The 144179-nt window shown below is 40.8% G+C and overlaps 5 protein-coding genes across 19 annotated transcripts; 1 reads left to right on the top strand and 4 right to left on the bottom strand.

The window, feature by feature from the left end:
* Positions 1-24150: 24150 nt before the first annotated feature.
* atp2a1l (ATPase sarcoplasmic/endoplasmic reticulum Ca2+ transporting 1, like) lies at positions 24151-39213 on the bottom strand. 2 transcript variants are annotated; one of them, XM_084435086.1, is made up of 24 exons: positions 38911-39213; positions 37847-37864; positions 37638-37720; positions 34878-34982; positions 34599-34737; positions 33951-34031; positions 33407-33492; positions 32799-33096; positions 32424-32590; positions 31126-31214; positions 30920-31022; positions 30695-30826; positions 30484-30600; positions 30000-30218; positions 29443-29554; positions 29111-29334; positions 28785-29005; positions 26955-27157; positions 26778-26863; positions 26541-26674; positions 25866-25983; positions 25663-25780; positions 25257-25299; positions 24151-24347 (listed from the first exon to the last, which is right to left on the bottom strand). In XM_084435086.1, the coding sequence occupies exons 1-23, from the start codon at positions 39026-39028 to the stop codon at positions 25295-25297; spliced, it is 2976 nt and encodes a 991-aa protein (XP_084291212.1). In that variant the 5' UTR covers positions 39029-39213; the 3' UTR covers positions 24151-24347; positions 25257-25294. The 2 variants fall into 2 exon arrangements, with proteins under 2 accessions (XP_084291212.1, XP_084291211.1); XM_084435085.1 differs by lacking the exon at positions 25257-25299.
* Positions 39214-85062: 45849 nt separating this feature from the next.
* ppp1cab (protein phosphatase 1, catalytic subunit, alpha isozyme b) lies at positions 85063-98731 on the bottom strand. The gene is made up of 7 exons (XM_084433817.1): positions 98350-98731; positions 97050-97181; positions 96725-96955; positions 94400-94504; positions 90609-90832; positions 86364-86498; positions 85063-86100 (listed from the first exon to the last, which is right to left on the bottom strand). Exons 1-7 carry the CDS (start codon positions 98402-98404, stop codon positions 85984-85986), a joined length of 999 nt encoding a protein of 332 aa, XP_084289943.1. The 5' UTR covers positions 98405-98731; the 3' UTR covers positions 85063-85983.
* A 2180-nt stretch (positions 98732-100911) lies between these two features.
* pelo (pelota mRNA surveillance and ribosome rescue factor) lies at positions 100912-111200 on the top strand. The gene is made up of 13 exons (XM_084433815.1): positions 100912-101121; positions 102156-102248; positions 102334-102484; positions 102775-102865; positions 105004-105167; positions 106323-106383; positions 106469-106630; positions 108027-108073; positions 108176-108249; positions 108419-108490; positions 108586-108660; positions 108791-108822; positions 108926-111200. Exons 1-13 carry the CDS (start codon positions 101081-101083, stop codon positions 109015-109017), a joined length of 1155 nt encoding a protein of 384 aa, XP_084289941.1. The 5' UTR covers positions 100912-101080; the 3' UTR covers positions 109018-111200.
* paqr4b (progestin and adipoQ receptor family member IVb) lies at positions 110097-115709 on the bottom strand. Its single transcript, XM_084433816.1, has 3 exons — positions 115434-115709; positions 114380-114598; positions 110097-113290 (listed from the first exon to the last, which is right to left on the bottom strand). The coding sequence occupies exons 1-3, from the start codon at positions 115642-115644 to the stop codon at positions 112857-112859; spliced, it is 864 nt and encodes a 287-aa protein (XP_084289942.1). The 5' UTR covers positions 115645-115709; the 3' UTR covers positions 110097-112856.
* A 132-nt stretch (positions 115710-115841) lies between these two features.
* cmn (calymmin) lies at positions 115842-141045 on the bottom strand. 14 transcript variants are annotated; one of them, XM_084433812.1, is made up of 54 exons: positions 140883-141045; positions 138642-138692; positions 138410-138457; positions 138039-138062; positions 137883-137936; positions 137329-137370; positions 137115-137162; positions 136562-136603; positions 136406-136453; positions 136229-136264; positions 135760-135807; positions 135586-135642; positions 135428-135478; positions 133764-133811; positions 133595-133651; positions 133435-133485; positions 133097-133144; positions 132933-132986; positions 132780-132830; positions 132454-132501; positions 131952-131987; positions 131803-131853; positions 130649-130696; positions 130481-130537; positions 130330-130380; positions 129993-130040; positions 129822-129878; positions 129667-129717; positions 129346-129393; positions 129179-129235; positions 129018-129068; positions 126713-126760; positions 126543-126599; positions 126379-126429; positions 126022-126075; positions 125346-125897; positions 124128-124187; positions 123950-124003; positions 123702-123740; positions 123557-123616; positions 122773-122829; positions 122603-122668; positions 122455-122514; positions 122053-122124; positions 121918-121959; positions 121732-121806; positions 121580-121639; positions 121366-121425; positions 121138-121206; positions 118751-118825; positions 118627-118665; positions 117214-117471; positions 116657-116707; positions 115846-116536 (listed from the first exon to the last, which is right to left on the bottom strand). In XM_084433812.1, exons 1-54 carry the CDS (start codon positions 141025-141027, stop codon positions 116532-116534), a joined length of 3570 nt encoding a protein of 1189 aa, XP_084289938.1. In that variant the 5' UTR covers positions 141028-141045; the 3' UTR covers positions 115846-116531. The 14 variants fall into 14 exon arrangements, with proteins under 14 accessions (XP_084289929.1, XP_084289936.1, XP_084289939.1 ...); XM_084433810.1 differs by having other exon boundaries at positions 115844-116707; positions 123950-123988; XM_084433813.1 differs by having other exon boundaries at positions 115844-116707; positions 123956-123988.
* Positions 141046-144179: the final 3134 nt, after the last annotated feature.

Genomic DNA, 144179 nt, shown 5'->3' with positions numbered 1-144179 from the left:
CTTATGTCGTTTTAAACCATTTTAAATCCTGCATTATCTTTTCATATGGTATTTTCATACACGGTTATATATTCATTTAGATTTTTTTTTTTACATGCAAGATGCTCTTTAAATCTACCTCAGGACATTGAAGATACCAACACACCAGCAAGTGGCATTTCCAGCTGGCGTAACGTTATATTATTGCGGAAGTTTTAAAGAATGCTCCGTGCATATAGTCCATTCGCGCGTTTCATCGTCAGTGTGCAATTAACTTAAACGCAGGGATTTAAGTGAAAAAAATTATTCTGTCTGAATTTTTTTTTAGGCCAAGTCATATTCCTTTAACTTTTTAAATAGTCGAGACCAATAGCGTTTTAAGGGGAGATGTTTTAAACCGCTTTAATATTGCCAGTAGGCATATTTTAAAAGCTATTTTAATTATGAAAACCAGGCAGGGAGCATGTAGGCTACTGTAGAGCACGAACGGCAGCATTGTGACTAGCTTCTGATTGATGGTGACCTAGCACTTTTTTACCATTATTGCCATATTGAAGTCTCCTATGACATACTGTGCAAAGACAAGTACCTGGCTGTTTAATTTTTTTAGTCCATGAACTAAAAGGCTTGCCATTCTCCCCCCATTTCGCTAAGCCTTCCCCTACTTAAACTTTCATTAAGTAAAGGGGAAAATAATTATATATAGGCAAATTATAACACGTTTACACAAAATTTGTTAACACACACAAGTACTTTTCCCCTTTACTTAACATAAATTGTAAGAATATGACTTATAGTAAAGACTAGTACTAATAAATAAACATTAGGCCTATTAACTTCTAATTATTTTAAGGCCGTAAATAGGCTTTCATTTCTCAAATAGTGTAATAAATGTCTTAATTTAAGTTTGAATAGGTCTTAAATTAAGGAAAGACGAGGTCTGCTAAATAGCAGTCTGCTAAATAGCAGTCCCAAACTAGCTTTTGTTAATACAATGTTGGTATGAGCCACTACAGTCATTTAAAAATAAAAAATAAATAATACAAAGAAAAATAGTGGCATTTTGGGGTTAATATGGAAACGACAGTTACCATGGTGAATACACAATATCGTTACAATAACTGTTAATGAAACATGGAAACTGCTCCTGGTGAATAGAATGAAAATCATCCCTGCATTACTTTTATTTCGGGTAATTTACAACGTAACGGCGTTGCATGCTCGTAGTTTCTTTTGCACTTGATCAGTGAAGCGCGCGCAGCTGCATTTGCGCGTTCAATTGAGGACAAGAAAGTCCGTTTTTCTGAGGTGAAAAACTTTATTTCAGCGTACACTTAAGTCACTGCCTGGTAGTTCCTATTGTGCTGGGTTTTCTGAAGTAGGCTAGTCATGATTCGCCTCTCATAACATGCTCTAATAAACATGCACGCAGAGTGGAAAAGGAGGAGCGGGGGCGCGGGGAGCAAGGATCATAGCGCAAATTTGAACTATATCGATATATGCGATATGGTCTAATTCCATATCGCATTTCATAAATATATCGATTTATTTTTTTATATCGATATATATCGCCCAGCCCTACCTGCATTGTAAGTGTGTCCATGGTAACTGAAATATAGTTATTCTACCTCAGCGCTCAGCTGTAGCGTGACATGCACTTTCCGTGAGCGTAATTGAAAACCCGGAGTGGACCATGAGCGAAGTGATAACAGATTTAAGAGTGGAGAGAGGAACGTGCTTTTGCTCCACTCCAGGCTTTGATCACATCCCCCTCAGCAGGGTGAATACACCTCGTCTTTCCTTAATTTAAGACCTATTCAAACTTAAATTAAGAAATTTATTACACTATTTGAGAAATGAAAGCCTATTTACGGCCTTAAAATAATTAGAAGTTAATTTAAGACATTAAGGACAGACTGGAACCATATTGACGGAAATCCGTCATAGACTTGCTGCAATTAACGGAAATCCGGAGAACTTTAATCCATGTAAACGCATTTATACCTTGTCCATCCGTATAAAATAAAACATTTTACAGACAATAAAGTACAATTTACAGGTGTGTTATACATTAACTTACCAGCTAAAGGCCTCATTATACTTCTGCGTCGGACATACGCCGGAGCCTATACGCCGTAGGCAACGTGTTGGTTTTAATTTATACTTCTGTGTCGTTGTCCGCGTTGACGCGTACCTAGGGAGCGTGTGAAACCCCGAGGGAGGGGTTCTGGCAGACCAATCACAGCGCTTGTGTCCGCGTAGAATTGACGCGTTGTTACATTTTTGGAGAGGTGCACGTCAGGGTACACCGTAGGGTACGCGCGCTACACACAGCCTACGACGTAGCTACGGCGGCAGTTCGACGCAGAAGCATAAAACAGGCTTAACGTTAACTCCGTGGGCCTAGGCTATATCATTACGACTCTCTCCCCCTCCGCGCCTGATTCATGACCGCCTGCCTGACAGTGCCGCTGGGGGAGGATAACAGAAAATTCAGCGGGAAAGTAAATGTTCTTACAGAAAGTTAGTAACTCAACCGCAAAATATCTAAAAATAAAGTATTTTAAAAGCAACTAAGCAAAATGTACGTATATTTTACAATTAACTTACCACTGAGTGTATGAGTCTTTCACGACGACTCTTCCCGCTTGCTTTACTGCCTGTCTGCTTGAACCGCTTGCCGGAGTAAAACGGGGACAAAACATTAGAATAAAACGTGTAAGGCAATTACGATAAATGTATAAATGTGTTTAAATCTCTAACGTTACTTACCTATATAACTTTATTTCAGAATTATGTGCCTCGAGAGGACTGCTGCTGCGTCACACCAGAGCCGTTAAACATTCAGCACGACAAACAAAATATTTTACCGCCTTGTGTTATATCGACCAATCAGCGCGGTTGTCAAGGCAGAATTTCAAGCGCGACCAATCATTTTAAACAGAGACATAGCTAATAATTTAAATGAATTGAAATGTTGAGTTTACAACACTTAAGATATTAATTAGAAAGATTTCTGCTGCCAAATGAGTAAGTTAAGCAGACCTGTTTAAGTTTTGATGCCAAAACTTTTTATTTTAAGTAATGTCAAGTTCTGATAACTTGATATCTTTAGTATGGACAACATTGGGGTTTACAGTGTACCGGCTTGGTCTCACACCTCAACTCCGTCTACAGTTAGCCGCCTTGGACGATAATGTGGGGCTTGAAAAATTCATCCAACAATCCATCCGGTGCTCAGACCGTATACAATCTTATCTGTCCCATTCTGATTCCACTGCACTCCTCCGCCCATCTGAGACCGCCAGCCCTCCAGAACCAGAACCCATGATCCTAGAATCTGGTAAACTTACCGCCGCTGAGCGACAGAGGAGGCTGACCCGGGGTCTCTGCCTGTATTGCGGAGTTAGTGGACATGTTCGGTTGAACTGTCCCACTCGTCCCATACGTACATCGGTGAGTTTATTCCATATTGATGAAGAAAAGATGCAACCACTCACTTCTTGTGTTCAGTTAACCACCCAAACATCCTCTGTTTCAGTTCACGCCCTCATCGACTCCGGGTCAGCTAGAAATCTCACCCTCTGTCGCCAGCTCCAGCTCCGTACCGAAGCCTCGTCCATCGTTTACCAGATCCAACCCATAACCAAATTCATCAATGTACGTCCACGTATTCACCGGAAATGTGAACCCATTATACTTCAAGTCGGAGCCCTTCACCAAGAGGAGATCCAGCTATTGGTTCTGGAGGGAGCAAATGCAGACATCATCCTGGGCCGTCCGTGGCTGGTGAAGCATGATCCCATCATCTCTTGGGGCTCCGGGGAAGTGATGAAATGGGGAAAAGATTGTAGTCCAAGATGTTTTCCAGTCCTTCCACGTCCTGTTCTGAATCCTGTTCCAGTTTATGTCACGTCGGTCGAAAGTCCAGTCGAGAAACAGTCCACGAAGATTCCTGATATCTATTCATCTTTCCAAGACATCTTCTGCCCCAAGAGAGCTTCCCAGCTACCACCTCATCGGCCATGGGACTGTGCCATAGACCTGTTCCCTGATGCTTCTTTGCCCAGAGGTAAGATCTACCCGTTGTCACTTCCAGAGACCAAGGCCATGGAGGAGTACATCCAGGAAGCTCTCGATCAGGGATACATCCGGCATTCGACATCTCCCGCAGCATCCAGCTTCTTCTTTGTGGCTAAAAAGGATGGAGGGCTGCGGCCATGTATTGATTACCGGACACTTAACCAAGGCACCGTCAAGTTCAAATATCCCCTTCCTCTCGTCCCTGCGGCCCTTGAACAACTCCGTACAGCTACCATCTTCACGAAGTTGGACCTCCGCAGCGCCTACAACCTGGTGAGAATACGAGAAGGGGATGAATGGAAAACCGCTTTTGTGACCCCTACAGGCCACTACGAATATCTGGTTATGCCCTATGGTCTGGTCAACGCCCCTTCCGTGTTTCAAAACTTCATTCATGAGGTCCTCCGGGAGTTCCTGCATCGTTTCGTGGTCGTTTATATAGATGACATCCTCATCTACTCCCGGAGCGAAGCCGAACACCGTCACCACGTTGCGGAGGTCCTTCGTACACTCAGAGCTCATCATCTCTTCCTGAAGGCCGAGAAATGTTCCTTCCATCTCCCATCAGTCCAGTTCCTAGGTTACCTCATTGACAGCCAGGGGGTTCGCATGGACGAGAGGAAAGTCACTGCAGTTACCACCTGGCCAGAACCCACCTCAATCAAAGAGCTCCAGAGATTCCTTGGATTTGCCAACTTTTACAGACGATTCATACGAGGTTACAGCATCATCACCACTCCACTTACCAACTTGCTCAAAGGAAAACCCAAAAGTCTCCTCTGGGATCCTGAAGCGGCCGCAGCCTTCCAATCCCTCAAGTCTGCCTTCACTCAAGCACCTCTCCTGACTCATCCTGATCCTGAGCTTCCTTTTGTCGTGGAGGTGGATGCCTCAACCTCCGGAGTTGGAGCTGTCCTTTCACAACTTCATGGGACACCGAAATTACTCCATCCATGTGCCTACTTCTCTCGGAAGCTCAGTCCGGCGGAGAGGAACTATGACATCGGCAACCGTGAACTCCTGGCCATTAAGCTCGCCCTGGAAGAGTGGCGACATTGGCTGGAGGGCGCCATCCACCCATTCCAAGTCATAACAGACCATAAAAATCTTCAGTACCTCCGTGATGCGAAACGTCTCTGTCCCCGTCAGGCCCGATGGTCACTATTCTTTTCAAGATTCCACTTCTCCATTACCTACCGTCCTGGTCCAAAGAATGTCCGAGCCGATGCCTTGTCCAGACTACATGATACTCCTGAGACTCCCGAGACAACCACTAGCATTCTACCCAAAGAGATCATCATCAGTCCCATCGAATGGTCTGCCCCTCCAGCCGTCGCCACTCGTGACCCTCGTCCTCCGCCGGGCTGTCCACCAGATCGCCGATTCGTCCCCAGGACACAACGGGTAGATCTCATCCACACCACACATACCTCACTGGGCACTGGACATCCTGGGGCCAACAACACTCTCTCGCTGCTATCAGAACGCTTCTGGTGGCCAGGAATGGCAAGGGATGTGAAAAGGTATGTCCAAGGATGTAAGGAGTGTGCCATGTCCAAGAGTCCCAGACATCTCCCTGCAGGAAAGCAAAATCCCTTGCCAATTCCTAACCGCCCCTGGTCACACCTAGGAGTTGACTTCATGACCGACTTACCATCATCGGATGGAAACACCTGCATCTTCGTCATAGTCGATCGATTCTCCAAGTTCTGTAGATTACTACCACTAAAAGGTCTTCCCACTGCCCTGGAATCTGCTGAACTCCTCTTCAATCATGTCTTTCGCTATTATGGGATCCCAGAAGACATTGTGTCCGACAGGGGACCCCAGTTCATTTCCCGAGTATGGAGATCGTTTTTTAAGCTCCTAGGTGTGACCGTCAGCCTCTCCTCTGGCTATCACCCTCAGACCAACGGCCAGACGGAGAGGAAGATCCAGGAAGTGGGGCGGTTCCTCAGGACCTTCTGCAGCGGCCACCAGAACTCCTGGAACCAGTTCCTGGGTTGGGCGGAGTATGCCCAAAATTCACTGCGGCAACCCACTACAGGCCTCACACCATTCCAGTGCGTTCTTGGATTCCAGCCTCCTCTGTTTCCCTGGGATGGTGAACCATCTGAGGTCCCCGCAGTGGATTACTGGTTCCGGGAGAGCGAGAGAGTCTGGGACGAAGCTCACCATCACCTGCAGAGGGCAGTTCGCAGATCCAAGTCAGTCGCTGATCGGAGGAGGATTTCGGGTCCAGTCTACGTCCCAGGAGACAAGGTTTGGCTCTCCACTCGCGATATTCGTCTGCGACTGCCCTCCAAAAAACTGAGTCCCAGGTTTGTTGGCCCCTTCACCATCTTGGAACAGGTCAATCCCGTCACGTACAAACTCCAGTTGCCACCTCAGTATCGGATCCATCCCACATTTCACGTCTCACTACTCAAACCCTTTCACGAACCTCTTGTTCCCTCCACAGAACCTGGCCATGAAGAGGAACCTCCTCCCCCCTTGATGATGGAAGAAGGGTCCATCTACTCCGTCCGAGAAATCCTGCAGTCCCGACGTCGTGGTGGTCAGTTGGAATATCTGGTCGATTGGGAAGGATACGGACCAGAGGAGAGATCATGGGTCCCAAGAGTCGACATCCTTGATCCCACGCTCATGGAAGAGTTCCATTCCAGTCATCCGCAGTACCCTGGACCTCGTGGACGAGGAAGACCACCACGGCGTCGGAGATCTCGGCCCTCAGGAGCGGGCCCTGGGGAGGGGGGTAATGTCACGGATTGGCCAGGTTCATCCACCACAATCACCCAGCGATCACAGTCACCTGAATATTAATTAGTCACACCTGCACCCCTTCAATCACCACTGCTTCATAAGCACACCTCACGCACTCTTCACTGTCCGGGCTCGTTTATCCGAAGCGGACTCTAGTGCTTCTCTCTGCGAGTTTCACTACTAAACTTACCTGTGTTTACTTACCAGTTCTCTACGACGTATCCTGTCTGTTCCAGTCAATCCAGAAATCACCTCGAGTGGTGTACGAGCCGTAAGCCCTTCAGAATCTTCCTGTGGTGCGTGAGTGTGTGCTGTCACCTGTCTTCGTCTACACCCCAAGTTCATCTCCGCTCTGAAGTCTCATCCTGCCGTCCCTGCAAAGAAACAATCATCAGTCATCACGAGTTACATTCCAGAACTCCCTTCCTCTGAACTCTGATACTCACCAATATCCAGCTCGTTGATCCATCTTGACAATCTGTTGTTTCAAATAAACATTACAGCTTCACTTACCTTGTTGTCCGTCTGCTTCCGTAACAGCCTCATCCCGACCTGCATGTTTTCCTGTTGTGTGCCTTGCACACAATGTTTGGACTGTGTTACTGCTTCACCAATCTTCTGCTGCGTCTTCTGTTGTTAATAAATATCAACCCCCTGCTCATTCTGCATCTGGGTCTCACACAGTGGTTAAATTGGCTTTTGTAGGGAGGGGGAGCCCTTATTTACGGTGAATGGTCATCATTCAAAATCAAAAATGTGTTTTTACACCAAAGGGGCTCTTTTTCCAGTATTAATGTGTAAGGTAGGGTTGACCTCCTTGTAATCACCCACCACTTCCTAAAACACTTAGATGGGTTCCACAACTCTAGTGGTGGACCCACTAACTTTACAAACATCAAAGAGGACACATTGACAATCTTCAGCTGATTTCTCAGTGTTGAAACAATAGCATCATTGTTGAAAATCCCCTTTCACATTCAGCTGTCCTCACAGCCAGTGTATCTACTGTGTTTTAATTTCAGAAGACCCTCTTTAATTGCCATGTTTGGGATTTCCTTGTAGCCTATTCATGTAGCCTAAAATATATATATATATATTTTTTTTTTTTTACATAGTTTTTCATATACAGTCTTATGAAAGTTGTATTGTTAGAAAATACTGATTAGAATATTGATATAAAACAGGTATGTTTCTAATTCTGTGTATGGATAGGAATTTATTGTAATTCTATTGTGTGGTTTATTTAGATCCCGGGAAATTGCCGTAAAATTGCTAGAGTGCCTTCTGTGTGAACGCAAACACGTCCCGGGATTGATGCCGGGATAGATGCCGGGGTGGGGATCTAGTAGCCTAACATTGCAGGTGTCATGCCGAAAAGTGATGGTCTGCCGAAAATTTATTGCATTATTTATTGCAATAAGTAGAGGCTTCAATCATTTTGTTGTAAGTAGAATACTGTATTTTATGGGTTGTTTTCGACATTTAAATGTAGGCTATTTTAACTGGTAAAAAGGGCTGGATTGATTGGTACACATGAGGTAAAATAATGCAGAGCCATAAAAGGATAATTGCAAAAGAGATCATGTCTTTATTTTATATATAGCTCAGCAGTAAGTCATGTTATTATACAGTCCGTTTTCCAAATACAAACATTCCATCGGCAACAACAGGCTTCTATTATTTCCTATAATCATGTAAATGTCATACCTGATTAAGCTATAAACTGCAAACACTTATTTGGCCACAATTGTTATGTTAAAAGAAACGTTAAAGTATCACACAGACATACCTTTGCTATTACCACGGACATAAACTGATGGTTATTTGCACGTTATGTCTGTTTGCTATGTATGTATGATCCAGCTGTAGACGTAAAGAGACTGGGCGCAATCAATTTTCGGCGGCCCATCACTTTTCGGCACGACACCTGTCATCAGTCCCGGAACGCGCCCCGTGCATTACAATTTTTGGTGTGTCAAGAGATGCGCGAGACATGATCAGATGATGACGTAACTGATGTGTTTTTTTTTTCTGTTAGCTTATACAGTACACATCGCGGTGCGGTTGCGTTGTTTATTTGATAAATGGTGGGAAAAGGCAAAAATCGTGCAGTATGTATGCACATATTGCGCGGCTGGCAAAGACATACTTGACCACACATGGCATCGGTCAGAGCTGAGCGTGTGTTTTCATCAGCTGCAAACATTGTCAACAAAAAGCGCTCAGCACTCGCTGCAGATCAAGTTGAGCTTCTGGTGTTTTTGACGAACAATGTGTAGTGAGTACAAGTGGATTGTTTCTGAATGGCAGTTTGCCATTTTGTGTTCGTAGTTCATTACGCGTCTGTTTGTTACGGAACAGAGGACCTGGAGACAGAAGGACAAGTGATAGAGTTTATTTTTGGAGCAATGGGTAGACAAACAGGAAAATGGCCAACACAAGGAGAACACTGGACACAGACGCTGGAGAGGATCGCTGGAAACGAACGAAGGAGATGATTGCTGGGAAATAAAGGTAGGCTACACAGGAAATAAAGGTCTTACAGGTTTCTCACACATTGGTAAAACGAGACTAGACGATGAGGGAACACAAGGTGAATGGCTTTATAGTGAAGTTAATGAGGGAGATCGCTGACAGGTGCAGGTGATTGTGAAGGAGGTGCAGGTGTGGGCCAAGGAGGATGCTGGGAAATGTAGTGAAGGAGGTGTGACCGTGACAGTTATAGGTCCCCGGCCAGCCAGGCCGGGCTCCCACGGAAAGGCCACGAAGGTGTCACAGGTCGGGGTGGAGCGCCAGCGGGCCGCCCACCCCTCCGCTTGCGTGCCGCCCCTGAGGAGCTGGCCGTGGACACGAAGGAGAGAGACACGGTATTAAAAATAAATGTTCTTTATTAAATAAATAAAATAGTTTCTCTTCAGCATGAGTAGGCTCTTCCAGCATTAACAGGCTCTTCCAGCATTAGCAGGCTCTTCACTAGCATTAGCAGGCCCTTCCAGCATTAGCCGGCTCTTCACTAGCCTCAGGCAGAGGGTGGAAGATACGTGTTTACAGCATTAACGGGCTCGTCCAGCATTAGCAGGCTCTTCCAACATCAGCAGGCTCTTCACTAGCATTAGCAGGCCCTTCCAGCATTAGCCGGCTCTTCACTAGCCTCAGGCAGAGAGTGGAAGATACGCGTTTACAGCATTAACGGGCTCGTCCAGCATTAGCAGGCTCTTCCAGCATTAGCAGGCTCTTCCAGCATTAGCAGGCTCTTCCAGCATTAGCAGGCTCTTCACTAGCCTCAGGCCCTTCCAGCATTAGCCGGCTCTTCACTAGCCTTAGCAGGCTCTTCCAGCGTTAACAGGCTCTTCACTAGCCTCAGGCCGAGAGAGGAGTGGATACAGGTAACTCACAGCATTAGCAGGCTCTTCCAGCATTAGCAGGCTCTTCCAGCATTAGCGGGCCCTTCTAGCATTAGCAGGCTCTTCACTAGCATTAGCAGGCCCTTCCAGCATTAGCCGGCTCTTCACTAGCATTAGCAGGCCCTTCCAGCATTAGCCGGCTCTTCAAGCGTTAGCGGCTCTTCCAGCATTAGCAGGCTCTTCACTAGCCTCAGGCAGAGAGTGGAGGATACATATACACACAGCGTTAGCAGGTTCTTCACTGGACTCAGGCAGAGAGAGGAATGGATATGTGTAACTCAGCGTTAGCAGGTTCTTCACTGGACTCAGACAGAGAGAGGAATGGATACGTGTAACTCACAGCGTTAGCAGGTTCTTCACTGGACTCAGGCAGAGAGAGAAGTGGATACAGGTAACTCACAGCATTAGCAGGCTCTTCCAGCATTAGCAGGCTCTTCACTAGCATTAGCAGGCCCTTCCAGCATTAGCCGGCTCTTCACTAGCCTCAGGCAGAGAGTGGAAGATACATGTTACTCACAGCATTGGCAGGTTCTTCACTGGACAGCTGTGACTGCGAGTGAACAGCAGAAATAATTCCCACACTCACATATCCACCACACACTGTAAGGTTTCACTCGTGCTCATTTCCACAATAAAACTGCAATTCAACAGACTCACGGTGCAACCAAGGCTTACACCCGCAATCCAGCCGAAGTCTTTTCTCTCTCACTTTCTCTCTCTCCCGCGGCCTCCCGCCGCGGCCGCGGCCGCTCGCGTGCTGCGTGCCTCACCTCTCCTCGAGCCCTCCTGCGCGCCTTCCTCACTGCCAAAGTGTCCTTTTATCAGCCACCTTCCTCCTCCATGTCCCAATCACCATCCTGTATCCTCCCCTCTCATCCGTGACACTGTTGAAGCGTGTTTACTCTGTTACTGATGCTCGAACACAGTTTTATGCAGCCTAATTGTCCTTGCATGCACATTGTTATCAAGGAAATTATATTTTATTTAAGAACAATTGTTTGAAGAGTTAATGCACTTTAAAAAGTGAATGTCATTTCATTTCAATAAAAGATGCGATGCTTGATTTGGTTTATATTTGTTTATTCTGCTCGCTGTGCTTGCCACCTCTTGTGGGCCTAGGAGACAATCCAGTACTTTTTTCCTCTAACGTTAAGTATTGCCTTTAGAATTCGAATATAATTAGAATTTTGCTAATATTTAAGACAGAAATTCAAATTTAGCATTTCAGCCATTTTGACAGCCCTAACGCACGTGCCATCGCAATGACATCCTGACGCCACGTGTCTTTAGGGGATCTTCACAGGATGTGTGTGTGAACGCACTCAAAGATTCCGGAAAATCACTGGCAGTGTGAATGAACCAAAATCAAACGATTCCGGGAAAAATCCCGGGACACATTATCCGTGTATTTTCCGGAATCTCTGTGTGAAAGGGGCTTAGGTGGAGACATATCAAGGATGCTAGAACTTTAGCTGGGTGTGGCTTCAACCCTTTTGCAGACAGTCACCTAAGAATGTTACCTCTGTGTCTCCAAACTGACAATTTTTCAGCTTTTTTTCAGAATTTTTTAGCTTTAGATCATGTGCTCGAATATTTTCCATCAGTTTTACTAGTCGCTGATTAAGTTGTTGAAGGGTAGACCCCCACACCACAAGTTCATCAATATATACGCGAACACCCTTTAGACCTTCAATAAGGGTTCAATCTTGGAAGCTGACTTGATCCCAAATGGATGCCGAAGAAAATAATATCTTCCAAAGGGGGTATTAAATGTACAATTTTTGCTAGGATCTGCCAGAACCCTTGAGATGCATCTAATTTACAAAAAAACTTGAGGTAATGATCTCTTTACGGGTGGGTATCTGGTAGTGTTCTCTATTGATTATCATTAAGGTCTTTAGGGTCTAAGCACACTCAAGGAGTTCACCCAATCTGTAGGTTGTTCAATGCGTTGTATGACTGTATGACCTAACTGTGCCATGCGATCCAATTCTTGCCTCAAAAAGTCTCGCAGAGGGGCAGGGACCCACCGAGGAGCATGTTTGACTGGTGTAGCATCATCTTTCAATTATATTTGATAGGTAAATGGCAATGTGCCTTGACCCTCAAAAACATATGGAAATTGTTTCACAATGTCAGTAACATTGTCACAGACAGTCTGCAAGACTTTCCATGTTGACTTGATACACTATTTTAACCAATTGAAGGTCTTCACAAGCTCAATCTCCTAGAAGAGATTCATGGCTATTGGGAACTACAATAAACATCAAATGTTGCGTCTTTCCTTTTACTTGTATTTTTAATCTACATAGCCTACTCCTTGTGTTTCAATTGGCTGTCCATTGTAGGCTTTGAGGTGAACTGTACGTTTTTGAATTAGAGATCTTTCTTTTAATGCTGTCCTATCTCTGATGTTAATTAAATTAACTTTTGCACCAGTGTTTAATTTAAAAGGCACTATTGTCCCATTATCCACAAGAGGAACAATCCACTTGGAAGACTTCACTGAATTCTCACTGGATACCCATTTTGCATCATCCTGATTTGTATACTCTTCGGAAACAATCTGCACGTAAAATTAATCACTCAAGGTGTCACTGTCATCTGCATCCTCCACTACATGCACTTTATTTTCACTCTTAAAGTCTTTTGAAAAGCAAATTTTTGCAAAGTGGTTCGGGCTATTGCACTCAGAACATTTTTTACCAAAGGCAGGGCACTGTCTGAACTTATGTTTGGTCCCACATTTGCAAGGAAATGTTTCGTTGTCATTACCTCTAATGCTTCTTAAGTTACCTCTTTTCTTGTCTCTGAATGAAATGGCGTCTACTGCTGCACTCTGAGATGGCATCGCTGAAGAATTAGCCACATCAAACTGCTTCACTTGCAGTCTCGCTAATTCAGCATAATCTAGGGTGACCAACCGTCCTGTTTTCCCAGGACATGTCCTGTTTTCACGTCCTGTCCTGGCCGTCCTGTCTGTTTTTTGTAAAGTGGTGAAAATGTCCTGGTTTTCATTATTTTTCATTGGGCCATTAAGCGTGTACTTTAAATACATGCTTGCCTTTGCACACAAAACATATGAAACCGACTTCGGCTTCGCCCCGTCTTGTTATAATCAGCGCGTTCCTCAAATTCAATCCGCAGCGGCAAGCAGAGAGAGCACGTCAGAATACAGAGGCCTGTGCATAGATATCATATATAAAGGCTAGACGTCTCGTGCGCACTGCTGGCCAATGGAGGTCGACGTCCGCACGTGGCGGCCATCTTGCGACAGTGTACTCGCTCACTACTTCAATGGTGCATGTACTTTTAAATAACCATAACTTGCTCATTTTTCTACCGATTTTCAAACGGTTTGGTTTGTTATAAACGTCAGAGATGTAGTTATGACACTGCATACATACACTGCATACATATGAAAAATTATAACATACATTTTCAAGCATTCGGAATTATAGCCACGTTAATAACGTTTGTAAGAAACCAAACCGTTTGTAAATCCGTCAAGATATCAGCGAGATAAGAGGTTCTCTTACGAGAGGTCTCTCGTACTGCGTAAGATATCTTACGCTAGGGGAAAATCCTTTTTCCGCGAGATATTGAAGCCAAAAATTATCCTTAATTTTGTAATAATGCAAAACGCGTTGCGGCAGCATGCAGACATAGGCGAGACAGCTCGCGCGCCTATTGGCTGCTCTGCGGCAACTGCAGCAGCCTATCGAGCGAGGCCTGGCGTGACGCCAGACCCAATCAGGGCACTTCGCGCCCGCTGCGTCACGTCCCGCCGAAATGGGCGTGGTCTAGGCCTATAAATACCGCTCGCAGGCAGCTATTATCTGATTTTTCATCCTTCAAGCGAAGCACACGCATCGCTGGAGCCGGAGAAGAAGCCGCGCCGTCTGAGAGAGAGCACCTTCAGCGGGACGAGTCACTGAAGTCGCTGGCCGCGCCGCCTTCCTGCTGCGCTTTCCGGCGCTTATATCCTTCCCTTTATTACACTGTACTTTTGTGTGTGTGTGTCGCCGCCGCGACACACATTCTAAAAGAGCTAGCGTCTTTTTAAAGATGCCTTCCTGCGGCTCGTGCAGAGCCACACTCAGCGACGGGGACCGCCACGTGGTTTGCGTTTCCTGCCTGGGTGAGGAACATGCAGTTCTCGCGCTCACTGACGGCGGCTGCCCTCACTGCGAGCTGATGGCAATGGCGACTCTGAGGACTCGCCTAGCCTTCTTCACCGAGACTGCTCCCCCGCCCGCCGCGGCGTCGCGCCGTAAAAAGCGCCGTGCCCAGCGGGCCCCGGAACCCTCCCTCAGCCGCCAAAGCTCGCCGGTTCGCCCGCTTGCTTCCCCGGCTTCGTCAGCCTCGCTTCCTGACGGACAGCGGCCGCCGTCTGCCGCCGCTTCCGTTGACATCGTGGATGAGGAAGCCCTGCTGGGAGAGGATGATTCCTGCTCTATCCTGGCGTCAGGCAGTGAGGATTGGGCGGGCTCTGAGGACCCCGCGCCCCCTGCCCGCATGTCTTCAGGCAAGAGAGCGTCCATCGAGACGGAGCTCATGCGAGTACTCGCACAGGCCGCGGCGAGCCTCGGCCTCGAGTGGTCTTCGCCTGAGCAGCCCGCTCACAACCGGCTGGATGGATTTTTCCTGCCTGGGGAGCGCGCTTCGCCTGCGTCCAGACCGGCGCCTTTTCTTCCTGAGTTACACGAAGAAGTCGCCAAGTCCTGGAACGCCCCCTATTCGGCTAGAGTGCGTCCTGCTGTTTCTTTGGCATTCTCCGCTGTTGACGATGCCAAGAACAAAGGATACCTTTCGCTGCCGCCGGTCGAAGAGGCGATAGCGGCCCACTTATGCCCGCCCTCTGCTGGACGGCGTGCTAAGTCGGCCCTACCCTCTAAAGCTTGCCGCACGACGTCAAGCCTGCTCCGCCGCGCTTTCTCCGCCGCCGAGCAAGCTGCGTCAGCGCTGCACACCATGGCAACGCTTCAGATCTTCCAGGCCGATCTCCTCCGTAAGCTGGATGAGGAAGGGCCTGACGCGATCTGCGTGCCGGACTTAAGGAGTGCCACGGACCTCGCTCTCCGTGCTACTAAGTCTGCAGCGCAAGCCATTGGACGGAATATGGCCTCTCTCACCGTGACTGAGAGACATCTTTGGCTGACGCTCTCGGAAATGGCCGAGTCGGAGCGCACCGCGTTCCTCGACGCCCCGCTTTCCGCCACAGGCCTCTTTGGATCCTCCGTCAAGGATTTCGCGGAGAGATTCGCAGAGGTACAGAAAGCGTCACAGGCTATGAAGCACTTCCTCCCGAAGTGCTCCAGCTCTGCAGCAGGCCGTGCGAAACCGTCTGCTCAGAGCTCACAGCCACAGCCACCGTCCACTGCCTCCACTTCACAGCGCCGCCAGGCCCGAAGCGCGAGACCGCGCTCCCGTTCATCCGGTCGCCGCCCCGCTGCACGTGGCCCACGACCTAGGATTACGGTGAAGCCCGAGGCCCCGAAGTCGTCCTAGCACAGCTGGGAAAACGACGGTGTTTAAGTCCCGCTGCGGCCAGACTCACACCAAAGCTATTCGCTCGTCCAGTTCCAGCAAATGTGACTGTTCCAGTGTTTTCTGCAGCCAACAAGTCGGTTCTGTCACCCGCTTGCCTGCACACAAATGCCGTTTTCACGGCTACCCAGATAAATCCCCAAAAGAGTGTATTTTCTGGTGTCCCGGCTACGGCCGATGGTGTTTCATGTGTAGTAAGAATGCCCACTGCCCAGTGCCCATCCCTACACACAAGCACAGCCTGTCACACAGGGCTCGCGCACATAAAACCGACTCAGATCGGTTGCGCTTCAAACATGGTGAAAGTGCCCACTACCCAGTGCCCACTAACACCGCGTTGTGCATGTCTCACGGTTTCTGTAAAAACGAAACCAACGTGCACTCGCTTCACGCAAGCGAACGATGTTTTCGGTGTGATAAGTGTGCCCGCTGTCCCGCGCTCACATCCACACATAGACATGACAGTTCCCACGGGAACCGCCCAGCCCTCCCCCTCGCGGCTGACCACCGCAGAGGAGTCGAGCGCGGGCAATCTGCCCGCTGTTATCAGCGCGCCCCATGCCTCAAATGTCACGAGCGCGATGCTTGTGTTGCAGCACGCCGAAGCCTCTCCATCGCTGAGCGAGCGGAGCGCGCTTCGTATTCAACCCCTAGCTATCCATGCAGACGCATGGGCAAAGCTGCCCGGGGTTTCGAAGTGGGTGCTGAACATTATAAAAAGAGGCTATTCGCTGCAGTTTCGCCGACGCCCTCGCCGCTATGTGGCGCGCGTCGAGACCACGGTAAAAACAGAAGTAGCACATTTACTTCGAGCCGAAGTGACGAAACTATTGAGCAAAGGGGCCATAGAGCCTCTCTCTCAAGTTCAGAGCGAAGGAGGGCTATACAGCAGATACTTCCTGGTACCGAAAAAAGACGGGGGTCTCAGACCCATACTAGATCTAAGGCAACTGAACAAAGTGCTTGTGAAGCGACAGTTCAGGATGCTCACGACCAGGCAAATCCTTGTGCAGATTCGCCAAGGAGATTGGTTTGTGTCAATAGATCTGAAAGACGCGTATTTTCAAATACAGATAGCGTCACGTCACAGGCGATATTTGAGATTCGCCTTCGAGGGCCAGGCATATCAGTACACAGTCCTGCCATTCGGTTTGTCCCTGGCACCCCGTACATTTACGAAGTGCATGGACGCGGCGCTCGCACCCCTCAGAATGAGAGGCATACGAGTGCTGAACTATTTGGACGATTGGCTGATTCTAGCGCAATCTCGCGCAGTGCTCATAGAACACACGACCATTTTACTCGATCACCTCGAGGATTTGGGTCTCAGTGTCAATTGGGCGAAGAGCTCTCTGTTACCCAGTCAGAAGATATCTTTCCTGGGCACAGAATTGGACTCGCTGTCCATGATAGCGCGACTATCACCACAGCGCGCGGTAGACATTCAGCGCACAGCGAACGCGTTTCGCTGCGGCGCGTCTGTCCCGCTCAAGAAATTTCAGAAGATGCTAGGTCTCATGGCCTCAGCATCGTCAGTGCTCCAGCTGGGCCTGCTCCGCATGCGCCCGCTGCAGTTTTGGCTGAAAGCGCGAGTCCCACGCAGAGCGTGGGCATCCGGTTCGCTTCGCCTCAGGGTCAATCAGAAGTGCGTCACAGCTCTGAAACCTTGGAGAGCGAACGACTGGTACCAATTAGGTGTAAGCCTGGGGACTTCCTCGAGGGTGAAAGTGGTGTCCACGGACGCGTCCACCTCGGGATGGGGAGCGCTGCTCGAGGGCAGACCGTTCTTCGGCCAGTGGTCGGAACGGGAGAAGCTCCTGCACATAAACTGCCTCGAAATGCTGGCAGTAGACAACGCGCTGACGCGTTTTTGTCCCCAGATAAAAGGACGCCACGTCCTGGTCCGTTCGGACAACATGTCTGTGGTGTCCTACATAAATCGCCAGGGCGGCCTCAGGTCCAAGAACCTGTACAGGCTGGCAGAACGCCTCCTGGTATGGGCTCAGTGCAACCTGCGCTCGCTCAGAGCAGCGCACGTGCCAGGGCTCCTGAACATAGGACCGGACAGACTGTCCAGGAACAATGTTCCGGCAGGCGAGTGGTCTCTACACCCACAGACAGTCCAACTGCTGTGGAAGAAATTCGGCAGAGCGGAAGTAGACCTGTTTGCGTCTCAAGAAAACGCTCACTGTCAGGAATTTTTCTCAAAGAGCAGGAGCGCGCTGGCCCATGTGTGGCCCCGCCGTCCGCTCTATGCTTTTCCCCCCGTCTCTCTCCTGCCTCAGGTGATAGAACGGATCAGGGAAGAAGGATGCTCAGTACTGCTGGTGCCACCGTTCTGGAAAAACCAACCTTGGTTCCCAGTCGTGATGCAGTTAGCAAGTACTGCCCCGTGGCCAGTACCAGTGAGGAGAGACCTCCTCTCACAGGCCCACGGTTCGATCTGGCATCCTCACCCGGAACTGTGGTCCCTTCATGTCTGGGCCATCAACGGGTACATGTTGGACTCCCTGAAGGAGTATTAAACACGATCACGCAGGCTAGAGCTCCGTCTACGAGACGACTCTATTCCTCGAAATGGTCAGTGTTTTCGGGCTGGTGCACAGCCCGTGGTGTGTCACCCACAGACTGTGGTGTGGCGGAGGTGCTTTCCTTCCTACAAGAGCTGTTGGATGGGGGCAGGGCCCCCTCCACGCTCAAAGTTTATGTGGCGGCTATAGCAGCGTTCTCAGAAACAACGCTTGGTCAGTCAATAGGAAGGAACGATTTAGTCATCCGCTTCCTTAGAGGGGCTAAGAGACTGAATCCTCCCAGACCTCCCTCAGTCCCCGTATGGGACCTTTCTACGGTTCTGGAAGCCATGAAAGGTGCGCCATTTGAGCCTTTACAGTCAATCGATTTGAAACACCTGTCTTTCAAGACGGTGTTTTTGCTGGCTCTCGCTTCGGTGAAGCGCATAGGGGATCTGCACGCGCTCTCTGTGAGCGCGGCGTGCATGGAGTTTGGGCCTAATGACTCAAAAGTTATACTCAAACCTAAGCACGGTTATGTTCCGAAATCCCTCAACACACCGTTTAGGGCGCAGGTTATCTCCCTGTCAGCCCTACCGGTCCCTGATGAGGAAAGAGACGCGAGCCTCCTCTGCCCAGTCAGGGCATTACGAGCTTATGTGTCTCGCTCGTCTGGTTTCAGACAGACGGAGCAGCTCTTTGTTTCGTTTAGCGGACGTTCTAAGGGACTAGCCGCGTCGAAACAGAGCCTATCCAGATGGATAGTTGATGCTATAGCGCTGGCATACGCCTCCAAGGGCATGCAGTGCCCGTTGGGTGTCAGAGCGCACTCCACGAGAGGCATGGCCTCTTCGTGGGCCTGGTCAAGTGGGATTGCCTTGCAAGATATTTGTATGGCGGCAGGCTGGGCCTCCCCGTCTACATTTATAAGGTTTTATAACCTAGAGGTTCCCGCCCTGCAGGCCAGGCTGCTGTCGGTCTAAGTTTACCAGTATTATCTGACCTGATGCGATCAGCTCAGAATGCTGCGTCTACTGAGCACAGCTCAATGTTCGACAGTAAAAAAAGTAGCAGCACGAGATGTGCCTGGGCAAACTGTGTAAGACCCACATTCCCCCATCAGTTCAGGCCGTACCCCGCCCTGTCTGTATGATGAAATTCGCGTCTCAGCGACGCTACCATATGTGGAAGAGTGCGGCTTCGCCCCTCCCTCTTCCTGGACTCCCTGTGAGTTCCCTGAGTGATTGTGCACTATATGTACCCCGGGCTTTCGCCCTTGGGTCTTTGGTGTCAGATCTCAGCATGCACGGCGTTTTGCATTGGGTCCCCTAGCGTAAGATATCTTACGCAGTACGAGAGACCTCTCGTAAGAGAACGTACTCGGTTCTCTCTAGAAGAGGGAACGAGTACTGCGTATCTTGCCGTGCATGCACACGCTCTGGTTGCTTCGATGATGAAAAACCAGATAATAGCTGCCTGCGAGCGGTATTTATAGGCCTAGACCACGCCCATTTCGGCGGGACGTGACGCAGCGGGCGCGAAGTGCCCTGATTGGGTCTGGCGTCACGCCAGGCCTCGCTCGATAGGCTGCTGCAGTTGCCGCAGAGCAGCCAATAGGCGCGCGAGCTGTCTCGCCTATGTCTGCATGCTGCCGCAACGCGTTTTGCATTATTACAAAATTAAGGATAATTTTTGGCTTCAATATCTTGCGGAAAAAGGATTTTCCCCTAGCGTAAGATATCTTACGCAGTACTCGTTCCCTCTTCTAGAGAGAACCGAGGTTACGTTAGTAACCGAGTACGATTTGTGTGCGTGCTGATCATTCACCTTAATGCACAGAGCACTGTCACAAGATGGCCGAACGATGATGCCGGAAGTGACTGCGCCATAAGACATCTAGCGTTTATATATGATATCTATGGGCCTGTGTGTGTGTGTGTTCACTGTTCATCTCAGCCTCATTGGTCTGTCTCACTGCTCTTCAATGTCAGAATATTTGAAATGACCAATCAAATCAAAGTAGGCGGACTTTACGTTCACAGACACAGAATTTCAATTTAGACTTGACCAGGACTCGACGGTCGACGCTTCAGTTTATATGTAAGTAGCTAACAGCGTAAAAAAAAGCCCAAATGTAAATTTACAGATGATTTACAGAGAAAATTCCCGTGTTTTCGTTTCGGTTGGGATCCGTGTAAAGCAGAATGCTTGAACTGCAAAGCTGGCACGTACGTGTCAGTGTCAAATAAAGGTGCTAGCGATCTAGAAGCCCACATAAAGAAATTATAGGCTACAAGAGAACATCAGGAGGATAGATTTTTTTTTTTTTTTTTTACTGAAATAGTGTAGTAGATTTTTTATTTTAGTGGTAGATTTTTAACCTATGACCATGAAAAGAAATAGTGTCATGTAAAAGGTGTTAAAAGCTAAACCTTTTTTTTTTTATACTAGGCCTATTCTATTGTTTCGGTCCAAACATTGAATGGAAAGGATGTATTACTTTATGTATTAAAGTACAAAAACATAGTTGCAAGGTTGTGAATGCATTTGTCAAGTATTTTTTTATGCATTCACCCCAACCACGCCCCCAACCCACTAACCACGCCTCCCAGACCACGCCCCCGCCCATCAACCACGCCCCCATCCTGTTTTCTGAAAACTAAAATATGGTCACCCTAGCATAATCCAAGGTGAGTTCTGATTCTCGTAACAATCTTTCTCTCAGTTTCTTCTCGTATACCAAAAACAATCTGATCACGAATCAATGAATCTCTCAATTAATTAAAATTACAAGTTTTTGCCTTTATCTTGAGTTCTGTAAGAAAGCAATCAAAAGCCAATCCTTCAGGCTGCATTCGCGATCTGAATACATATCGTTCATACGTCTCATTCTTCTTTGACAAACAGTGAGCATCAAATTTTTCCAATACCTTCTCTAGTTTCTTCTTATCTGCCTCTTCCTCAAAAATAAAGGTGTTATAGACCTCCACGGTTTAATGGCGTCCATTGCATTCTTCTTACCCCACTCCTGGTACCATGTATTATCTCAGAGAAAACAAATAAAGAGTAAAGGATGGCTGGGGCTGGCGTCTTTATTCCACGTGGAACACACAGCATATACAAATTACAACTCTCCTTTCTTAGCAAATGCACTTAATTTTATACAATGTATAACTGCCACCTGCTGGACAAAATCATTCCTCATTACTAGTAGACTACTCATTACACGCTGCCCCTCCGACTAGAATGTCCAACAAAACGTCTGAATAATCAAAAAACGGAAAACATATTGTCTGGTATGTGTTGCTTAATGTTAAGGAGTTCGTCTCTGTTAAAACTTATAGAAGAAGAATGACTTAACACAGAACAAACAAACAAAAACAACAGAAGAATTTTAGAGCTCAGCACCGTGGCTGCATGCCATTCTCTGTGCCATCTTACATTTTAATGGAAATCAAAGCTGTGAATAAATGCTTTTAGGTGGAAACAGGAAACACTCTTGGTGTGTTTAGAGACCCAGATAGACTGTATGGCAACTGTTAGATGCATTGTCAAACCGAGCATCTTGCGCATGAGCAATGAATCTAGAATATTCCTCTCCCCTCTGGATGCAGACCACCTGGAGGTTAGTCCCCGACGTGAAGGAGAGAATCGCATCACGTTGTCTGGATTTTCTGAAATAATTGGTAAAGCAGAACCAATTGCGCTTACCTGCTTCAATGGAAATATTGTGCAAACTGGTTCTCCTGTGCCCAAAATCTGTGATGTCCACCATAAATAGGCCTGGAGTAGAGGATTTGCCAGTTTATCTTATTTCACGATTGATACATTAAAATCTCGATGGAGGAATGTGGCATCAGCAAGCTTCTCTGATTATCAAGGACAATTGACAAGTTTTGGCTGGAAGTCAAGATGCAGGAGGACACAAGTGTTTCCAGGAATTAGCGCAAAGTGCCATAAAACTTCTTGTTCTGCCTGTCTCCAATGTCGAGCGAGCATTTTCCCTGGTTTCTAAAAAAATTCTAGAGATGTTCTCTTCAGTTCTGTGAAGATTTTTTAAGACCCTATTACGCTATTAATCTGGTAGGCCTATACTATTTTGGTGTCACGTTTGATAATTAAACAAACACATAGCTGTCATATAGTGTGTGTTTGTGTGTGAGTCTGTGTTTGTGTGTGTGTGTGTGTGTGTGTGTGTGTGTGTGTGTGTCTGTATCTAAAAATCGCCTTTGGGCTAACTCATTTTCTGGGGGTTTTCTGTTATGCTTGTATTGTTCTATTGTATTAGTTATAACAGTGTGCATTCTGGGCTGTTATTTTTTATTTATTTTTTCAGACATTATCAAAGACTACTTTCTATCACAGTTTAGATTATGTTTTTTAAAATGTTGAATACTCAGCTCAGCTAACTGGTAAACAGCCTCCAACTGATCCTTAGATCTAATTCTGCCTCCCCTTAAAGTTGAACCCATTCACTGTGGTGTGCTTTTGCCTGCATTACATGAATCTCTCTTATTTTATTTTATTTTATTTTATTTTATTCTCTTTTTCTTTTCTTTTTCATTTTAGCCCACATAGACTGATGTTGTGCTCACTGTGTAGTATTGTAGTATAGTAGTATTGTAGTATAGTGTACCTAAGTATTGACAAATGGGTCCAAGCAATTAAAAAAAAATATATATGACCTTTTCAGACGAAGAGTCAGTTTGTAATGTAAGTAATGTAACAGTTTCTACCATGCTACAGTCTCTGTTTACAGTATCATATGGCATAGTGTAATGTAAAGTGCCTGTATTTGATGCAGCAGTTACCTGCCATCTCTTTTCAATTCTCATTTATTTGTATATTTAAAAAACATCAAAACACTTTGTTTGAATTTCATGATAAAATGGACTGAATTTGAAAGCTAAGACCTTGTGTCTTATCAGAAATAACAAAGCACAAAGCTCTTTGCAATTATTGGATGGAAGGGGAACTACAACTAATGTTTGGTGTAATAAAAAACTGTGGACCTGGCAACCCTGGCTTGAACTACAGGGATTGATAGGGTCAAATAGAGCCTGCTTTAACGTCATTGTTTGTTTAACTTAATACGTTATTGTCGCATTAACTTTCCCTAAATTTAACACAAGACGTTTTCTTCTCACACAGTATGTGTTGCAGTCTGACATATTTTCCCGCCCCTTTTGATTGACAGGATATATATTCTAATATCGGCCTGTTTTTTTATCAGACGATACCGATTGTTTTGACCGATACATCGGTGCATCCCTATAAACTACAATGTCTGTAATGTAAGACACCTAAGACCGTGCTACAGGGAGACGGATGGACAACTGATTGTCATTGCAGTGACAAACAACGTGTAACCATCTGTCCCCCTCAAGACCTGATTTGTTTTTTAAACACAACACCTTTGCTTCACCAATTTATGTAGATGTGTGCATCCATTGTGTCTTCAATGCACATCATTCATATCACCATGTTTATATGTTTCTTCAAAGCTGAGAAAAATAATTAATGATAATAATTATCATTGATTAACAAATAATTGGCACGTTCATGACTTTATTGGGGAAGATGCCTCTTGAAGGTAAAGGAATGGAATTAAAACAAAATGTTAAGGTAAATGTAGAGATCGAATTAAGCGAAATAAAAGGCTGTAAAATGGTATACAATTTTAACAAAAAATGTTTAATACACTTATTAGTCATTTTAAGAATAAAACAATTCATCATTCAAACACTAATTTGTAAGGGCTGACCTATATATTAATCTCTGTTCCTAAACTTAGTATTGTTTATTTTTTCTGTGTTTTTTTAATATATATATATATATATATATATATATATATATATATATATATATATATATATATATATATATATATTCCAATAATTTTGTGCTCTCCATTCTGTGGATGGGCTCATGACAGCTTCTGTCTCAATAGATGTAAATAATGTAATCCCATTTTTCCTCATTCATTCTCTTCCTACTCTCTTCTTCATCTTCCGTTTCTTTCACTCCCACATCTTTGTCTTTACATCTCACGCTTTACCTAGGAATCACAAAAAGAGGAGTTTTAATAAACAGAAGGTCAATACTGAGCAAATATTAAGCAGCACTAAATGTCATTGTGAACCTCTGTTATGTATATCGTTCACTACCTCACGATACAATATGTATCGAAATACATACATCACTACAACATATATTGCAATATATCACAAAGCCTCATATTCACATTGCAAACAATACAAAACAATTTAACACGTGCTTAAAAAAAGCTTTTATCTTAAACAAATCCCAGTTACCTTTTTATTGGACTCAACAGCCACATTCCCTTACATTACAATACATATGATTGTACTATAAACAAATGTATTAATTCACAACACTGTATCTTGAAACATATTACAAATATAATATTTGAGTTCAACATGATTTACACAAGCAAACATGTTCTTAGAACATGATTTACCCAAATAGGACATTCCTGGATCATCCTTAATGGTCCTGGAACAACATTCCTCTCAGTTAGTCAGATTTTAGGGTTATCTTTAGGGTTGACAAAATGCACATTGCATATCCACTGTGTAACATGCCATTTAACTAGTAGTTAGTTTATATTTGATGCAAGTTAGTTTATAGTGTATTTGATGTAAAATATAACTTCTCACTTAGTCAAAATTAATCAATTTCAAGATGCAGATGTTTTTGGATTGAGCTGACAATGCAATCACAGGTTGGTGCAACCTTTGAACTAGATGAAACCCTTCCCACTGAGGAAGACAAATGAAAAGTTCAGCATACATTTCACAGGTACTCCATGCATGATTAATTACAGACCAATTTAAGACCACGTTCTCTCAAAGCAACACCAACCCACACATTAAACATGCACAAGTATAGAGACACAAACATATATAAAGACAGGTACAACAGTTACGAGAGGGGTATTGGATACCTTGCTTCTGTTACTTGAAAACTGTGAGGTGGGACTGTTTAGGCTAGAAATGAATAGTATGGTTAGTGGGAAATAAATTAGAGTGTGAGAGATAAGATAAAGCATAGAAGAATGATGAGTGTGGGATCAAAAACTAGCTTTTTAGTGCAACCAAGTTGTATAGCGAAAAAAGATTGTGCAATTAATATATAATAAATTGACAAAGAAAATTTCGATTAAAGTTAAGTTAAAGGAGTAAATCATATTAAGTTTCATTCAGAAAAAAGTCAGAATAAACAGTATAAGATTGTAAGTTTGAATAGAGTATGAGAGTGAATGTAATTTTACATTTAAAATATGTTTACTTAAATGCATGTTATTTTATAATTATGTGAACATGCAGATTTACATTTGTTTGAGAACTCACCCTCTACGTAGTTACGGGCGACGAACTTCAACACCTCATCAATGAGGATAACAGGGAAAGAAAGCTTCAGTACCACCATCCACTGTTCCACGTTCAAATGAGTCAACTTGAAAACCATCTGTAATAGGAAAAGGAAGGTTGTGGCCAGTGTAGACATATAGTCAAATATAATGAACAGGACGAAATAAAGGTGAGAGACGTACAGGCAGGGGGTCCACATAGAGGATCATGAAGTGGAGGGACATGGAGAGGGTCATGGCAGAAATCAGCCAGCCATTACTCCATGGAGGCATGCGCAGAAGGGACTGATTCTCAGACAAACTAATGAGAAAGACACAGAGAGGAATACTTATTACCACCATCAATGTCAGGGTAACATTAGCTTTGTTCCAAAACCTGACAGCATTGTAATGCATCTTAGGTTCCAATAAAGGGATGGTTCAATTCTGTCATCATTTACTCACCCTCAAGTTGTTCCTAACCTGCATGAATTTGTGTCTTCTGCTGAACATATTTTGAAGAATGTCGGTAACCAAACAGCTGTGGGGCCCCATTGACTTCCATAGTATTATTTTTTTTTCTGTACTATGGAAGTTAATGGGGACCAGAAACTGTTTAGTTACTGATATTCTTCAAAATATCTTCTTTTGTGTTCATCAGAAAAAAAGATATTCATACAGGTTTGGAACAACTGAAGGGTGAGGAAATGATGGCAATTTTTGACAGAAATAAAATCCCATAATGCATTGTGGCTTGCTCTGTGAAAAGATTAATTCAAGATGCTGGACAGAGCAAGGGAAATTGAAATTACACTACATATACTTAGTTAAATACTGAAAATCGACTGCATTAGACAAAAACTGCAGTGAAGATGTAACCTGTTGAGGGCGTTGAGCATCTCAATTGTGACCAGGACAGACAGAGCCATGGTCATGGGTGCAGCAGCCTCAAACACCTCACATTCAATGCCAACGAAGTCCTCATTCTCCTCGTGGCACTGCATGAAGTGAGACTACAGCAGGAAGATAAATTAGCAGACATGAACAGATATGATAAAGAAGCTTTCTTTCCATGTTAGATTACAATAATAATTATATGATGGAGATATTGCTCACCAGCTGGTAGTAGGTGATATGAGGACCCTCATCATCATACAGAAACCAGTGGGCGGCAGCACCCACGGTGGCAGCACCCACATATCCTGAGGACAGTCAAGTCATTAGACTAACACCAAAACTCTCACCGAAAATAGGAGTAAGTAGATATTCCACAGAAATAGCAAGGATACCAACCACCAATGGCCATGTATCTAAAGAACAGCCAGCCAGAGATCAGGGCCTCTTTGGGAGAGCGGGGAGGCTTGCCCATGATCTCAAGATCAGGGGGGTTGAAGCCCAGGGCAGTGGCGGGCAGACCATCAGTCACCAAGTTCACCCAAAGCAGTTGGACTGGGATCAGAGCCTCAGGCAGACCAAGAGCAGCAGTCAGGAAAATACTAAAAGAAACGAGAAGAATGTCACATGTGAGAAGGGCTGTAAAAGGTGCAGAGAAGTTGTACTTAAGTTAATGTACGTATACCCCTAGTGAAAAGAAAACCTACACCAAAATGTATTTAAAATACTTTTATTTCATACTAAGTATACTACAAATACATTAACATATTTACTGACATATCGCTTGAGACTTACTGATATAAATATTATAAGTAAACTTTATTTGGAGTACTTCTTTATTGCACAATACACATTTCTTAATATTTAGCCTAAAATGTCTTTAAAGGGATAGTTCACTTTGAAATAAAATTTTGGTATGTTTTAGCTTACCTCAAGGGCATCCAAGATGTAGGTGTCTTTGTTTCCGCAGTAGTTTCAATTTTTATATTTTTAGGTCAAACCGTTCTTGTCTGTCAGTCATATAATGCAGGTCTATGGTCACCACCTCAAAGAGTCCAAATTAAACAATTCCTCACACAGGAATTTTTTCTCACACAAACCACTCGTTTCGTGTCTTAGGCCATCAATGTGTACTTACGATGGGGAATTGTTTAATTTGGACTTCTCTGTGTATGCTCTTTGAGGTGATGACCATAGACCTGCATTATATGACTGACAGACAAGAACGGTTTGACCTAAAAATATCAAAATTTAAACTACTGCGGAAACAAAGACACCTACATCTTGGATGCCCTTGAGGTAAGCTAAAACATACCAAAATGTAATTTCAAAGTGAACTATCCCTTTAATATCACTATTAGTATATGGATAGTATGATCTCTGTATAATATCCGTCTTTAAATGCAAAACTTAGGGTCTCTATTAAGCAGTTAAAAATGTATATTTATTTGTTGTATACTTAGCATAATTTTTTTTTTTTTTCAAATAGATTTTAGTATATTTATTTTTCACTAGGGACTATATCATTTTTTTTACTCAATTAAATGTACCTACCCACAAAAAAAATGAGTGAAAGTAAATTAAGTTTCCAGATTTTATTGTCCTTGAGGATTTCAAAGTTGAAAATTTGTAGTGTTTTTAAACTGACTTTTGAAAACAAGAGGCATAAGAGATTTGGGCATTTTAGTATTTTTGATGCAAAAACTTTTGTAAAGAAATTTGTCAAAAATGACTTTTTTCTCATTATTTTGATTATTTTACAGTAGTTTGACATTTAAATTTGTGAGTTTTAGAATAATAAAAATCAACTAATCATAAGCTGTGTTCACACTTGACTCAAGTTCATCCATCTACAGCAATGGTTATTATAAAACTCCAATTATTCGAGTTCAACGTTTGTGTATGGAAGGGATGGTTCACCCAAAAATTAACATTCTGTTATCACTTACCCTCGTCTTTCACCCTTCTCTTTAATTGCGAAATGATTTAAGTCGTGTGACGTACTTTGTTCTTTTAAGTCTGCATCAACTTGTAATGGATTAAAAAGTATTATTTTTTTACCATGTAAATGTAACTAAGTACAACTAAGTATGTTTTAACAGAACTCAAAGTAAACCGATTCCCCAAAATAATACTCAAGTATTGTAGTAAAGTACTCAAATCCACCTCTGCGTGTGAGCATACATGATAACATTAGACATGGTTTTAAAAAAGGCCAAGGATTCTTACCAGACGACCTCTCCAACATTGGAAGAAATCAGGTAACGGATGAACTGCTTCATGTTGTTGTAAATAGCTCTGCCTTCCTCAACAGCTGCCACAATAGAAGAGAAGTTGTCATCGGCGAGGACCATCTCAGAGGCTGACTTGGCAACGGCAGTGCCAGAGCCCATGGCAATGCCAATTTCTGCCTTCTTCAAGGCAGGGGCATCGTTGACACCATCACCAGTCTAGAGCAAAGATAACAACATTACTGTATCATCTTAAAGGCAGATCTCATGTGATATAGTGTTGTGGATGTTGGCTTGTAAAGTGCAAGTGTACGTATGTCTCACCATAGCAGTAATCTCATCATAACCCTGCAGGAACTCAACAATCTTAGACTTGTGGGCGGGCTCAACACGGGCAAAGCAGCATGCCCTACAGACAGCCTCACTTTGCTCAGAAACGGGCAGGTCATCAAACTCACGGCCAGTGTAAGCCTTGCCAGTTACATCCTCATCCTCGGTAAAGATGCCAATACGACGGCAGATGGCCACAGCGGTGCCCTTGTTGTCACCTGAGGGTTAACGTTTTTTTATGAATTTTTTTTTGTTATTTGGAGGAGGACAGGTTAGGTGTTGCAGCAAGATTGAAAGAGATGATTGATAAAAAAAAAAAAACATACCAGTGATCATGATAACACGAATGCCAGCAGCCTTACACAGTAGAATGGAGCTAGAAACCTCTTTACGGGGGGGATCCAGCATACCAACACAGCCAACGAAGGTCAAGTCAGTCTGAACAAGACACAGTCAAAGATTTGTAAAGTCAAAGATTTTATATAGCTTAGCCTGTTCATTTAAGCCTCATACATCATTCTTGCTGGACCACCATAGCTGGAGCATATCGCCAATTCTCATTTTTCATAAATCAGTGCTGTCGGTCACCTTTTACATTTGTATCTGAGTTTTACAAATATTTAACCAATTAAAGGTTGTGACTAAATTTGTAACTCAACTTTAGGCAAAACCTCATTGAAACAAATTGAGCTCTGTGTGAGCTTGATTTTGGAAAAAAGTTAATATTATAATGACACATTCAAGTATCTGTCCATATTTAAAGCCATAATACAAACTCTGATGACATGCTGTTCAGTTATTTAAAAAAAAAAAAAAAAAATCCCTAAAAAGTAACCGTTTTGGCCATAGGTTGGCAGCCTGCTTAGCTAGTTTTGATGTTCACCTCATAGTCCACAAATTTAGTAGAATCCTCAAGGACCATTTCCTCAACTTTCAGGGGAGTGTCCCTGGTGGCCAGTGCCAGGCAACGCAGAGTGTCACGGCCAGTACCCCATTCCTTGATGGTAGCCAAGATCTTCTCCTTTACACTTCCAGTCAGGGGAACGCGAGTAGCACCAACACGTACATAGGTACACCTGTCAATCACACCCTCTGGAGCACCCTAAAAAAAGAGGATTCAGAAGATGTCTATTATTAGGAGAAAATCAATTTTTATCAATATTTTGTGACAATTTACTTTTTAAAATCCTTACAAAAAAATTAAATAAAAAATGGTAGGCTACTGTGATGTACTAGATTAGCAATACCAAGGTACTTTCATTTATATACACCACTGTACCATATCATATACCATGGTATTTGCAAGGGACTTCCTAGAAACCATGACATTTTTTTTTAGACAGACACATGATGGTGAAATAGTATACCTTCACAAACATTTTGCAGCCTGCATCTCCTTTGGAAGGTGTACAGTACACAGACATAGATTTCCTGTCACGGGAGAACTCCAGAGTGAAGTTCTTCTTCATTAGCTGCTTAATAATCTGCACAAGATGAAAATGGAAACAGATTTGAGTTACATAACAATCAGCTCCAAGCTACATTACTGATGTTTTAGGAAGGTACACCTCTACTTACACTACAGCAAGCATTTGCTCTCTCAACCTTGGACAGGTTGTTGACGCTGGACTTGAAAACATTCATCTTCTCAACCAAGCAGCACAAAGCAGTTTCAGTGGCCTCACCGACCTTCTCAAAGATCTTCTTGGACTGTAACACAAAGGAAGATTACAGGGTTTTTTTTGGGACAAAAATAAATAAGAGAATGGAGGAATGAAGTATAAAAGAGTAAGTGTCTCTCACCTCATTGTAGTCAAGGGAGGAATCGTTACACAGGGCACAAATGGTGGCCAACTCAACTAAACCGTCAATCTGACTGCAGTCAACACGAGCACCCCCTTTTGTGCTGAGAACAAGATGCCACTCATATTACATTTATGACTTCAACTTGTTGATAGCCTGATAATAAAAAGGAGCATTTTAGGGGAAGTTTTTAATTGTGTACTTACACCTCACCCTCGGGTGTGTACTTGGAGCCAGAGATATCAAAGCAGTTAAGATCAACGTGATCACCCTCAATTCTATCAATGATGAACATCTGTAATGATAAACAATTTCATCTTAGTCTGAAAGTAATAATATGTCCATATTAATATAAATGTATACATGTGAAGACTTATACTTTATGTTCAAAGGTTAAGTGTGTAATTTCTGCACCAATTGCAACACCCAACGAAAATGCAAAAATAATGTGCTTTAGAAAAAGGTTTCCAAACACACCTATTTCTAGGTGTCTAGGTCCTATTTCCAAACACACCTATTTCTTTTTCCATTGCTCAAAATATAGGAATACCATCCACAAACTCTTAACACTTGGTTGGCAAATCAGACTGCTTAAATGTGTAAATGTTATCTTAGCTATGTTTTGAAAGTGAATTGTGGAAGTTAGCCTACTAATGACAGATTAAAGGCAAGGTATACGATTTTTTCCAGAAAAATGTTTTTGTTACCGTATGTTGGTTGAAAGTCTCTTCATATCCTGTAAGCAATCATTTAGTAAAATGGTCTAAATATATTTCTATAAATATATATCTTCTGTGGAAGGCGTAGGACCATAAAATGTTCGTTCTATACAATGTCCTGCCTGCCTGTCAATGTATGTATTTGCATTCCGCTGTGCACCCTGTTTGCTCAGACATTACACATCATCAGCGTGTTTCATGCTATGGTTGTAGACAGAGACAGCCATAGAGTAACACAAACTAACAGCAGACGCCTTTTACAGTTCCTGCTGTACCAAACAACAAGCTTATGCTGCATTCATGCCATTACTACCGTAAATTAAGAGATGGCAACCCGTGACATTCTACTGGGAGCTGTTCACATTCTCAGAATGTGTTTCAATGGCAACACTATCAATCCCGAAATGAGCAGGTCAGTGCTCTTTGAGTTGTTTATGTTCATTATCATTGTAATGTTATGTGATTTGAGACGTGAGGTAGTTTAATGCTGTTTCCCGTGACACTTTGCAGACTCTGCTACAGCTGTGTGTGCGTTTTGCGTTCATGTGTTTTAGAGGATGCGTGGCTTTGGACAGCGTACTGAAGGTAGGGTGGGACCTTATGCTTTCAAAGCTAGCTCGATATTGTTAGCCACTCCGAAATTGCCTACCCTACCTTTAAATTGTGACAAGATTTCATTTTTCAACACTGGAAAAGTTACACACTTCACCTTTAAGACTACAGTATATCAGTATTAGCAATAGCTTCATTATTTCTTAGTGGATGCGTGTACATGCAACACCTACTTTGGTCACACACATCTGATTGGTGGTCAGGGTGCCAGTCTTGTCAGAGCAGATGACAGAGGTACAGCCCAGGGTCTCCACAGAGGGCAGTGAACGGACAATGGCGTTTTTCTTGGCCATACGTCTGGTACCAAGAGCCAGGCAGGTAGTGATGACAGCAGGCAAACCTGACAAGAGGATAGGAGTTTATGGATGGATTAATGTCTGTCAATAATATTGATACTCTTGATAGATTTAGATAGTAACTATGCTTCATGTAAAGTATAGACTAAAGGACAAGGTTTTAGCCCACTTGTGGGCATAGTGGGTATTACATAATAAACCTTAGGAAAAAAGAAACTTTGAGATATGTGTTGCAAGTGTTATCATGCTCACCCTCAGGGATTGCAGCCACAGCCAGAGCAACAGCGATCTTGAAGTAGTAGACAGCACCACGGATCCAGGATCCACCATGGACGGGGTCATTGAAGTGACCGATGTTGATCATCCAGACAGCAACGCAGATCAGAGAGATAACCTTAGAGAGCTGCTCACCAAACTCATCCAGTTTCTGCTGCAGAGGGGTCTTCTCCTGCTCTGTGGCAGCCATCTGGTCACGGATTTTACCAATCTCAGTGGCTACACCAGTAGCGACAGCGACTCCAATAGCCTTGCCAGCAGCAATGTTTGTGCCCTATAGGTGGGAGAGGAAACTAATGATTTACCCAAATAGTATTTTTTCCTGAATCAAATTCTTGTTCTTTTGATTGTTAAGATATTGAGATTAGGCTGGTGTGTTGGGGTTTGAACAGCTTTCTTATCTACTTAACCTTCCAAAAGCACATCCTACTGGGCGAAATCACGGTCACCAGGTTGGGTTACGGTTAGGGTTATAATTGAGAGGAACTTTGTTCAAGAACCTTGTGTATATGGAGGAATGTAGCTAATTGGAGAAGTAGAAAACTAATCTGTATAGTTGGAGGATTGTATTGATGAAAACTCACAGAGAAAAGCATGTTCTTTTTGTCCTGATTGACGGCTCTAAGGTCGGGGACAACATCGGTGTGCTTGATCACACTGACAGACTCACCTGTGCAAAAAGATAACCACATTTACGTTTACATACAAATACAAATACAATAAAATATAACCTCAAAATTACAACCTTCCAAAAAAGGTTTATCCCAAAAAAGCTACGTAATCATGGGGATCATCTTCCTATGATGAATATTTGAGTTACAGCAGAATTTTGGTCACCAATTGTCCCGCTGTGTTGAGGGAGCCCTGAGAGAAGGTTCACATATAATGATCTCAATGTAACTACAGATGTGAGAACATTTTTGTTCTCAATACACTGGAAAACAGAGGGATGCAGAGCAGCACAGCTGCTTCTAAAGTAGCCTACAGCTGCTTTACAAATTATTTTCCATTCAAAAGAAACCTGTCATGTTTGTAGTGGTTATATAGTTTTAATGTTCTGACAATTTTGACACCAGTGGGCTAAATTTCACAATCACAGCTAGGACCCCACAAGCTAAAAGCACTAACCAGTAAGGATGGACTGGTCAACGCGAAGGGTGGTGGATCGGATAGAAGTAAGCCTGATGTCAGCAGGAACTTTATCACCAACTAGGGAAAAGGAAAGAGAGAGTATTCAGTATGGAAAATCGTGGTGATTCATGCAAAAAAAAGAGCCTGAACCAAAAATCTGACCTACAGGATACTTGAAATTACTAAACATATATGATGTGAATATATAGCCATGGATCACAAAGATTATGCTACCTCAAACTATAAATGTAATACTGTGAGTAGTTCTTTACTACACACTATGTAGCCATATACTATTTCACACCTTGTTGCTTATGTTAATCAAACTTGCCTTGCAGGGTTTGTAGTGTGCAAACCAGGTAATACAATTTATATCCAAGATTGAGCATAATTTTACAGTAGTACCTTTCTACCATTAAACTTTTCCTTCAGGAGCCAAGATAGACTGACATCAATCAATCTCATCTGGCCTGGCTGTCTCACTTCTGCATATACCTCAACACTCAAAATAATAATTTCAAATCCTTTTGGTGTAATACAGATACTGGATAATGGGTCAACAGGGGATTCTATACGTTCAGAAAATATGCAAACTGTGCACAGTATATTCCAAACTAAAGATTGAACGACATAAAGGAGTCTTACCAGACACCTCCACAATGTCACCAGGGACAATCTCTCTGGCCTTGATCCTCTGGACGCTCTTTCTGTCGGTGCGGTAGACCTTACCGATCTCAGGTTCATACTCCTTCAGAGCCTCAATGGCACTCTCAGCATTACGCTCCTGTATGACAGACAATACATTTGCTTGGTGAGCATACAGATGCCTATGTGTTATGCATTCACTTCATTTACTTTGTGAAATCAATAATCTACTTATATCTGCTTCTGTGATTAAGTAACTGTGTGCATTTGGTGCATTACCTGCCACACACCGACAATGGCATTGGCAATGAGAATAAGCAAAATGACAAAAGGCTCAACAAAGGCAGTCACAGTCTCTTCACCCTCCTCAAACCAGGCCAGTACCTAAAAAACACACAAATACAGACATAAGAGATCAGCACAAGATACATATTGCTCTTGATTTCCATTTAGGGTTTATATTTCCATCTCTTACAGCAGACAGTGTTAAGACTGCACATCTTGGTGGTATCTACTGAATATTTTGATATTCATGTATATGTATGTGTATGTGTATATATGTATGTGTATATATGTATGTGTATGTGTATATGTATGTATGTATGTATATATAAATATGTATGCATATATATGTATATATATACACTGCTCAAAAAAATAAAGGGAACACTTAAACAACACAATGTAACTCCAAGTCAATCACACTTCTGTGAAATCAAACTGTCCACTTAGGAAGCAACACTGATTGACAATCAATTTCACATGCTGTTGTGCAAATGGAATAGACAACAGGTGGAAATTGTAGGCAATTAGCAAGACACCCCCAATAAAGGAGTGGTTCTGCAGGTGGTGACCACTGACCACTTCTCAGATATGCTTCCTGGCTGATGTTTTGGTCACTTTTGAATGCTGGTGGTGCTTTCACTCTAGTGGTAGCATGAGACGGAGTCTACAACCCACACAAGTGGCTCAGGTAGTGCAGCTCATCCAGGATGGCACATCAATGCGAGCTGTGGCAAGAAGGTTTGCTGTGTCTGTCAGCGTAGTGTCCAGAGCATGGAGGTGCTACCAGGAGACAGGCCAGTACATCAGGAGATGTGGAGGAGGCTGTAGGAGGGCAACAACCCAGCCGCAGGACTGCAACCTCCACCTTTGTGCAAGGAGGAGCACTGCCAGAGCCCTGCAAAATGACCTCCAGCAGGCCACAAATGTGCATGTGTCTGCTCAAACGGTCAGAAACAGACTCCATGAGGGTGGTATGAGGGCCCGACGTCCACAGGTGGGGGTTGTGCTTACAGCCCAACACCGTGCAGGACGTTTGGCATTTGCCAGAGAACACCAAGATTGGCAAATTCACCACTGGCGCCCTGTGCTCTTCACAGATGAAAGCAGGTTCAAAAGTAACCAAAACATCAGCCAGGAAGCATAGGAACTGAAAAGTGGTCTGGTCACCACCTGCAGAACCACTCCTTTATTGGGGGTGTCTTGCTAATTGCCTATAATTTCTACCTGTTGTCTATTCCATTTGCACAACAGCATGTGAAATTGATTGTCAATCAGTGTTGCTTCCTAAGTGGACAGTTTGATTTCACAGAAGTGTGATTGACTTGGAGTTACATTGTGTTGTTTAAGTTTTCCCTTTAATATATATATATATATTAGTTAGAACTCTAATAAGATTATTATATCATCAATGGAATATATTGAAATAACTTTTAATTAAAATATTTTCAGAATGCACTTGACTAATGTAGTTTTTCAAAGTATTGTCATACTCGGTAGGGTTTTCTATGGGAAGGAAGACAGTAATCTGGAGTAAAATCTGGTGTCAAAGTAGTTGGCTACAATTTCTAGGCAATTACTCCATTAATATGAAGGTTTCAGAGAAAATAAAAAAGACATTTCCCACCTTTGTATAAACTCTTGATTTATTGACCAGTGGAAGGCTTAGAGGCTCACTAGGCCAATCCTAAATATTATTTATGAATATGGGAAATACTATTCTTACATCATGATGCTATTGGTAAGGTTGCTTAACAGGCCTGCAGTTATATCTCCTCTCCCTTTACTTTCTCTCATGCATCTCTCCTGACCTTTTCAAAGGATAGAGTTTCTGTCTTCAACTTGAGTCCTGCTTAAAATAAACCCCTTCGCCCTCTCACACATCTTCTGAGCACCTCAATATTTTCCTTCTAAGGCCATTCGAACAGCTGGTTGAGGCGCAGTGTGGTGGGGGTTGGACATTAATACCCCCCATGTTCACCTTTAACCTCCTAATAACCGCTGAAACTTACAAACATCCAGTCTTTCCTGCTTAGAAAACTATGGGATAAATAACATCACCCGTATGGCTTCCTGACACAATAAATTAAGATCAATCAACTCAACAGGAAACTATTTGATGCTACATTGCAATATGTAATACTGCTATCATATCTTAAGGCTGATGCTTTACTGTTCACACTACTATGTAGACCTTTACAAATAACCTTTGCGCTAAATAAAAGGGCAAACTACCAAGTGTACCTTGTTGCATAACACCATAAATGGCCGTGGTGTGTGTTACAGCATTAAGTGCAGTAAGGCAACCTACACTATGTTACAACAGCTGTTTACACGACACACCACTCAAATTGAAAGGGTATGTTTAAAAGTGTGTGTCATGCTATATCTATATGCTGACAGATCTGGTTAAATCCCATGAAACAAAGTGTTTGATATGTTTTGTATGTACATCACTATGACACCATACTCATTTATGTCTTTGTTGGGTCTCGACTTAACTATTTTGTTCTAATATATATATATATATATATATATATATATATATATATATATATATATATGTATATACGAGTCATATTCAACCTTTTTGTGTGTGTAATGTTCTCTTTCAAAAAAAATTTTTTTGGGACCAAAGAGACACTAATATATGGTAATAATAATTTTTTTGTTGGTGAGATGTGGTGAGATTGTTGGCTCTGTGGCTGCTGATTTGTTTGCAGTCTTTTTTGAATTATTCACTTTTAAGTAACTTACGAAAGAGATGCAGGCAGCAAGCAGCAAAATTCTGACCAACAGATCTTCAAACTGCTCAACGATCAACTCCCAGATGGATTTTCCTAAAAGGAACAGAAATATAGTTCAGTCGTTACTTAGTAGATTTTGAGATTCTATTGATGACTAGTTAATATGAACTCGGTTCATTTCTAATGTTGTTACTTTATTAGCAATATGTTTGTACATACCCTCCTCAGCTGGCAGCTCTGCGAAACAAAGTAGACAGAGAAGAAAGAAAAAAAATTAAAACAAATAATTGACCAGAAATCAAGACAACATTTACTCTGGCCAATCTTTCACTGTATCCCAGAAGAGCTATTATGGCATAACCATTTCTAATTGATTTCATTTGAAAATTATTATAAAAAAGGAACCTGAGGCATTTCAATCATTTTGCAGACGACATACAAGTATTAGTATGTTCACACTGGAACAGCTTTTGGACATGAAATAAACACATATTTCAACAGTTTGAAAGCAATGCTGACATTCAGTCCCAGCTTCAGTATTCATGTGTATTCAAATATATTTGAATACATATATGAGAAATGTTTGAATGTTTAAATAATTAAGATATAAATCCCCACTAAAGCTTAAATTCAATTTAAATTAAGTTTTAATTATATGCAAATATCAACAATAATAATATTATTATATATAACAGCCTAAATAGAAATACACCCCTGAACAGTAATGTGAAACCTGCTTTCCAACATTTGGAATCATTATATTTGAAATGTAATGTGCATGCTAGGGCCTCTCTGTACAAGTGGTTATGTTTTTAAGTCATGACTTTGTAATACCAGTAACATATCTGATCTCTCAGGCCAACTTCCCTTCCCCCATCTGCCTGAAATACTGCTAATCTAATAAGACCTCTCAAATATCCAAGCAAGGCCGTTGTGCCATCACCTGTCTTTCTTCCCTTCTCCTCTTCTGCCAAAGTCTATTTTCAATCCCAGCTTCTCAGTTTCTGTGCCACAACCTGTTTGTGTTCCTTTAAATGCCACTGAAGAGTCTGAACATTTCAGAATATACTAAACCATCCATTATCAAGGTTATCTATCTATGCAATTGTATATAAACAAAACATTTCCCACTATTTAAAAATTTAACCCAAAAGCTCTGTTGTACTAACTGTATGTGACTATCTGTGTGCCTTCCTAAAAATAAATGCTTCCATCATTTAAAGTGTTTGGTTGTCTTTATATTAAACCCTGCATGCATCTTCAAGACATCTCAATGATCTCACCATTGTAGCCGAACTTATCCAGGTTCTTCTTGACCTGATCAGGGGTAAGCCCGGTGGTCTCATTAACCGCAAAGTAGGCCAGACATTCAGCCGTGGCCTTGGCGTAGGCGTCCTCCATCCTGTCAGGGGTGAAGGATCTTTACGAATAGCAAAAGCTTAGTTAAACAGGTCTATCCGTGCTTTTTAGTCTTTATTGCTCTTGTTACTCGCTGTACTACAAAATCTGCCCCCCGTTACTTGGACCCCCTCCGTACAGGAGTGATGGACTGACAGAAAGAGCGATTAAATTCACACATGTGCACTGTTTTATACTGCTGCCAACTGCCCTATTGGTCAAAGTTGCCCATCGCCACACCCCAAAATTCCAGTCAGTTGCGTATGGCTTTGCAGGACTGAGTTATAGACTAGGGGTTGAACGTCTTCGGCGTCTCAGACTTGAAGATGTGGGGGGTTATTTGGTGGGCAAGGAGCATGAGGGGTTAGCATATGTAGGGGGTAGCACTGAAATGAAAAGTTGATCTGTTTTTGGAACATGCATGGTCAGTGGAATAAGGAGAGTGGAGAAGGTGAGAGAGTTAGAGTGAGTGATGGGCCAAATGGCCTCTGATAGGAGGGGGTTGTTAGAGGAGTGCTGGAGGGTTAATTTGGTACAAGCATTAGAGGAGTGTTGTAACATGGGAGGCTTAAATAAGAGAGTGTCACAATGAACACACACTGATTTGGCATGAACAAGAACACCATCATTTCCTATGATCCTTTTTAGATCTATCTCAGCATTAAGATCCAATTCGAAACTAAAATCAAGCAGTCCATCAACAGGTATTTAGCCAAGTGTTCATGACTTAACATAAACACACTCTCTTAATCATATGTATGTCATTTCCATCACTCTCATGGCAATTATTAACTATTTTTGTATCTGCATTGACCCCACATAGACCCCAGAGACAATTAGGTTTAGGGGTGGACCTTCGTTCTTACTTTTTGAATTACATCGTATACATCATTCATATGAAATCACCACCTTTTCTCACAAGATTGGGTTGGTCATGGCATTATGGTTGGCTGCACTTCATTTTACAGTCATAAAAAGTACAGTCCTTGTTTTAGTTTTTTTTCAAAGGAAGAAAATTAAATAATTTAGAGGTTGAAAGTTCTCAAAGGTCTCTAATTTAGTAAGCACAGTGTCTTCTACAGAATTGTTTTCAGACCCGGTCAAGAGGGGCATCACTGAAATTAATGAGAACCTCAGTAGAAGTGGGGCCCCTGTCACATTGGTCACTCAATACAATTTTCAACAGACTCATAAGAATTTGTTTGGTGTGATGCCCCTGCCTTGTTAATTTTTGATTGAAACACATATCATGAAAAGGACTACAAGGTACTGATGGAGAAATTCTGCATGGAATTTAGTTTTACCAGGACATTCAATCAATTCAACAACTGACAGCAATTGACAACACTTAGACCTTTTTGAGTTGCATTAATTTCCTCAAGGCTGTATAAGCTTGCTCAAAGACTGGGCTCCAATTACTTTCAAATGTTTCAGTTTCTCTGGATGCTGGGCTTTTTCATGGCCACCCCTTGCTTAATAGAAGTAATGTTCATTGCTGTTCTTCTCATATTGAGTGGTCTGGTATTCTGTCACCGTTAGTTCAGATGAAGAAAAAGGTTAAACCAGGTTTCTACAAACAAAAGTTATTTAATTAAAAAAATAAAAAATCATGTAATCCAAAGGCAAGTATGCATCATTACACAAACAATACCAGACAACAACTGAATGAAAAGGAGGAACTTAAATATACAGGGTGATTGAACTCAAATGATGAACAGGTGGTGACTCGTTAATCAGAAACCATAGTTGCAATTGAGGAGCGGGAAACTGGAACAAAGGAAAACTGGTGACTGATAAAAACAAATAGAAAGTTCATGAAAATGAAACAAAAACAGGCAGTTTGTGACATAACGCCCCTATCCGGCAAGGTGCGACCTCACGCCTGATTTTTAGTCAAGTCCTAGTCTTTATTTTGCTCTAGTTCTCCCAAGCTTTATTTTTGGTTTATCTCTTGTTTTTGCTCTTGTTTAGCTTGCCTTCAAGTTCTTCAAGTCTGTCTTGTTTCATTTCTGTGTTTACTAGTTTCAGTTAATAATTTATAGAATTAAATTTATTTTTCCTTTGCTAAAGCTTCAGTTATTATTGTTTTCTGGTGTTCTAGTTTTTGCCAGTTTTTATTTTGCTCGTTTTTGTTCTCTTGTTGTCTTGAGTCTTGTCTTGTGTGTTGGTTCCTGTCTGCTCCCCGAGATTCCCTGCCTGCAGGTTCCTTCTGCCTGGCAGTAAGACTGGTTCAGGGTCTGTGTGCAGCAAGTATCAGATCTCTGCTTCATGGTTCCTTGCCCTGTCTTCACCACAACCATCTCCCTGGCCTGGTCACGTCCTCAGCAGTTCTTCGACCTGTTGTCCTCTGAAGCTGGTTCCAGCAGTCACCCGCAGCTGTCCTGTCGTTTTTTCCTGTTGACCCTTCTGTTTGGACTGTTCCTGCCTCACCCTATATTGTACTGTCTTCTGTAATAAATATCACTCCTCTGCTCATTCTGTGTCTGGGTCTCCCCTATCTGAATCCTGACATTGATCTTGAAGAAAAATATTAGTGCTGTCAATCAATTAAAAAATGTTTTTTTCTGTGATTAAAAACTTTTTTTTATATATTTTACATTCATTTCACAGTTTAATGTAGAGACAAAATAAAGACAATATATTTTAAAGACACGTCTCTCTGTGCATCCTGTGTGTCACATAAAGAAGACATTCACAGGCAGCGTCTTTTCTTTTGTTGCGCTTGAATAGTTTAAAAGCATTAGCATGAATAGGAGAGTGGTCATATACTGTACACTAGCCAAAGGATGACAGAAAAAACGGATGCTGTGTTAATTGCGTTAAATGAACTCCTCACTGGCCTTCCCAAAAAGACCATAAGACAGTTGCAGCTCATACTGGATTCTGAGCAGAACCAGAAAATATGACCATATCACACCAGTCCTCAGGTCTTTACACTGGCTCCCAGTTAGATTTAGGATTGATTTTAAAGTATTATTACTGGTATATAAATCATTCAATGGCCTAGGACCTCAATACATTGCAGATATGCTCACCGAATATAAGCCCAACAGATCACTCAGATCATTAGGATCATATCAGCTAGAAATACCAAGGGTTCACTCTAAGCATGGCGAGTCTGCTTTTAGCTATTATGCCAGCCGCAGCTGGAACCAGCTTCCATAGGAGATCAGATGTGCTCCTACTGTAGTCACATTCAAATCCAGACTCAAAACTGTTTAGCAATGCATTTACTGAATGAGCACTGTGCCGCTGTTCGTCCGACTGTTTGTACTGTACTGTATTTTATTTTTATTTTTTTAAACTGTTTTAATTTTTTATTATTTTAATTTCTTCTATGTAAAGCACTTTGAATTGCCATTGTGTATGAAATGTGCTATATAAATAAACTTGCCTTGCCTTGCCTTGCCTAAATATTTTTCAACGCATTAAATTGGAAAAAATTAATCGCATGCGTTAACGTGTTAACGTTGACAGCCCCCCAAAAATATATATCTATAGATATCTTCTGTTCGTATTCAGACCCCATCATAGCATAGAAACTGTGCTCGTTAAAATACAAATGACTTACTTCTGGCTTCTGACCAAAGCTCAAATTTCAATACTAGTTTTAATTGATCTTAGTGCTACATCACTATTGATCATAAAATACTCTTAGATTGACTACAAAATTGTACTGGTATTCAGGGACAGGCATAAAGGTGGTTTAGATCGTACCTATCAGACCGTTTTCATTTTGTCTATTCAAACTGGGAAAATATAAGATAACGTCAGTAAATTATGGAGTGCCACAAGGATCTGTGTTAGGCCCTCTGTTATTTTCTATATATTTATATATTAGTTATATTAGTTTCCACTGTTATGCCAATGATAATCTGTTCAATATTTCATCAATACCAGATGAAATCGGTAAATTATACAACTTGACAGAATGTGTTAAAGATATAAAATATTGGATAACCATTCTATTAAATTCAGATGAGACTGAGGTATTACTTATTGAATCAACAACCTATACACAGGCTCTTTTAGAATACAATTTGCATTTAGAAGGATGTTCTGTTACTTCATCCTTTACAGTAAAAGTCCTGGTTATATTAGCAACTTGTCTTTCGAAAATCAACAAAAACAGCCTTCTTCCACCTCAGGAACATTGCTAAGCTACGGAACATGCTATCTGTTACTGATGCAAAAAAGCTAGTTCATGCATTCATGACCTCTAGACTAGATTACTGTAATGTATTACTAGGTGGTTGTCCTGCATCCTCAATAAACAAGCTAAAATTAGTCCAAAATGCAGCTGCTAGAGTTCTTACCAGGTCAAGAAAATATGATCATATAACACCAATTTTATCATCTCTGCACTGGTTACCTCTTAAGTTACGTATCGATTACAAAGTATTGTTACTGACCTATAAGGCCCTAAATCGTTTAGCTCCTGTGTATTTAACCGATCCTCTGTTATCCTACAATCCATCACGCTCTTTAAGGTCACAAAACTCTGGACTTTTGGTTGAACCTAGAATATCCAAATCCACTAAAGGAGGGAGAGAGTTTTTGCATTTGGCTCCTAAACTCTGGAATAGACTTCCTGATATTGTTCAGGGCTCAGACTCACTCTCCCAGTTTAAATCTAGATTAAAGACACATCTCTTTAGCCAAATATTCACATAATGTTTCTCATAACATTGTACTCCAGTTATATCAGATCAAATGCACATGATTATCTTTGCTTAAAGAAGTCCTATTATATCCTTTTAGGAAGTCTTGATTTTGTTTTTGGGTGTACTAGAATATGCTTTCATGAGGGATTGTTCAAAAAACACATTCTTTTTTCACATATTTTCACATATATTCAGATCTGTCTTTAGTTCCTGTTTCGATGAAGCCCCTCCTTCTGAAATGTGTTGTGATTGGTTGGCTAGCCCCGTGTGTTGTGATTGGCACTGCATGTTCGGGAAATGTCCCGACCCTTACCATAACGACGGTATTGCGTAGCTAATACGCAGTGGGGAAACTACTTTCCTTGAGAAATATTGAAGACTAAATTTAAAACGCAGTGCAGCTGCACAGCGAACACAGCAGAGCGTCTAGCTCACCCTATGGCGAAGCGCCTCAATGCCCACCAGAATGGGCGGGGCCTATGTCTATAAATAGGCTCAGATTTTGCCAAATATCAGATTTTATCTCCTTCAGCGACACTTCACGTCTCTGTCTCCTCTGAAGCCTTCGCTGTGGAAACAAGCCTTTTTACAGCCAGAACGAGCCTTGCATACAGCGGACAGTGCCTTCTTCACTCACCTAGAAGCCGCTTCTCTTCTGTCGCCGTTCTCCTGTAGCCATCCAGGGAACAACACTATATCCTTTCACTTCTACTGTGTGCTCACCGCTGCGACACTGCAGTTTCTAAAAGAGCAAATTTGCGAGGCTTTGTTGCAAATGCCTTGCTCTTCATGCACCTCGTGCAGATCCCGTCTGCATGAGCCCGATGGGCACACAGAGTGCGCCGCGTGCCTGGGAGCCGCCCACGCTGAAGCTGCACTCTCTGCCGGAGGTTGAAATAGAAATAGAAATGTTGAAATAGAACATCAGGGCATCAGGCCAATTTTAGATCTGAGACATCTGAACAAGGCCGTCATGAGACGGCCATTCAGAATGCTAACTACCGAACAAATCCTTGCGCAGGTTCGCCCGGGGGATTGTTTTTTTACGGTGGATCTGAAAGACGCCTACTATCATTTTCGGATAACACCCCATCACAGGCCATTCTTGAGATTCGCCTTCGAGGGGCAAGTTTATCAATATACGGTCCTACCGTTCGGACTTTCCCTGGCACCCCGTACATTTACAAAGTGCATGGACGCAGCGCTCTCTCCCCTGAGTGCGCGTGCTGAACTATCTCAATGATTGGCTCATTATGGCCCAGTCGAAGACCGAATTATTGGCACACAGATCTTTGCTCCTCAGTCATTTGGAATGTCTAGGGCTCAGGATCAATTTTCACAAGAGCAAACTGTTACCCTGCCAGAATATAACCTTTCTGGGCACAGTTATCGACTCTACACTAATGGTAGATTGCGCGCGCACCTACCCTGAAGGAGGATACCCTGAAGGAGGCTATCAGCTGTTAGATAGAGAGAGCGTGCTCTGATGTGAGCCGCGCTCTCTCTATCCAACAGCTGATAACCTTCAGGGTACGTGCGTGCGTGCCCCTCAGGAAGTTTCAGAGGCTTCTCGGTCTCATGGCTGCGGCATCGTCAGTACTCCGCCACAGATTACTGCATATGCTCCCTCTTCAGCACTGGCTCAAGCGCAGTGTGCCAGCCCATGCGTGGCGATCAGGTCGCCTGCGCATTATGGTGAACCATGGCTGTTTACGAGCCCTGGTTCCCTGGAAAGCCCGAGACCTCCAGGTGTGGCCTCCAGGAGGAAGGTGATTTTCACAGATGCCTCCAACCTAGGTTGGGGGGCGCTGCACAAGGGCAAGCCTGTCTCCGGCCTCTGGTCGAGCCCAGAGAAGAGCTTACGTAACAACTGCCTGGAAATTAAAGCAGTTTGTTTAGCCCTGAATGCGTTTCTGCCTGACCTCAGAGGACACCACATCTTGGTCTGCACGGACAACATGTCAGTGGCGTCCTATATAAATCGCCAGGGCGGCGTCAGATCAGGCAACCTGTATGTCATGGCCAGAAACCTCCTCCTTTGGGCACAAGCCAACCTGCGCTGAGAGCTGCTCACGTCCCGGGCATCCAAAATTTGGGTGTGGACATGCTATCTCGAGACAACATTCCCCCAGGCAAGTGGTCTCTCAAACCACAGATGGTCCGTCTAATATGGAGTGTATTCGGCAGGGCAGAGGTTGACCTCTTTGCCTCGAAGAGCAACACTCACTGCGCAACGTTCTTATCGAAGAACAGGGACGCATTGGCCCATCCTTGGCCCAGTCGCCCTCTATATGCATTCCCGCCCATCTCTATGATCCCTCAGGTCATCAAACGGATCAGAGAAAGCGGATGCTCATTCCTCCTAATAGCCCCCCTCTGGAAAACCCAGGCGTGGTTTCCAGAGCTGACTCAGATGACGGAGGCGGTCCCCTGGCCTGTGCCAGTGAGGAAGGATCTCCTCACATAGGCAAACGGGACGATATGGCACCCTCGCCCCGACTTGTGGGCCCTCCATCTATGGCCCCTCAACAGGTATCCAGGGACCTCCCAGAGAGGGTCTTGAATACTATCACTGAGGCTAGAGCACCGTCTACTTGACGCCTTTACGCCCTAAATTGGTCAGTGTTCACTGACTGGTGCACAGCCAGAGACTCATGCGAGGTACCAATGGTACTCTCCTTCCTGCAAGAGCTGTTGGATGCGGGTCGCTCTCCATCCACGTTCAAAGTATATGTGGCAGCCATAGCAGCCTACCATGCTCCTGTGGCTGGCCAATCACTGGGAAGAAACAACCTCGTCATTCGTTTTCTCAAAGGAGCCAGGAGGTTGAACCCCCCCAGGCCCCCCTCCAAACCGGCTTGGGACCTCTCCACGATCCTTGGGGCCCTGAAGGGTCCCCCATTTGAGCCGCTACATTTGGCCGATCTTTAGCCACTTTTGCTGAAAACTGCTGTGCTGCTGGCTCTGGCATCAGTTAAGTGAGTGGGAGATCTGCAGGTGCTCTCCGTGAGCCCTTCCTGTTTGGAGTTTGGAGTGGGTGACACCAGAGTCACACTCAAGCCAAGACATGGATATGTACCTAAAGTGCTCTCAACTCCGTTCAGAGCACAGGTCATTACATTACCAGCTCTTCCACCCTCGGAGAACGATGGGGAGGCTTATTTGCTCTGTCCCATCAGAGCTCAAAAAATTTACCTGGAGCACTCTGCGCCGTTTAGGCAATCAGAGCAGCTCTTTGTTTGCTTCGGTGGCCGCACCAAAGGGGCTCCGGTTACGAAGCAGAGACTATCTAGATGTATATTGGACGCCATCTCTCTAGCATATGCTGCTGTGGGTCAGGTTTGCCCCATAGGCGCTAGAGCCCATTCTATGAGAGGCATGGCCTCTTCGTGGGCCTGGTCTAGTGGTGTACCAATTCAAGACGTATGTGCGGCGGCCGGCTGGTCCTCGCCGTCCACATTTGTGAGATTTTATAACATGGAGGTTCCTTGCCTGCAGGCTCGAGTCCTCTCAGTATAATAATTAGACCCGATGGTGTCCGGCCTTATCAGTCTATCTTTTACTGTCAAAAAGCACAATTGTCCTGGGACTTATGTTGGAAGTGAGCTTGGCTCTTATGCTTCAGCCCCTTATTCATGAAACCCGACCCAGGTCCGGTTACTGTCACTTATGTTGGGATTTATTATGGCTTGTTTCTGTGAGCCTTGGGGTGCTTCCCTAGGCTCCAGTTGAATGCAGCCAGTTGCTAATAGTACGGCGTGTTACATTGCGCCCCCACTGCACAAGTGACCGTGTGTTTTTTTTGGTAATTTTCTTATACAATTTAGAAACTATGTTATACACCATTTATTAATTCTATTTGTCGGAATACTATGGTAATACAAACAGTAATCGATCACAAAACCATGGTTAATTTATCTGACGGCAGTGAACAGCCTTACAAAAGTGAAAGCTTACAAAAGCTACATAGTGGGAACTGCTCCATTTCAGGAGAAGCTTTTGTGTGTATCCTGCACTGTACTCTCTTCTGGAAGCTGTTCTTCATAAAATGTGGAGCATACAGATAAACATTGTGGTTATAATGTTCAGGAACAGTTTTTAAAATCAATTTTAACCACTCTTGTCAGTCTTAGGAAGGTCAAACAAATGAGTTTCAGAAACGGGGTGGACAAAACAGCATCTCTTCAACATAGCGACAACACTGTCTTCTCTAATGGAGCTCAGCCAGGCCTCGCACCTTATTTTGTGTAGTCTGTGGGTGGGGATTATTTAAATGAGTAACATTATGACCTCAAAAAGTCTGGAAAAACGCGTTGTAGTCCAAACGAGTCGTTCGTTATAGTTCTAGGATCGGATCGATTGCTCTTGTCTGCCTCGCTGCTCCTGCTGCTGCGTTGGTTTGCATCTGTAAGCTTTGCATATTTTTCTGTTTTGAATCATTATTTACTATCATTCCTTGTTGTTTATACTGCTAAATATAACTTAATCAACATCACACATTAACCTGACATCGCTAGCTTCAATCTAAATCGTGCGTGCCATCCATCCGCTCTTTATTTATTTTATTTATTTTTTCTCGCGCGCGCTTGCGCTTTTTACGAGTTCATAAAACAACTTAGGTGAGTGGGATCAGTCAACAAACACGGTGAGTCATGTCATCTTCTCCTCTTATTATTACTTGCACGTCATGCCACATGTTTAGCATAGCCTTCACCGTCAGCACAGGATTTACATATGATAAATGCAGGGAGATAATCAAGCTGACGGGGAAGATTTCAGAACTCGCATCCAAGCTTTAATCGAGGTTAATTGTAAGAGCGTAAGGGCTTTAGATACTGCTTTGGATGCGACTAGCTTAGTGAACTCTTTACATTGTTTGCTTCCGACTGTAGTAGAGCCTGTGCAGCAGGGCAATTGGGTGACTGTGAGGGGCTGTAGTCGCGGGACAAAACACCACTCTTCCATTCCGATTACAACTTCAAATAGATTCTCCCCACTCAGTGAAACACCCACTGAGAATCCTGTTGAATGTGCTCTAGTCATTGGCGATTCTATTACACAGAACGTGAAAATAGAGACACCAGCCATCATAGTCACATGTTTGCCGGGAGCCAGAGCGCCTGACATCAAAGCAAATTTAGAAGTACTGACTAATGCTAATCGTAAATTCTCTAAGATTATTATTCACGTCGGCACTAATGATGTTCGACTCTGCCAGTCGGAGATCACTAAAATTAATGTTAAAGAGGTGTGTGAACTCGCAAGTACGATGTCAGGCACAGTAATTTGCACTGCACGGGTTGGGGCGCCCTGTACGAAGGGAGACCTTCCATGGGCCTGTGGTCAGATGCAGAAAAGCATCTACACATAAACTGTCTAGAGATGAAAGCGGTCGAAAACGCCCTTCAGTTCTTTCTCCCTGTGTTAAAGAACCACCATGTTCTGGTCAGAACAGACAACACCTCAGTGGTGTCTTATATAAATCACCAGGGCGGCCTCAAGTCCCGGAGCCTTCTTGCAATAGCAAGACGCCTCCTCATATGGGGCCAGTACAACCTGCGCTCGCTGAGAGCGGCGCATGTACCGGGCGTCCTGAACGTGGGCCCAGATATGCTATCCATGGCCAAGCTCTCCCCAGGAGAGTGGTCTCTGCATCCCATGACGGTGCAAAATATCTGGGACATTTTCAGCAGAGCAGAGGTAGACCTGTTCGTGTCACAGACCAACGCTCACTGCCCAATGTTCTTTTCAAAAGAAAGGGACGCGCTGGCCCAAAACTGGCCCAAGCGCCCTCTCTATGCGTTTCCCCCGGTCGCCTTGTTACCACAGGTAATCAAGCGAGTCAGGGAGACCAAATGCTCGATACTCCTGATAGCCCCGCTATGGGAGAATCAAGTGTGGTTCCCAGAACTGATGGAACTGGGGAACACAGCTCCATGGCCAATTCCGCTGAGGAAGGACCTGTTGTCCCAGGCCCAGGGTGCAGTTTGGCACCCGTACCCCGAGCTGTGGGCCCTACATGTGTGGGCGATCAACCATCACCATTTCACCTCCCAAAGGGAGTGCTGAACACGATCACACAGGCTAGAGCTCCGTCTACTAGACGGCTCTATGCGTCTAAATGGTCAGTGTTCGCAGAATGGTGTTCAGCTCACGACCTTAAAGGAGAACTCCGGTCAATTTTAACATTGAGCTCATTTTTTTGTACATTTGGAGTGCTGTCAATACAGAGAACAACGACAAAAATCGGTGTTGCCTACACCGAGTTATTCTATTTTTAAAATTTGCACCCTGTTGACTTCAATGGGGCAAGTACTAAACCTGCTTTTAGCCTCTTAACATCCTTGATGTGTCATTACAAGTGCACAGAAAATGTGAGTGATTCCTTCTGAGTGAACACGAGTGAATCTGACTGCAGTAGATGTGAAAGATATGTATAAAAATGATGTTATTTAAGCCAGCGCAAATACCTGTGTTTACATCCTGTTTTCGGTTGAAGTCCAAAGTAATCGATTACCGAGTTCACGCGCGTGATCATAGGTAACTAAACCTATGCGCGTGAACTCGGCAATCGACTACTTTGGACTTCAACCGAAAACAGAATGTAAACACAGGTATTTGCGCTGGCTTAAATAACATCATTTTTATACATATCTTTCACATCTACTGCAGTCAGATTCACTCGTGTTCACTCAGAAGGAATCACTCACATTTTCTGTGCACTTGTAATGACACATCAAGGATGTTAAGAGGCTAAAAGCAGGTTTAGTACTTGCCCCATTGAAGTCAACAGGGTGCAAATTTTAAAAATAGAATAACTCGGTGTAGGCAACACCGATTTTTGTCGTTGTTCTCTGTATTGACAGCACTCCAAATGTACAAAAAAATGAGCTCAATGTTAAAATTGACCGGAGTTCTCCTTTAACCCGCTAAGTGGCGAGGTAACGGTGGTGCTTTCTTTCCTGCAAGAGCTGTTGGACAGTGGGAGAACCCCATCCACGCTCAAGGTGTATGTGGCGGCTATAGCGGCTTTCGCGAAGCCCGCGAATGGCCAGTCACTGGGAAAGAACGACCTCATAATACGTTTCTTCAGGGGTGCTAGGAGACTGAACCCTCCTCGACCACCCTCGGTTCCAACGTGGGACCTTTCCACGGTCCTTGAGGCCATGAAAGGTAGACCATTCGAACCATTACATGCGGTGGAACTAAAGTACCTGTCCTTCAAAACCGCTTTTCTGCTGGCACAAGCCTCAGTAAAGCAGGTGGGCGACCTGCACGCGCTCTCAGTGAGCGCTACATGCTTGGAATTTGGGCCTAATGACTCTAAAGTTATCCTCAAACCAAGGCATGGTTACATCCCGAAGGTGCTTGCGACTCCATTCAGAGCGCAAGTTATTTCCCTTTCGGCACTCCCTGCGTCCGACAGTGAGGCTGGGGTTAACCTCCTTTGCCCAGTGAGGGCTTTAAGGATTTATGTGCAGCTCCACACACTTCTACCAGCACTCACACACATCATCAACTCATCCCTCCATACTGGCACCTTCCCTACAGCATTCAAGCAGGCTCGGGTTACTCCACTGCTTAAAAAACCAACACTAAACACATCATGTGTAGAGAATTACAGACCTATCTCTCTCCTACCATTCATTGCAAAAACACTTGAAAGAGCTGTTTTCAACCAAGTAACATCCTTCTTGTCTCTAAACAACCAGCTGGATGTCAACCAATCTGGCTTCAAGAAAGGGCATTCAACTGAGACTGCATTACTGTCGGTCACAGAAGCCCTACGGATTGCAAAAGCTGCTTCCAAATCTTCACTCCTCATTCTCCTGGATCTGTCTGCTGCCTTCGACACTGTGAACCATCAGATCCTTATGTCCAGCCTCTCATCACTGGGCATCACAGGAACCTCACTCGACTGGTTTGAATCCTATCTCACAGGTAGGTCCTTCAAAGTCGCATGGAGAGGCGAGGTATCCAGAGCACATCAACTGACCACAGGGGTTCCCCAGGGTTCAGTTCTTGGTCCCCTCCTCTTCTCCATCTACACTACATCACTGGGACACATCATACAGGCACACGGTTTTTCCTACCACTGCTATGCTGATGACACACAACTCCTCCTCTCATTTCAACCAGATGATCCCACAGTAGCTGCACGGGTCTCGAGCTGTCTGGCAGACATCTCCACATGGATGAAGGAACATCACCTGCAGCTCAACCTGGCAAAGACTGAGATGCTCGTCCTCCCTGCCAATCCATCTCTACAGCACGACTTCACCATCCAGCTTGATTCATCATCAATCCCCCCATCAAGGTCGGTCAGAAATCTGGGAGTAACGTTTGATGACCAGCTGACCTTCACAGATCACATTTCAAAGACAGCTCGATCATGCAGGTTTGCGCTGCACAACATCAGGAAGATCAGGCCTTTCCTAACTGAGCACGCAACACAACTCCTCGTCCAGGCCCTGGTCATTTCTAGGCTTGACTACTGCAATGCTCTTCTGGCCGGACTTCCAGCATGTGCAACCAAACCTCTTCAGATGATCCAGAATGCTGCAGCTCGTCTTGTCTTCAATGAGCCCAAGAGGGCCCACGTCACTCCTCTGTTAATCTCTCTGCACTGGCTACCTCTCGCTGCTCGCATCAAGTTCAAGGCATTGACGCTTGCTTACAGATCTATCACAGGCTCAGCTCCCTCCTACTTTCACTCACTCCTACGAGCCTACATCCCTACCAGACGCCTACGATCAATCAACGAGCGACGTCTCGTGGTTCCATCACAGAAAGCCACAAAATCACTTTCCAGAACATTCTCATTCACAGTTCCATGCTGGTGGAACACTCTCCCCACCCTCATCCGGAATGCAGAATCCCTGACAACATTCAAAAAACAGCTGAAAACCCATCTCTTCCGTGAGCACCTAACTTCATAAAAAAATAAAAAATAAATAAATAAAAAAACCTTTCCCTTTAAAACCTCACTTATCGTGCTTATGCTACTCTGAATAATGCCTGAACTTCGTATTTTGAGCACTTCTTGCGTTGTTGTTGTTTTTTGCCTCTTCATGATGACTCGCTTAATTTAGTCCTAATTTGTAAGTCGCTTTGGATAAAAGCGTCTGCTAAATGACTAAATGTAAATGTAAATGTATAGGCAAACAGAGCAGCTTTTCGTTTCGTTCGGTGGCCGCGTTAAGGGGCTGGCCATCTCGAAACAGACCCTGTCCAGATGGATAGTGGATGCTATCGCGTCAGCCTATGCTTCCAAGGGCCTGGATTGTCCCTTGGGGGTTAGGGCCCACTCGACTAGAGGCATGTCCTCGTCGTGGGCATGGACAAGTGGGGTTTCACTTCATGATATTTGTATGGCAGCAGGCTGGGCCTCGCTGTCTACATTTATAAGGTTTTATAACCTAGAAATGCCTGCCTTACAGGCCAGACTGTTCTCAGTCTGATTATACCATATTAACACTGTCTACCCAACTCAGTTTGATTAGACTGTTGTTATGCTGCAACGTCCTGTGGGCTTATGCAGTTTAAAGGTTGAGGTACTGCCTTAGACTGTATATATGTGCGGGCACCTATCTCACTTTACCGAGTCGTTCCTCCCCGTATACCGCTCTGTGTGTATTCCACTGACATGAGCCCCGGGCACACTGCCCTTGGGACATTAGTGTTGGAAATTTCGCACGCACAGCATTTTACATGGGGTTCCCGTAGCGTAAGCTAAACTTACGCAACACGAGAGTACTCTCGTAAGAGAACGACACTCGGTTACAAACGTAACCTCGGTTCTCTCTAGAGAGGGAACGAGTGTTGCGTACGCTGCCGTGCTTGTGCTGCATTATGGTTTCGCTTACAGTCGACTGAAATCATTGTGCAACCCGCGCGTCGGGTATTTATAGGCTCAAGGCCACACCCATTCTGGCGGGTCATGACGTAGCGCGGGAAGGCTTCCCATTGGCGCTGGAGTCATGCCAAGACGCACTGATAGGTTGCAGCAGTTGCTGCAGTGCAGCCAATAGGCGCGCAAGCTGTCTCGCCTATGTCTGCCTGCTGCAGCAAATGCGTTTTACATTCTGGAAAATTAAGGATAATTTTCTTGCTTCAGTATTCTCGAGAAAAGGAGTTTTCCCGTAGCGTAAGCTAAACTTACGCTACACTCGTTCCCTCTCTAGAGAGAACCGAGGTTACATTAGTAACCGAGTGACTTTCCCAGGTCTGTTGGCTGGCGTTTCCTCGTGCCTGAGATGTCTGGGGCGGCCAATCACGTTGTGTGCTGGCGGATGGATGAAAAGTCTTTGTTGCTGGAAAGCAGGCTTTGCAGTCGAATCGTGGACCGAAACTTTACTGCAAAACTTAACTTAGAACCGAGACTCACAACGGAAAAGAAAGGAAAACTAAGAAAAGAAAGAAAATTGAGACGAGAGTAGTTAGATGGCTTGAATGAAGCTGTTTAACCCATGTTCTTCTGAGTCTGTCTAGTCACTCCATCATGGCTTCTCTATGATGGTTTTCGAATCTACTTTTTTCTTCATCTTCTGCTGCCCCAAGCATTGTTCGGGTCCTAAGATTTTAAACTCAAATGTTTGTCCAGCCTCCTGGATGAGTTCTGACCAATTAGACAGTGTCTTTATTTGAGAGGTGGCATTTTCTTCACCTCTCATCGTAAATCATGCGTTATCTGTGGTCTCCTTACTCCCCAGCTCTTGCAGAGAGTACAGAGGCCACAGTTTAGACATCATTACTATTATAAGAATACAAAACATTTTACACAGATTTCAATCAAGCCATCTTTTGAATTAAGAACATACGATCATACTGATAGGAAACAAGACACACTTTCATTCAAACATCTAATAGTTATAACAATTACTGACTTATATGGGATCTAAGCATATTAGACACACATATAGGTTGTAGACACAATATAGAATTATGTAGTTGAACGATGTTTGATTATAAGTCCATCAAGAATTGTTTTGGGATGATTTTATGTATTTTTATAGTTAAAGTCTCAGTCTCTTTGGTTTTAAGAGATTTCAACCTTGGGGTCATTGAGAGTTCCTTAAGAAGAAGGAGGTCTGTTTTGTATATCTGTCGTGGGATCGAGCAACTTCTGCTGTTATCTTGATCGAGCTCTAAACGGTGCCATCTCTGAATCAATCAGTCTTTTCCAAACCATATAACATTGTCAACGTTCTTCCTTTAGTTGCTTTAGTTGCCCATAAAGTTCTTACCGTAGACTGGCTGGAGCCTGGATTTTATGGCTCTGGATTGGTGATTTGGGGTCTGGAATGTTGAGTTCTGTGTGGAATTATGTTTGAACAAATCACCTGGAAGATTCATTTGTGTTTGGTTCGCACTCAATCCTTACAATAGCAATATATAGTGTAAATGATAAATCACCTTTGAGATTTGTGCTGGCTACTGTATACAGGCCACCAAGGCACCATACAGACTTTATCAAAGAATTGACTGACTTTCTATCAGAGTTAGTCCTAATTGTTGGTGATTTTAATATACATGTGGATAACGAAAAAGATGCATTGGGATTGACATTTAAAGACATTCTTAACTCTATTGGAGTTACACAACACGTGTCAGGACCTACTCATTGTCGTAATCATACTCTAGATCTAATATTATCACACAGAATCAATGTTGATGCCATTGAAATTCTGCAGCAGAGCGAAGACATCTCAGATCGTTATCTAGTCTCGTGTAAACTTCATTTAGCCAAGGCTGCAAAGCTGACTCTGTGTTACAAATATGTTAGACCTATCACTTCTGCCACTAAAGATTGCTTTATTAATAATCTTCCTGATCAGTTTCAACATCTCAGCATCCCAGATAGCTTAGAAGAACACAATATTGCGACAAAAACGTTTAACTTTCTCTTTTCCAGCACTTTAGACACAGTTGCTCCGATGTGCTTAAAGAAGATTAAAGAAAATAGTCCAACGCCATGGTACAACGAGCACACTTGGGCCCTTAAGAGAGCAGCCAGAAAAATGGAGCACAACTGGAAGAAAACAAAACTAGAGGTATTTCGCATTTTATGGAAAGAGAGCTCGATTGCATACAGAGAGGCCTTAAAAGCTGCTAGATCTGCTTATTTTTCAACCCTATTAGAAGAAAATAAACAAAACCCTAGGTATTTATTTGAAACAGTGGCTAAACTAAAGAAAAATAAAGCTTAAAGTCCGAAGTTTCCAAGCAGCACAGCAGTATTGTATAAATTGCTATATAAATAAACGTAACTTTACTAGAGTACCGAATTGCAGAGATCGTGCAAACATATCAACATAGCTATGATCAGATGCTTTTCTTATGCTTTATTTAAAAAATACTTGCTATTTTCTCAATTTTGTTTTGTGTTTATTTTGTTATTGAGAGGAAAGTGCACTGCACATATTTACATATTAATTTAAACGCAGCTCTCAGCAGTGTGGGTGGTCTTGGATGTTCACTAATAGCATATTTATACATATCACATAAACAGCTCACGTATTTTGAACTTCATTTTAGTGGTGTATGTGGCAGTCACTGTGGCAGTCACTGTCTTAATGAGTGAACCATCGAGTCATTCATTCACTCAGTAATGAAGCAAGTGGCTGTACTTGCGAAAAGGTCATTGATTCATTGACTGTCACGATTCCTTCAAAGCTGCAGATTCGTTTAGGAACCACCCCTGTATGTTGCAGTTCTGCTGTGGCTTTCATTGGCCCTTCTCGAGCGCAGGGCCAGAGCAGTAGGCCTTCAGCCAACCTGGGTGGTGCCAAAGATTCCTCTGCCGAAAAAAACTCACTCCCCTTCCTCCTCCGTTCAACCCCATAGCATGGCTCTTTAAAGGCATTGCACCTCATAATCCAATGTCCACCTCCCTCGATGGTGGGCCCCCGCCTGTTTGAACAGCCACACGCACGGTAAGACGGCGAGGACTAATGTCACCGGGTGAAAACCTGGCAAATCCAAAAAGATTCCACATTGGTTCTAATTCTGGCTCTGTTGAGTGTTGGCCATAACGAGCGCCAGCTGAATCAAATCAGCTGCGCTTCATTGAAGCATGTGCTCAGGAAAAGGAGCATAAAAACGGAGTGTTTGAGCAGTGTGGGGCACGGGCAGGCAGCAGTGTGTGTTCTGACAACGGTGGTGAAATAAGAAGGCTGAAGGTTTAATGCCGGATCGGAGTTCTACTGTGAGATTCCCCGAGGCATGCTCATTTAGTGAGTTTTCTGAAGAAACCACAGACAGCAACGCAAATGAAGTAAGTGAGAGAGAAAACCACTGCAGGATGTTGAGTGACTCACCGAGGAAAAGTTAAGTGCACCCTTCCATTTATTACCCGTTGAGAAAACCACATTTGAAGATTGACCATCACCAGTGTGCAACTAACCTTTGTTTGCGGGCAGTGTGTGTGATCTTGTTGACAGAACGAAGCGTAGTAACTGAAACAGCTGGGAGGATCGTTGATGTGTTCATGCTGATCTTCTGAAAACATTATTCCTCGAGTCATCTACCCTACAGAGAGAAGAGAAACGAGTCGATTAATCACTGTGGAGATGAAGTGAGTTTGCAGTGTCTGAAAGAGTGAAGCGCACACGTGTGAAGATTTATAAGAGTGATTTATGCACAAGTGTGGTGAGATCAAACGACTGCGTTTCCTCTGAAACTTTGATGGATGAATATTGACTTATGACTGTGAAGATTCTTTCAAATTGATCTGTCTAAAGCTGTGTCCAGGTTCCCACTTGAGTGTATGGTGGGAGGAAAGAGCTCAACGCACCCCGAGTACCACACTCCCCGAGCACTGTCTCTCACGTCCACGAAAGTCCAGTCTCACGAACTCTCCCAACGACGCCGCTCTGCTACGCACGGAACGAGAGTAAAGGCGGGTGAATTACCACAGTCCTGTCTCACTTGTTATTGCCTGATTCACCGTCACTGTCTGTCCCTCCGAAGAGGTGAGGAAGCTGCTGTCATTCGATCGGCTGTTCTATGAACACGTCCCCAAGCCGAGTCTGAGCATCGTCACTGTCTGTCCCTCCGAAGAGGTGAGGAAGCTGCTGTTATTCGATCGGCTGTTCCATGAACACGTCCCCAAGCCGAGTCTGAGCACCGTCACTGTCTGTCCCTCCGAAGAGGTGAGGAAGCTGCTGTCATTCGATCGGCTGTTCCATGAACACGTCCCCAAGCCGAGGCTGAGCACCGTCACTGTCTGTCCCTCCGAAGAGGTGAGGAAGCTGCTGTCATTCGATCGGCTGTTCCATGAACACGTCCCCAAGCCGAGTCTGAGCATCGTCACTGTCTGTCCCTCCGAAGAGGTAAGGAAGCTGCTGTCATTCGATCGGCTGTTCCATGAACACGTCCCCAAGCCGAGTCTGAGCACCGTCACTGTCTGTCCCTCCGAAGAGGTGAGGAAGCTGCTGTTATTCGATCGGCTGTCCTAAGAACATCTTCACGAGCCGAATACTTACCTGCTCTGTCCGTGGGGAAAGCTGAAGGCGAGAAGCCTCGGTCCGTCCTACAGGTACATTTCGACGAGTCAAGGAAACGAGAAGAAATTTCTGTCCGTCCCATAAGCACCTTTCTGACGAGTCGAAAAGACGAGAAGAAGCCATTGTCCCACCCACGAGCCAGTAGAGAAGAGGAATATTTCCCCCCCAGTTCCTCTTCCCCAACCGGGTTCCAGCCACGAATATTCTCAGCACTGTTTTTATTCTTTTAAATTAATAAAAGACCTACCTTTAAAAGTCATCCTGTTGTCTGCCTCTGGTGTCTGCTCCTCCGGAGTGTGGTAATTGTCCCTCGGCCCTAACATCGGTTACACTAACCTCTCCCACACCGGCGAGACATCCACCTTCCTCCCCAGCGTCCTCCTATCTTTCGGCCCTGTAACAATACCTCCTATCGGAAAATGGACAGTAATAGGCTTGAGACACTGATTAATGTGCAGTTCTCACATAGGTTAAACAAAGCGCAGCTGTACAACCTATACGTCTCCCTAAAACCAAATATCCTCTCTCCTATTTCCACCTCTTCCTTTAAAGCAGCTAAGAGAGCGAGCAAAGCCCGCAAGGCCCCAAACTTGCATCTCTCAACATCACCATCCTCTCCCTGCACAAGGCCATTCCTTTTATGTGTATCGGGCCATGGCGGCAGGCCTTCTGCAAGCCTGGGCCACTCCCCAGACTCTGCCGCTGCAAAACCTCACTTGACCTTCCTTTCCACTCAGCCTGTTACCGCAGCTCCTCCATTCGTTGTCCCGTATATCAGTATTCCCGCTGGCTTCCCCCTAGCCTCCCGACCTTTAGTTTTCCCTCCTGCCTCCAGCTCATGCAGCGGATCCTCCCCCTTCCCGTAGCCTACAGTCCCAGCAGCAGAAGCTAGCGTATGGTTGCCTCTGCTAACGACACTGGGTCACAAAGCAAATTTTCCTCCCCTTTTTCTCTCTTCCACCTCTCTTTATGTTCCTCCTCAAGCCCTAGGGGCCAATTCAAGTGTGAGACTGTCTCCGCAAACAATCGCGGCCCCGTCTCCTCTCCCTCCCAACTCTCTTCTTCAGTTTAAATCTCAATATACACCCTTCACTGCAACACCCCTGCCTGTACCATCGAATGCCACCCCCAGTGGCTCACAACATCCAAGCACAGATTCTGGCTGAAATCACGCTGCTCCTTGTTCATCAGCTGGTAAGGCCTGTCAGCCCGGCGTTGTGAGCTGCTCCCGTTGGCCCCCGGTTGGACGTCTCAAATAATTGACACGGGAGGAGCACATTCAGTTAATCCACTCAATTAGCGTGATACAGCAGCCTAGCCTTACCTTTGTTCCATGATATTTTTCCAGCATCACTACACCACCCCATCTCCTCACCTCTAACTATTCCTATCCCAACCTGGGATGGGGGAGTAATTTGGGTTCAGGCCAAATTCCGAGCTTGAAGCCCTCCCTTCGGACAGCACATCAAATATGAATAACCTTTACTCTAATCTAATTAAATGTAAGTGTGAACTCGTGAACTGATTGTGAATCATTTTGTCACTCCTGGGCAGTGTTTGAATTATACCGTGAGCTTCGGGGGGTACAGCTATTTCAACTGGTGACGTCACTCTCCATTTTATATAGGCTTACACACATGAGAACCACTAATCTATATGCGAAATTCCCTGAATATTAGTGCAGATTCCCATTAAGGCATTAAGAATGAAATTGCACAAAATGATAAATCGACCTCTCCCTGTGTCAGTATATCTATGGAACTCCTGCTACGGCGTGTGATTGTAGGCCTAATGTTTTTAAGTTAAGCAGCAGCGATGGTCGTGACCGCTGAGTGGAAGGGAGACCTCTGGTTAAACCATAGCGATCTTGCTACTCAATGTTTTTCAAAGGTTGGCTATCACTTTGTTACAAAGGCAGTGAAATATTAGACAAATGTATGGTCACCGCTTGTAAACCCATTCGTATATCAGGCATTTGCAGCCTACACTGTGCATTTGACGAGCTGCTCATAACATTTACCACAAAGCATAACGCATGATGTTCCCTTTCGAGAACGGTCACTTCGTATTGCATAGCTATACGCAGTGGGGAACTCCTTTCCTCAGATTATTGAAGTCTATATGTAAAACGCAGTGCAGCTGCACAGCGAGCACAGAGAGTGTCTAGCTCACTCATTGGCTGTCCTGTAGCAACTGCACACCCAATGGCGAGGCGCCATTTTGGCGGTATCTGACTCTGAGGTGCGAGACCACCAAAATGGGCGTGGCTATGTCTATAAGAGAGCCCGTAATTCGCCGTTATATCAGATTTTCTCTCCTTCAGCGACACTTCACGTCTCTGTCTCCTCTGAAGCCATCGCCGTGGAAACAAGCCTTTTTGCAGCTAGAACAAGCCATCTGTGAACAGCGGACAGTGCCTTCACTCACCTGGAAGCCGCTTCTCTTCTGTCGCCGTTCTCCTGTGGCCATCCGGCGATCTACGCATATCCTTTACTGCTTTTCTGCTGCTGTGTGCTCGCCGCTGCGACACTCAGTCTAAAAAAGAAATTTCACGAGCACTGTTCGAAATGCCTCGCTCTTCATGCACCTCATGCGGATGCCATCTGCACGAGGCCGACGGGCACACGAAGTGCGTCACATGCCTGGGAACCGCCCATGCTGAAGCTGCACTCTCTGCCGGAGGCTGATCTCTCTGCGAGAGTATGCCTGTTTCTGTGCTGCGGAGGCAGCTAGCTCTCTGCAAAGATGGCGACGCCACTTCTCCTGCTCTTCCTTTTCCCGCACTACTTCAGCCGAGGAAAAAGAAGTTCCGCAGCCAACTGCAGCCCGCTTCCGCATCGCTTTCTCCTGCACAAACTCTGTCACCGGTCCTGTTCACTCAGGCGGACAAGTGCCCCTCTAGTCAAGCGGATATGAGAAGCTACCGCCGCTCACCTCTGCCCGCCCACTGCTGCTGGTTGGAGAACCAGGGTGGTTCACCCTTCTAAGCCGTGCCAGTACACCTCAGCCCTCGCTGGACGCGCTTTTTCTGCCTCCGGTCAGGCTGCATCGGCCCTGCACACGATGGCTGTGTTGCAGGTCTTCCAGGCCAATCTCCTCCAGTCCATGGGCGAGTCTGGCCCGGACCCTGAGGTCTTCCGCGACCTTCGAAGCGCAACGGACCTAGCACTTCGTGCTACTAAGGCTACCGCACAGGCTATCGGTAGGGGCATGGCTAACCCAGAGCCATAGAGAGAAAGAGTTGCGACACTCTTTGATGTCGCCGCTATGGCTGTCACGTGGTTCATGTAAGCCCCAATAGTTCCAAAACATACGCTGGCTGTCATGTTCTTCTATGGGACAGACAGCAGCAATTGCATTATTGAACGGTAAATATAAAATAAAACACACACCCAAGTACTTTTTCAGCTGTTATTGCATTATTGCATTTTGTTAATGTCAATTTTGCATTTGGAGATAAGTTTTAGGCTATATTTTTGGAGGGAAAAGCTTAGTGTTCATGTTCGCATGGGTAGTAGCACTGGCTTTAGCGGCTCTAACTTAACTTTTCCATATCATTCATCTGATGATAGACGTCTCATGATATTTATTTTAGCACAACTGGGCTGTATTAGGCTATTGATTCCCGTGATTTTGTGTATAAATTTTGATTCAGCCATTAGCCTACCTTCGTGATCACGCCAAAGAGGTCTGCCGTGGCGGTCCGTTCAGAAATCGCTTAGAAGCTAACTCACTTCTTCTGATGAAAGTGGCCACCCCCAGGACCACAACGTGAAACATTATCATGTTAAGAGAATATTATTTTAAGATTAAGCCATACACATTATCAAAACTATAACAGATTAACCCTCTGGGGTCCTTCGGGTCCAAATGGACCCGAAGCGTTTAAATAAAAAAATTTAAAAAATCATAGCTTCATCGGAATGGTCCGAAATTTGGTGACTTTGTTGGCACTTGGTATATGAACACCCAAAAAAATTGGGGACAGGATTTGAATAGTCTAAGTGGTTGTAAAAAAATTTGTCACACTCAGGACCTTCGGGTCCAAATGGACCCACCATAGGAAATGAATGGGAAATTGGCAAAAATGTGAAAATGCAGAGTTTTTTTGTGCATACAATCTACAAATCAGCCATGATCCAGAAAAAAAGCACACAACAGTGAAGGGGTTAATCTATAAAACATCAAGAGTGCAAAACAGACACATCCACACACACACACACACACACACACACACACACACACACACACAAACACACTTTTATACACGTACACACTAATAAACTCAGATTACAAAAATCTGTTTTGAATTTTTAAAAATCACAGCTTCATCGGAATGTTCCGAAACTTGGTGACTTTTATGGTATTGGGTATGTGAACACACAAAAAATATTGGGGTCATGATCCAAGCACGTCACACTTCTGCTCTTTGGTCAAAAATGACCCCCATAGGAAATGAATGGGAAATTGTCAAAAATATGAAAACACAGAATTTTTTTGTGCATACAATCTACAAATCAGCCAGGATGCAGAAAAAAAGGACTCAACAGTGAAGGGGTGAATCTCTAAAACATCAAGAGTACAAAAAAAACCACACACACACACACATTTTTTTTAATAAAAATAAAATAAAATAAAATATATATAAAAAATGTCTATTATATTCAATGGGAAAAAATGGGTCATAATTATTGCATAAATATTAATTAAAATCATAAAATTATCTCAAAACACCAAAAAAGAAAAGAAAAAATATTATAAAAAACAAGTAAAAAAAAAAAAAAAAGATTTTTTTTATATATATATTAATCCCGCCCTCCGGGTCCATTTGGACCCGAAGGTCCTGAGTGTGACTGTTAAACGAAGGACCCCAGAGGGTTAAAAACGAATGTAAGCATGGCTGATACAAATGAAGGTTTTCAAATAAAATATTTTTTATTAAACAATGACAGACAACAAAAATGTGTGCTTGTGTGAGTGTGTGTGAACAAGAAAAACAAAAACCAGGGGCAGGTGATCCATGAAACAGACAGGACTGGTGATGGCCATAACAATCCTAGAGGTCCAGCATTGTTCTCACAAGCTGCTTCACTCAAGACAATAAAACATAATGAAAAGTTAGTATATCCCAAAAAAAATTAATTAAATAAAAGTTGCTATAAAGGTGGCAGCGATTCATTACCGAACTCTTAGCTGACGAAGTCACGCTAGCTAACTAGCTAGCAGGCAGTGCTTGAAAATTGGTTGAAACAACCAACATAAAATATAAATAATTACGCTGTGCATGTACAAATGAAGACCAGTATAAGCATCGCAAAGGGCCTCTGAAACAATATAGACAGTTGACAATTCAAAAGAGGTCGATATTTCAGCAACTTAACTCTGGAACAACTCGACGCGCAGCAATGTAAGTGAATGGTGTCCAACGCCCAAATGACAGTGTTTGGAACTATTCCGATCTTCATATCCCGGAAGTAGGCGGTTAAAAGCGCCGCCATTTTTTACAACGGAGGTCTATGGGAGTGTCGCAACTCTTTCTCTCTATGGCTCTGGGCTAACCTAGTCGTGCTTGAGCACCACCACTGGTTGAACCTCACCGACATCAAGGAAGCGGACAAGACAGTCTTCCTCGACGCACCCGTCTCCAGCACCGGTCTCTTCGGCCCGGCGGTGAAGGGATTCTCTGAAAGGTACACTGAAGCGCAGAAGTCGTCCCAAGCCATGCGTCACTTCCTGCCTAAGTGCTCCAGCTCCAGCTCCGTCTTGAGTTGGCCCAAGACCACGCCGCCCCCTCAGCCAGCGAAGCCAGCGACGCAGATCTCTCAGCCTCGTCCTGCGACTGATACCCACCGCCACTCACGGCCAGCTACCCGCTGCCTCAGCGCCAGGGCCCCCGACCCAGCATTGTGTTGGACCCTAGGCCTCCGAAGACCTCCTAGCAACAGGGGAAAAAAGAGAGGGCTCGAGTCTCGCGCTAGCCGGACCACCCTCAAAGAAAGCTCTTATAAATCTCACAGCTCCCTGTTTAGCTCAGGCGACTGGAGATTTCTATACTGTAGAAACTGGGCCCGCTGCACTGCGCGCGCCCCTACAAACTGTTTTCACAGCGACCCAAATAAAGCACATAAAGAGTATGTTTCAAACACACGGGTTCCCGGTCCCCCTCCATTAGGTGGCCCAAGGCGCAAGCCTTTCCAGTCAGCCCCACATTAATTATGTTCACAAATCACAACATAAGGGTATCAGGTCCCCCTGTGTTAGGCGGCCCATCCCCAAAAATGTGTCAAACCCTAGCCACAAAGGCCCTGGCAAGCCATCCCTGGTGTGTCGAGTTGGGTCATGAACACTATAAAACGAGGTTACTCGCCCCAATTCGCTCGCAGACCCTAAAGGTTTCAGGCGGTCGTCGAGACTTCGGTGAGAAGCAGTGTGGCTCACGTGCTTCGCACCGAAATATAAAATCTTCTAGCAAAAGGGGCGATAGAATTAGTCGCCTGAGTCATTCAGGGTTTTACAGCCGCTATTTTCTTGTACCGAAAAAAGACGGCGGCATCAGACCCATTTTAGACTTGAGACATCTGAACAAAGCCCTCATGAGACGGCCATTCAGTATGCTAACTACCAGACATATCCTCGCTCAAGTTTGCCCGGGGGGTTGGTTTTTAATGGTGGATCTGAAAGACGCCTACTTTCATATTCAGATAGCTCCCCATCACAGGCCATTCTTGAAATTCGCCTTCGAGGGGTAGGTTTATCAATACACAGTCCTACCGTTCGGTCTGTCTCTGGCACCCCGTACATTTACGAAGTGCATGGACACGGCGCTTTTCCCCTGAGGCATCAGGGAGTTCGCGTGCTGAATTTTCTCGACGACTGGCTCATTCTGGCCCAGTCAAGGACCGAACTATTGGCACACAGATCTTTGCTCCTCAGCCATTTGGAATGTCTGGGGCTCAGAATCGACTCTACAACTATGAGAGTGCGGCTCACACCAGAGCGCTCTCTCTATACATAGATAGGAGGCTGATAGCCTCCTTCAGGGCAGGCGCGCACACGCCCCTCAGGAAGTTTCAGAAACTTCTAGGTCTCATGGCAGCTGCATCACCAGTACTCTGTTTGGGATTACTGCATATGCGCCCGCTCCAACACTGGCTCAAGCGCCGTGTGCCAGCCCATGCATGGCAGTCGAGGAGCCTGCACATTATGGTGAATCACGGCTGTTTAAGGGCCCTGGTCCCCTGGCAAGCCCAGGACTGGTACCAGGTGGGCGTGACCATGGGTGTGGCTTCCAGGAGGAAAGTGGTTTTTACAGATGCCTCCAACCAAAGTTGGGGTGCACTGCTCGAGGGCAAGCCTGTCTCTGGCCTCTGGTCGAGCCCAGAGAAGAGCTTACACATCAACTGCCTGGAAATGAGAGCAGTCTGTTTAGCCCTGAATGCGTTTCTGCCAAACCTCAGGGGACACCACGTCTTAGTCCGCATGGACAACATGTCAGTGGTGTCCTATATAAATCGCCAAGGTTGTCTCAGGTCGGGCAACCTGTATACCATGGCGAGAGACCTCCTTCTCTGGGCGCAAGCGAACCTGAGCTCTCTGAGAGCAGCGCATGTCCCCGGCATCCAGAATCTGGGTGCGGACATGCTATCTCGAGACAACACTCCCCCAGGCAAGTGGTCTCTCAACCCACAGACAGTTCATCTGATATGGAGTGTGATCGGCGAAGCCGAGGTCGACCTCTTCGCCTTGAGAAAGATGGCACCCAGTCGCCCTCTTTATGTGTTTCCCCCCGTCTCCATGATCCCTCAGGTCAAATCAAACGGGTCAGAGAGAGTGGATGCCCAGTCCTCCTAGTAGCCCCCCTCTGGAAATCCCGGGCGTGGTTTCCAGAGCTGGCTCAGATGACGGACGAAGTCCATTGGCCTGTCCCAGTGAGGAAGGATCTCCTCACACAAGCGAACGGGACGATTTGGCACCCTCGCCCTGACTTGCCAAATCCCTCCATGTGTGGCTCCTCAACGGGTATCCAGAGACCTCTCTGAGAAGGTCTTGAATACCATCACTGAGGCTAGAGCTCCATCTACCAGGCACCTCTATGCCCTAAAGTGGTCAGTATTCTCTGGCTGGTGCACAGATAGACACTTCAAACATCAGTCATGTGAGGTGGTACTGTCAGTGGTACTCTCCTTCCTACAAGAGCTGTTGGACGCGGGTCGCTCTCCAACCATGATCAAAGTGTACGTGGCAGCCATAGCAGCTTATGCTCCTGTGGCTGGCCAATCACTAGGAAGAAACGACCTTGTCGTGCGTTTTCTAAAAGGAGCCAGGAGGATGAACCCCTCCAGGCCCCCTTCTGTACCGGCCTGGGACCTCTCCACGGTCCTTGGGGCCCTGAAGGGTCCACCATTTGAGCCGCGACAGTTGGTTGATCTTAAGCCATTTTGAAAACTGCTCTCTTGCTGGCACTGGCATCAGTTAAGCGAGTGGGAGATTTGCAGGCTCTCTCTGTGAGTCCTTCCTGTTTGGGGTCGGTGACTCCAAAGTCACGCTCAAACCAAGACATGGTTATGTACCTAAAGTGCTCTCAACGCCATTTAGAGCCCAGGTAATCACATTATCAGCTCTTTCCCCCTACGATAGTGATGGGGAGGCTAATTTGCTCTGCCCAGTCAGAGCTTTAAAGGTCTACTTGGAGCGTTCTGCGCCTTTTAGGCAATCAGAACAGCTCTTTGTTTGCTTTGGTGGTCGAACCAAATGGTCCCCAGTCACGAAGCAGAGACTATCTAGATGGATAGTGGATGCCATCTCTCTAGCATACGCCTCAGTGGGTTAGGTTTGCCCTATAGGTACTAGAGCCCATTCGACCAGGGGCATGGCCTCTTCATGGGCATGGTCCTCTGGCATACCTATTCAGGACATATGTGCGGTGGCTGGTTGGTCTTCGCCGTCGACATTTGTGAGGTTTTATAACATGGAGGTCCCTTGCCTGCAGGCTAAGGTCCTCTCTGTATGATTTAGACCCGACGGTGTACGGTCTTATCTGTATGACATATTACTGTTCATAAGCACATTAATCCCCTTATTATAAAACCCGACTCAGGTCTGGTTCTGTCACTTATGGGGTTTTTGGTTTTTGGCTTGTTTCTGTGAGTCTCGGTGGGTTCCTAGGCTCCAGTTGTGCAACCAGTTACTGATAGTGCGGCGTGTTACATTGCGTCCCCACTGCGTATAGCTATGCAATACGAAGTGACCGTTCTCGAAAGGGAACGTACTCGGTAACTAACGTAACCTCGGTTCCCTGAGAGTAGGGAACGAGTATTGCGTAGTCTGCCGCAATATTGTAACCTGTCAGGGTCTTGTCACTCAGTCGATTTAAACCTGTTATAACGCCGAATTACGGGCTCTCTTATAGACATAGCCACGCCCATTTTGGCCACGCCCAGAGGCGCCTCGCCATTGGGTGTGCAGTTGCTGCAGCCAATATAGGCTTCAATAATCTGAGGAAAGGAGTTCCCCACTGCGTATAGCTGCGCAATACTCATTCCCTACTCTCAGGGAACCAAGGTTACGTTAGTAACCGAGTACGATATACATGGCAATCAAAACCATAGGCAGAGATTAAAGTTGATTCAGCCATTTACTCTTAATTTTTCGCTGATACACCATCGCCTGCATTTTGAAAGCGTTCCACAAATGAAGCAAACGCGCTATATGAACGTGACTAGACAAATGAGAATCGAACACAGGACAATTTAGGGGCTCTTTACACACTGTTTTCAACTAAAAATTTTAAACTTTTTATGCGTTTTTGGGTTTACCCAAAGTTACCCTAACCCTAAGTTTTTGAAAACAGTCTCAGTGTAAACAACAAAAAAGCGAATCTCTGAAAACGATGACATCATGCACATGCGTATTACGTGTTCATCGCCATCTTTGGCCTGGCAGCAGAATACAGCGTTTTAGTCGTTTTCTCGGATTCGTGTGAACGTGGATCATTTTGACATTGGTGTCATCTGTACACGGAAAACTCAAAATAAAAACTTCTCAGTTTTAAGTATATCGTTGTTGTGTAAACGTACCCTTAAATATTGTAATGATGCAGCGGACGAGGAGGGATCCATTTGCAGCTTTATTAGAGTGGTCAGACAGGCAGGGTTAAACAACAGCAGACAGAACAACGGAGAGAACACAGAGCAGATCGGGGTCACAGGCAGAAGTCAGGGCAGGCAGCAAAAGGCAAAGTCCAATTAACAATCCGGGTAAAGGCAGGCAGAGAACAATAAGGAGTCGAGATACACAGTCCAAGGTCAGTAAATGAGAACAGCAAACACAGGAATAAACGCTCGGAATTGAAAGCTAGGGCAATGCAATACTTCGCAGTGAACTGAAGAGTGACAGAGGTTTATTTGGGTGTATGTGAAAGAGCTGCAGGTGTACGAGATGATGAGTGCTGATGAGTCCGGGCAGTGAGTTATGGGAAATGTAGTTTGTGAGGAAGTGATCCTAGTCTATTGTGGAGCGCCCTCTGGTGGCTCTCAAGGGCACTCCAGCTGGTGATCGTTACATAGCCCCCCCCCCCCCCCCCAAAGAGCGGCTTCCAGACGCTCCAAAACTGTCCAGGTGGGAGGTGGCGCGGAGGCGGATCCGGGGGCGGGATGGAGGGTCAGGTCCGTGGAGCAGAAGAGGACCTGGAGACTGCGGCAGGACGGACCTGGGCGGAGCAGGCTGCGCAGGCGACAGGGGCGGAGGAGACGACCCTTCAGCAGGCCGGGGCGGAGGAGACGACCCTTCAGCGGGCCGGGGCAGAGGAGACGACCCTTCAGCAGGCCGGGGTGGAGGAGACGACCCTTCATGAGGCCGGGGCGGAGGAGACGACCCTTCAGGAGGCCGGGGCGGAGGAACAGACACATGCTCAGAGACAGACACATGTTCAGCAGGCCGGGGCGGAGGAGACGACCCTTCAGCAGGCCAGGGCGGAGGAGACGACCCTTCAGCAGGCCGGGGCGGAGGAACAGACACATGCTCAGAGACAGACATATGCTCAGAGACAGACACATGTTCAGCAGGCCGGGGCGGAGGAGACGACCCTTCAGCAGGCCGGGGCGGAGGAGACGACCCTTCAGCAGGCCGGGGCGGAGGAGACAACCCTTCAGCAGGCCGGGGCGGAGGAGACGACCCTTCAGGAGGCCGGGGCGGAGGAGACGACCCTTCGTTAGTAACCGAGTACGATATACATGGCAATCAAAACCATAGGCAGAGATTAAAGTTGATTCAGCCATTTACTCTTAATTTTTCGCTGATACACCATCGCCTGCATTTTGAAAGCGTTCCACAAATGAAGCAAACGCGCTATATGAACGTGACTAGACAAATGAGAATCGAACACAGGACAATTTAGGGGCTCTTTACACACTGTTTTCAACTAAAAATTTTAAACTTTGTATGTGAAAGAGCTGCAGGTGTACGAGATGATGAGTGCTGATGAGTCCGGGCAGTGAGTTATGGGAAATGTAGTTTGTGAGGAAGTGATCCTAGTCTATTGTGGAGCGCCCTCTGGTGGCTCTCAAGGGCACTCCAGCTGGTGATCGTAACATAGCCCCCCCCCCCCCCAAAGAGCGGCTTCCAGACGCTCCAAAACTGTCCAGGTGGGAGGTGGCGCGGAGGCGGATCCGGGGGCGGGATGGAGGGTCAGGTCCGTGGAGCAGAAGAGGACCTGGAGACTGCGGCAGGACGGACCTGGGCGGAGCAGGCTGCGCAGGCGACCGGGGCGGAGGAGACGACCCTTCAGCAGGCCGGGGCGGAGGAGACGACCCTTCAGCGGGCCGGGGCAGAGGAGACGACCCTTCAGCAGGCCGGGGTGGAGGAGACAACCCTTCATGAGGCCGGGGCGGAGGAGACGACCCTTCAGGAGGCCGGGGCGGAGGAACAGACACATGCTCAGAGACAGACAGTTCGTTTTCGCTTTCTACAAATGTCAAGAATGTTCTGTCCTGTTTGTCTTTTCTGATTTCAGTTTGCCCAGCCATCTGTTCGAGTCCTTGTCCTGGGACAAAATAAACTGTTAATTTAACTCTGCATTATATATTTTTAATAGATACATAATATATGTTTATGGAATATCCTGGTCCTAGGTATACAGTATAATACTGTATATTTATTAAACCAGGAAACTTTAGGTTTCACTTAGGCCTCAGGTCTCTATGATACTGTGTGTTTCACTTCAGCAACTCTGCGGTATGAAGAAATCAGTGGGCAAGCCTGCACCAGTCACTAAGTGGTACATGATAATAAGCGGCCCTTTTTGATTTACATTTTGTGTATGCTCTCTTGATATATGTTTTTTAATATGTTCTCTTAGTGTATGTTATTTAAAAAAAAAAGACCAGTTGGCAGCATGTCACACTTAAAGAGAAGCCAGAAAGATTAGGAATTAATTGTAGCAGACAGAAAGAGGATGGGCTTTAACCCTTAAAGGGATACTTCACCGATTAGCATTAAGCTTTGTATCAGTAGAAACCTGTCATTTTGCGTCATCGGAGGCTTTTTTGGCCAGAGGCTAGAGACTACAGCCAGTACGAGCTAGTTCTGCATGTTTTCAACCCGCCCATAGGGGGTGGGATCTCACGATAAAAAGGCATCTTTTCATCATCATCATCATCATCATCATCATCTTCTTCCGCTTATCCGGGGCCGGGTCGCGGGGGTAGCAGTCTAAGCAGAGATGCCCAGACTTCCCTCTCCCTAGACACTTCCTCTAGCTCTTCCGGGGGGACACCAAGGCGTTCCCAGGCCAGCCGGGAGACATAGTCTCTCCAGCGTGTCCTAGGTCTTCCCTGGGGTCTCCTCCCAGTGGGACGCGCCCGGAACACTTCCCGGGAAGGCGTCCAGGAGGCATCTGGAACAGATGCCCAAGCCACCTCAGCTGACCCCTCTCGATGGGGAGGAGCAGCGGCTCTACTCTGAGCTCCTCCCGAGTGACCGAGCTTCTCACCCTATCTCTAAGGGATCGGAGAAAGCTCATTTCGGGTGCCTGTATCCGGAATCTTGTCCTTTCGGACAAAGGTGAGAGTAGGAACGTACTCAGCTCTACTCAGCTCTATGGCCTCGGATTTGGAGGTGCTGATTTCGCTGATTCACAGGCCGCTGCAAGGGACACAGTCGAATGCCTTCTCCAAATCCACAAAGCACATGTGGACTGGTTGGGCAAACTCCCATGAACCCTCCAGCACCCTGTAGAGGGTATAGAGCTGGTCCAGTGTTCCACGGCCTGGATGAAAACCGCACTGTTCCTCCTGAATCCGAGGTTCTACTATCGGCCGTATTCTCCTCTCCAATACCCTGGCATAGACTTTCCCAGGGAGGCTGAGAAGTGTGATCCCCCTGTAGTTGGAACACACCCTCCGGTCCCCCTTCTTAAAAAGAGGGACCACCACCCCGGTCTGCCATCCCAGAGGCACTGTCCCGGACCGCCACGCGATGCTGCAGAGGCGTGTCAGCCAAAACAGCCCCACAACATCCAGAGACTTGAGGTACTCAGGGCGGATCTCATCCACCCCCGGCGCCTTGCCACCGAGGAGTTTCTTGACTACCTCGGTGACTTCAGCTTGGGTAATGGACGAGTCTACCTCTGAGCCCTCAGCCTCTGCTTCCTCAATGGAAGACGTGACGGCGGGATTGAGGAGATCCTCGAAGTATTCCTTCCACCATCCGACGACATCCCCAGTTGAGGTCAACAGCTGCCCACATCCACTGTAAACAGCGTTGGTAGGGCACTGCTTCCCTCTCCTGAGGCGCCGGACGGTTTGCCAGAATCTCTTCGAGGCCAGCCGATGGTCCTTCTCCATGGCCTCACCGAACTCCTCCCAGGCCCGAGTTTTTGCCTCCACAACCACCCGGGCTGCAGGTCGCTTGGCCTGCCGGTACCCGTCAGCTGCCTCAGGAGTCCCGCAAGCCAACCAGGCCCGATAGGACTCCTTCTTCAGCTTGACAGCATCCTTACTTCCGGTGTCCACCACCGGGTTCAGGCATTGCCGCCTCGACAGGCACCGGAGACCTTACGGCCACAGCTCCAAGCAGCCACTTCGACAATGGAGGTGGAGAACATGGTCCACTCGGACTCAATATCTCCAGCCTCCCTCGGGATCCGGTCGAAGCTCCGCTGGAGGTGGGAGTTGAAGATCTCTCTGACAGGAGACTCGGCCAAACGTTCCCAGCAGACCCTCACAGTACGCTTGGGTCTGCCGAGTCTGTCCAGCTTCCTCCCCCGCCATCGGATCCAACTCACCACCAGGTGGTGATCAGTTGACAGCTCCGCCCCTCTCTTTACCCGAGTGTCCAAGACATACAGCCGCAGGTCAGATGAAACGACCACAAAGTCGATCATCGACCTACGGCCTAGGGTGTCCTGGTGCCATGTGCACTGATGGACACCCTTATGCTTGAACATGGTGTTCGTTATGGACAAACTGTAACTAGCACAGAAGTCCAATAACTGAACACCGCTTGGGTTCAGATCAGGGGGGCACAGAAGTCCAATAACTGAACACCGCTTGGGTTCAGATCAGGGGGGCCGTTCCTCCCAATCACGCCCCTCCAGGTGTCACTGTCGTTGCCCACGTGGGCGTTGAAGTCCCCCAGTAGAACGACGGAGTCCCCAGTCGGAGCACTTTCCAGCACCCCTCCCAGAGACCCCAAGAAGGCCGGGTACTCTGCACTGCCGTTTGGCCCCTAGGCACACACGACAGTGAGAGACCTATCCCCGACCCATAGGCGCAGGGAAACGACCCTCTCATTCACCGGGGTGAACTCCAACACATGGCAGCTGAGCTGGGGGGCTGTAAGCAAACCCACACCAGCCCGCCGCCTCTAACCATGGGCAACTCCAGAGTGGTGAAGAGTCCATCCTCTCTCGAGGAGTGTGGTTCCAGAGCCCCAGCCGTGCGTAGAGGTGATCCCCACTATCTCCAGTCAGAACCTCTCAACCTCACGCACAATCTCAGGCTCCTTCCCCGCCAGCGAGGTGACGTTCCACGTCCCTAGAGCTAGTTTTCGTGTCCAGGGATCGGGTTGTCGAGGCCCCCGCCTTCGACTGCCGCCCGATCCTCTCAGCACCGGCCCCTTACGGTCCCTCCTGCAGGTGGTGAGCCCACGGGAAGGCGGCCCCACGTCGCTCCTTCGGGCTGAGCCCGGCTCGGCCACCAGGCGCTCGCATACGAGCCCCAACCCCGGGCCTGGCTCCAGGGTGGGGCCCCGGCTGCGCCATACCGGGCGACGTCACGGTCCTTGATTTGATTTTTCTCATAAAGGGTTTTTTGAACCACTCTTAGTCTGACCCGTCGCCTAGGACCTGTTTGGCTTGGGAGACCCTACCAGGGGCATATAGCCCTGGACAACATAGCTCCTAGGGTCATTCGGGTACTCAAACCCCTCCACCACGTTAAGGTGGCAGTTCGAGGAGGGGCTTCTGCATCTTTTCTGTTTCGAGTCAACTAGTAGCCTAGTTGTATAATTTCTTCCAATACTGCCCTCTGTAACCAGTAGGACGTGGCTTGGTAGTGGCCTCGTAGGGCAGCAAAGCAAGTGCATTCTGGGAGTTGTTGTCTTTCATCCACATGAGCCAAAAAAACATTTTCTGGCTTTTCTCAGTCTAGAAGGCACCAACTTCTAAAATAATTTCACATTTCTACTACATAAATGACCTAGTTTAAATACACATTCATCTTTCCAGCGGTGAAATATCCCTTTAAATGCATAAATGTTTCATTCAGTCATTATTACATATTCGGGATCTATATTTAACACGGATGGATCTCTACCATCTTTACCTCGCAATAGTATAAAACTCTCATGATATTAGAGTAACAACTGCAGAAGAATAAAATAAAACATATTTTGTTACCTTTTGGAGCTTGAAAAGGGTTTAGGTTGAGCAGATGTTTTATACCATCATCACTGGTCCAAGTTAGAGCTCCTTTTTCCTGTACATTCAGCATCTGGCTCATATTCATGATCTCAAACATATTCTCAAAACTATCATTTTCAACATCTTCAAAATCAATATTTTGATCACTGACAGCTTCTTCACCAGATCCACCATCAAGTGACAGTGACACTAATATTTGATTACCTTCAGTACTTGCTCTGCAGTAAATCGCTGAGCCATCTCAGGTTTTGCTGATGATTTGCTTTTTTGTTTTGTTTTCTGCCTGCAGTAACTATGAGTGAAACGCCACTTCATCATTTTGTATCAGACATTGCCACCTTGTGGAATAAAGATGAATTGCACTTATTCAGTCATCAAATGTATGATTTACGCTTGCAAATCATATTTAAGGACAAGTTATGAAGTCCAACTAAGAACAATACCAACTTTACAATGTCCCCAATCATACAGTTACAACATTACTACGGATTTTCTGTTGTAGAAACCCCCCCTATTGGTGAAATTATGACATGATGTGCATCCTTAGAAAGTCCTGTGCTCTATGGGTGCTTCTAAATAAATTGATGCTTCCTTGTTTCCTCACTCCTCTGTCCTACAGCCTGTGACCTGGAAACTGATCGAACTCAGCCATCTTGAAGCCATCATCTCAATTCTCTAATTGCACTGTGAGGAGGCAAAGAACAAGGAGTGAGGAAGCTTCCTGAGGAGTCATGAGCGAGGATACACAGGTGTATCCTTCCCTCGGAAGGGGGTGGAGCTAAGAAGGAAAGGAAACAAGGATGCACAAATAAGAAATGAGAAGCACCCCCTGTGTTTCTAAGCTGTGGAAGCCACATCCTGCCCGTAGGGAGGTATCATGTGGTTAAAATAATAAATAATAAAATAAAATAATGTAATTATTTTTCAGACGACTTTTTACTTCTACTCCTTACATTTTCACGCAATTATCTGTACTTTCTACTCCTTACATTTTAAAAACAGCCTCGTTACTCCTATTAAATTTCGGCTTGTTTTCATTCCGGCTTGTCGTCGCTAAAAAAAAAATTGGCCAATTATACAAACGATTTAGATCTGAGTCCCGCCTCCTGAATACACATCGCTAAACTGATTGGCGTTGTGTTTTCTTTCTAACTTGTGAGAGGCTGTAGTCACATTTGGTTGTGCGAAGTGCCAAAACTCCTCCGAAGGAAACCTAGATGTGGTAAGCGAGGGAGAAATCGGGGCAAATCGCATCAAATATTGATTTAGAGAGAGAGAGAGAGAGAGAGAGAGAGAGAGCATTAATTGCATTTTTTTATTACATTACTTTTACTTTTATACTTTAAGTAGTTTTGAAACAAGTACTTTTATACTTTTACTTGAGTAAAAAGCTTGAGTTGATACTTCAACTTCTACAGAAGTATTTTTAAACCCTAGTATCTATACTTCTACCTGAGTAATGAATGTGAATACTTTTGACACCTCTGTATATATATAACCACTTGAGAAATGTATTAACATGTATCTAATTTTCCCATCTCATGATTTTCCTTTTATGTGGTTTGGCCTATGTATTCTTGTAAACTCTATTGGGTTAATATTTCTGACTTTGCATACTATGGTTTACCAAAATCATATGTGTGGCATGTTTGGTCTCTATATAGATCCATGGTACAGCGTTGACTAAATCATATTACGTTCCTGTATGAACAGAATCACGGTTTGTTTGAACGCAGCTTTACAGTGATAATAGGAAATTACCTTACCAGATTGTTTAGGCTTTACAACAGCTCTAGGATAAAGTTATTGTCCAGCTAAAGTTAGTTTTGATTGATTGATTCACTTCCGTTGCGAAGATCATTAGTTATTAACTTAGGGGCCGCTAACACAACACCGTTCTAACGGGAAAACCCTTAACGCACTCCGGCCGTCCATCCACACAAAACAGTGCCTGGTGTCTTAAGAACGCACTCCCTGAATTAGGTTCAAAGGTGCAAACGATGATCCGTTATCTTTGTGCAAACCTCAAAAACGCAAACCTGTGAAAATGCAGACGTTGCGCGCATGTGCATTATGTGTTCAGTCCAAAGGTATGTGCGTTTGAATATATATGTGCGCAGGCGTGCAGTCCTTCTTTAATCAACCCTCAATAAAGTATTTGTCTGGCCTTAAAAATGTATAATACAGAAAAAAACATTTGTTACGTCTGCGTAGCCACGCGAACTGGAATTATCCCGACAACATTTTATCTGTACTGAGGTAAAGGGAAGGGAAGGAGGCCTTCACAGGGGAGGGACTGGTTGACACTTCAGGACTGCGTTGTCATCGTGTCCAGGCGTAGATCTGGATACGGCCTGGATCCGGTGGACTGTGGTAAACCTCGGATAAACAGAGAGACTAATATTAGCGTAGACACCATCCTTCTTATGATGTAACAAGTACATCAGGATTTATGGGGAGTGTTCCCGGTTCCGACTGACCTAATCTATGCAGCCTAACATTGAGTTATAGAAGTCTATAATGTGTTATGTGTATGCTAGGCCAAAGAGATGTGTTTTTAGTCCAGATTTGAACTGACAGAGTGTCTGCTTCCTGGACAATGTTAGGAAGATTGTTCCAAAGTTTTGGTGCTAAATAGGAAAAGGGTCTACCGCCAGCAGTCGATTTTGATATTCTAGGTATTATCAACTGGCCGGAATTTTGAGATCGCAATAGACGTGAAGGACTATAATGCGTTAAGAGCTCGCTCAAGTACTGGGGTGCTAAACCATTTAGTGCTTTGTAAGTAATCAGCAATATTTTAAAATGTATACAATGTTTAATAGGGAGCCAATGCAGTGTTGACAGAACCAGGCTAATATGGTCATACTTCCTGGTTCTGGTAAGAACTCTAGCTGCTGCATTTTCTAATTGTTCTGCATTTTTCATTGAGAGCATATTATGTAATTTAGAAAAAAAATTGGTTTTACAGATACTAGAAACGTGACTTTGAAATGAAAGATTGGTATCAAAGAGCACACCCAGGTTCCTAACCGACGACGAGGACTTGACAGAGCAGCCATCAAGTGTTAGACAGTATTCTAGGTTATTACGTGAGGAACTTTTTTGTCCAATAATTAGAATCTCTGTTTTTTCCGAATTAAGTAGTAGGAAATTGCTAGTCATCCAGTTTTTTATATCAGCTATGCATTCCGTTAATTTTGTGAATTGGTAAGTTTCGTCAGGGTGTGAAGAAATATAGAGCTGCGTATCATCAGCATAACAGTGAAAACTAATGCCATTCTTCTTAATGATATCTCCTATAGCATGTACAGAGTGAACAGCAACGGTCCTAGTACTGAGCCTTGTGGTACACATAACTTTTTATCGATAAGACATCTCTTCATTTACTGCTACAAACTGATAACAGTTAGATAAGTATGAATTAAACCATGCTAATGCAATTCCACTAATGGCAACATAATTTTCGAGTCTATTTAAAAGAATGTTGTGGTCGATAGTGTCAAATGCAGCACTAAGATCGAGTAACACTAATAGAGAGATACAACCACGATCGGATGATAAGAGCAAATAATTTGTGACTCTAATGAGAGCTGTCTCAGTACTATGGTACTAAAAAATCCTGATTGAAAATCCTTGCAGATACCATATCTTTCTAAAAAGGAACATAGTTGTGAAGATACTGCCTTTTCTAGTATCTTTGACAGAAAAGGTAGATTCGAGATCGGCCTGTAATTGACTAATTCTGTAGGATCAAGTTGCATTTTTTTAACAAGCGGTTTAATCATAGCCAGCTTAAATGTTTTTGGTACGTATCCTAATGACAAAGATGAATTAATGATATTAAGAGGAGGATCTATGACCTCTGGAAGCATCTCTTTCAGTAGCTTAGTTGGTATAGGGTCAAACATACATACGTGTTGTCGATTTAGATGATTTAACGAGTTTAGTTACCACTACTACAACTTGCAGTATACACTATGTATATCATATAAAATATGTATCCACAACACAGTACTGTGTCTCAAAATGCAATGCACTCAACTTAACCTTTCATTTTCAGTGACAAATGACACAGGATTCAGTTCCTAAACAAAATTGCTACTATCACTATTGCCACTATTCGTACTTTTATTGGAGTTTCCCTGATTCACAGCCTTCATAACACCACTAATTATATAATTCTCCTGTGCACATGCCAGATACAAGTCACAACGGTGTCTACAAAATGTAAATTGACAACAGTTAGGACTTAAGCATGATAAATATGAGATATAGCATAGCTCTGTGTCCTGACAGTGTAGCTCAGCTGTTCTAAGTCAGCAGAAAAAGGGAACACCAGCTTAAGCAAGTCTAAATGTGTCTGTGTCAAGTTGTAGAAGGTGACTGTAAGGCAAGGAAAAGAGAACAAGACAAGATCATGGTGTCCTTACTCAATATTATGAATTAATTGAATTATGTACAAACCTGTCAAGAACATGTCCAGTTCATGATTCACCACCATATCAAACAAATAAGGTAAAAATAAATCATATAGGAAATTTTTTTTTTTTGTATGAATGAAGCCTATTTTTTAGGACCCTTTTTGCATTGTGACATCTGATAAATGACAATGGGAGAAATGAGAAAGTAATAAAAATCACCACTGAGAATAATTAAAATTACACAGTTAATCTTGTAATGTTGTTTGTGTGTTCTATTAAAAAAAAAAAAAAAAAAAAAAACATTGACAAATTACTGTTTGTTAATAATCTCAGATACTCAAACCTAGAATGACAAAGTTTGATATTTCTATAATATCATAACTCTGCTTTTTTTTAACTAAGTAGATTGTATTTGCAAGTTAGCAAATAGTCAAGAGAAAAATACATGAAGAATAAGATGTACTCTGTTAATGAACTGTAAGTGTGAAAGAGTAAAGTAAGATTGATGGATTGGTTACAGCTAATCCCCAGTGCTGTAAATGCTGGGCGGGGAAGAGGATAGTCTGTCTTGAGAGATATTGAGTTAAATGTCATTGGGCTCTCGCAGGAAAACTACATACCCGCCCACTTTGCTATGATCATCGAGAGCATGTTGCTTGGATAACATAGAGAGCAAAGACATATTAAAGACTCCAAAGGGATTTTCACACTGCTCTTAACCCTGGGTTAAGGTCTTTTTAAACCTTGTTTTAATTCTGGGTAATGCAATGTTTCACGCTTAACATTTTTTTAATAAATTGAAAGGATTACAAGCCCAATGGCAGATTACAAGAGGACAATATGTGTGTTGTTAGCTATTATTTTGCTTAATATTAAACAGCGCTCCATAATGATCACTTAAATGATTACTAATACGCGCCATACCTGAGCATGGCTTAACTGACTCAAGACAAGTATTTATAGGCACATTAAAAATATACACATTTTAAACTTATTAATATTGTTTAAGTTTTAATTATTATTTTTATTTTTAATGAAAGTGACACAGAGTTCCAAAAAAAAGGGAAAACCATTAGCAAGGTAAGGGGGGCTTGTGCAGGGGCTATGCAAATTTCTGATTGTGCGATAGCCCCTGCAAGCCCTTCCTAGCGGCACCAGTTTTAAGGGCAATTCACGCTGCACCGGCAGACCGTAACAGACACTTCTTTCGTATTTTGACGAATCAGTGTGTTACCTGTCGCTGTTGGTCAGCTCTTGTTTTCGCCGACTGAACATGTTGAATCTGTATTTGTCGGGTTGTGGAATGTCTAAGAAGTGGCATACTGTTATCTTAATTGTCAGCTTTGGTTGGCATCTGTCAGTAGAGTGAATTGGCCTATAGAGGGAGCATTATTTTCTTGCTTTCTGTATATAAGCCATTCACAATTTAAATAAAAGTTTTGTTTTTCATACTGCTAAAGGCCAATTCACAGACAGTGAACCAAGGGCAACAGTCACTTTGTCAAGTTTTGTTGGGTCAGCTCTGTAAGTGTCTGTTTGCATTGATCTTGTTTCACTGGTTGAACATTTTCATTCGGTGTGTGCTGGATTGTGGAATGTCTGAGAAGTCGTGTATTGTAATCTGGTGATTGTGCATGTTGGTCAACGTCTGTCGGAGCAGTGTTGATTTCCACTGTGAACCCGAACAAGTTGGCAAAACTCAAAAAAATATTTTTTGAGTAGCTAAGTAGCTAGTTCAAAGTTTAAGCAAGCAGAACTCATACATTTTAATTGCTCTTACCTTGAAACATTTGTGTAAAATAATCCATACTTTTAATTTCAAATTATCATGTAATCTTAACAAATATTTTAGTTGTGGAAAATTGGATAGCTTTAACTAGCTAATTCAATTAATGCTAACTTGCTAATTGGTTACACAATGCTTTGATTGCATTAGCATAGCATAGCAATTAATGAATGAGTACAATTTAAAATATTTAACAGACCTGTTCACTCATGCTCCACTTATCACCATGATGGTACCCCCCTGCTAAAATTGTGATGATTGACAGTCATAGTCATAGCAACATTTTGGCGTCTCATGGCTATGAAACATGAAACATGGAGCCGGTTCCAAATGGCATCCTAAGCCCTGGCGGTCCTCCTCCGTGTCCACACTTTAGTGACAAAATAGCACTTTGACTGTCAGGTAGAAGTCATGTAGCAGCTGTGGAGCTCGCCAGAATGTGGGCTTGGTACATTAAAAGTTTGATACAAGGGTATAGTCTTGATTTTGACATTGTTGGGGAAATTAAAAGCAGGAAAGCAAGAAAATGCATTGGGACCCTATGGTTACTATAATAAAGAAGGCAACGTTCGTATGGAACTGAATGATGGATAGACCACATGCTGTGATTTAGTGGGGTTATTAATTTTGTGGATATTTCAGCATATTTGTTATTGATTGAACAATCCTCTTGGATCATTCTTATACTATTAAAGTGAAAGTCCATAGCGGGGGGCCAATCCTGCTCCTTGGAGGCCAATGTTCTGCAGAGTTTAGCTCTAACCTGCCCCAACACACTTGCCTGGAAGTTTCTAGTAATCCTGAAGATCTTGATTAGCTGGTTCAGGTGTGTATGAGGACTGGGACTAATCTAAGGCAAAAAAATGCTGCCTCAATTCGCAGGCAGTATACGGAGGTAGGAAGGCAAGAAGGCATGTCTGAATCCAATGATCATGTCACATCCTGTCTGCTGAGATACCATCATCTCATTGATGCATCCTTCCCTGCCTATGATCTCCCACTATCCTGTGTGTTTGATTCCATGACAGTTGAACTAAAAAATAAGCATGGTAGCTACCTGAATGTTGTGGTTGGTGGTCAGTTTGTGTGTAAATGTCTGTAACTTTTACCACTTTTGATGTTATATCTAGTGAGAAATTAATATTGCAGTAATTTAATATTTGCTTCGCTTTGAGAAAAGCTCTCTCTATTTTGTTGAAGATCATTAAATTGTTATGCTGCCTCATTAGTCTGTCCAAAATCAGTTTTGGAAGGTTCCTGCAAAATCACTACCTGATAGCAATGGCATGAATTCACTAAAAGTCAAGGTATGGCAAGTTCACATGATGTCATTAAATCTTACAATACCACGTGTGACAATATCAATTAAATTAAGTGTAAATTGACAAAACTGAAATTAAAATAATCACATAGCTCTGAAAATAACCTGGCAGCTGCTGATATATGAATGAATTAATAACAAAAAAAAAGTCAGTTCTTACCTAAAGAGTCTACAAAAAAAACTCTTAATTTTTTATTTTAACTTTTTTTTTCCTTACGGTGAAATGGATCTCATTAATTGGGCAATGAAAATAGATAAATGGCAGTAAATGTATATATATACGGTGGGTACGGAAAGTATTCAGACCCCCTTACATTTTTCACTCTTTGTTATATTGCAGCCATTTGCTAAAATCATTTAAGTTCTTTTTTTCCCCCTCATTGTACACACAGCACCCCATATTGACAGAAAAACACAGAATTGTTGACATTTTTGCACATTTATTAAAAAAGAAAAACTGAAATATCACATGGTCCTAAGTATTCAGACCCTTTGCTCAGTATTTAGTAGAAGCACCCTTTTGATCTAATACAGCCATGAGTCTTTTTGGGAAAGATGCAACAAGTTTTTCACACCTGGATTTGGGTATCCTCTGCCATTCCTCCTTGCAGATCCTCTCCAGTTCTGTCAGGTTGGATGGTAAACGTTGGTGGACAGCCATTTTCAGGTCTCTCCAGAGATGCTCAATTGGGTTTAAGTCAGGGCTCTGGCTGGGCCATTCAAGAACAGTCACGGAGTTGTTGTGAAGCCACTCCTTCGTTATTTTAGCTGTGTGCTTAGGGTCATTGTCTTGTTGGAAGGTGAACCTTCGGCCCAGTCTGAGGTCCAGAGCACTCTGGAGAAGGTTTTCGTCCAGGATATCCCTGTACTTGGCCGCATTCATCTTTCCCTCGATTGCAACCAGTCGTCCTGTCCCTGCAGCTGAAAAACACCCCCACAGCATGATGCTGCCACCACCATGCTTCACTGTTGAGACTGTATTGGACAGGTGATGAGCAGTGCCTGGTTTTCTCCACACATACCGCTTAGAATTAAGGCCAAAAAGTTCTATCTTGGTCTCATCAGACCAGAGAATCTTATTTATCACCATCTTGGAGTCCTTCAGGTGTGCTTTCATGTGTCTTGCACTCAGGAGAGGCTTCCGTCGGGCCACTCTGCCATAAAGCCCCGACTGGTGGACAACTTTCTCCCATCTCCCGACTGAATCTCTGGAGCTCAGCCACAGTGATCTTTGGGTTCTTCTTTACCTCTCTCACCAAGGCTCTTCTCCCCCGATAGCTCAGTTTGGCCGGACGGCCAGCTCTAGGAAGGGTTCTGGTCGTCCCAAACGTCTTCCATTTAAGGATTATGGAGGCCACTGTGCTCTTAGGAACCTTAAGTGCAGCAGAAATTTTTTTGTAACCTTGGCCAGATCTGTGCCTTGCCACAATTCTGTCTCTGAGCTCTTCAGGCAGTTCCTTTGACCTCATGATTCTCATTTGCTCTGACATGCACTGTGAGCTGTAAGGTCTTATATAGACAGGTGTGTGGCTTTCCTAATCAAGTCCAATCAGTATAATCAAACACAGCTGGACTCAAATGAAGGTGTAGAACCATCTCAAGGATGATCAGAAGAAATGGACAGCACCTGAGTTAAATATATGAGTGTCACAGCAAAGGGTCTGAATACTTAGGACCATGTGATATTTCAGTTTTTCTTTTTTAATAAATGTGCAAAAATGTCAACAATTCTGTGTTTTTCTGTCAATATGGGGTGCTGTGTGTACAATAATGAGAAAAAAAAAAGAACTTAAATGATTTTAGCAAATGGCTGCAATATAACAAAGAGTGCAACATTTAAGGGGGTCTGAATACTTTCCGTACCCACTGTACATTGCAAGGACTGACTCAAGGATTCAGAGAAAAAGAGCCATGGGCAAAAACCTGGGTAAAGAGGTTGGACAGGACCAAGTATTATAATAGCACCACCTAGTGTAAGACACCTGGCAGAGGTCGCAGTGATTTTGCCAAGACGACATCTTTTGTTCATCACGGAACAATATTCCTGTCCGAAAACATAGTCCTAACCTTATCCCTATCCCTAAATGTAATCCTACCCATATCTTATCACTAAAATCAGAGGGAAATGATAGATGAATAAGACTGGTGTAGAAGCACCTAACTCTTGTCGTAAGCCTGACATTAAATATAAACCTATCCCTTAAATCTGATTGGTTGATTGGAATGTTGTACAAACATGCTGATCTAGGAACATGTTGTAGGCCTACTTGGTGAAATTACATTCACCATATGACTGAGTGGGGGTGGGGGGGATGTGGGACCAATCTACAATGTTTAGGATCTTTGTGATGTACATTCTCTGATGCCCAAACAGTTTTAAGGCTTAATAATAATAAAGAATAGGTTTACAGCACCATGGACCTATGTCATGACCCACAAAATGTATGGGGGTAAAGGAGGTAACATTCCCTGTGTTATTCTATGTGTGTTGGACTGGCAATCCATTCATGGTGTTTCAGCTGCATTCTGCCTGAGATTCTGGGATAGACAGCATCCCCATAGGGCAAGCAGTTTGGAAAATCCATGGATTCCATTCATCTGTGCAATGTAATAGGCCATATAGTGTTTTGAGTGGTGACTGAAAGAGGGTTATTGTAAGTTGTTAAAGGTACCCTAAAATAAAAGTATATGTACCCGTCTATTGGAAATGTATTAGATCTTTGGGTCATTATTGTCATTTGCTATTGCTGTGATCTCATGTGAGTGACAGGTTGTCCTGCCTTCATGCCAGTGAACATGTCATCAGATGGCATTGCAAGAGGAAGTTATTTTGATTACAAGAGCACTTTCCTTTTTTTTTTTTTTTTTAAATGATGTGCACTGCACAGATAAATCGTTTATTATAAATACTAAATATTCCATAAAAAATAAGTACATTTTGATTTCATGGTGACAGAATGAAAACTATTTATTCAAATGTTAAAATGGCAACAATGAACATCTAATGTTACTGATTGTTCTGCTAAAAATTTATAAAAACAAAACTTCCAATCATGTTCTTTTCCTAACTGTAATATTCTATTGGTGCGCAACTTTCATCAAGAATAAACTTGAGCTTTAATTCATCAAATGAATAGAGTGCTGCAGGGATGATGTATTTTTGTCAGCAAAAACCCCCATTTTAGCACTTCCGTCACATGACCTCACTGGTTTGGTCTTGTGGTATTTTGCACTTTGTATTCTAGCTCACAGTTCAATACTGACACACTAAGTAAAAATATATTGCAATGCAATTAGTGCTAGTTCTCTATGCCATCATCTTGGTGTAGAAGATAGCACATTCCAATTAGCTATCCAAATCTCTGTAAATCCAGTGTTGCAACACATTGATGGACACAAAATAAAAACTCAAAATATGCACCAGATTCTCACTTTATTGGCTAAATTCATGACTACTTAAAAAAAAAAAAAAAAGTCCTTTTAAGAAGAAAAAGTGAGATTTGCAGTTAAATTGGAACACAGCCACAATCACTCAGTGAACAGTGCATTTCTGCATTTTAAACTGAAACAGCGATGGCACCCACTTTGCAGACATTCACACATGGTATTATTTGCACATCGTGCATGATTTTAACCTAAAAAATAAAACAACAACCTACATCCCCTCCCACCCCAAAAAAAGCCAAACAGAGCATTTCCACAGGCCAGGCTAAATACTACCTGAGTGTGCAGTTTAAAGAAGCAAAGAATGCGCCAAAATAGGTATGTGTCAAAATGTGCAGGGTGCCGTCAATAACTACTGTAAACAGACACGCACTTGGACAAAGCTTCACATTAAAGAGACTGGCAGTGATTTGCACAATCACCTCCATTCAGATTGCTTTAGAGGGGAATGGAAAAGTCTGTCCCCAGCGGGGATCAAAAGCTGGACCCTGAGGCTTGGTCTGACGAGAATGGTGTTGTAGGTCCAATAAATGGCCTTAAAAGGATTATCACGTTATGGCTGAAGACGTGAAGATGTATTGGAAGGAAAAATCAACCAGAACAGCTAAAAACGCAGTAAAAGGTGCGCAGTTACTAGAGAAAGTGAAGAAAAACTCACACAACAAAACCATTTTTCACAAATACACACTGTTGTTTCACATAGAAACCAACACGCTTCACCAGGGCATTTCAGTCAAGCACACATATATGACCACTCAATTGCCAGCAGTCTCGTCTTGATGGAGACAGCTAAAAAAACCCTGCACTGATTTGGTGTTTGGAGTTGAAGAGGAGAAGGAAAAGGAGAGGTAGAATGATGGACAGGATGTATAGGCGTGTTGCAGTAGTTGATGTTATTTCTTGGCTTTGCCGCCCTTGGCTGCGTTTCGTGGAGGAGTTACAGGTCTACCAGATCCAAACCCTCCCGCACCACCATACGACAGCATCTTCTTCTCCGCTGGTTTCAGAATCTGACAGAGCAGAGAGAGAAAGCAGGAAAAATTAGTAATGAGGCTCATGATATATAAAATATTTTGTTGCCCATGTAAACAAAAAGACATTGCAAATCGCACTACAAACCCAGTCTCGACATTTGGCGTGGCATGCAATAGTTGCATTTCATCGATTTTCTGCAGGAAACTTTTTTTTTTCTTCTAAAACCATGAATTTTGTCTAAAGGTGAGCAGTTTGCATCCGGTTACTAGTTTAATAAAATGTGAGAGCACATACAAACCTGAAATGAGCACATCAGGGTCTCGTCGACACTCATCATAGCTCCTGCGTTGTCAAACTCTCCACAGTAGTTAGGAGCGGAGAAAAGTGTGACTAACTGCCTCTTTGCAAAGAACTCATAGCCATCCTCCACCACCTGTTCAGAGAGCAGAAGATTTAATCTTCACAAATGCTATTCAAAAGCTTGACATACAAGAATGCATCCTACTCAATCAGGGCTCCAGACTGCGACCAAATGGTCGCATTTTGCGACCAAAATTTGAGAGTGTGCGACTAAATTTTACATCCAGTCGTACATGTGCGACCAGTAAATTTCATCTCGTATAGTGTGTCATAGTGGGCGCAACCGACGTCGCGTCTGCGATGCTTTGTTTACGACATCACGACAAAAAGACTAGCATATTTAAATTCTTAACGGTCCTCCATGACGGGTTCCATCAAGAGTGAATGAGCGTGTGTGTGAGTGTGTGTGTGTGTGTGTGTGTGTGTGTGTGTGTGTGTGTGTGTGTGTGTGCCCGCGCACGTGAGTGAGCGAGCGAGCGAGCGAGAGTGAGTGAGAAAGTGTGTGCGCGAGTGAGTGAGTGAGAGTGTGTGCTTGAGTGAGTGAGTGTGTGCGTGCGCAAGCGAGAGTGAGTGAGTGTGTGAGCGTGTGTGTGTGTGAGAGTGCGTGTACGGTCTATGTGCGTGTATGTGGCGCGTGTGTAAGTTACATGTGCGAGTGAATGTGTGTGTGAGACGGCTCGCGATGACTGGTCGTAAAGCAACGTGACAATGTTTCTTGTCCAGGACATGACAAGATTTTTAGGAGTCAAAATCGTGTAATCTGACACAGTGACTATCGTAACATACAAAAAATAAATTGTAATCTGAACCAGGCATAACTATAACTATGGTATACTGTGGTTATAAAAGTAGCCTACACATCTTTTTCCAGCACATCATATTTAAATGTTATTTTTAATGTGTTGTTGACCAAAACATTTTTGTTCATCCTTTAAAGATTGTCTCTATTTATAAAACTGAAAGTTTCAAGAAGTAGGAAAACACACTTATTTAAAAAAACTAAATTATTTACCATTGTAAACATAGCTGCTGAAGGCGCTTATTGGCTATTTTCACTCCCTAATATCTATTTTGTCACTCATTTTGCTTTTGAATTAATATTAAGACATTATGAAGGATAATAATTAAATTTAACTTTATCTATACACCTCAAATTAAGCTCAGTGCTTTGTCATCCCACAGTGCTACCAAACACTTTCTGTAGAACTTAGTGCCGCTGCCCTCAGATGTTAGTCTGGAGCCCTGTGATCTTAAAATAAAACTGCACCATAATTTCTGTACGCTAAGTCTATTTATTATCAAAGCATTTGTCTGTAATAGTTATTTAGGGGGAAAATGTGAAGGTGTGCCCCTAAATTTTCTGCTTGCGCTCCTAAAATTTTAAGTCAGGGGCTACAGCGCTCCTAATAAAAAAAGTTAGTCTGGAGCCCTGTCAATCAACAAAGGACAACATTAAAACCATTTAAATATTTCTAGTTTGTGGAATCGATGACAGTCTATGACAAAGATTCTCAACATTTTCCTCATCGTTAAGCTGAATGAACATCAAACCTGCAGCAAATCCTTCCCAGCTAACACACGACTTACCAATTTGGTACTTTTTTGTAATTTCATGATGACATGCTAACTGACAATGTAACTATGACGCTGCATGAAAAAAAAAAAAAAAAGTTTGAATAATGACACTGACATACAGCCTGACAACATCAAATATGACAGCAGACACTGAATCAGGACAATGCATTTTTCTCAGCCACTCTTTACTTAAACTGCGCCTGACAGAAGAGTCAACAGCATTTAGAAATCATAGAAAAACATTTCGAATTAAGTTGTTGTTTGTGACTGCACAATATAAACCAATATCTAGACAGCTAGATATAAACCAATGCAAATAGATGGTAACAATCGTGACATTAAACAACTGGTTTGGGCTTACGTGTGTTTCAGGGTTTCCATTGGCCGGAAAAAAAATGAAATGTCCGACAAAATTAAATCTCTCTGGTCAAATTGTCCGATTAAAATTGCCTAACAACACCGTGTCCTAACTAACTACATGAGACGCGATAAAAGGTAGGCCTATCTTTTCCATGTTAATCAGAGTTTTTGTCCTAACCAGACGCGATGGCGACACGCGACATTTCTAATTTAGAAACGGTATCTATTTTTCTGCGACGTCGCGCTGGAACATCAAACACAAAGTGTGGCAATGATAATCTCTGGTAGGCTACTGTTTATGTGCTTTATTTAATGTTAAAAGCGTGAAATGTGACTTTGAATATCATTTAGTGCTCCAGCTTTGAAGCTGTAAAAGCAACAATGGATATAATTCACCTCAGATCTTGAAATTAAACAAATGGAAACATGAACGTTAAAACTGTGAACAAACAGGTGTATTATTTGACAAAGAATATTTTAGTAACTCAGTAGCCTATTTTTTAAATGGTGTAATATCTGTGAATGTTATTATGTATACTACTTATCCATTTTCTTTGCGAGTGCCTCAAGTTTACTCTCTAGTCGGTAGTCGGTTAAAAAAAAAAAAAGTGATCTCTAAATAGGCTATTATAGGCAGTGGACTAAACGCTACTACAGTTAGCCATCTCATTCCAAGATCTTTTTGTGTGAAGTGAACAAATCCCTCACACTCAATTTTTCATAACTGTCACAAAGAACCAGCAAAAGTAATGATTATGAATATGTAAAATATTGCAATGAGACATTTTAATTGTCTATTAATAAACAAATGTTTTCTGTGTCGGCTGCAAAGATGAAGTCTGACTCGCGATCTTCGCAGTAGTGAACGCGCCGGAGAGAGATAGACATTTCATACAGATTACATCGTTTTATTTTGTTTTGAATGGTTCTGTTTAAAAGTAGAGATTTCTGTAGATAATAGATATATTTCTTTTTTTTTTTTTTTTTTTGGTGTGTGAGGCGAGCAGGCTACCTTAGGTCTATACGTTAAATTTCAGTTCATGGATGATAGCTTAACGTTAGAGTTCAGGCGCTGGCGCCTCCATTTCGTGATTATTTATTGTCTGCTATATTTACTTTTTATTTAATAAATCGAGAAAATTGGATAAGGAAACACTGATTAAAATTAAGATACAATTAATACAAAACGAAATTCGTTTTAAAGAAAGGCTTTGTGCTTTCTGTTTGAGGTCTCTGTGGAAGTTTTAAAGCAGTCTTTTAGTGGCGCTTTGAATGGTCGCGACGCGTCCGTAATGGAGAACTGTCACGTAAGATGGTAATATTATAAATAATAAATCGTGTAATAATCCCGCCCCACTAATTAAGAGGCGGCATTTGACCGGCATATCATCAAAATGTCCGGAAAACGAAACCTCTGCCGGTCACTTTGACCGGCACCATTTTTTTCTAGCGGAAACTCTGGTGTGTTTTGTTACATTGTTTTAACCGCTTGGGGTACTAGTAATGTTAGTGTCCTCTCAGACTCAACGGCAAACATACTGCTGTTCTCCAATATTGCAGAATCTAGTCTGTATAACATACCATTTCATTGTCTGTTTTAAATCTGCATCTAAAGTGTCCTGCTCTGTGCAGCCTCAGGTGTCAAAAACACCTCGAGGCGTCAGTGATTTAGGTGTCAGTTTTTATTTCGCCTCTAGAAGCTGCTTTCGTACTGTGCAATGACAGTGCACTCTTCTCAGCCGCTCCAGCAATGGACGCAAACTATCGGCAAAAATCCATACCAATAGCTGATTAACCTGGAAAAATCGATGAATGAGTGAAAGATCGAGGGAAGCTTTAAGAGATCGGGAAATAGGGCCGATTGATCTCTCGTTTCGGGGTTTCAAAGGAGGAGGTTTTGGAATAATTGTGAATCTTGAAGTTCTTTTCAATTGTGCTTCAACTTTTCCCTGTGTAGAGAACATCCAAAGATACTAAACATGATCTCTCTAGTGAATATCCACAAGGTGTAAAGCTTAAAGTCACAATGGGGAAATTCCATAGAAACGCTCTTACTTCCGAGTCTAGCCTCCCTCATCTCTTCACTCTTATGTCTTTAGGCAAACCTCACTTTCTGAATAAATAATGAAGATCATTTTCATCATAAATTATTCTTTCTTTGAATGAGGTGTACAATAAGAAAATTTAAATCTGCGTCACAGTATCCGTCACAATGATGACACAGCATTCAATTAACTAAATGACTTACCTGGTGGGCCCGGCAAATGAGGTCCATGTCATGCTTGTGGAGGAACTTGGCCACAACATCAGAACCAAAGGTGAAAGAGACTCCACGGTCATTCTCTCCCCAGCCCATGACATCTTTATCGGGGTCAGCCCAGAGCAGATCACACAGCAAACCCTGGTCAGGAACGTCTGTGGGCCTCATCACACGGCGAATCTGTTCCATAGATTGCAGGTCTGGAGAAAGACCTGGGTGAAGAACAGTTCAACTGCAGTTTAGAAGAAATATTTTGAATTTCACACAGATTAGTATAAAGAACCTAAAGTTCACTATTCCCTGACTATTTCACAAACCCATCCATGTGATAAATACACATTTTACAGGAAAATAAGCTATTATGTGCTTTACAACACAGAGCTTTAAGCTGAAGACCTTAAAGGGATACTCCACTTTTTTCGAAAATATGCTCATTTTACAACTCCCCCAGAGTTAAACAGATGAGTTTTACCGTTTTAGAATCCATTCAGCCGAACTCCGGGTCTGACGGTACCACTTTTAGCATAGCTTAGCATAGATCATTGATTCAGACGAGTCCAGTAGCATTTCTTTCAAAATTACCAAAGAGTTTCAATATTTTTCCTATTTAAAACTTGACTCTTCTGTAGCTAAACCGTGTACTAAGATCGACGAAAAATGAAAAGTTGCGATTTTCTAAGCCTATATGGCTAGGAACTACTCTCATTCCGGCGTAATAATCAAGAAACTTTGCTGCCGTACCATGAGTGCAGCAGGCGTAGTGATATGACGCAGCGCCTGAAAATAGGTCTAATAGGTTAGACAAACTTAGTCCCGGTCACGTTGGAAGAAGTTACCGAGCTGGGGACTATTTTTAGGCGCTGCGTCATATCACTACGCCTGCTGCACCCATGTTACGGCCGCACAGTTCCTTGATTATTACGCCGGAATGAGAGTAGTTCCTAGCCATATAGGCTTAGAAAATCGCAACTTTTCATTTTCCGTCGATCTTAGTACACGGTTTAACTACAGAAGAGTCAAGTTTTAAATAGGAAAAATATTGAAACTCTTTGGTCATTTTGAAAGAAATGCTACTGGACTCGTCTGAATCAATGATCTATGCTAAGCTATGCTAAAAGTGGTACCGTCTAGGGATGCGCGGTATACCGGTACTGCAAAAATACCGGTATATATTATATTTCAAACGGTACAATATCATAATTTTGCTCACTTCGGTATTTGATGCGCTGCTGTTTCGAAGTTCACCGCTAGGCGGCAGTGCGCTACCCAAACTGACGCGGGTCACGCAAAACCGGCAAACGGTGACAACGGAGGAACACGATGGATCAAACAGATGAAGCTCATTCTACACGCCCGAAATTAATAAATAAAGAGAGCAATAGGAGTGAAATATGGCATTACTTTGCCTACAAAAGTAATGAGAAAGGTGAAGCAACAGACCTCAATGCACCACTGTACAAACGCTGCTTTAAATTTGCCACGGGAGGCAACACATCAAATCTGGCTAACGTTGACCACTTGTCACTTGATCATCCTGACTTGTTCAAAGAGTTCAGAGATCGACACGTGAGTCCATCATTCAACTGATTTAATTTAGACTTTTATTCACAGCGCACATAGAACTTATCAATTAAATATGACACGGTAAACACGAAAGCTCAAATGTGCTTTCATGACACGCTAGAACCAATGAAGTTTAGTTCTCATAAATTTTTTGCACTTTCAAACAATCATATATTAATTGAATTTGAATGAATAAAGAGATAAGTGATATTAATTTTAGTATTGGTGATAGTAAAATGAAAGGCATATCTATCACTGCTGCTGTGGCGACCGACTGAGGAATCAGCTGAGAGAGAGTAATAGTAGTAATATGGATATTACTAATATGAATGTTAGAGTAACACTTTACATTTAAGCTACATTTGTCAACATTCATTAGGTAACCTGACCTGACAGTATTATAGCATTTATTAATCTAGAATAGATCAATCCATAATTATTATTTAAATATACTAATACATGTTTAGCATGTTAACATTACTTTATGCATTAAACTAATATGAACCCAAACCAAACAGTAATCAAACCAAGATGAATAAATGCTATAAATGTTGATAATTCTGTTGATGCATGACAGCTAATGGTTTACATTTCATTTCATTATTCTATTTTTATTCTATATTAATCAATTATTATAGATAATAGATATTAACCTATTTTAATTGTATCATTTCAGGTGTCCTTTTTTTTCTTTCTTTTTTTTTTAAATCAAAATTTAACCTACTGTAAGTTCCCTGACTGTTTTTTATTTATTAATTTTTTTTTTAAACATTTTGATAACTTTTTGTTTGCATATTCGGTGCAGCAGAGTTTCAAGCAGTGTTTTTTAATAAAACTGTTTCAATTCACTTAAATTTTGAGGCTGGTTATTTGTCACCTGTGGTATCGATTTAGTATCGATACTGAGGTATTAGGTTCTGGTACCGTACCGAAACCAAAATTGTGGTATCGAGCCATCCCTAGTACCGTCAGACCCGGAGTTCGGCTGAATGGATTCTAAAACGGTAAAACTCATCTGTTTAACTCTGGGGGAGTTGTAAAATGAGCATATTTCCGAAAAAAGTGGAGTATCCCTTTAACACATAACTAGGGTCAACCAGTGAGTCCAACAACCAACTAATCAATACTAACTACCAGTACTTACAGTCTTGAGTGTGGTTGACCAATCTTTTTTCTTGAGAAAATATTTAAGTTTTAATATTTATGTGTATTAAAGACAATGTGATAAATGTTGAAATTAAAGGACCATTCACACCGAACGCAACATGACTCTATGATAAAGGTCTATTCACAAGGTGACAACCTTTTTCTGTAACTTTTACCAACAGACACACCACTGCTTAATTACAGATCCCCGCAGTTAAGAATGGCTTTAGATAATTAAGATTAGGGGTGTCCAATCCTGCTTTTGGTGGGCCACTTTCCTGCATAGTTTAGCTCCTACAGACCTTCCTGAAAATGTCTAGTGAACCTCAAAATTCTCACTCACTTTTTAGCTTTACATTTACATTTATTTAGTTCAAACTTCTGATAGGCAGGCAGAATCCAAACATTTAAATATCTAAAAATTTAAATAAATAAAAAGCCAAAAATGGCACAGAACGTTCTTTAAAGTTTCTTGAGTGGGTGGTTCCAGGGTTTGTCCCTAAAGTGGGTTGTAGTGCCCCTAAAGGAGAAAACTTTTCAGGTCAGAACAGAGAATCATTCCTCCTCTTGTGTACCAGTTACTTGTGGTGTTCCCTAAGAATCCATTTTAGGTTCTTTCTATAGATGCTCCCATTTTATTTGCAGAAATACAATATTTCATATGTTCTTTAAGCTGATGACTCTCAACTTTACCTTCTTGTCAGACCTACTCTCTAGGAAATCTGCAACATTTTAAATTCTAAGTATATACAAACATTATTGTTATACAAAAGCATTAAGAGAATGCGGTATTTCATAATTTTCAAAATGCCACAAATTACTTCTTCCAGACATGAAGTTGATGGTGATCTTTGTCTGCAAAGATTCTCCAAACCTTGTGTAGACATTCCAGAAAAACTTACTACTAGATTAAAACAATTAGCTTCAATTATGGCAGTGCAGAGCTGATCTTAAAATAAGAGCAACACTAAAAATGTTCTTGAAATTACTCCCTGAAGACAAAAAAAGTGAGTTAAGAGGAAAAATGCTTTAAAAAAAAAGTGCTAAAAAAAGTTTTAAAAATTGCATACCTCCATGACAACAAAAAATCTTTTCATCCACAATAGCAGCTACAGGTAAGCAGTTGAAACAGTCTGTGAATGTCTTCCAAAGCTTGATGTTATACCGCCTTTTACCTGCCAAAAAACATGTGCATGTACAGACATTTTAAAATTAAATACATAGTAAAATAAAAAATAAAACAAAAAAGTACCTGCACTTTAAAGTGGACTTAAACAGCTGTTTAGCTGTTATTCCACAGTACATTCACATTGTTTTTTAAAGAAGCCAGAAAGGTATAATACTAATTTATTATTATTATTATTATTCTAATATGAATATTATAAATTCTATTAGTTAATATTATGATAGTTCATATTTCTTTGACATATGGTCTACAAACGCTTTTCCATTACAAATGTAGTGCAACGCTGTAATCCACATAAATATTATAGATTATGCACCACAGAAAAATATTTTTTCCCATTTTAAAAATAATATTAGCAAGTATTCTATTTTGTTTGGCACTCTAACAAAAGTCAAACTGGAAGAAATAAAATGGTAGCAGCCTATGTAACTGCACCCGTTTCTGAATATTTACTGATTTAAATAAAAAGTAAAACAAAGTTTTAACTTTTCATAAACCAACCGAATTACAATGCATGTCGGCAGTACTGTCTCAGACTAGGGGTGAGGCCTGAGTAGACAATATAATAGAATATTGATAAGACATTTTTTTTTTTACATATTGCCCAGCCCTAGGTGCGCTAGAATCCCCTCCTCCCACACATGTAAGCCATATAACATGCTGTATAGTGTACTTTATAAGATAAAAATGCTTTTGCAATATTTCTATTTTAAATCATTTTATCATGCTTTTAAAGCTATACTTTGTAACTCCTTGTTTTACACATTGGGTTTCTTCCTTGGTGGAAAACACTGCCTGGAGACAGTGGCCTGTGCCATTGTATCAGATGCACCTGAACCTACATATAATTGTGACCCATGCTGGCAGATTGAGTCAGAGTGAGCAAAGTTACTCATTCTCATTAAAAATGATGTATGATTTGTTGGAATCAAAAAAAAAAAAAAAAAAAAAAAAATGAATGAGCTACACCTGAGTCAGCAAAAATTAAGTTTAAGTTTTCTAAAGGCTCCAAAACAAAATCACCTAGCAACCATTCCTTAAAATAACACCAAATGTGGCACACACCAAGTCAAAACCTAAATCTACATGTTCAACTTTATTGTATTGTTATATAAAGAATATTTAACATTGTTACCAACTGATTATTTCTGCTTAGCAGTCAGTATGAGAAATGCATCACTGGTTAAGGGCAACACATGTAGCAAAATTATGCAACAAAATATCAATAAATTACCCATCTCATGTTAATAAGGTTATAACCTTATTAACATGAGATGGGTAATTTATTGATATTTTGTTGCATCATTTTATATATATTTTATATATAACCCAGATTAATAGTGATCAATCCAGCTACAGTAGCAAAGTTCATTTTAAAAGTCATCATGACAGTTTCATATTGTGCCCATGCCTAACCATTGTTCAAGATTTGCTACATTAATGTCCACAACCATCTTGTTTAGGCGGTGGCACATTATCACTGAAGTAGTCATTAATATGTTGAGCAAAATGTTCCATGTCAATTGCTTCGACAAGATTCACAGAGCATTTAAAGACAGAGAACTCTCGCAATCATCCATATCCATTACAAAGCTGGCATATATCGACATTGAATTAAAAGCTTGGTTACTTTTCATGTTTTCAGAGGATGGACGCTTCATTGATAGCACAATGCGCCACCGCGCGGGGTATTTTGATTAATCATCGAAAGGCATTATTATGACTGGTTAACAACAGGCTGGTTTTGTTTATCAGATCATCTGGTTTTGTTTATCAGATCATCAAATCACATTTCATTGGTTCAGACTCATGCCAGTGAGAATTCGCTATGAATATTCACAAAGTTGGAATACTGCACTTTACAACGATACCAAACTTGTGCTGAGGGGAAGCACCACTGGTTGAGAAGAGATTGTGGATTATTAAAACAAAGGAAAGATTTAGGAAGGTAAACCTCTCAGAAAACGTACAAATAAAGATAATTTTAGACGTTTAATGGCTATTTGGAGCACTAGACGAAGGCTTAATGAACTCATTTTTTGTGAAACCCTCAAATTCAACCAAAATGTCCATATTTCACTTGTTTTGCCTGTAGCTCATAACTAGCCTGTGCGCATTCCGACTCATTTTGCCAGCATGGTTCACCATTATTCCAACCGTGACGTAAGCTTTTGGTCATAACATCCACCCATATAAAAAGCATACTCACATTCATCATAAAATCCATATATCCTGTTGATGGAGGCACATTCATGGTTTCCTCTGAGAAGAAAGAAGTTCTCTGGATATTTGACCTTGTAGGCAAGCAGCAGGCAGATGGTCTCCAAAGACTGCTTGCCTCTGTCTACATAGTCTCCCAGAAACAGGTAGTTGCTCTCTGGAGGATATCCTCCATACTCGAAAAGCCTGAGCAGGTCATAGTACTGACCATGAACATCACCTGCAGGAAGAGAAACAGTTACATTTTGTTCTAAGCTGGCTTCATCTGAACAATATAAAATCAAGACAGAGGGTAAGGTTTAGCAGAAAGTTACCACAAATCTTGAGTGGTGCCTCCAGCTCCAGCAGTATCGGCTGGCTAAGGAAGATTTCCCGAGATTTTAGACACAATCCACGAATCTCGTTCTCAGTTAGTTGAACATTTTTACCAGGTCTTGAGCCCTTCACTGAAAATTAATAAAACACAAAGGTTAATCTTACTATTGTAATTGCCAAAAAATATGCATAAAAGCATTGTGAATATACATATTTGTGCATGTATCTGTTTGTGTGTGTAAAGAAAGTCTCTTTCAAGGAGAGTCTGTTCGTTCGTGGCCATATTTACAACGCCTTCAGGCATCTAGGAAGACCACAAATTATCTACCCGGAATCTATATTTCATAGATAAATATAAATCTATATCTATATTTCTAGGGAGTATGCGATTTTAGACGCTGCCCGATTCATCCAGAAATAAAACATATCAAATCTTGCGACATGAGTGAGTCAAAGCGTTCATTTAAACAGATTAAAAAATAAAATAAAAATCTATTTAATTAAATATTTTTAAATAGACTGCAGCAATTAACATTTTGCCAGAACCTCTAGTAAATTCCATGTTTTTTTTGTTTGGTTTAGTTGTCTATTCAGAATAATGGGAGAATCGTGGTTCTCAATCCAGAATTGTGCAGCTCTAGCCTGATATTTAGGTAGATACAGCTCTTTCCGTTTTCCCAATTTCTGAATTCTTTGACCCATACAAGAAATATCCATTTAAATTTCTGTTTGATGTAATGATTAACAGTTTACACAATTGAAAGATCTTTATTTCCCTTGATTTGAACTAATAAGCATGTGTGTGTCAGTGTTGGTCAGAAGAAAAAACAATGGTGGAACAGCAAGCAATGGTACCGTACTATGACTATCCCATCATCAAGACTGTTGTTGATGTCTCACTGTCAAAGGCATTTCTTCCATCTCTACTTGTTATTCAGGTAGCAGTCTTAATGAGGGGGATATTATTCTGACAGGAAGTCAAAATGTGGCACAACACTGCACTGGTGACGTCTTTGTGGCTTCCTCCGTTTCTGAACCTGAACGCGACGATTGACGCACTGCGCATGCGCTGAAGTTTTGTTCGGATTATATGTAATACACATGGAAATGATGCAAATGAATATTTGAATTGGATTGATAGTGTTACGTATTTACACATAATACTACATAGCTACATGTATGTTCGATTGGAGATGATATTGAACAAATAAAATCATACACTTTCAGCCGCTTAACCGTTATTGAACATTATAAAACGATACAGTTTGTAATAATAATAAAAAAGAATAAGCGTATTACCCTCCAAAAGGCGCTGGATGATCGAATCGATGTTTAATTTGTCCGATTCAGCCATTTTGTCGCTCGCTGGAGATTAGCCGGCTAACAGAGCCAGGAACAAGACGACCTAGGAATCCACCCGATGCAAATACACGGTAATAACTTATAAAAATGACTTTATAAAAGATCCCACTACTGATAGTATTCCTGAGTTTTTGTTATTGCCGCGAATGGTACCTCCAGTAGTTCGTTGTATGAGGAAAACTAGCACCACGACCGCTGAGTAGGAAACACTGAATGGGGCGGGGTAAACACTAAGGCGGGTGTCTGATTGGTTATTCTCGGCTCATGACGAGCGCTTCAAATACCACATCCGAAGAGCCAATAGGATAGTCTGTTTGTCAATCTTTCCCTACATTTAATTGTTAATAAGCAAATTGAAACCACAATCACCAATGTATGAATCTCAGATTCACAACAATATGAACAAAACGATATTAACCCTCGATGATATAGCGATGTAAAAACTTTTCTCAGGTTGGACCTTTTTACAGTCTATGGGTTGGACAGTTTATTTATTAACACCGATTGCTAATTATTCATAAAATGTACTGTTAAATAAATTCGATATATAAAACAGCGTTCTGTACAGCGACGTATTTTTTTATTGCAAAATAATAACAATAATAATAATAATAAAGACAATAGTGCATATAGTACTTCAACCTACGGAAGTATTGAATCTATTAGCCACCCGACTCGGAAGGTGTTACAACGTTACAACCTTGTCAAGAAAATTAAAGACGACAGATTAAGAGCTTTGGTTGGATAATTAGGAGATGCAGTCAATGAGATAGGGATAGGGGATATAACGTTAAGCCCCACTGTGCCATTACCCCAGGGCTTTCAAGTGTCATTGGTCACAGACAGTCACTCATTTCGGTCTTTTGTCACGCACTCCCGCCACACATTGTATTTCTCACGCAGAAAAAAATATTTCTAATATATTTAATAATCCACAGCGCCCAAAAATTCTCTGGCCGTGCCGCTCTCACTATGGAACCAGCAGGAATCAAGCGCGTAGCCTGCCACTTATCAGCCAATCAAAAAAAAAGAAAGGGGCTACACAATAGCCAATCAGAAAATAGACCTATTGTATCTGGGTAAGATTTAACTCAACAACCAATGAAAAAAAGGCATATCCTGGAATAGTTCACGTGAAAAGTTTCGTTCACCCACAGAGGAAACCACTGGACCTCCGAGCATCACTTTGAGCACAGATTAAGTCATGATCTCCTGTTTTAATGTTACAACAAATTCACAACTTGTTTGACACAAACAGTGACAACTTGACTGCTGTTAAAGAATGTTTCCCAGATCATTAGCATCAGTTTTTCATGAGTGTCTGTAACTCAGCCAACAGTTTTACAGCCTGTTCACTGACAACACCTGCTCAGAACATGTAGTCTAGGCCTAGTCGTATTTTCGGGGTTATATAATATTATGTTATATAATTTATAACATAAATTATATTATGTTTATTAAGATATACACTGATGCATCGAAACCAGATAATAGGAGCTGCGTTCATTATACCAGAATTAAATGTTATGTTAAGAGTTGATAATTTGTCAGTGTTTACAGGAGAATTGTTGGCCATTCTTTTAGCCCTTAAGTGGGTAGAAAATAATAAGCCAAGCAAAGTGTTAATAGTGTCAGATTCAAGTAGTGCGCTAACCAGTTTCAAAAACATGCAGTCAGAAGCAAGACAGGACATTATGTTGGAAATAGCCAAAACTGTTTACAGAATCAATAAAGTAGTAGTAAAAGTGAAATTTATCTGGATTCCAGCCCATATAGGAGTGATGAATGAATTGGCAGACAAATATGCAAAAAGTAAAAAAAAAAAAAAAAAACCTATGTAAATATGGCAGTAAATTATATTAAGGCGGAAGTTAAAAGCATAATCAAAGCAGAAATGAAAAAGAAGTGGCAGGAGGAGTGGAATATGGGAACAAAAGCGAAAATGTTCTACAGTATCCAGAAGAAGGTAGGATGAATGAGAGAATATAATAGAAATAAAAAAAGAAGAGGACATTATTTCAAGAATGAGATTTGGGCATACTGGATTAAATAGTACGCTTAAAATAATAGGGAAACATGAAACTGGGTTGTGTGAGCAGTGTAATAGTATAGAGTCAATAGAACATGTAATTATTAATTGTCCTAGGTACAAGCAGGAAAGGATGATTCTGAAAGATTGGCTTAGTAAAGAAAAAATTTGATTTGAAATGAAGTAAATATTACAACTGAATTTAGGGCATGTGGGGTATAGAGCAGTATTTAGTTTTTTGGAAAAAACTGTAGTTTAGTTATTATTAAAATTGTGTTTATAATGATGTGAATAATAATGTATTATTATTAATAGTTTTATTTAGTTATTTTATGTATTTATGTATTTATTTTGAAGCGGGTAAAGTAGGCCATTTTGATCCACACTCTATTTCAGAAGGTGGCGGTAATGCACACTAAAAAGTTGTTTGCCAACCGCCATTAAAAATCAGAAGAAGAAGAATCTATTAGCCAAAGATGACGCAATCAGAAAGCGACAATTCGAATCGTCTGATTCATTCCAAAGTGGCAGAATGTGCCAATGCTGATGCGGAAACGTCGCCAAAATTGACGATTAAATGGATTAGGACACTCGCAATCAAATATGTATTTTGTTTTTGAATAGCTAACCTATTTGACCATGAAGTTGGTTCATAAAGACATCGAGAAGGATAATGCCGGGTGAGTGTTAATCTATACAGCACTTTTGGACATCATCATGTGGGCTTTCCGAGTTGAGTGCTATGGCAGTACCGTGATGCAGTGATGGTGTCATATGACAATACCTGGGTAACGTTACTTGCTATTAAATAAAAAAAAAAACATGATAGTACAGTGGTGCTTTTTAGATTGTCGCACTGACTCGGAATGCGCAGTCTGTACAATATATACTCTAAATGCTGCCAATGCTCATTGTTAACCCGGTGCTTTGTTTACAAACTTGGCATGTTTCACTTTCACACACACAATATTGCCTTTGCTGTAGCGCCCAATTTTGACCGTATGGGGCGAGTCCTTTGCGGATGTATATAGAGAGTAATACGCCTCAGGGTTGAGCTGCAGTGTTGTATTAGAGAATAATGATATTTAGACTCTACAAATAAAATAGGGATTTCACTTTCTACCACTTTCCGCTTGAACGTCAAATAATTGTGATAATGTAAGCAAACATAATGGTTTCACAGACAGGGCTTAGATTAAGCCAGTATTAGGCCTTAGTTCAATTAGGACATTTAAGTGGCTTTTATAAACATGCCTTAGAGAAAAAGAAAGAAACTGGTGTGCATCTTGAGACAAAACAATGGCACTGCCACTAACATATTTTATGACATTAAATTATGCCAGAGCGCACTGTCCGACCACCTCACTTAAGTATTTTATTGTATTTCTGATTCTGAGTGAATCAGAATATCGAATGCTAAAAATATTAAGTGGGCCGTGGTTTTTGGGTTGAATTTTTTTATTGAATTGTGGTCAGACTCATCATGAAATAGCCATAGAAGTTCTTATAATTGCATTAAATTTCAAACAAACACAGCAACCTGAAATATGTTGTTACTTATCATCATTTAAGGGTAAGAAACCATTCATGTCAGATTTAATACTTTTATATCAGAGCCGATAGACTGGTGGGCAGGGTGTAAGTATATATGTGTGTATATAATACTGTGACAACACAAACATGGAGATTTGTTACCAACAATTCCTTCTTTTAGTCAGGTGACACTAATACCTGATGAGGCAGAGGATATGTGGCACACCTACAACCTGCTGCAGGTGGGCGACAGCCTCAGAGCCTCAACCATCAGGTCTGCCAGTCTTGGTTTATTACACTTAATATTAGAGATTTTTCCCATCTGTTCAATGATGAAAACAATCTGATGTCACAAACAGGAAAGTGCAGACGGAGTCCTCCACGGGGAGTGTGGGAAGTTCACGTGTGCGTACCACCCTGACTTTATGTGTGGAGACGATAGACTTTGATTCCCAGGCCTGTCAGCTCAGAGTCAAAGGAACAAACATCCAGGAGAACCAGTATGTGAAGGTCAGTGTGCATTTATAATGGTTTAGTACTTTCTAAAATATTTAACTTCAACTTTTTTTTGTTCAACAAAAGTTTGTTGCCTGATAGCAATTTATGATACAAATTAGATACTAAAAACTATAGTGCTAACTTTGCACCTAAAATATAATTTGTACTTCATACATTTGAATAATAATGGGAATAACATTTATAATTAGAATTGATCCTAGGGATAAATTCCATATATTATTTTAGTCTAAATGTGAAGGCTGGAATGAAAGTCATATTTCTTGTCTTGTGTCATTATATAGATGGGTGCCTATCATACCATTGAGCTGGAGCTCAACAGGAAGTTCACTCTCGCCAAAAAAGTCTGGGACACGGTGGTGCTGGACAGAATTGGTAATGTGTTGGTATTTTTTTAGTGTATTTTTGGAGTAAAATTAGCTTTTCTAGCTAATAACAATTGTACATGCTATGTAATGTTTGAAATTTAGAGCTATTAAAAAAAAAAGAAAAGTTAAACGAAATTTTATAATATTTTAGCATCATGTAGACACCCAACTTTGGAAACAGGAATTTTCTTTCATCTGTAAAGAAGAAAGTTTTACAGTGAAAATGGATGGTGATCATGCCTATCAAGCTGAAAAATTATTGCCTATTTGCGTTCACTTAGGACATGCCTCTCATCCGTCTACCCTTGTAATGTAAAAAGCGAGTCTACACTCACTCTTTACCATATTTCCTGCCCGAAATTGAATGATTCCATTGGTGATCACTTTTACTATTAGTTTGACCCTCAAGTTCTAGATGACCTTTTGCCAATATATCTTTTTAAAAGTCAGCAAAAGTACATCTGATTGCAATTAATTAGATAAAGAAGCAGAAGAGACTTTTTACTGCTGTTATGGTAAATGAGGACTTTAAAGGGGTTGTGACATGGATTTTTAAAATTATTTTAATATGTTCCTTGAGGTTCACTGATAATGTTAAAGTATATATGTGGCGAAACATTTATTTTCAACCTTCATTCTGGCTCTCTGTCTGAAATGATAAATTTTTAAGCAGCAGCTTCTTTAAGGCTTGTCAGTAAACGGCCACTGTTATGATTGGCTAACGTCAGTGCATAGATAACAGTATTAACACCCACTCGCTATTGCACGTGAGTAATCATGAGTTTATCCATATAAAACTGTCATTTACAGACATAGCATTATTAAATCGTTTACAGATCCAATACATCTGACTGCTTTATCGTCAACAAAGTTTCTTTACTCTTCCATTTGTCCTCGTCGGCAGACTCAAGCGTGTGGAATAAAGTGAACGAGCATCTACTGTATCAAGTGTAGACAGCATCAGTGATTGTAATGGGTTCTATTTGCTTTTGACGTGCATTCATATGCAAATGCATTTGACTGTGTGACGTCACAAGTCCCCCAATATCCAAACAAGCTGTTTTTGGAGCTTGAATACATAAATGCTTTGTTTTCTAATGAGGAGGACGTTTTAATGGTACAAATACCTTTTTTTAATGTCAAAAGATCAATGGAAATTTGATTTCTCATGTCATGACACCTTTAATTCTTTCCACATCACTCCAAAGAGAAGTGTGGGTAAAGCCCGGAACACACCAAACCGACGCCAAAGAACTAGTGCTGATGAAAGCCGGCTGTGTTGTCGCCTGCGTCGGGGGAAAAAGCTGCACTTGAACACACCGAGAGAACTACAGCTGACTGTCAGCTAGAATGCCTGCCTGTAAATGAGACAACTGTCTATTTCTGCAGATATATTCATCTATATTTGTCATTCAAAAAGGGAAACCGACGCTGCAGATACACAAACCATAAACAAAGCAGTGCATGCTTACCGTTTTGAATATCAATCCTGCTAAACACTTTCTTTATTCCACTCCGCTCATGTTAATATTGAAATATTCGCCAAGGAACACTCTGTAAGATGACGTAACATTGGAACGGCCTTCTATCTGTACCGTTTTGACTTCTTTGCTTGCTGTTTTGCTATTATTCTCATGCACTGACTCGTTCACTAAGCTGAACAGCCAATCAGAGTTCTCTCTCTCACTGACGGCCCGACGCCGATTCAACATGTCGAATCGGCCCCCCAAAAAAGCCGACGAGGACCAACTTCAGCCGGCGGTGCGGAAGAAAGCTTAGTCGGCCGACGCACAAAAACTGCCCGACGGCCGAGCGTCGACTTGGTGTGTCTCCGGCTTATGACCTAAAAGGCAGGAGTGAAAATATTATTTTTATGCACGTTTTTATGTGAGCTTTTAAAGGCGTGTGTGCTTCATAAGGACACCACATTAAGAAACATGATCCTTGTTTAAACATGTTGCCTTTGCCTTATTGTATGAGTTACAGTGCCACATTTTGTAGTTGTAATTCGACCAAGTATCTTGGCTTGACAACTGCAGTCACCGTTCACTTTCAATGCATGGCATAGGACAGCTATGAGTATGTTAAAAAGTTGATGAATCTGATCCAGCTCATCACCAGTTTGTTTGAATCCTGATTTTATAGAGCAGGCATGTGATCCCGCTCAAAAAGCAGATGTGGCTGCTGTCGTGATGCAGGAAGGTCTGGCCAATCTGGTTCTCGTAACTCCAGCCATGACCTTACTCAGGGCAAAGGTTGAGGTCACCATTCCCCGCAAGAGGAAAGGCAGTTGTGCTCAACATGACAAGGTGAACCGATAAAATTTAGTGTTTATCGTTATATTTAACAAATAAAAATGACTGTTACCACTAGATATTTATGTTGGGTAGCTAGAAGCTGTTGGTAGAGTCACCCAAATCCATATTTCCCTAAATTTTATAGTAGATCAATGTAAATTATACTTCTTACTTCACCAAGAGATATCAGCTTGAATGTATAATAGCTTTGTGTGAAATTGAATATCATACTGTATGTATATATATATATATATATATATATATATATATATATATATATATGCACACACACACACACACACACACATATATATACATATATACATATATACATCCTACGGGGTTCTAAACAGTTTCAAGGAAGAAAACAGAACCTAAGAAAATTTGTTCTAGAACACAAAGGAAAACATCATGAACAACATGCTTATTTTGGTCAAAAATTATTTTTTTATTTATTTTTTAAAAAAAAGGAAAAGCTAAGAGAGAAAATATGGCCCATTCTTTTTGGGTTGGGTTTAAGAACTGGAAATAATTCAACTCTATTTATGTGTATTATTGCTAAAAGAAACAGTGAGTTGTCGTTGTCAGGAGTGATGCTGATTGTGGAACAGGCATCTCGCCACAGGCTTTAATATTTGATTCGCATGTCTTCAAATTATACTTTCTTTGTGTTATATCACTCCATTAAACTAGTCTGCGATGAAAAACTAGTACATTTTTGGATTTTTCTTTTAACCGGCTGCTGAGGGAGTGGTGAATTTGACATTCTCTCTTATGACTGCTGTAATCAGTTTATCTCACTTTTTTTTTTTCTCTTTCGGAGAATTGTGGAAATGTAATCATGGATATTTTTTTTTTACATTTGTAATTGGAGCAAATGGGAATGGAATAATTGTATTTGCTATAGTTTTCTGTTCTCAAGGTTAACCAGTTATGCGGCTGTTTTTTTTTTTTTTTTATCCATACATTTTAAATTCAACTTTAAGAATCTAAGAATAAGAACAAGATGTTGTCACTGCTGGTATTAATTCTGGTTGCATTGTACTCTGTGTACTGCACATTTTGTACAAATGTAGTAGGTTCAATGTATATAGAAATTACTGCATGTATATTTCAAAAATATGAGACCCATGTTATATACAGTGACACTGATGTGTTCTATTTCAGGCATTAGATCGATTTTATGAGGCTGTCATGCAGGGCATTCTGAGACACTTCAATTTTGATGGTAATTTTTTTTTTTTTTTTTTATCAGATAAGAATATGCATTAGATAAACAAATAAATACACACATACATTTATGTGTTTCTCAGTGGTGAAGTGTATTCTGGTGGCCAGTCCAGGCTTTGTGAAAGATCAGTTCATCTCATACCTCTTTAAAGAGGCAGTAAGACAAGACTGCAAAATTCTTCTGGAGAACAGATCCAAATTCATGTTGGTGCACTCCTCATCCGGACACAAGTATTCTCTCAAAGGTCAGAGTCCCTCAATCCTCTGTTCACCTTTTAAAGTATGGATGTGCAAAACCTTAAATGTTCATAATTGCTTATCATGGGCTTGTCATGGTTTATAGCAGCAGTTATAAATGGTACAAGGGTAGAGGCCATGAAAAGACATTATGTTCTTAAATCAGTATCTTAATGAATATAATAGCATTCAATAATGTAAAGTCACTTGCAGCTTAGCTCTGCCGTGTATGGCTCACTCAGGGGAGGAGCTGAGCTATTAATACCGATTCAGTCGCCAGTCGTGGGCAGAGCCTTTTACATTGTGATGTCGCAATGCAATTGTGATGTGGCAAATGAAATGGAAGGATTTTTACCATAATAGGGTGGTTGTGTACACACACTGCAGACACATATTTATGTTAAAAACAATGTAAAAGTGAATTTAAAGGCATTTATTGGGAAAACCATTCAATATATGCAAAGAGTCAATATTTACAGTGTTGACCCATATTCTTTATAACCTCAGCAATTCACTCTGGCATGCTGGATATCAGTTTCCGGGCCAAATCCTGACTGATGGTGATCCATTCTTGTCTTATTAGTGCTTGGGGTTGATCACAATTTGTGAACTTCTGCTTGTCCACTTCCCTTTGAGGACTGGCAACAGGTTCGCTATGGGATTAAGATCCGGGGAGTTGCCTGGCCACGGACCCAAAACTTCAATGTTATGATCTCTGAGCCACTTCATTTATTATTACTCTTGTCTTGTGACATGGTGCTCCATCATGCTGGAAAATGTACAGATCATCACCAAATTGCTCCTGGATCATTAGAAGTTGCCAACGTTGCGAAACACACAATGTGTCATTGCTAATACTTTTGGCCACGGTTGTACGGTGATTTATACTGAGGAGAATTTGTTTTTTATTACCTTTCATGTAGTGTAATATAGCAGTTTTTGAATGCAAAGGGTCTGCAAAGTTTCAAAGATCATATGCATGATAAATGGAGTTATTGTCTGCCAAAAGAAAGAACCGATTCTGAACTGCCTGAAACAAGTCATTAGTAACTCCAGTCTTGCTTACAAATTTGCATAATGCCAGCCTATGGTCCTCATTGGCCTATAGCAGACGGTGTCTACTTCAAGCATTCAAGCACACTGTAGTTGTAGCTGCAGCCTGGCACAGTGACCTTTCGTTTCTGACACTCACTGCAAGCAGTAGACTGGGCCATCTGACCAATCAGAGCAGAGTAAGCTCTCGGAAAGGAGGGGTTTAGAGTGACTGAATCCTTGATCAAACCGTTTCAGACACTGTGAGAAAAGAGGTGATGCTGCAATGTATATTGAGGATTTTATTTAGTCAACTTTTTGAAATTTCCGTTTTTAAAGTGACATTATAAATGTGAGATTTTACTTCTACAGAAGTGCTGTGTGATCCAGCAGTCACGGCTCGATTGTCTGACACCAAGGTGACTAAGTTTGGATTTGTACATCTACATATATAAAGCTTGTAGCATTCTGCAAGCACAGTGTAGTGTTTTTTGCTATGAGAGTTTTTTTTTTTTTTTTAGGCTGCTGGAGAGGTAAAGGCTTTGGAAGACTTTTACAAGATGCTTCAACAGGAGCCTGATCGAGCTTTCTATGGGTGATCAAACTCACTACCATTTAAATTAGTCATTCCTGTCAATATTACACACAACCTGAATGAGAAAACACATTTGCGTTTCAGGTTAATCAATGACATGTAAAATTATTGATACATGATTATTTATAACAGTCTTTTCATCCATTAATAAAGCTTTTTTTCTGGACAGATTGGCTCATGTGGAAAGAGCGAGTGAAGCTTTAGCCATTGACATCCTATTGATCAGTGACAAACTATTCAGGTACTTTTGAAAGTAATAAATTCATTATTTACCTTTTATGACTTCATATAGAATAAATATATATATATAATTTTTTTTTTTTTTTTTCATGATAGACATCAAGACATAGCCACCCGTAGTCGGTATGTTCGGCTTGTAGACGGTGTAAAGGAAAATGGAGGAACTGTCAGGTATTCATATGAATTTTCAATTCAATTTCAGTAATGTCATGCATTTATAGTTCTATATGCGTTATGGGAAAAACTTTGCTCTTTGCTCACCAATATTGTTGACTTTTTTTCCCTCCTGCTTTCCTTTAAGAATGTTCTCAAGCCTGCATGTATCTGGAGAACGTAAGCTACTTTTTCAAAGTCTTTGTTTCAGAGAGAATTATTTTGGATCGTCAAAATGTGGGTCGTTTGGATGTGTCTGAAATGGTGCGATTTGTCTCTGTAGAGTTGAATCAGCTGAGTGGAGTGGCGGCCATCCTGAGGTTCCCCATCGCTGACGTGTCTGAAGCTGAGGACAGCAGCTCTGATGAAGACTAACATTATGGTCTTGTGTGAAAGGTTGGGAATGCTTCACATTAAGGACTAAATGGCCTTAATAAAGGATTTAAAAGCAATTGAAGTTTTACAAAAACCTTGATAATTTTGATTATTTGTGACTGATGCAATTACAAAATAATCTTACTGAGTCCACATTTTTTCTATGAATACTACGCCGAATAACACCATTCATGCCATTTTCAACAGTTTCAATAGACCAATTCTTTGTCAGCATCACAGTTTGTCACACTGAAGTAGTGGCAAATATACTCAAGTAGTCACACTAAGTAGAGCATAAACAGTGTTTAATACATTTACAGTATTGCACACATTTTAGTCTCAATAGCAATGCAACTTACCTAGCCATGCAGTGGCCGTTTCCAGTTAATATGTAGCTTAGATTTATTGTAACTTCTTTCTTCGTTGATGATGACTCATGTCTTACACATCACTGTCTTATACCTCTGTTCGCAACACACATCTCACACTGACAGCGTTTGCTGTGTAACAGGCCAACAGCTCTGCTAGTAAAATCCAAAGAATACTTAGTTTTTTATGAATACATTAGGGTATGTTTCAGGGTCGCCAATTCTGAATAACAACTCCTCTAGGACAGTTAAATCATTGGTAGAATGGATAACATATTTCAATACCGACATTTCAATCAACAAATACAATTTGTCTAATATGTCAATGTCAAACCTTCAACCTGCAGGGAAAAAAATCAACCCATGTCAACAGTTTAAAAGCCCAATTTTGTGGGAAAACCGCAGACTTGGCAACCCTGGTATGCGTACACTGCTCATGATGTAAATCTTTTATGATTAGCATTAGTAGTAAAAGCTTACTGTATGTGAGCAGCAGCATGGTTTTCTAACTGCATATGCTCAACCTTCACATGTGATTTTTATTTTATTTTATTTTTGTTGCACTAATTAGTAGGTCCTAGTGTTAAAATACGACTTTTGTTTCCATGACAATTGTTGACGAATCAAGATGAGACTAAAATATAGTTTACAATTTTTTTACTTTACCAAAATCTCTCCCTATATTCTTCACGGAAAATGAAAAGAAAAATGTTTTTATCAAGCCTCCACGAGCTTTCATGTTTGGGGTTGCCAGATGTCAAGTTTAAATCCCCCAAATCAGAGCTTTTCTTTTATATGGATTCATTTTCTGCCGTGTTTTACTTAATCTTCGCAACCTGGAAACCATGCACACACGCTTTCTCTACACTGTGGAAAAAATTCAGATGATCTGAAAACACAGACAAACATAAGTTGGAGTTTAACGATCTCCATTGTGATATATTCTGCTCAAATAAAAGAGTAATACAGCCAGTCTGTATTCCTTCATGAGCGGTTGTGCTATTTGTTGTGGCTAAATCTGTGATTACATTCTCAGTGATGAACTGTAATAAATCCAAACATGGATCACCAGTGTGGTTGCAGAATAAATGCACTTATGCGTCCTCTCTCTATGACAATACAAAGTCTGTTGTTTTAATAGAAAAACATTAACATAATATGGAATTAATATTAAGAATTTAACTTTTAGCTTTTGAGTTTTACCAGTTGTCATAATGTAGAGCTTGTTAATTTATAATAATAAATCATATTCAAAAAATAAAAATCAATAAACTAGACGAGTAAATGACTAAAATAAAACGTGCGTGTGAGCTGACATTTTCTTGATTTGTACTTTTAGGTGAAAGAACAATCATTCTGATACAATGTAAAAAAAAAGAAAAAAACAACAACCCTCAAATGACAACAATCATGATCAGTAATCAAGATTACAATTTTGAGCAAAATAGTTTAACCGTCAACTAAAACTTGACAGGACAGGTTGACAAAAACTGAAAAGGACATTTGGCAGAAAACTAAATTTAAAAAATAGCTTACAAAATTACCACTAGATGGTTCACATGTAGGCAACACTGGCCTAGTCCATTGTTTAACAGTCCAAAAAGAAACGGATGAGACGAAACAACAAATTTCTGGAGATCATAATAATAGATGCCCATGTTGATGAGTGCTAGCTTGTGTTAGTTTAAAAGAGTACAAAGGTGAAATTAGATGAAATTTTGTAGTGTGCATGTGTCAACTGCCCGTGTTTGCGCACGCTGTCAAATGGAGGACACTGAGTAGTTGTCTTCTTCATAAAGGACTACTATATTTCAATTGTATGTGTTGATATAAGTTCATTGCGCATTTTGCATGTTTTCTGCTTTGTTCAACACGTGCCACAAAGAAATTATGCTAAGGTATTGCTGAGTGGCTGAATGGGTAGAAGAGCACATCCACAGGTCACCATGACATTGTTCTCTAGATATTGCCAAGGACCCATGGTTTTGTATTTTTGTCCATTTTCTAGTCTTTATATTAACAAAGTAGTAATAGCACACCTTAACAAGCCTCACAATTTTAAGTTATTTGTGTCATCATCAATCGCTAAAATGGAAAATATTGCACTGTTGAAAATATGAGTCCATACTTTTCATATATAAACTTTCCCCACACATGCCTAGATTACATACTTCAGTGAGTTACAGAAAAACTGCTTTTTTAATTCAAGTAATTTAATATTGATATACATTTCATATTTCACATATGTAGCACCTAGTAAATAGAAATCATCAGGTTTGCCAACAGTAATGCCATAAAATTCAGGATACAATCATCTGGATTGAATTTCTGAACCTTAGAAGGATAAAGTGCATTCAAAGATTATCATTGCACATTGTATTGGGGTTCTCCTTCACAACTTCTTTTTTTTTTTTTTTTTTTACAATACATTTTTACCATGGTATTCATTGGTTCTCGACTCAAAAATAGGTCTTAGGTCTGTTCTTAAATGACTGCAGACAGTGGTGAAAAACAGTGCTAAATGCAAAACTAACCATATAATAGACTCTTTTTATATATTATCGTTGACATCAAAGTTTGTGCCCCCATCAACATCTGTAGTGTAAATTAATCTGTCATTTTGTAGATGTAAATAGGATATGGGTCATTCCGTGTCAAATCAACCAAATTGCGGAAACTTCCCCGGCTCATATTTTTGATTTTGTCATTATTTTTTCTGCAGAAATACTAAGATAAATAGTGATGAATGCCAAAATATTAAATATCATGGATGTATACTTGCTGAGTAATTCACTATTTTGTAGAGGGTGGTTAAAATGACAAATTTTTACCTGAGATTTGGAGCCAAATTACAGGGGGGTAAAAATTACTTTAGAAAGATGGCAGCATCATTATTTTGGTAGGTCTATTAGTTAAATCTGTTGACTTTAGTAATCTTTGTTGCATTTTATGCCAACGGAGACAGTTAAAAAATGGGAAAAAGCACTACTTGTGTTTTTTTCCCCAAGTTTGCATGCCTGCAACTCAAGAAGTATTAAATATATCTTACTGTCCTTTTTATGTTTTGGTTTTAACAAACTTTTCTTTTGGTATCTTCATTTTAAAGGCCCAATATGGTACAATCCCATAGATATGGAGATCTTAATGTGGCTCCATGAGTAAATTGGTCAATTGAACACATTTTCAGTGGCCAAAAATCAAATGTGGGTCTTTTCATATTTTCATAAACATTTCATATTTTGGCTTTCTTCTTCATTTATGTATTTCTTTCACCAGACAAAAAAAGATCAAAATCAAACTGTTTAGCCGGGGACCCCTGGTTGAGTTGAACACGGAATGACTCATATATATATATATATATATATCAAAGAAAGTAGCATTCGATTACCAATTGACATCACCACACCGAAAACTCTAAAACAATTTCCCTGGATTTCTTTAAATATCATGATGACATATCAGTCTGCAAGTTTATTCATCAGGACAGTGATGCACCTTTAACCACGTTAAATCCTCCAGCGTGCCCCAGTGCAAGTACAGAATGGACAGGATGACCATGATGTGCATTATTTGGTGACTATTTAACCAGTAGTCAAACCGACCAGGACTGAAACGCTCAGGCAGGCGGGAAATATTGATGAGTCCCCCTAGCAATGCCAAAGCATCCATGGTGAGGTAGAGACGAAGGGATGCGGGGCTTCCTCTACCTGCGCCAGTCAGACGCAACAGAAAGAGAACGAAGCGGAAGAACGCCTGCCAGGCGAAAGATTGCAGTCGGTGCACATTATTCCGTGCAGTGACAGCGCAGTAAACACCATAGCCAGAGAGGAGGAGATATGCCAACATCGCCACACAACGGGAAGATGGGTAACACAACAAAGTTATGTAAATGATTGGCAGAGCACCTGCAAAAAGAAAAGTACAACGAATGCATTGAACTTTGGCCCTTGAAAGCAGCAATGATTTGTACAAGAATTGATCAATACATACTGCAAAAAAAATAAATAAAAATAAAATAGAGTTTATAGAGTAATTCCATAGAAGAACCATTTTTGGTTGCCCAAAGAACCTTTTAAGTGAACAGTTAAAATAACTTCTTAATGTAAAGAACATTTTATTCTAAATAAGCTTTTTACACTATAGAATATTTTGTGCTGTGGAAGGTTCAATGGATACTAGAAACTTGAGATTTCATCAATTCACAAATCAATTCACGTCCTCACTTGTGAGTATAAAGGCATGGTGTGTTCAACTCTTAATTGTCTGACCGAGAGCCTACGCACTCGAAACGTTACCACCTGTGTGTGAGTCTATTATTAAATTTTCACATTTTTGGAGCCATGGTGTGCCGACTTTTTTTCCTTTTTTATTAATTTTCTTGTCGAGCACCCAATTTGAGCAACATATTGCTTTGGATGTGCGTGCTTTTGATCTGATTCTACGGCTGGTCTTGTTACCTTGCTAATAATAGTATTTTCACTATATTTCGGATAGTAATATCCGCTGCAGAGTTGATATTTACAATTTCAATTGAGCGCGGGATGATTCATTTGTTAGGCCGTAAAATAAGTGACTCTTTCGAAATTCCCTACAAAATGAATAATGATTCCCTTTGAGCTGTTTCTCTTACAATGCAGTGTATAACAAAGTCATCCCTTTTGCCAGCTGAGGTCACTGAATGAGAGATGCCTTGTTTGACAGTGAGGCATAAAGTCACTCCAAAACTTTCACCCTTTCTGTTCCTCTCTGGTGGATTGAGCTGCCATCCTCCACCTGAACGGCTGTGACCATCACATCTTTTAAGAAGCAGCTGAGACACACCTTTTCCACACCCACCCCACACCCATAAACCAATGCAATTTCACAGACACACAAATTCTTCTCTGTATTTCTCTTCTCTAGCTTGCTTCCTAACATATTGCTTTTGTTCCTCTCTTGTGAGTCGCTGACTTGCTAAATTCGTAAATTTAATTCTAAATTTGGTAGGCACTCACCGAGAGTGTTGACAAGACAGACGCCAACCATGTCGAAGCACAGCAATATGTCATAAATATGTGCTCCACCCTCGTGGTTCATGAAGAGATGGTAGAAGACTGAACAAATGGTGGGAGACAGACAAGCCAGATAATGCACCACACCAATCCACCACTCATCCACTTCAGCCCATGGGATATTCACAGGCAAAAATAGCAAAAAACAGATGAAGGGGATACCTTATGGACAAAAAAACAACAACAAAAAAACACGTTATCATATGGCAGAACCTGATTTCACCAAATACATGTTCCTGGAACAACATTCCAATCAACCAATTAGACTTGAGGGACAATTTTACAGGTTTGCTTTTTATGCTTTTTATGTTCATCTTGAAATATTACTATGATGTAAAAGTAATTTTAGACTTCACAGCAAAAGACAATTTCACTAAAATGCTTTTTTCTTCCTAAGAAAAACAAAAAAACATGAACTATCAGTCAGAGGACAGAAGGTATTTTAGAGGCCTTAGAAATTTGCATATGATACAGTAGGGCAGGCTTTATAGGTTTAACATGTCTTTTTAACATGAAGACATACAATGCTTTAAATGCATTACTTAATTCTATAAAGTCCAATAAAATTCCAAAGAAAATCCATTAAATTCCCAAAACTGTTTTTAGTTCCTTCCAAAATATACGCCCACAGAATTTTTACTGCACTTTTACTGCTCACAGCAATTATACATTATCACTTCCAATGCAGCAATTCTCTAACGCGGATTAGGTGTAATCCCACGTAATGCAATTTACGAGCCCTTCTGAAGAGTGTTACTGAGTGAACCATAGAGAAAGTAGCCCTAAATTACATGTTCACAAGGTTTCCCTCCTCTGTGCATGGGATTCCCCAAGCCTTGTTGCAGTAACTCTCCCATCAGTGGAATAATGCAGGAATTAAAAATTGAATTTAACATCCACAAAATTACTTTACAGCTTCCTAAATTTACAGTTGATCATATGTTAAAGAATTTCTAGACATTGCAGTATTACGCAAAATTATAATTTTTTTCCATACCATGTGTATAGATGTTCCCAAGTTCATTATGCAGATAGAACAAACTTCGCAGACAGTCTCTGTAAGTGGATATAGGCCGGTATCCTTTCAGGACATATTTGTTGAACTGAAGATGTGGTGGTGAATTCTTAAAATCCAGAAGTTTTGGCCCAGTAAAAAAATCCATTGCAGAAAAAGTTAAATATGCTCTGATGTCCTTGACCACTTTCATCTTCCTTTGGGAGGAAAGCCTGTAATCTCTTCAAATTTCTTAAATCAAGCTATAAATGCATAGTCAGCTAGTTTTAGCTAACTAGCTAGTTTTAGCTAACTAGTGATGGTAAAAGTTGCTTTCTGACACCAGATATGCATTGTCTTGGAAGTACTGCCAGGTAGAACTGCAGCAACTTGTTGCTTGCAGAGAAGCTGTGGGCCAATTTACTGCTACTTAGCGTTGTAGCCAATCAGCATGAAGCCGTCAGGCTCAGCAGAGGCGAGCTCATAGAAGATTACAGTTCCTTATAAGTACAAACACTAGTCTGCTGGTAGACTTCGACATCTGCTTTTTTATGTCTTATTACTGACATTTATTTCAGAAACTGTAAATATTTCTTTAAGCTACCCTATATAGAGTCCAGGTAAAACTGGATTTAAATGAAAGATTTAAATGAGGGTTGGATTTAGAGTTTGTATTTATTCAAAACCATACATAGCCTTGCCACAGGAAATTAAACAAAAATAAATAACAGTGGCTTCTAGAAAAAAGAAGAAAAAAAAAAACACACAAAAAAAAAACACTTCTATATAAAACGGAAATGCATAAAACATAAAATACCAGAAACATTTTTGTGGAATTATGGAATAAAAAAAAAAAAAAAAATGCATCAGATATAATTATATTTAATCTAAAATGTCTTTATTTGTACAAGCAGATGATTATTTTTATGGCAAGGAAACACATATTAACAATACATTAAAATACAAGGAGAACAAGATACTCAAATAAAATGACAGAAAATGTACAACATTCACAGAAACATTGTGTAAAAAACAAAAACACACAAAAAAAACAATCATGTGAAGATACGCATTCTTGCAGCATGAACGTCCACTTCAAAATTATCCTAAGAAAAAAGGAGGTATGGGTTAGAAAAAAAAGCCTCATTATAATTATTCATATATAAAATAATGATATTATTATTTTAGGTTTTATTAATGTTAAATGTGTATACACATTACCTTACCTTGGTATTTATTTCCAAAGAATCCACTCAATTTGTATTTGCCTTCCTTTCCTGTTAAAAAGAACCAACTTTTAAATGCACAAAGTTAAAAAAATATGGCTAAATAGAACAGTAAGCGATTACTGAGAAACCTGTTGAAATCTGAAATCACCAAAACAAACATGCCCTTACTCAAAAGGATCACACCATTATCTTGATAGCTCCGCCCCACCGAATTCAAACACACTACAGCACAGGCACCTCCCCCCTCATAAGTGGACACACCCCTTACTGCTGATTGGCTACAAGTGTGTTTTGGTGCTCGGTCTGATCCACTTTTAACAGCGTTCCTCAGAAATCGCTTAATGCACCATTAAATTGGTGGAAAATGTTACGCAGCTTATTGCGGTGACAACAATATGATAAAAATTTCAATAATAAATATATAGTTACACAATAATAATAACAATATAAATGAGAAACTATTCTGAAATTATTAATATAGTTCATTAATCTAGCTGTATAATAAAATAAAATAAAATGTGTTGATCACAAGAGTGCATTTATTAGCATCTTACCTGTCTGGGAGTCGCCATTGGGCTGGATGTGGAACTTGAGGTGCTGCTGGATGTGGATCTGTTGTGGTGGTGCGGGCTGCAGCATTAGAGTGGACAGCTCAGGCTGAGGGATTATGGGTGAGACAGGAACAGCGTACACATCAGGCACAGAGACTGGGACCGTTGAGGAGCCGTCCAGTAAAAGGGTGGCGTCTAATGAGGTGACAGCAGGGATGTGAGGAGCAGGGCCCGCAGTGGGAACACCAGGGAATGAGACAACTGCAGGACAGTCAAGAAAGACATGATGGAAAGGTTGGATTTAAGTTCTCTCTCGATATATTTGAAATGGAAGAATATATGGGACGATAGTTCAACAGCAGCAGGGTCAGACGTTTTTGGGTTTGGGACAAAAATGCCACCAAAATGAACAAAGATGTCCCGCAAATTCAAGATTAAGTGGCAAAAATGCCCCTCTACAATTCAAGTCAATCAATTACGACTGTTGCGATTCAAGTGAAATCATTTTGCAGCATTGTGCATTATTATAACCAATCACATTTCTGTTGATTTTATAAATGCAATAGCCAATCAGAGGCGTTTAGATCATTCACGGCTGAAAATGGCGGATTCTTGTTCAGCGCGTGCTCACCAATTCTCTGATCATACACAACAAAGTGCAGATATGATGTAAGACATTCATTTAGCAGTGTAAACAACTTAGTGATTATAATAGTTTTTATATAATAAAAGCGACTTAAGTTATTTTCTTCTGTAGATAGTTATTAAAACTGGGAATAAACTGTTATTGTTCATGCTACAAAAATAACCAATGTGAAGTATTGATTTTATAATGTGTAATAAGCAATAAAGTAATTCACAACCGCCAGCTGGAGTGCCCATGATCTTCACCAGAGGACACTCCTTCCATCTGCTTTATCTCATCATGAACTACATTTCCCATAATCCATTGCCTGGACTCATTGCGGTTTACTTCCATCCTGTGTTTCATTATCTGGTCAGCTCTGTCTATTTGAGCCATGTGTATTCACTCTTACTTTGCAAAGTCATGAATGTGTAACACTCGAGTCTCGGAGCAGTTCGCACCACCAATTCATAAATGGTTCTTAGCTTGTTTTGTGTCTGTGTAGCCATAATATGATGTGCCATCTCCTCAAACACAATTTTTTATGTATTCTATCAATCAAAATGAATAGTTATTACAATATTAAGAGCAATTATCAACAATAATGATTTTTCATAATATTGCAGCCTATATATATTATATTGCCCTTAATGGAAAAGTTCATTTCTGACCCTGGTCGGCACCATTAATAAATTCTGCAATTATATAGATATTTACAGATACATAAAATATATCTGTAAATACAGGATTTACAACATTCAGAGAAGCAGAGTTTTGAACATTACTTTTACCTTCTGGTTGTACTCTTCCATTTGTATAATCCCCAGTTCCTTGAACAAAGAGGGTGAGAGATGTTTATATGCAGATTTACACACCTCATTCTGGTAGATATACAGTGTCAAAAAATGCTTGTACCATATTTCTCGACGGATTGTGCATTTGCATCTCCAGCTTCTGAAGCATCAGGATGGGGTGGAACCTCTCCATCTCCTGAATCAAGCACAAACACACAGAATTAATGTGTGAATATGGTAGACGGCAGCAAAGTTAGTCAGTGGAGGCACAGTGAGCTGTTATACTCATAAATATTACGGTGACAGCACTATACAGGCGAAACATGAGGGAAAACTATACGAGAAAAACGTTGCTCTTTTTTCTCCTCATCTGTGTCCTTCAGTGGCCTCCATGTTTTCTTCCATATGACAGCTTGCTGCAAGCTGTCTTTGTTAGTGTTCTTTTGTGCATGTGGTTCAGTTCAGTAACACGACCAGTTCCATTCCACTGCACCACTTTTCCATTATTTTTCTATGTAAACATGCGCTAGAAGGACGTGTTTGACTGTTGCGCTCGCGTTTTGCTCGTGACCTTGCGGTTTTTCCCCATTCCACTACGCGCTTCTCGCATTTTTAACAGCAAAAGAGTGTTCTGTGTGAACCAGCTATAAGGCTTGCAGTGTGAAGTTTTTTTTTTTTTGCTCATATGTGACTTTTTGTCATGACAGTGTGAACAGCACAAACCACATGGAATCTGATCTTTTCGATTCTGATTTGGTCCTAAATACAGGTCTGATGTTTTGCAATGTGACTTCAGTCTGAACAGTCATATCGGAATTCATGAGATTTACACGTCAACATTCGTCACAATTCTGCGCACATGGGAGTCACTTCAAAGATTTTACATAGCTACCCGAAGTTATCAAGACAGTTGCGAAAGGTAGTCAAGTGAAGGACAGTGATGTGTCAGAGCTCACAAGTATTACACGACAGCTCTATATACAAGCAAAACATCATAAATGTTTAAAAACTGCTCTTTTTTTCGCATCCTTGTCTGTTGTTTTTTTAGTGCTGGGCAACGATTAATCGCTTCCAAAATTAAAGTTTGTGTTTACATAATAAATGTGTGTGTACTGTGTATAATATTTTGTATATACACACATATGCATGTATATATTTAAGATATATTTGCATGTATATACTGTATATATATATATATTTATACATTTATATTATATATAAATCTAAATATTTTATATATAAATAAAAATGTTCTTAAATATATACATGCATGTGTGTGTATTTATATATAATTATATACAGTACACACACATATATTATGTAAACAAACTTTTATTTTTGATTGCCCAGTACTAGTTTTTTTAAATATTGCCTGCGCATAAATTCGCTGGGTTCCGTGGCAAATCGAGCAATAAATAAACGCGTAATCGCTTACTTTAATGTCCTCCACGTTCACTTCCTGCTGTGTGAAGTCTTTTTATCGTTCTTTTGCGCATACAGGTCAGTTCAGGACCACGATCTGTTCACACTGGAATCTGATATTGGCCACATTTAAAACAACAATATGAACAGCTATTCCAAAAAACTCGGATCTGAGCAATAAATTGGAATTGAGCATTAAGACTTGCAGTGTGTGAACGTAGCAAATTATTTCATTGGTGATCACTTTTAGTGACATGGTCAACCCTCAAGTTTTAAATGGCCGCAGGCTATCTAAAACTAATTTATTTAATTGACGTCAGGTGGTTCTTTGACATTAATTCACACAAAACGTGATTATTCCGCTTATACCATGATCACTTGCATGGATAATTTAAAGCAGTTATTGGTGTTTACAGCTCAAAATTTGACTGAACAGATACAAATTACAGTAGTTATATTTAGTAAATAAAAGTAACAGTACTTCTATTTGTTATTTTATCTATGGGTTGGAATTCTAAAGTAAAATAAAGTGCAGGACGATTACATTTATTTGAATTTGAGAAAGAGACTGTGTGGGAATTACTGCGTCTGTGCTGCGTCTCTATAGTGAAGTTTAATTACTTCCAAAACAGCAAAGTTATCACCTTGTTGCTAAAAAAATGTAATGTAGCTTTCAGTAGCGAAGCCATTTTATTTATAAAATTCACAGGGCTGCAGCTCAAAATAAGGTTCTGTGCTTCTGAATGTTTTTGTGTGTGTGCATTCTTACATATATATACAATTTTCACCTCAAAAGAAGCTGTGTTTTCACATCATAATATGAGAGTAAGAAAAGTTATCTTTGTGGGTAAATGTTTCCCTCGCCTTGCGGTGGCTTGGAATTCCAATGGGAATCGTAAATACGTGTTTAGCAGTATGTCCAGATATCAGATATGTATTTGCATGTGGCTCAGAACAGATAAAAAAAAAAAAAAAAAAACTGAATCAAATGCAAATTTTTCTGTTAACACGTTAAACAATATCCAGTGTAAACACAGCCTAACTTAAATGAACATGGATATCTGAATATCTCAAAATACAACTAACCATATTGGTCAATGGATTTCTGTCCGTCAATCTCAGGACCTTGATGCAAAGCCTCCAGGCTTCTGTTTTCTGTAAAAAAGAAAGGATTAAATGATAGCATTAAAACTCCAAATGATAATCTCCTCATTTAACATTTTCTTCATTTAACTTATGTAATTACAACAAAGTATTTCAATAGTTCTTGCTGCTTAATAAATAGTGTACTAAATAAATAGGAGATGAACATACCATCAACAGACTGCCCATCAGTCACTGGGCCAAGGAGTTCATATGACACTGCTGGATTACCTGTAAGCCATACAGTGATTTTACCAAGGGTTAGTACAAAACAATCATTACTTTCTCGTTAGCCTAACTGTATGCCGTTCGACAATTCACATACAAAGCAATGATGAAAAGGATCTTTAAACTAGAGTATCAATAAGTAAGTTAAAAATCGCACCATAGTTAGCATCGCCACCGAAACTGAGTGTTTCTGGATTATACAAGGATTCTGGAGAACCTACAGAGAGTAGAGAGGATGGACATACCTATCAGTACAGTAATATTATGACATTTGTCATTTCATTACCTATAAAAAAAGAAATAACTCACCTTCACCATATTTTCCAGACACAGCATCAGGCCTGAGATCAAGTGGCTGACCACCATATTGAAGACCCTTTTGTCCTGAGAGAGAATTACAGTAAAACATACTCAGTCATAATTTGTAGAAATAAGACAATTATAAGTTGGAAAAAAAAAAACAGTCACTAGATTTGCCAAAGTATTTGTCACTACCATATCCAAGTGGCTGGCCATTGTAGGGTACCCCTCCAAAATCTGAAAATACAGAAACTTATATTTTACAACATCTTCAAAAAAAGATGTGCTGTATGATCAGACAAAATTCTTTATTAAAATTCTTTATCTTACCATATTTGCCAGGGGATTTGGCAACAGATTCGGGAAGTAAAGGCTGAGAGTTGTACGGTAAACTACCATGTCCTATTTTGGGGCCAGAGAACAGAATTATATGTATTTAACAGCATTATATATAATGTTTTGAGATGCAAATTGTCATGTCAGCTGTTCTATCAAATATTGACTTGAAGTAGAGATCATAAAGAATAACATTTTTAAACATGCATTTTGAAAAATGTAAATATTTCACAACTAAATGTGTTTTATCAGAAATATATATATTTTTATTAAAGTAAATGTTAATTTCTACCACAATCTCTAGTGCAATGCTACAAACTGCCTGCCAACTGATAAATGCATACCAACAATTATGAAAAAAAAGTGTAAAGAAATATCAAAGCATCTAATCTTCACCGTATTGTCCTAATGTTTTAGGATTGTAGGGTTTGGCTCCATAGCGCTGACCATCATTACCTATGAGAAAGATGCACATAAATCCATGTGTCCAGTCAGGATTACAGTTAGGGTCAATACTAACTCAAATATTATAAAGACAGCATACCATATTGTCCAGAGGGGTTTGTTTGATATCCATTGGGGGAACCACCAAATGGAAGTCCGCCAATTCCTGTAAAAATACGACCTTGCTTATGAAAACTGAGTAAAAGTAAGTGTGCAGCATTTTTGATGAGTCGTTTTAAAATGAGCTGATAGGATTTTTCTCAGACTAACCATATTTCGCTTGAGATTTTCCCTTAAATCCTGTTGGTTGCTCACCTTGTGGTCCAGCTATCAGAGTAACAGAAAAGAGTAAATATTAATGAATATATAATCAAACTGTTTCTTCTAAATGTCTAGCACAGAAAACAAGAGGGAAAAAAACATACTTACCACACACAAACTCAATTAAAGAGGTCTTGTGAAATGTAACATACTACTGTGTGAAACGTTTATCGTAGCATATTTTAATAGTTGGCAGAATACAGTGTTTACTATATTAGTAAGCAGAACTACAGTCTGAGTCACAAGGGTAAAGTACTGTAATTATTCACACAGATACGGTTGTAATTTTACTTGATGTATCCCAAAAAAATTCTCAAAATTTTGAAACGGAGACCTATTTATTTATTTAAGCAAAACTTAAAAGCATTAATATCTAAATTTGTATTAATCGATATCTCTTTATTATTTATTTTGTTGTAGGATATGGTATTGCACTAAAAAGGCCCAGACTATTGACACCCAAGGACTAAAGCATATATTTAATAAATGCATTTGTGAATTGTGTCCATGTTAAAAAATTATATTTGAAATATCCATGAAGTAGGAAATATTCCAACCTGGATTTTTCAATTTGTTTCCATAACCTGTAAAGATGGCAAAATGAGGGCATTTTTTTTATTTTTTTCCCCATAATTTTAGACAAGCAAACAGCTTTAAACAGATATAGACATTGCAAAGATGAAGCCAAATAATAAGTGATAATTAAAATAAAATGTGTTTTGTGATTATTTACCTGCTTTGTAGCCATTGTTCATACCATGAGATGGATAACCACCCACTCCTGCTCCAAAGCCTAGTGAAATATTTTTATCCAAAGTGGTTAAAAAATGCTGTTATGGTTAGATGGATAGTCAATGTTTATATGGAATGTAATGCACCTGGTTGTGATGCCACTTCTCCTTTTCCATTTGGATACCCTGAAAACCACATTTTAGTTTTAGATTGAATGCTTATTTTTTTGCTTGGTCTTCACAACTGTTTAGAAGTCAAAACAAACTGACATGGACTAAAATGTCTCAAAATCTCTTATTTTTATTGAATGGTATCTTTAAAACATTAAGATTTTAATGTTTTGATATTAATAATTTATAGGACAATAAACAAGTGGGGAAAAATGAGAGTTCACCAGTACTTGGAAGTTTGACCCATTGTCCATTAGGTTGTCCTCCAGGTCCACAATCTAAAAAAAAAAAATCAACAATTAAATAGATTTTTATTGATCCAAATGTAGTTTTGGGTTATAAGAGGCCAGATAATTTAATGTGATTTTATGTTATATCAATGGATTATTATTTAGGATTTACCAGGCTTTGAAGGTATAGCTCCCTGCACCTGTCCATTTGGTTGTCCTAGACCAGTGAGTTCTGTAGAAAACAAACAAGTTATCAATAAACTAAATTTACTTATCCAGTTAAGATGCCCTGATATCACTATCAGAGTTGTAATACATGCATAATGTATTACAAAGCAAATTGCTAGGAGAATGATTCCAAAAGAAATTCAAAACCCAATTTAATTTTTTTTTACGGTTTGCCGAATGTAGCTAATTCGTATGAATTCATACAATCTCGTTGGTACATTTTCATACGATGCGCTTACGCTAAAGTAATGCATATTTTTAGGAGTTGGGGACGGACCTTCATGCTTACTTTTTTCTAATAACATTGTTTTTGTATGATTCACATTGTACAAAATCACCACCTCGTAAAGTTTTCCTGTGAGATCAGGTTGAAAATTCAGGGTTTTATTAAATATGTCTAGTTAATTTGTTAAAGATCTGATCTGGTAAATATGTATGCCCTACATTTCTTATAAATGCATAAGCATGCATTTATGAACAATTTGTACATTTGAATTTATGCTAATCAATGACTGAACATATTCTTTGCATCACAGCCATCTTCTAGAAATCTAGTAGGGATCAAAATGTCCACCTATTTGCTTGTTACCAAATGGACTGATTAAATCAGAACAAAAAAAATTCAGCCTACTTTAAGTCTACTTGCTCATTGTGAAATTTACTTATTAAAAGTTTTTGAAGGCTATCAATCCAATTTAGAAACATTTAATGGCTCTAAAATCTATGTGTAGTGCCAAAGTAGAGTTTAGCACCAAAGTTTACAACAATATCACACAAAGATTAGTTGAAAAAGAGCTAAGAATATGTTTGACTTCAAGTTGACAGCAGAAGGTAAGTGCTGATAGTTATAGGACATATCCATTAGCCATTTTGAGATAACGTTCACAATTTATCTGCAATAACACAAATAATTTATAAATGTGAACAACATTTGCAGAACAAATTGTCAGGTGAACTGGATTAATAAACCGGATTAGTACAAAATCTAGAGCAGAAGTGAATTGATGCAGAAAAGTGGAGAAAGAGGGAATAAGGGAATTTTATACAGTTATAGAAAATATCTTTATGGTTGTGAATTAGTTAAATGTTGCAGAAGTTGTGTAGCTTCAAGCTGTTATGTGGTTTCAGGATATCATTTTAATTTGAAACTATAAAAGTTTACCAGGATTTGTCATTGGATTCTTCATTTGAGGCACAGGCTTGTTTGACTGAAACTTGGATTGTTGCATCTCTGGAGTTGATTGAGCTGATTCTGGCACTAGAGGTGCCTGTGAAGAAATACTGTCTTGTGGTAACACTGGACTTATGTTTTGTTCCTGTGAAAGGACTTGTTCCTGCTCTAGTGCAACTGTCTGTGATGTTTGAGGAATGGGAGCTGATTCTGCAGAAACTGGTTTTGGTTTATAAGCTTTACTAGGTTTATATGAACCGGGACCTTGCATAAATGGCTTTGGAGCAGGCCAAGGTGCCATAGAGTTGGGGGCTTTGCCCTGTGGATGAAGATTTTGTCCCTTTGTTTGTTGTAGAACTGGTGGAAGGTCTTTAGTTTGTTCTGGAAGTAATCCTGTATTTGGCTCACGTCCAGATAGTGGTAAAAAGCCCTTGGTGTTAGATGGTACCGGGAGATGACTTTGTCCCTCAGGGCTTAAAATCTCCCCTTTAGGTCCTTTTCCACTGGAAGCACCCTGTTTTCCAGTTGTCACAGGCATATAACCTAGAAGCCAAAGCAATTGACATTTACAATAACATACATAACATGCATTTCTAAATGACAGAACTTCTATTCATGTCATGTGGAGGAAGTAAATAAAATGCACTTCAAATAATCATGATTTTACCTGAATTAGCTGCTTTATAAGGTCCTTTTGACATATAGCCAGGAACACCATAACCTATAGATCACAAGATATGTATGTTATAACTGAAGGTTTTACATTTGACGATGCAGAGTGAGTTTGTTTAAAACTGGACCTAATATTCTTTACACTGAAATATGTTGAATATGTTGAAAACAACACGTGTCTATATACCTATAGTGCATTACCCCTAATAAAAACTAAATGGGACTACTCTACAATTGGTTTATAAATAAAGAATTCACTTAATGCACGGATATCACATATTTTACAGTAGCTTTGTGGATTTTAAAGCCAACAAATATAATTTTATAATAGTAATGATGCCATTCTATTTACCATTAGGCTTGGCTCCTTGTCCATTTGAGGGTCCAGCTTTAGCACCATATCCTTTGAAGCAGACCCAACAAACATAAGATTTCAAATAATACAGAAAAATCAGACAAAGGAAAAAGAAATACACGCATTACACAACCTTTTTTTTATTATTATTATTTTTTAACCTGGTTTAGGTCCCTTGGTTCCACCATTGGGATACCCCATATTTTGAAGTGAGGAGCCTAATTAGAGAAAAAATATTTTAAACAAGTGTAATATCCTTAGTTCTTTTCAGAAATCAGCATTATCCACACTGTGATAATTGCACAAGAGCTTGTGACATCCAGTGTATTACCTGTATTATGTTGGTTAGCTGCACCTCCATTAGGATATCCTCCATATCCTGAAGAATACCAATCCCAAATCAGTTTAGAGGTTCTCCAGTTACCTCAGTTTACAATACAGACCTTTAGTGCTTTACTCATAATAAACAACTCTTCCACCGATAATATACGCTGCTAATATATGCTGCCTACCGTAGCAATAGGAGCACAGAGGATGCAGTCTCCATGGCACTGCACTCTGTGCTCACACATCTGGACAATAAGAACACTTATGCACGCATGCTGTTTGTTGACTTCAGCTCAGCATTCAACACTGTCATCCCAACTAAGTTAATAGCCAAACTTGGAGACCTGGGCTTCAACACCTCCATGTGCAACTGGATTTTGGACTTCTTGACCAACAGACCCCAGAATGTTCGATCAGGCTCCAACTGCTCCACATCCATCACACTCAACACTGGTGTACCACAGGGCTGTGTGCTAAGCCCGTTCCTCTACTCCCTCTTCACCTCCGACTGCAAGCCTGTGTACGGATCTAATTCCATCGTCAAGTTTGCGGACGACACTACGGTGATTGGTCTCATCAGCAACAACGATGAGACTGCCTATAGGGAGGAGATCAAGCACCTGGCCACATGGTGCACCGAAAATAACCAGCTCCTCAACACCACCAAAACGAAGGAGCTCATCGTGGACTTCAGGAAAGTGTCAAGAGGCACACACGACACCATCCACATCAATGGAATGGCTGTTGAGCGTGTCTCCAGTTTCAAGTTCCTGGGGATCCACATCTCGGCGGACATGACCTGGACAACCAACACCTCCAGCCTGGTCAAGAAGGCTCACCAGCGCCTTTTCTTCCTGAGGACACTGAGGAAGAATCAGCTTTCCTCCACTATCCTGGTGAACTTCTATCGCTGTGCAATAGAAAGCATCCTGACCAACTGTGCTACAGTGTGGTATGGGAGCTGTTCTGTTGCAGAGCGCAAGGCATTGCAGCGGGTGGTGAAAACCGCCCAGCGCATCACTGGGACTCCACTACCTGCCATCGAGCACATCCAGAGGAAACGCTGTCTGCATCGAGCTCGCAGCATCCTTAAGGACTCCTCTCACCCAGCCCACAGACTGTTTTCTCTCCTGCCCTCCGGCAGGCGTTTCAGGTGCCTCCGGACCAGGACCAGCAGACTAAAGAACAGTTTTTTCCCCAGAGCTGTCTCTTTATTAAACTCTAACCCTCATTGATCCCACTCCCCTCATATACTGATTGACTCTCCTCTCCCTCCTCACACCTGCCTCCATTTTGTTATTTGCAATACTATAATGTTCATTTGCACTGCTGACTGTTATTACAGTAACAACTGTTTACATATGCATCTTGCACTACTACCTTGACTGGAATATTCTCAATTTGCACTGCCGACTGTTTATTTACAGTACCGACTGTTTATATATACATTGCAATATCGTACCTTAACTGTAATATGCAATTACTTTCCACTGCACTTTCACTCGGATAGCTTCTGTCCAAACTTATTTGCACTACTTTAAATCCATTGTTATACTGCTCATTAGCCTAACTTATACATATATCTATTTGTTAAATTCTGTTTATAGTAATAGCCATCTGTATATTATGCTCACATTCTGTTTATAGTAACAGCCATCTGTATATATATTCATAGTACATATCTATCTGTAAAATTCTGTTTATAGTAACAGCCATCTGTATATTATATTCAGTACATATCTATCTGTAAACATTCTGTTTATAGTAATAGCCATCTGTATATTATATTCAGTACATATCTATCTGTAAACATTCTGTTTATAGTAATAGCCATCTGTATATTATTATATTCAGTACATATCTAGCTGTAAACTCTGTTCACAGTAATAGTTATCTGTATATTATATTCATAGGACAATCTATCTGTAAATTTTTGTTTATAATAGTATTCAACTCTATATTTATTCAGTACATATCCATGTTCTGCACTTATGGAACCACTGTATATCCTGCACTTGCTGCTATTGCACTTCTGGTTAGACCTAAACTGCATTTCGTTGCCTTGTACCTGTACTTGTGTAATGACAATAAAGTTGAATCTAATCTAATCTAATCTAATCTAATCTAATATACATCATTAATCTAAATAGGGCTACACTACAGTTGGTTTATTAATAAAGAATTCAACTAATGTGCAATCAAATGTGTGCGGATATCATATTTTACAGTGGCTTCAAAAGCAGCCTATCCAACCAGATTTTAGAGCCAAAAACCATGTTTTATAATAGTAATAATCACATGCTCTTCACCATTAGGCTTGGCTCCTTGTCCAGTTGAAGGTCCAGCTTTAGCACCATATCCTTTGAAGCAGATCCAACACATAAGATTCAAATGACATGGAAAAATCAGACAAAAAAGAAAAGAAAAAAAGAAAACACAGCATCACATTACACACACACAAATAGTTCACCTGGTTTAGGTCCCTTGGTTCCACCATTAGGATAGCCCATATTTTGAAGAGAAGAGCCTAATTAGAGAAAAGAACTTTAAACCAGTGTAATATCCTTTGTTCTTTTCAGAATTCAGTATTTTCCACTGTAATAATTGCACTAGAGCTGGTGACATCCAGTGTATTACCTGTATTAGGTTGGTTAGCTGCGCCTCCATTAGGATATCCTCCATATCCTGAAGAAAACCAATCCCAAATCAGTCTAGAGGTTCTCCAGTTACCTCAGTTTACAATACAGACCTTTAGTGCTTTATCCCCTAATAAGCAATTCCTCCACGTATAATATTACATGATTAATTATAATTAATTATTAATGGGGCTACACTACAGTTGGTTTATTAATAAAGAATTCAATATGCAATATCATATTTTACAGTAGCTTCTAAAACAGCTTATCTAACTAGATTTTAGAGCCAAAACTATAGCATACATAATCACATTGTATTTACCATTATGCTTGGCTCCTTGTCCATTTGAGAGTCCAGCTTTAGCACCATATCCTTTGAAGCAAACCACACACACAAACGATTTCAAATAATACTGAAAAATCATGCAAAGGAAAAAGAAATACACACTATATGCATAACACATAATAAGCGTTTACCTGGTTTAGGTCCCTTGGTTCCACCATTGGGATACCCCATATTTTGAAGTGAAGAACCTAGATAGAGAAAAAGTACTTTAAACCAGTGTAATATACTCATTCTTTTCAGATTTCAGTATTTTCCACATCATAATAATTACACTGTAGAGCTGGTGACATCCAGTGTATTACCTGTATTAGGTTGATAAGCTGCACCTCCATTAGGATATCCTCCATATCCTGAACAAAACCAAATCTCAAATCAGTTTAGAGGTTCTCCAGTTACCTTAGTTTACAGTTTACAGACCTTTAGTGCTTTATTCAAACAACTACACCAATAATAATATTGATTATTCATCTAAATGGGGCAACACTACAGCTGGTTCATTAATAAAGAATTCAATCAATATGCAATCAAACTAAAGGTGTGCAGATATATATTTTACAGTGGCTTTAAACATGGCTTATCCAACCTGATTTTAGAGCCAAAAAAGATGTGTTATAATAGTAATAACGTCATGCTATTTACCATTAGGCTTGGCTCCTTGTACATTTGAGGGTCCAGCTTTAGCACCATATCCTTTGAAGCAGACGCAACACGCATTCAAATGATACGGAAAAATCAGACAGAGGAAAAATAAATATACACTACATGCATAACACATACAATACGCGTTTACCTGGTTTAGGTCCCTTGGTTCCACCATTGGGATACCCCACATATTGAAGAGAAGATCCTAATTAGAAAAAATACTTTAAACCAGTGTAATATCCTCAGTTCTTTTCAGAATTCAGTATTTTCCACACTTAACTAATTGCACAAGAGCTGGTGACATCCAGTGTATTACCTGTATTAGGTTGGTTAGCTGCACCTCCATTAGGATATCCTCCATTTCCTGAAGAAAACCAATCCCAAATCAGTTTAGAGGTTCTCCAGTTACCTCAGTTTACAATACAGGCCTTTAGTGCTTTACCTCTAATAAACAACTTCTCCACCAATAAAACAGATTATTAACCTAAATGGGGCTAAACCACAGTTGGTGTATTATAAAGAAATTCTATTAATGTGTAGTCAAACTAAAGGTGTGCTGATATCATATATTTTACAGTGGCCTTGAACGCGGCTTATCCAACTGGAACTTATAGTCAAAAACGGTTTTATAATAGTAATATTTGGTCTGATTCACTAAGTGTGCGTACACACTAATTTGTGCGTGAAATGTGCGTACAAACGATTTTAAGAACAAATCACGATTCACCAAAAATTTTGTAATAAAATGTATTCTAAATTTATGAAAAAACATAGGAACTGAAACCACACATACACAAAAAACACTTACTCTGTACGGCCTTATAATCATGTTAAGTTATAGATCATCCTAACATGACTATAATTATATTGAACTTGAAGTATGTTGCATTAATTGTATTATATAGTCCATTTATAAAATTATATAATAAAATGATTAAATAATACAATTGAATTTAATCTTAAATACATTCAATTTTTACAGTTTAACAGTAAGAAAAGTGGCGTTATAGCTTCAGCTGCAAGGTTTCTCTGAATAACGCAGATATACGCATGTGTACAGCAGGCTCAAGAAAGGTCTGTAATCTGGGTCTGTATAAAAGATGTTTATTGTGAGAACTCGTGAGAATGGCCCACTAGGCATTGCTCGAGATCGGGCGAGAGCTCGTCAGCAAACAGCGGCAAGTTTGACTAGAGCGACGAAAGGCTATAAGGAAAGCATGTGCGGAAATCCCTTATGGAGATGGTTTGGGCTTGTTTTATGCAAATGCCTAACCTTGTGAACGCAGCTGCTCATTTAGAATAGCTGCTCCAAATTTACTAACATCAGAACGATATTAAGAACAAATTCATGCTTGTATGAACGTGTTGTGAATTAGGCAAAGATTTTTCATGAGAAGTTCTCCTGTGCGAACTAATACAAAATAATCTACGCAGTTATTAGTGAATGAGACCCATTGTCATGCTATTTACCATTAGGCTTGGCTCCTTGTCCATTTGAGGGTCCAGCTTTAGCTCCATATCCTTTGAAGTAGACCCAAACACATAAGATTCAAATGACATGTACAAATCAGACAGAGGGGAAAAAATACACAACACACACACACACACAAATAGTTTACCTGGTTTAGGTCCCTTGGTTCCACCATTGGGATATCCTATATTTTGAAGAGAAGAGCCCAATTAGAGAAAAGTACTTTAAACCAGTGTAATGTCCTTAGTTCCTTTCAGAATTCAGTATTTTCCACACTGTAATAATTGTACTAGAGCTGGTGTCATCTTCAGTCTCCTTTGCTACCTCATCATGAACTCCATTTCCCAGTACCCATTGCCTGGCTCATTATGCATGATTATGTTCAGCTGTGTGTGATTACCTTGTTTAACTCTGCCTTTATAAGCCCTGTGTTTCCACTCATTCACTGCAAGTCTTGGCTGTTCTTTGGATTACCTTGTTTGCCTGTGTTTCTTGGACCTTGTTTTATGTTTGGATTGTTTGCACGTTTTTGACCCTGTGCCTGTTTATGAATTACGACTATGGATTACCCTAAATAAAAGCTGTGTTTGGATCTTCAACCTGTGTGTGTCAGAGAATATTGTAACAGCTGGTGACATCCAGGGTATTACCTGTATTAGGTTGGTTAGCTACACCTCCATTAGTATATCCTCCATTTCCTGAACAAAACCAATCATCAATCAGTTTAGAGGTTCTCCAGTTACCTCAGTTTACAATACAGATCTTTAGTGCTATATCCCCTAATAAACAAATCCTCCATCAATAATATACATTATTAATCTAAATGGGGCTACACTACAGTTGGTTTATTAATAAATTAATGTGCAATCAAATGTGTTTGTATATCATATTTTACAGTGGCTTTGAATGTGGCTTATCCAACTGGAATTTAGAGCCCAAAACGGTTTTATAATAGTAATAATCACATGCTATTTACCATTAGGCTTGGCTCCTTGTCCATTTGAGGATCCAGCTTTAGCTCCATATCCTTTGAAGCAAACCACACACATAAGATTCAAATGATATGGAAAAAATATGACAAAAACCCACAAAAAACACAACATACGCATTACACACAAAAATAGTTTACCTGGTTTAGGTCCCTTGGTTCCACCATTGGGATATCCCATATTTTGAAAAGAGCCTAATTAGAGAAAAGAACTTTAAACCAGTGTAATATCCTCAGTTCTTTTCAGAATTCAATATTTTCCACTGTAATAATTGCACTAGAGCTGGTGTCATCCAGTGTATTACCTGTATTAGGTTGATAAGCTGCACCTCCATTTGGATATCCTCCATATCCTGAAGAAAAACAATCTCAAATTAGTTTAGAGGTTCTCCAGTTACCTCAGTTTACAATACAGACCTTTAGTGCTTTACCTCCTAATAAACAACTTCTTCACCAATAATACAGATTATTCATCTAAATGGGGCTAAACTAGAGTTGGTGTATTATAAAGACATTTAACTAATGTGCAGTCATACTAAATGTGTGTGGATATCATATTTTACAGTTGCTTTGAATGCAGCTTATCCAACTGGAATTTAGAGCCAAAACTGTTTTGTAATAGTAATAATGTCTTGCTATTTACCATTAGGATTGGCTCCTTGTCTATTTGAGGGTCCAGCTTTAGCTCCGTATCCTTTGAAGCAGACCCAACACATATAAGATTCAAAATGATACGTAAAAATCAGACAAAAAATAAATAAAAATTAAAAAATACGCGTTACACATACACAAAAATAGTTTACCTGGTTTAGGTCCCTTGGTTCCACCATTGGGATACCCTATATTTTGAAGAGAAGAGCCTAATTAGAGAAAAGTACTTTAAACAAGTGTAATATCCCCAGTTCTTTTCAGAATTCAGTATTTTCCACACTGTAATAATTGCACTAGAGCTGGTGACATCCAGTGTATTACCTGTATTAGGTTGGTTAGCTGCACCTCCATTAGGATATCCTCCATTTCCTGAACAAAACCAATCCTAAATCAGTTTAGAGGTTCTCCAGTTACCTCAGTTTACAATACAAACATTTAGTGCTTTATCCCCTAATAAACAATTCCTCCACTAATAATATACATTATTAATCTAAATGGGGCTACACTACAGTTGTTTTATTAATAAAGAACTAAATGAATGTGCAATCAAAGGAGTTTGTATATCATATTTTACAGTGGCTTTGCATGTGACTTATCCAACTGAAATTTAGAGCTAAAACCTATGTTTTATAATAGTAAACAATAATCACACGTTATTTACCATTAGGCTTGGCTCCTTGACCAGTTGAAGGTCCTGCTTTAGCACCATATCCTTTGAAGCAAACCACACACATAAGATTCAAATGATATGGAAAAATCAGACAAAGGAAAAAAAAACACAATATACGCATTACACATAAACTTAGTTTACCTGGCTTAGGTCCCTTTGTTCCACCATTAGGATACCCCATATTTTGAAGAAAAGAGCCTAATTAGAAGAATAAAAAACAACAACTTTAAACCAGTGTAAGATCTTCAGTTCTTTTCAGAATTTAGTACTTTCCACACTGGATGTCACCAGCTCTCGTGCAATTATTACTGTGTATTACCTGTATTAGGTTGGTTAGCTGCACCTCCATTAGGATATCCTCCATATCCTGAAGAAAAACAATCTCAAATTAGTTTAGAGGTTCTCCAGTTACCTCAGTTTACAATAGAGAACTTTAGTGCTTTGCCCATAATAAACAACTTCTTCACCAATAATACAGTTTATTAATCTAAATGTGGCAAAACTACAGTTGGTCTATTATAAAGTGACTAATGTGCAGTCAAACTAAATGTGTGCTGATATATATTACAGTGGCTTGGAATGCAGATCATCCAACTGGAATTTAGAGCCAAACACTGTTTTGTAATAGTAATAATGTCATGCTATTTACCATTAGGATTGGCTCCTTGTCCATTTGAGGGTCCAGCTTTAGCACCATATCCTTTGAAGCAGACCCGACATACATAAGATTCACATGATATGGAAAAAAAAGACAAAAAAGAAAAAATACACAAAATACGTATTACACATACACAAAAATAATTTACCTGGTTTAGGTCCCTTGGTTCCACCATTAGGATACCCCATATTTTGAAGAGAAGAGCCTAATTAGAGAAAATAACTTTAAACCAGTGTAATATCCTCAGTTCTTTTCAGAATTCAGTATTTTCCACACTGTAATAATTGCACTAGAGCTGGTGACATCCAGTGTATTACCTGTATTAGGTTGGTTAGCTGCGCCTCCATTTGGATATCCACCATAGCCTGAAGAAAACCAATCCCAAATCAGTTTGGAGGTTCTCCAGTCACCTCAGTTTACAATTTAGACATTTAGTGCTTTATTCCCTTATAAACAACTACTCTACCAATAACACAGAGTAGTAATCTAAATGGTTCTAAACTACAGTTAGTACATTATAAAGAAATAACATTTATGTGCAGTCAAGCTAATGGTGTGCAGATATAATATATTTTACAGTGGCTTTGAACACGGCTTATCCAGCTGGAATTTAGAGCAAAAACTGTTTTATAATAGTAATAATCACATGCTATTTACCATTAGGCTTTGATCCTTGTCCATTTGAGGGTCCAGCTTTAGCTCCATATCCTTTGAAGCAGACCCAACAAACATAAGATTCAAATGATACAGAAAAATCAGACAAAGGGGAAAACCCCTCACAAAATACGCATTACACATACACAAAAATAGCTTACCTGGTTTAGGTCCCTTGGTTCCACCATTAGGATACCCCATATTTTGAAGAAAAGAGCCTAATTAGAAAAAATAAAAATACTATAAACCAGAGTAATATCCTTAGTTCTTTTCAGAATTCAGTATTTTCCACACTGTAATAATTGCACTAGAGCTGGTGATATCCAGTGTATTACCTGTATTAGGTTGGTTAGCTGCACCTCCATTAGGATATCCTCCATATCCTGAAGAAAACCAATCCCAAATCAGTTTAGAGGTTCTCCAGTTACCTCAGTTTACAATACAGGCCTTTAGTGCTTTACCTCTAATAAACAATTCCTCCACCCGTAATATAGATTATTAATCTAGGTAACACTTTACAATAGGTCTTGTTTGTTAACATTAGTAAATAAATGAACAAACATTAACTAAAATGGAGTAATAGATTTTTACAGCATTTATTAACCTTTGTTAAATGTTAGTTATTAGAAATGTTCATGTTGTTTCACAGTGCATTAACTCATGTTAACAGATTCAACTTTTGATCTTACAATTGTATTCGTGAATGCTGAAATGAACTAAGTATTGTTTATAGTTTGTTCATGTTAACTAATGTGAAACCTTATTGTAAAGTGTTACCTTAATCTAAATGTGCACAATGTTTACCTGGTTTAGGTCCCTTGGTTCCACCATTGGGATACCCTGTACATTGAAGAGAAGAGCCTAATTAGTGAAAAATAATTTAATATCCTGAGTTCTTATCAGAATTTAGTACTCTCCAGTCTCCACACTGTAATAATAACACTGTAGAATCAAATCTATTTAAACATCCAATATAATCACCTGTATTAGGTTGGTTAGCTGCACCTCCATTAGGATATCCTCCATGTCCTAAACAAAACCAATCCCAAATCAGTTTAGAGGTTCTCCGGTTACCTCAGTTACAGACACATTATATAGTTGATTACAGAAAAGGAAGTTGACAAAATAAAATTCTACCTTGTTTGCTTTGTGTCTTGGTCGCCCCACCATTGGTGTATCCTGCAGAAAGTGAGGTGAAAAATAATTATACACAATTAAACCTAGAAAACAGTTATCAAACCATTCATAATGCAAACATAGTGTAAATACTAATGTGGTGAACGTATTGTTGCTAAAGTGTTACCAGATTGTTTTACATTTCAAAATTTCTTTAGCAATATCAAATGATAGTTTACTGCCAATTTGTCAGATTTTGTATTGAAAATAAGATTTAGATTTCATTTCAAACCCCAGCACCCCATACAACCATCCCTGTGATCAATACATTTTACTTCCACTTATGAAAAAAACATTTTCACATATTAACATGGTAGAACTATTTGGTTGGTATGTACAAATGTACTTCAGGTGGTGTAGCTTATTTGGTTCTTGATATTAACCCCAAAACTGACCACAGTCTCCTAAATTCTTCGGAAATATACCATTTGTGTTCCACAGAAGAAAGCAAGTAAAATATAAGACCTTGCAGGGTGACCTATAATCTTTAAGAGAATATTAAGATAAGACTTACCTAGACCAGCTCCTTTTTGGGGATGAGTGCCCATTAAATTGCTGTAGCCTTCAGATAATATTAAACAGACTTTTTAATAAAAAATAAACACACAATGACAACAGTTGTATATGCTGAAACAAAACACAATGGTGTTTGTACACATTCTTAATGAGTACATTTGCACAATCTTTATGCACAAACCTTACACATTGACTCTTGAGATTAAACTCACCCCCATAAGACGGTGCTCGGTAGCCGTTCCCATTCCCATTACCTGTAACAATAAATGACAGGAATGTAGTGCAATTAGAGTTTCTCTTGACACAATGCAATCTCTAGCTCCTAACCCTACAAAGTACAACAAAGCACCTAACATGAACCTTTACTCTAAATCTACCCTTAACATAAGTATAACCTTATCCCTAAAACCAAGTCTTGACCCTCAGACAGGCCTTTAAACAATGTTGGGGAAAGTTACTTTTAAAAGTAATGTGTTACAATATTGCATTACTCTGTAAAAAAACTTTTGCATTGCATTTTGTCCCCTGGGCTGGGCTTGCTTGTTTTTTTGTTTGTTTTGTTTTTCACACACACGGTTTAAAACTCAAACTCACAAAATAGTTCCTCTGATTTTAAAGGTCCTCACAAAAATAGTTGTAAAAGTACACACACACACACACCATTCCCATGCCTGTTCCAACTTATAACAATCGAAAAATATATGTTAAAAAAGGAAAACCTGATTATGTACTTATGCTACAGTACAAGCAAAAAAAAAGCTCATACCATATGGGGGATGACCTCCATATCCAGGCTTATTTTGTGCACTTCCATAAGAACCTAAAAGATGTATGATGATTTATTCAAATTTCATATTATTGTATACACTTCATTATATTGTATATTACATATCACATACTGTATTTCATGGTTTGGGCTTACCTGTACCTTTGTTTACAGGATAACCTGATAATAAAAAGAAAACATTTAAATAAAAATCCATCCATCCATCCATCCATCCCAGAGAATCCAAAATAATCAACGAAATAAAATGTTCAAATGCAGAAATATCCTTGTTAAAGAAGTTTCCTTGATATATATAAATAAAATGTAAATATACTTAATTTTATAAAACAGTAAACAAAACTTCTCTACATGTACACAAATAGATATGCTAAATATAAAATATTTCAGAAAGCTAAATAAAATAAAACCTTAACTGATTTATTGCATCACATTTTATATGTTATGGTATATTTATTCACAAAAGATCAAAAACCAAGTATATTAGTATAAATTCTGTTCTTGCTTACCATTTCCTTTCGTATTTGCGGAGTTGCTATTTGGACCCACACCATAACCTGAAAATACAGATATATAGGGGTTATCGCATTTTTCTAAGCTGAATATTTGCAATACCAGAAAATCATGTTAAAAATTGCATGATAATTTCACAGACTTGGATTAGTTCAGAATGACTAACGGAAATGGCTATGCACTGAATCTGTTGTTTATTGTACATCAACATAGAAATATTGATATTACCTCCTGGTGACATTTGTACTGCACCGCCATTTGGATTTTGAGGTTGGTACCCTTAAATAACACAAAAAAAAATGTACAGGAGGTTATCCTCTGACATGACAATTTCCTGTACAATATTTAATTGAACTTAATCACAAAAATCAATAAAAAAAAAAAAAATACAAAAATGAAATGTATACAGACACGTCACATATTCTGTTGAATACAGCATCATTGCTATATAAAACCATAGTATATCGATAAATTGCTTTATACTATACTTTTGTCATTTGAAGTTAATGATGGATCTATTATTAAACTGTTTCCATTAACACGTAACGTGAACTAATATAACTGCTGCATATTACAGTATACTGTTGTCTAAATATCTTAGACACATGGGGGAACAGGCAGATCCTGGAGACAGCAGGGGCAAGAGAATAAGTTGAGCAATTCTGTGCAAGTAAAACAATTATATTCTCACAGGGAGATGTTAGATTCAGGCATTGCAGGGGAAACTCACTCACTTTGCTTTGATGCTAAGAAGTCCTCGGCAAGAAAATTATGTTTCACAAAATACTAAGTTTCAGGAATTGAAATGCACAACAGATCTTGGATGTTAAATTCTGCGGGCAAATTCTGATTATATAAAAAAAAAGGTTTAATGAAAAATCTTGTATGATAAGATGTATAATAAAAAATAAAAATAAGTAATTGATTTGCATTTTTATTTATTTTTTTAATCATGAAAAGTTAATTTAACCATGTTCTTAAAGGGCTTAGAATCAAATGTTGTGTATGAATTTATAGGATTCTGTAAGTAATCTTCACTCCAATTGATGTTTCCCCACCATTTTACATTTTTCCCCTCAACCGCTTAAATTACTTTTTACACAACTCACAGTGTTTCTGTTACTGTCCATAGTATAGGAGTATGAGGCACATGATTGGGTGTTTGTTGCTAAACATCTAGCCATAACATTCAACACAGCATTGTTTCACGCTGTACAAGTTTGGCACCGCAATGCGGGATTAACACCTCAAAAGCTGTGCAGGGTTTGGAACAACTTGAGGGTGAGTAAATGACTTTAAAATGTATTTTTTGGGTAAACTATCCCTAAACTATACTACAAAATGCAGCGCTAAACCCACTTCAAAATTACAAGTTTATTTTACAGGTTATTTTACTGAATTATTAAATCTTATGAATTTCTTAACCAAATTCAAACAACATTGTTGATTGTTGTTATCAATCAAACCCTCGAGCGCAGTACAAATGTTTTCCAGGACCTGATATGGATCAAATCCAGTGATCAATTTTGTACTTAAAAAAAAAAAAAAAAATTATGGGGGGGGGGGACATTTGTTCTGGGGTTTTTGTTTTCATCGTCATTACTTTGCCCTGCTGATGTTCATAAATGTGGCAGATAAGTATAAAAAAATAAAAAAAAAAAAACATGACTGAAATCATGTAATTTTTTCTCTTATCAGTTATGCACATTAGGGTTTCATGTAACATCTTACGCATCCTCTATATTTTAGTATTAACCTCAGCTTGTGGAAAGCTAGTTGTGATGAACTTTGATTCATCATGTGCCTTTTTTTCTCTACCCACTGTGTTTTTAAGGTGGTTGCCACTTGCCAGTATATTATGAAGGTTAAAATTGGTATATTAACATTATTTCAGTTAATCAAATATCATTTTTTTAAAAGTTCATTTAGGTTAATCTGAAAAACTTAAAACGTTGCAACCGTATTTTTTTACAGTAAAGTTCTGGCAACCACAGGTGCTTTTTTGTCTCTTTTTTGTGGGTGTGACACGCTCGTAAAGACTTTTCACTTCTACAAATCTTTATCAAATGCTTGAGAAACACTGTAACCGTTTATGATGCTGGTTACCACCAGCACTTACAAAATGTCAATCCGGAATAAAAGTTTTTTGTTTTTTTTTGTACTTACTGCTACCATCACAAATCATCCATAATGTGTCCATACATGCTTTAAGCTACAACATTCAATGTGAAATGCCTTTCTCTGGTAATTTCTGGATAAATGGGAAATATTTTTTCTGGTAACATCTCAGAAGTCTTTATACCAATTAGTTCTACACCAAGAACATAAGGCCATAAACCTAATTTGTTCCTCAATAACTTAAGGGAAAAACTCCTGCAATTCTGTAACAGACACTCAAAGCAAAACAACAATCAAATCCACACAGATTTTAAGCACTTATGAGCATTGTTTTCTCATTAGCATCCTTACCTGTGCCACCCTGAAGTGTTACTTTTGTCATCCAGAGCAATAACATCATCCTTAGAAGTGTCCATTTCAACATTGTGGATATATCTACAGGGGAACAAAAAAAACAAGGAAAACAGAAAGAGACAGAAAACCTAACCCAAAGCATACAGGGAACAGCTCATAGACAGAAGACTCGTAAGTTCTCCACTGAGCTTTTAAACGGTTTTGTCCACAGTGGCACCTCCTCTAATAGGGGTCATCCAAAAAAGAGACTTCTGGGGCCTCATAAAACTTTATGTTCCTCACCACATGTGCTAAATAACTACAGGGTTGATACTAAATGACACATGTGGCATTCTATTTCTTCTGGCATTATATACATATTCATTATCTACAAATAAATCAATTATTTCCAATTAATTATCTTTTTTATAAGTTAGTGGGATCATGCAAGTTCAGCAGTTCATTATCACGAAGTTGCACTTAACTTTCCTTATTTGACTTACCTCTTACTTGATTTTTCTACACATTGGTTTATTATTCTGATTTCAATTGTTAATTTTGGTAACACTTTATTTTAGTGTCCTTTTATATTACATGTAGCCTACTTATTGTAGTAATAACAGTAAATTATGCATAATCACATTCAACTAACCCTAAACCGAATTATATAGTAAGTACGTTGTTAATATTACTCAGTAATGTATAGTTACACTGTAACAAGGACAACTTCAAATAAAGTGTAACCTTAATTGTAAATTGAAATGTGTTTTTATAAAACCAATGTGGTCGCCAGATAATGTTTCTATGTGAATGTTCAACAGAGCAAAAATACATCCATCCAAACAGCAGTTCACTGTATGCTCTTCAAATAAACCATTATATCTGCACTAGCTAGTGAAAAGGCTTATGTCTGGCACAGAGTTTGAAGAGACTCCGTTTATAGGTTTGACTTGCAGACGTAGAATAAAACCAGCTGACAGTCAGACACTATGTAAACTAAGAGTCTTGTCACTCAAACGCTAATACATTTGAAACACAATGAACAAATACACAGGGTTCCAAGTCAATAACATTACACAAAACCAGCAATAGTTGCTCTATTTCGATGCAGGTAAACTGAATGGCTATAGCCTTTCCAACAATAATAATAATATATTAAAATAAAAAAGACAATGCATGAGATAATGTGCGTAATCTCATGTGTTAATGCATTAGCTCTAACATGAACTAACAATGAGCATACATATTTAAAGCATTTATTAATCTTTGTAAAAGTGAGTAAAATATAATTGTTCATAGTTGGTTCATTTTAGGTCACAGTCCATTAGCAAATTAAACTTTTGATTTTAATTATAGGACTATTAGTAAGTTCAAATTAATATAAACTAAGATCAATAAATGCTGTAGAAGTATTCTTCACTGTAAGGTCATGTTAACTGATTTAGTTAACTAGTATTAACAAATGAAACCTAATTGTAAAGTGTAATATGAACTGATCCTAATTGTGATTTGTTAATTCATTAAATGAATGAACAAATCACAATTAGGGTGACAACATCAAACTTGAAAAGACATACTATATATATATATAAAAAAATAAAAAACCAACCAGAACAATCTTTTTGGAATCTGTTCTTTTACAAGAGACATCTGAACAAACCAATTCACCAGAGCTATGGGGTGTTCAATTCACAAGAAATAATTGCTTCAGTTCGCTAGGATAAATCAGACCTTCCAACACTCACAGAGAGAGAGAGAGAGAGAGAGAGAGAGAGAGAGAGAGAGAGAGAGAGAGAGAGAGAGAGAGAGAGAGAGAGAGAGAGAGAGAGATAAGACAAACTGATTCACTAGAATGAATCACACGTAACCTCACTCCACATGAGAGAGTCGACAGTAAAGTAATATGAGTTTATTTTCCACACTGCGTACACAGCACATTGCACGCTCCTTTTCTGAAAACAGCCTGAGATAACTCCCTTTCAATATGGAAAGACAGCTCATGAGAAAGTAAAACAATGTGGGTACACCAGAAAAAAAAAAAAAAAAAAAACTCAAGAGTGTCTCACTTTAGGCTGACATTCCACACACAGGACCAAAATCCTCATATCAAGAGGTGAAGGAGAGTTGAAAGCTTGACCTTTAACCCCCGAACCTACTCTTTTCCGATACACTTTTACGCATACACTGATATGTCGAATTACATCACCCTGACTCACCCTAAAACACACAAAGGAGTTCTCTGTGTTAGTTAGAATGAAGATGTGACTGATCTGAAAACTCAGTGCAGTAAAAACAAGCAAACACAGGCTGAAAGTAAAAGACTTTTGTATGATTCACTCCTAAAATCGCTTTAATTAGCTGGACAAAGAGCTAAATATAAAAATACAAATTAGCAAATGTATAATTCTAAAAAAAAAAAAAAAAAAAAAAAATTATTTATATATATATTATATATATTATATTAAATATAATATAATATTATATATAATATATATATATATAATTCTGAAAGAATTCTTGAGTGAAATGAGAAAAATAACTCCGCTATGTACTCATATCTTCATCCTGACTTTTGCAAGCTACTTCAATCTGAAACACTACTCTATAATTACCAAAGAAGGGATGCTACAAATACATAGACTATATCTTCGGAAACTATTCAAAGCCACTCAAAATAATTTAACAAAATTCTTGATCCTGAAGGTGCATTCAAATTTGGTGCAAATTTTTACAAATTTTTGGTGAAAGTTTTACATATTAAGAAATAAAGTATGCTTTTGTGAAATGTGTGAATGGTGTACACTCACATGAGATAAAGACTGTATTCAGGTTTATATATAAAAAATTTATAAAAAAAAAAGAAGTTATTGGCAAATTGAATATGACAAAATACATTTGATAGGTAATTTCAACAGGGTGTGGTTCACTCCTATATAAGCAGTGTTGGGTACATTACTCTAAAAAAGTAATTAATTACTAGTTACCAATTACCTCTTCAACAGTGTAATTAGATTACTAATGACTCTCTCTAAAAGTATTTAATTATTACTTTCTAAATCAACCTCAACCAGCTGAATAGACAAGGATAGACATGAAACTGTTTTTTGAGCAGCGGGTCCCGAGGACCACTGGTTTATACCAGTCCGATTTCATGGCATTTCATACGCATTTTACAAGAGTGGCTAATTCGTACGAGTGAGGTTCTATTTAGCCAGCTCAAAAAATGCATACGAATTGCTGTGAGATCGGATTGGTCTATACACAGTATTTAACTCAATTACATCAGAAGTAAAACAAAACAAAAACAGCATGTGT

The sequence above is a fragment of the Rutilus rutilus genome, assembly GCF_951802725.1.
Source record: "Rutilus rutilus genome assembly, chromosome: 16".
NCBI lineage: Eukaryota > Metazoa > Chordata > Actinopteri > Cypriniformes > Leuciscidae > Rutilus > Rutilus rutilus.
This window is presented reverse-complemented; position numbering and strand designations above follow the sequence as displayed.

Bases quoted from the DNA above. Each gene is read 5' to 3' on its own strand.
- paqr4b (XM_084433816.1), bottom strand. From the start codon at position 115,644: ATGAAAGTGGTCAAGGACATCAGAGCATATTTAACTTTTTCTGCAATG. The intron at 114,599-115,433 runs GTATGGAAAAAA...TTTGTCCATAAG, and splicing joins TGGGAACATCTATACACATG to GTATCCCCTTCATCTGTTTT. The intron at 113,291-114,379 runs GTGAGTGCCTAC...TTCTTTTTGCAG, and splicing joins CTGTCTTGTCAACACTCTCG to GTGCTCTGCCAATCATTTAC.
- atp2a1l (XM_084435085.1), bottom strand. From the start codon at position 39,028: ATGGAGGACGCCTACGCCAAGGCCACGGCTGAATGTCTGGCCTACTTT. The intron at 34,738-34,877 runs GTAATGCACCAA...TCTGTCATACAG, and splicing joins CCATTGTCGGTGTGTGGCAG to GAGCGTAATGCTGAGAGTGC. The intron at 26,864-26,954 runs GTTGGTATCCTT...GACTGTCCTCAG, and splicing joins TAGATACATGGCCATTGGTG to GATATGTGGGTGCTGCCACC.
- ppp1cab (XM_084433817.1), bottom strand. From the start codon at position 98,404: ATGGCTGAATCGGACAAATTAAACATCGATTCGATCATCCAGCGCCTT. The intron at 96,956-97,049 runs GTAACTTTCTGC...CTCTTCCTGCAG, and splicing joins GGCACCACTCAAGATTTGTG to GTGATGTTCATGGTCAGTAC. The intron at 86,101-86,363 runs GTTTGTATGTGC...CTGCTCTGTCAG, and splicing joins CCCTGATGTGCTCATTTCAG to ATTCTGAAACCAGCGGAGAA.
- cmn (XM_084433801.1), bottom strand. From the start codon at position 141,027: ATGCTTTGGGTTAGGTTTTCTGTCTCTTTCTGTTTTCCTTGTTTTTTT. The intron at 138,693-140,882 runs GTAAGGATGCTA...GTGTTATTTAAG, and splicing joins AACACTTCAGGGTGGCACAG to GGTACCAACCTCAAAATCCA. The intron at 124,188-125,345 runs GTAAACTTTTAT...TGTTTTCTACAG, and splicing joins GAATCCAATGACAAATCCTG to AACTCACTGGTCTAGGACAA.
- pelo (XM_084433815.1), top strand. From the start codon at position 101,081: ATGAAGTTGGTTCATAAAGACATCGAGAAGGATAATGCCGG. The intron at 106,384-106,468 runs GTAATTTTTTTT...TGTGTTTCTCAG, and splicing joins GAGACACTTCAATTTTGATG to TGGTGAAGTGTATTCTGGTG. The intron at 108,823-108,925 runs GTAAGCTACTTT...TTGTCTCTGTAG, and splicing joins CCTGCATGTATCTGGAGAAC to AGTTGAATCAGCTGAGTGGA.